This window comes from Bombina bombina, chromosome 4 (genome assembly GCF_027579735.1).
Source record: "Bombina bombina isolate aBomBom1 chromosome 4, aBomBom1.pri, whole genome shotgun sequence".
NCBI lineage: Eukaryota > Metazoa > Chordata > Amphibia > Anura > Bombinatoridae > Bombina > Bombina bombina.
The window spans coordinates 1066347591-1066491769 of NC_069502.1; positions in this window are offsets into that span (position 1 = coordinate 1066347591).

Here is a 144179-nt window from a genome sequence, read left to right on the forward strand (position 1 = left end):
ATAAAGTAAGTCCAAGAGTGAATATGTGATTTATATATCAATAATGTTTCATCCAAAGAATGTAAGGATGAATGAATCTATTGCTTATTAAAGGGACACTGGCATCAATTTTAGAAATCATTGATTTCACTTTAAAAAAAATTATTAGAATTTTACATTGACTCCTATTATAATATATATATTTTTTTATTTATTTTTAAAGGCAGCTAAGCAATTATTTTTAACAATAAATATTGGTCATTGAAGGTATCCACGAATCAGCAAGAACAACCCAGGTTGGTCCCCAAAAATTGACCTGCAGCTAAATTTACATTCTTGCTTTTAAAATAAAGATACCAAGAGAATAAAGAAAATATGATTATAGGAGTCAATTATAAAGTTGATTAATATTGCATGCTCTATCTGAATGACAACAGAAATGATTTGTGGTCAGTGTCCCTTTAATATTAAAATATCTGGATTTGACAATGTCGCTGTTAATGAATATTCGAGTCCATATGTTGATGTAATGAATGGGATGGAGCATGCAATTACAATCTAATATGTTATTTAAGGATATCATCAAGATTCTTTAATTATCCTCTCTTAAAGGGACATGAAGCTCAAAATGTGTAATTGGATTATTTTTGTTTTAAAATCAAGCCTGTGATTAGACTTATTTTGGACTTTTTGCTTCATTGTGTTATATTTTATTTTTAAAGGAGCAATTATGTACTACTGTTATCTGAACACATGAATTGAACCTATGAAAATAGGCAAATTTCTGCATCAAAAAAACAGCCGGTAAATCCCAGTAATGCATTGCTTAACCTAAACCGATCTAGATATGATTTTAGAATAACAATAACAATAGACTGAAGCAATTTAGCTAATCAAATGTTTAAAAAATTCCTGCAAATCACGTGTCTAAATCAGTAAATTTAAAAGTTAGTTTTCATGTCCCTTAAATCACTTGAAACAAAAAACGTATGTAATGTATATTTTTAAAATCGAAACATATGCAAAAATGTGTGATTGTTGTTAAAATGTATCCCAAAAATATCAAGCACTACACGGGGGCCGAATATAAATTGGCCATGAAAATAATATTACAGTAAAATGAAGATATCAAGAATAGAAGGGATATATTTAAATAGTCCAAATTTTAGATTTGTATTACAATGTGATCCAAAATTTGATTTGTGATTCTTAATTTAAACGAACAAGAAAAGAGAATTAGAGTATCCATATAAATATCGATTAATGTGGATGTATTATGTAATGTTATGTCCATGTTTCTAAGACAAATGTAAATTAAAATGAGACATACCATACTGTGGCAAGCCCTGTCTTGAGGTTCCAGCACCAACATCCAGATCTGTAAAATATTCAATAAGGATTGGATATCATTAATACAAATCAGGCCATGGAGAAAAACATTTTTTGTAAAAATTTACATTGACAAACTAATAATCGATTTTTATTCACATGAGTTCATTGTTTCCTCAATTAATGTCTTCAAAAATATATCCTGTACTCTTATTTTCAATCTGTTATGTTGTTGACTGTAGCTTTAATTCATTTGTTGTGTTCTTGCATTCTCATCAATTGATGGATATAGTTCATTGTTTATTTTGATCTTGCTAGTATAGTTTTTAGAATGTAGAAGATTGTAAATAAGGATACTGTATTCTTCACATATATACTAATTAACATAAACTTTTGACCAACATGTGTAAAGTGATGCCAGTTACAGGAAACACATGTTCACGTGGGTGCGCAATTCTATTTTTCGTGATCATTGTGCAATGATTCCAAGTGGAATTACGCATCCGTGATTTGACCAACATGTGTAAAGCGATGCCAGTTACAGGAAACACATGTTCACGTGTGTGCGCAATTCTATTTCTCGTGATCATTGCACAATGATTCCAAGCGGAATTATGCATCCGTGAATCAGAATTAATTTGGATATAGTAGTGTGATGAGTATCATTTCATAAAGACTTAAAATATATTTGCAATTGGGTGTATTACGAGATTGAAATCATATATTTGGTAATATTGAACAATAACAAAGACTATTTATAACTGGGTTATAATTCTATAGTCAATGTATGAAATGGCGGATGATAGTGATTTCACGGATGCGCAATTCCCTTTTCGCTCTGTGACGCATATTCTGGAGAGTGCAAGAAACATCACTCCTATTTCATGTGTGACTAATCTAAATTCAGATATCTAAACATCATATGTAGCGTATGTTGTGAGATCTATATAGGTTGAATATATGACTATATACACATTTCTTAAAAGTCTAATCAAATATTAATATATTATATGAAGTTGGATAGTTACCTGATTCAGATTCTCCTTCGGCTCCTCCCAGGCCACCGGACGGAGAAGCAGCTGCACTGGCCCCCGGGTCTGGACTTTGTGATCCAGCAGCTGGGAGGGAAGTGTAGGAGGCCGAGGATGGAGAGGATCGAAATCTTTTGGGGACCCGGAGATTGAGGAGCTCGCATAAAGTCACCTCATAAGGGAGTAGGTAGAGTTTCCGTTTGGGCTTAGTTTTCTTGCCATCTCTCTTACGGGCTTGTACCCACTCCCGTGTGAGGTCGACTTTTTTGTGCAGTCGCAACCTCATATCTTCGAACCTCTGCATGATCTGACCCTGGCTCCTCTGGACGCCCAACACCAATTGAACCTCATTGGTGATAGCCGCCCAGAGGGCCTTCTTAACCTTTACATCTGTAGACCCCCTCTTGTTCCCAAACAGCTGCGGATAAAAGTCCTGGACCACGTTGACCAGTGCAGCACTCTCCAGCTTGGTGAACCTGGGAGGTGTCATGCCTGCTGGGTTTTATATTATATAATAATAATAATATATATATATATATATATATTGCCTGCAGGCATTAGAGAACTGACAACAATGGCAACATGTAATGGACTTTTATATGTTGAAGTAAACATGAGATGCACCATGGGACATGGTATCTGTACATCTGATTGGATAAAATTTAGAAATATTGTTATAATGTCTGTGAGACCATCCTGACTCAAGTTGTGTTTGTGTGATGAACTCTGATTGGCCGTTCCTTAATGTTTCATATCTTAGTAACTTCCATACACATACCTCCTGGGGGTGCAGTTACTACATTTTTCATGTAGACTTATTTGTAACTCATGGGGCTGTTATGCGGATATGTGTGATGCAGATTTAATATACGTGATCCATTAAATATTAATGTTTCAATTTTCAAAAAATCTAATTCAGTCACATTATTAAATGTTGTAGACATTTCTATGTTTCTTTAATACAAATATGTTTTACTAATACCAATTTTACATTGTATGTATTTATTGTTCATTAAATCAATTTTGTGACTTATTGTGAAGTATTGACATTGCTCTATTAAATGTATTTATAATGCACATTGAATGTGTGCTATTGCGTGACATTAGACTAGAATGTTTAAAGATGCGATTCTCGTGTTGCAAGATACATTTCCCACGCAACATTTCTGAAATGCGTAATTTCTGGTTCTAATGTCCGTAACTTGAATAATCTGTTTATAAATGTTAAAATACACATTTGTTTCTTATTAGTAAACAAACCTTGAGCTTGCATTTGTCTGAACTGCTCACATATGTTATTGTGCAATGGCGTCTTTATTTGTAAAGAGACATTACACCAAAATAATTTAAAAAATTGATCCGGAGAAAGAATACATTTTTAGACTTTGAAATGTAACTCAATTTATCTTTTTATTTAGATATCCTTAACAGAAGAAATTGTAATGCACATGGTTGAGCAAATCACACAAGGCATCTCTGTGCATCCACCAATCTTCATCTACTGAGCATATCTAGATATGGTTGGAAAGCAAATAACCACAAAATAATGATTTAATATAGATGATAGAATTAAATGTTAATGTTTAAAATTATATTTTATTTCATATTCCAGAACTAAAAGCTTTTTAATTTTCCGTCCCTTTCATGAGCTGATATGCAATCTTGCTCTAAATAAATATGTGTAAACATTGTAAATATGTATTGTTGGCCAGCCACAATTAAAGGGACACTAAACACAAATATTTTCTTTCATGATTCAAGTGAGAAGACAATTTTAAACAACATTCAAATTGACTTCTATTATCGTTTTTGCATCTTTCTTTAGATATCCTTTATTGAATAAATAGCAATGCACATGGGTGAGCCAAGCACACAAGGCATCAATGAGCAGCAACCAATCAGCAACTACTGAGCTATGCTTTTCAAGAAAAGTATGTCAAGAGAATTAAGATAATGACATAATCAAAGTAACTGAAGATTTTTAAAAATGACATACTCTTTTTAAATCACAAAAGAAAAGATTAGGGTTTCATGTCCCTTTAAGTAGATATTTCAAAATAATGCTTTGATGATCATAAACCTATGCACCTCCCTTTCTCAAACTTCTGGATTGTTTGCCCCACTGTGAATGAAATATCTTCTAATGGCTGTATTTAGCCATCTTCACCTTAAAGGGACATTAAGCTATATGTTTTTAATGATTTCGAGGGATAATAGAATATTAAAACAACGTTATATTTGGTTTTATTCTCTCATTATCTTTTGAAAATTTATATTCTTGGCTGAAAAGAATATCTAGATAGGCTCTTTTGATGCTGATTGTTGTTTGCACATAGATGCCTTATATCATTATCTAAGCCATGTGCATTGATATTTCTTTAACCAAGGATATTTAAAGAATGAATATAATTAGATACTAATAATACATTTAAATGTTGTTTCAATTAAATTTGTATTGTCTATAATTCACTAAATGATTTTTTTTGGAATGTCCCTTTAAGGACCAAACCATTAGGAATATGTGGAGTTAAAGGGACTCTGAACCCAAATTGTTTATTTTGTAATTCAGATAGAGCATGACATTTTAATCAACTTTCTAATTTACTCCTTTTATAACATTTTATCCATTCTCTTGGTATCTTTATTTGAAATGCAAGAATGTAAGTTTATATGCCGGCCCATTTTTGGTGAACATCCTAGGTTGTCCTTGCTTATTGTTGGATAAATTCATCCACCAATCAAAAAATGCTGTCCAGAGTTCTGAACCCAAAAAATGTTTAGATGCCTTATTTTTCAAATAAAGATAGCAAGAGAATGAAGGAAAATTGATAATAGGAGTAAATTAGAAAGTTGCTTAAAATTGCCTGCTCTATCTAAATCACAAAAGAAAAAAAATTGGGTTCAGTGTCCCTTTAACATTGTAGAAAGAAACTAAAGGGGAATGAAAATACATATAGATATGTGATATCTATCCAAGAGGTAAGATGAATAATTTTTTTAAATTATATTACGAGCTAGCTATAGTTAAATGAGCCTTCAAATGACTCCACTAGAACAGAAAAGTCATCAATATGGCATACAATAACTAGCTTGGTCTAAATATGAAATTAAATGAATTTACATTTCCTAACAATTTTAAACATATAATTTTTTTTATATATTTATTATAATAATGTTTTTGGATACCTAAGGAAGATACATGATATTATCAATAAAAAATGTTTACATTTAACTACACTGTCACTTTAATGTAAGTTAACGACTTTCCTTTCTTAAAAGTGAAAAGAACAACGTTGTTCTGTCTAATTTAGACTACATATCCTCGTCATAAACATTTTCTAATTTTAACATCTATAAATTACACAACAAAAAACATCAATAGATTTAACTCCAAATTAATTTTTAAAAGATACTTGACTTTAACATTATCTGAATAAGATGTTTTTATATGTATTAATTCAATACATGATGAATAATTTTAGATCAGGCATGTGCTTGTCATATAGACAACTAACAGTCATGGGAGTAATTTTTTTTTACTTGTCAGATTATATGGATATATTTATTATAATCTTTTTTTTAAAAAGATTTAAAAAAAAGATAGTATTAAAAAATATTTATTGACAATAAAATAAATTAAAGATAAAATAAAAAAGGGTAATTCATCACAGATGAAACTCTGAAAAAGAAAGAAAAAAATTATAAACATTAGTTATTTCATGAACACGTCTTAAAATATTCAGTAAAACAAATTAAATTTCATCTTGTGTCTATGCTCTAACATGTTATTTTTTAACAAGATATTTAAAATAAAAAAAAGGTTCATACATTACATCTATACCTATCTGTAATTTTAAATACCATTATATTGTCTCATCAATATTACATTTAAATATTTAAAATTTTAAATTAGAAAAAAAATGCATATAACATTTTCAAAAACAATGTATATAGTATGCTTAACATAAATGTAATATTTCATGTCCCTTCTAATAATATACCTCTATATCAATTATAAAATGTATTCCTTTGTCTGATTGGTCAGAATGTGATTCCTCTGTAGCACAAAGTAGGGGTAATGTATGTAAAATAAAAATATTCTAATCTAGGACATGTAACTATTCCTAATTCTTAACATTCTTCCTCCTGTGATTCGTAACTAGCATGCATTGTGCAAACCATTCTGTATGCATGGTCTTTGAAAGTCGATTATCTTGAAAATAACAGTTTATCTTCATTAGGTGTCTTATTCATCATTTTCAAATAAGAGGATTGTGAAATACCATCTACAATTAAAATAAAAACATCTAAGTGTCTCCAATAGGATGCATCCACAGCCTTAGTCCATTAAATTGTTGCCACTTACCATGTGAACGTGTCTTTGTATGGTTTTCAAGGTCAGCACATTTGAAAGACAATGCCAAACATGATCACATTGGTATTCTTCACTTTCAATCTTGGATTCTTCACTTTCAATCTTGGATTCTTCACTTTCAATCTTGGATTCTTCACTTTCAGTCTGGGATTCTTCACTTTCAGTCTTGAATTCTTCACTTTCAGTCTTGAATTCTTCACTTTCAGTCTTTAGATGAAGTCATCTCCCTAATGGCAGAGAAAGTGAGAAACAAACAATTAATACAAGTGTGTTAATTATTTCTGCACCCCTCTCCCAGCTTACTAAGCGTGTGTAGCATCTTGTGTTATGTTCTATCAATCAAGTGTGAAGATGAGTCATATATTGAGCAGACCTAACCTCTAATGTGTGACTTTGAATCTGACTTTGAACCACAGTCTTGCTAGAGGATCCCTTTCTGAGTATCCAAAATTCAATAAATGTGTAAAATAAATACTAGTTTGTAAAATGTATAACATATGTCTGTTTGTTCCAAATTCCCTCCAGCCACAGTCCATACATTATTTATACTTACCAGCTGATGTTGTTTTTAAAAACCAGGTGGCAAAGTCGTTACAGGACCCAATGACCAGAGCATCACCTATAGTAATAAATTTAAAAATTTTAATCATTTTATGAAAAATCCTAACATATTTGCACAATTCTCTACTTGTCATTTCCCTAGAATTCACATATTTTAGCAATACTCCTATCTAACTTCTATTATTTACCTTCTGAAGTGGCGGTTGATGATGTCTGCTCTGACATTGAGCCCCTCGTCCAGGAATGACCCCTCTAGAATAGGCTCGTCCTCCTCATCTCTGAGGAGGTGTTGGGGCACCTGGATGGCCTGCAGCATCCCAGCCCGCTCTGCAATATTATGCAGGACGCTGCAGGCTATAAAGATCTTTGCCACCTTACTGGCTGTATTGGAGGGCTCCTCCCGACTAGTGATGTCGCAAACATAAAAATTTGGGTTCACGAATGGCGAAGTTCTGCAAAAGTTTGCGAACGGGCGAACCGGGCGAACCGCCATAGACTTCAATAGGCAGGCGAATTTTAAAACCCACAGGGACTCTTTTTGGCCACAATAGTGATGGAAAAGTTGTTTCAAGGGGACTAACACCTGGACTGTGGCATGCCGGAGGGGGATCCATGGCAAAACTCCCATGGAAAATTACATAGTTGATGCAGAGTCTGGTTTTAATCCGTAAAGGGCATAAATCACCTAACATTATAAAATATGAGGAAAAAATGGAAAAAAAACACACTTTTTCTAACTTTGACCCCCAAAATCTGTAACACATCTACAACCACCAAAAAACAACCATGCTAAATAGTTTCTAAATTTTGTCTCAAAATGATTTACCCTGGCTCGTCGGACAAGTGTTGGAGGGGATGCGGGGGACTAGGCTCAATCACTCACATATTGTGGGACTGCCCTATGCTGGATGGGTACTGGAGAGAAGTATGGGAGCAAATGCAGTCGGTTCTGGAGTTGGAAGTCCCAAAAACAATGGAGACACTATTGTTCCACTTTCCAAAAAAGATCTTAGATCCAACTAAAAAAGCTCTACTGATGCTAATGTTGACAAGTGCTAAAAACTTAATTCCAACCAGATGGAAAACGCCCATGTTCCTCAGGCCTCAGAGTGGAGGCAGGGGGTGCATGACCTGCTAAGTTTAGAGAGATTTCACTATGCCCAAATAGGGAAACTAGATGCTCATGAAATGCTGATCCAGCTATGGAATCGGGTGGCCCCCAATGGGCATTGATTTTAGATTAATTACACTTTCTACTGAAGGTGCCTGGTGTTCTTCTTTCTCTTTCTCCCTTTTTTTTTCCTTCTCTCTCTCTCTGAGTGTTCACTCCTTCTTCCCCATCTTCTCCCTCCTGCTTTTTTCCCTCATCTCGTATTATGAGCCCCTCCCCTTTTTCAACCCCTCCCTCCCCCTAGTTTCAACCTCCTTAATTAATCATCTATCAGAGTACATAGGCGCTTGGGTGTCTTCAAATTTGTTGCCATCCTACTGGGAGACAACCCAGGTGTCTATATTCTATGGTGCGGTCTTGCACAGCCACCTGTGCGAAGTGAAGTTATTTGGGTTTTGTATAATTTTGTTAAGGTTTAATGTTGACCTTATGTCATAATTGCCCTTCGGAGCCACATATTGTGTTCTGCATTCCCTGTTAAATGAATGGTCTCACACACAGAAAGGAAAATTGAGAAAAAGTGGAAAGTAGGAGCCCTGTACCTTCAACTCTCCTCTCTCACTGCTCTTTAGAAATGGACTACATTTGACTTTTATTACGCAGTCTAGAGAGTTGCAGAATGTATTTTTGAAAATTAATATTGTAACCTTATCAGGCGTTGCATACAACGCATGTTTGTTGTTATCTTTTTTCTTCTTTTCAAATAAAGCTCCTTTTAAAAAAAAAAAAAATTGGGCATAAATACGTCAGGACCTGGGGCTTTACCAGGTGTCAGCTGCTTAACTGCTTCTTGTAATTCAGTTTTGGATATGGGTGACTCCAGGGCCGTTCTATTGCTATCTGTTAGTGTTGGTAATGTGACGTGAGGACTTTATGCCCATTTTAAGCAATATCACAGAGGTAGCCCAAATGACATGAAATATTGGGGTATATAAAAGGTTAGAGCCAATGGAAGAGGAGGAAATCTAGAAAAGAGACTACTATACCAAGAGGCAGAATTAATATTCAAAATGGGCACCTTATACCCTAAGGGCCTAAACAGTGAATTGGATCTCAATGCCATCATATAATAAAAATTAGTCAGATAATCTGAACCTTATGTCTCAGGTTCATATCAAGTTTTCATAATAATTGAGTATAAACAAACAGTGAATTTCATCATAAAAAAACAATTAGTCTGACAATCTGAACCCTATGTTTCAGGTTTTGTATTAATATGAATTTTTTTTTAAAAATAGTATAGTATAATTATCATATTACACTAGAATTAACACTTATTTCTAAAGATTCGCTATTACCTCACATTAGAGAACCACATAGGTTCCTAAATCACTAACGGCTAGATTTAGAGTTTTGTCGGTAACGACCCGCTTAGTTAACGCATGCTTTTTTTTCCCCGCACCTTTTAAATACCGCTGGTATTTAGAGTTCACAGAATGGCTGCGTTTTCAGTGCGTTAGGCTCCAAAAAAGGAGCGTAGAGCATAATTTACCACCACTGCAACTCTCGATACCAGCGGTGCTTACGGACGCGGCCAGCTTCAAAAACGTGCTTGTGCACGATTCCCCCATGGGAAACAATGGGACAGTTTGAGCTGAAAAAAAAACCTAACACCTGCAAAAAAGCAGCGTTCAGCTCTTAAAGCAGCCCCATTGTTTCCTATGGGGAAACAGTTTCTAAGTCTGCACCTAACACCCTAACATGTACTTCGAGTCTAAACACCCCTAACCTTACACTTATTAACCCCTAATCTGCCGCCCCCGCTATCGCTGTCCCCTGCATGTTATTATTAACCCCTAATCTGCCGCTCCGTACACCGCCGCAACCTACATTATAGTTATGTACCCCTAATCTGCTGCCCCTAACACCGCCGACCCCTATATTATATTTATTAACCCCTAATCTGCCCCCCACAATGTCGCCGCCAGCTACCTACAATTATTAACCCCTAATCTGCAGACCGGAACTCGCCGCTACTCTAATAAATGTATTAACCCCTAAAGCTAAGTCTAACCATAACCCTAACACCCCCTAAGTTAAATATAATTTAAATCTAACAAAATAAATTAACTCTTATTAAATAAATTATTCCTATTTAAAGCTAAATATTACCTGTAAAATAAACCCTAATATAGCTACAATATAAATAATAATTATATTGTAGCTATTAATGGATTAATATTTATTTTACAGGCAACTTTGTAATTATTTTAACCAGGTACAATAGCTATTAAATAGTTAATAACTATTTAATAGCTACCTAGTTAAAATAATTACAAAATTACCTGTAAAATAAATCCTAACCTAAGTTACAATTAAACCTAACACTACACTATCAATAAATTAATTAAATAAAATACCTACAATTATCTACAATTAAACCTAACACTAAACTATCAATAAATTAATTAAATAAAATACCTACAATTAAATACAATTAAACCTAACACTACACTATCAATAAATTAATTAAATATAATACCTACAAATAAATACAATTAAATAAACTAACTAAAGTACAAAAAATAAAAAAGAACTAAGTTACAAAAAATAAAAAAATATTTACAAATATTAGAAAAATATTACAACAATTTTAAACTAATTACACCTACTCTAAGCCCCCTAATAAAATAACAAAGCCCCCCAAAATAAAAAAAAATGCCCTACCCTATTCTAAAATTAAAATAGAAAAGCTCTTTTACCTTACCAGCCCTTAAAAGGGCCATTTGCGGGGCATGCCCCAAAGAATTCAGCTCTTTTGCCTGGAAAAAAAAACATACAATACCCCCCCACCAACATTACAACCCACCACCCACATACCCCTAATCTAACCCAAACCCCCCTTAAATAAACCTAACACTAAGCCCCTGAAGATCTTCCTACCTTATCTTCACCACACCGGGTATCACACCGATCCGTCCTGGCTCCGAAGTCTTAATCCAAGCCCAAGCAGGGGGCTGAAGACATTCATGCTCCGGCTGAAGTCTTGATCCAAGCGGGCAGAAGAGGACATCCGGACCGGCAAACATCTTCATCCAAGCGGCATCCGATGACGAACTGCTGATCTTCAAGACCTCCAGCGCGGATCCATCTTCTTCTTTTGATGACTAGATGACGAATGAAGGTTCCCTTAAGGGACGTCATCCAAGATGGCGTCCCTCGAATTCCGTTTGGCTGATAGGATTCTATCAGCCAATCAGAATTAAGGTAGGAAAATTCTGATTGGCTGTTGGAATCAGCCAATCAGATTCAAGTTCAATCCAATTGGCTGATTGGATCAGCCAATCAGATTGAGCTCACATTCTATTGGCTGATCGGAACAGCCAATAGAATGCAAGCTCAATCTGATTGGCTGATTGGATCAGCCAATCGGATTGAACTTGAATCTGATTGGCTGATTCCATCAGTCAATCAGAATTTTCCTACCTTAATTCCGATTGGCTGATAGAATCCTATCAGCCAATCGGAATTCGAGGGACACCATCTTGGATGACGTCCCTTAAAGGAACCTTCATTCGTCGTCTAGTTGGCGGAAGAAGAGGATGGATCCACGCTGGAGGTCTTGAAGATCAGCAGTTCGTCATCGGATGGAAGAACATAGAAGATGCGGCTTGGATGAAGATGTTTGCCGGTCCGGATGTCCTCTTCTGCCCGCTTGGATCAAGACTTCAGCAGGAGGATGGATGTCTTCAGCCCCCCGCTTGGGCTTGGATCAAGACATCGGAGCCAGGACGTATCGGTGTGATACCCGGTGTGGTGAAGATAAGGTAGGAAGATCTTCAGGGGCTTAGTGTTAGGTTTATTAAGGGGGGTTTGGGTTAGATTAGGGGTATGTGGGTGGTGGGTTGTAATGTTGGTGGGGGGTATTGTATGTTTTTTTTCCCGGCAAAAGAGCTGAATTCTTTGGGGCATGCCCCGCAAATGGCCCTTTTAAGGGCTGGTAAAGTAAAAGAGCTTTTCTATTTTAATTTTAGAATAGGGTAGGGCATTTTTTTATTTTGGGGGGCTTTGTTATTTTATTAGGGGGCTTAGAGTAGGTGTAATTAGTTTAAAATTGTTGTAATATTTTTCTAATGTTTCTAAATATTTTTTTATTTTTTGTAACTTAGTTCTTTTTTATTTTTTGTACTTTAGTTAGTTTATTTAATTGTATTTATTTGTAGGTATTGTATTTAATTAAGTTATTAATAGTGTAGTGTTAGGTTTAATTGTAGATAATTGTAGGTATTTTATTTAATTAATTTATTGATAGTGTAGTGTTAGGTTTAATTGTAGATAATTGTAGGTATTTTATTTAATTAATTTATTGATAGTGTAGTGTTAGGTTTAATTGTAACTTAGGTTAGGATTTATTTTACAGGTAATTTTGTAATTATTTTAACTAGGTAGCTATTAAATAGTTATTAACTATTTAATAGCTATTGTACCTGGTTAAAATAATTACAAAGTTGCCTGTAAAATATATATTAATCCTAAAATATCTACAATATAATTACAATTTATATTGTAGCTATATTAGGGTTTATTTTACAGGTAAGTATTTAGCTTTAAATAGGAATAATTTATTTAATAAGAGTTAATTTGTTTCGTTAGATCTAAATTATATTTAACTTAGGGGGGTGTTAGTGTTAGGGTTAGACAAAGCTTTAGCGGTTAATACATTTATTATAGTAGCGGTGAGGTCCGGTGGCAGATTAGGGGTTAATAAGTGTAGGTAGGTGTCGGCAACATTGAGGGGGGCAGATTAGGGGTTAATAAATATAATACAGGGGTCGGCGGTGTTAGGGGCAGCAGATTAGGGGTATATAAGTATAATGTAGGTGGCGGCAGTGTGCGGTCGGCAGATTATTGGTTAAAAAAATAAATGTATTATAGTGGCGGCGATGTGGGGGGACCTCGGTTTAGGGGTACATAGGTAGTTTATGGGTGTTAGTGTACTTTAGAGTACAGTAGTTAAGAGCTTTATTAACCGGTGTTAGCCCAAAAAGCTCTTAACTCCTGGTTTTTTTTTGTGTGGCTGGAGTTTTGTCGTTAGATTTCTAACGCTTACTTCAGCCACGACTCTAAATACCGGCGTTAGAAAGATCCCATTGAAAAGATAGGATACGCAATTGGCGTAGGGGGATCTGCAGTATGGAAAAGTCGCGGCTGCAAAGTGAGCGTTAGACCCTTTAATGACTGACTCCAAATACCCCTAATCTAACCCAAACCCCCCTAACGCGGGTTTTGACGGCTACCGCCAAACTCTAGCTGTATGCATTTTAGCTAGAGTTACTATTTGAGATTACATACAACTCAAGAAATTTCACCATTAGACCCGAGTAACGCAATCAATGCATTCCATCCACCTCATATAAATAATTTAGACCCACCTATATATATATATTATATTCTAAAACACTAGAATGAATTAACATAGCACTACATATATAAGGCTGATTAGTCAAACTGACTAGGCGTATTAGGATAATTAGAACAATGTAAATTAAGAACATTTGTGTTTCCCAAATAGTATTACTCCAATTGCCAAAATTACCATACGTATCTGTATACTCCTGCGGGTACTAACAATCAATACTCATATTCAGAGTTAAAAACCGCTTATTTTATCAGTCTGAACTAATAAGATTGATCAGGCGCACCAACATATTAAATTATGAACTGTCAATAATTTCGATACAATAGCAATTTTAGAGTAATTTTAAATCTAAAGTAGGTTTTAAGTTATCAAGCACTAAAGCATATCCTCATTTGATCTATACAAGTATGTTGTTAAAACAATTGTTAAAAATAACCATCGTACACATATATATATATATATATCCCTTAAAAACCAACAGCAACCTAAGAGTTAACAACCGGCTTTAAATAGCCAGAAATCCAACTAACTGGTATCTTGAGAAAGACTGCCCAGCCGAGACGCGTTGATACCAGATACACCTGCCACACCGATGGAGGTGTGTGTACAGGTGAACAGAGACCACACAGAGCTATTTTTCAAATGCTGGATAAATCCACAATCTTTTAAGGGTCGGGTAAAAATCTGACCGCATTGAGGAGAAAGGAGTCATCCCAATACTTTAGGGTTTCATCTAACAGAAGCAGATAACATCAGCAAGAAGCGGTTACTAACAGAAGAAGATAAACCGCTAAGGAAACATCACACAAGCATTTAAAGTGACTGAGCAAAAAACCCCAACCTGCAGGAGTGGTGATTAAGAGACCGCAATAAGAAAGGAGGTAATATCAAGCGAGCAGGTACTCAACAACAAATTATCATCACAAGAACTAAAGACCCATAAAGATTTACCCAGCACAGAACGAAATTTACTACTCATCGGAACTAGAAGCACATTTCTCAACGGAGAGCTTTTGGGATTATCTTTTCATCACAGATTCACCGTAAATAGTGTGTTCAATCAGAAACACTATAAGGTACTATTGGGCTAACTTGCCTTAAAACAAATAACCTATACATCTACTTACTGTGCCCCTAGCCATTGGGCTGACCGCCATACCAAACCCCAAGAACTTTCTTGAATATCGGATTAAGAATATATAGTTGTTACGCATAACAATAATTCAGATATCCTAAAGCAGGCAGTGTATTTAGAATTGTTGCCAAGTTTTGATAGCAACATTGTTGGACTCAAAGTAATAACAATTATATCATTTGGATATATTTGCAAACGATAGAGTTTTTATTATTTTCATTTATTGATTTTATAAGACACCGGTGTCCAGTTTTTTTTTTTTAATAACTTTATTTATATACAGAATCCGTTACATACATGGTAGAAAGCATAGATAATATCAGCTTGAAACATAGTAATGGCATGGGGAAAGTACAAAAACCAACGGTTTGCAAAGTGACTGTCATGTGTTGGTTCACCATGTAGAGGTATGGATTCACATTTTCTTATATATTATAACAAAACAGTGTAACACTCATAGAAAGAAAAGAAAATAATAAAAAAAAAAGAAAAAACAACATACAAATAACAAAGGTAAGGTAAAATAAAAACATCTTACCTGGAGCGCTCCGATTCAGTCCGCCCCCCCTGGACAAGAAACAGGAACAAGGAGGGGAGAGAGAAGCGATCCATAAAAGGAACCTTATCAAAGAGTGCCTTAAAGTAGTAAAGTTTTGTGGCTAACCAGGTTATAGTTAAAAAAAAGAAAAAATTACATTTAGGGAGCTGGGAAAAGCCAATTACCTTTAAGGTTTTCATTTAATATAAAAAGGCTGTTCCTGAATGGGTAGATGACCCTTTCCCGAACTGCCCTCGGCAAATGTAGAAGATAAGTGTCCCATTTAAATATGAAGTGCTTTATACGCCTTTCTGGATCTCCCTTCACGTCTGCCTGTTCGATTAACATTTGCAAGTGTATTCTTCTAAGAAGCTTTTGAAGGGAGGGGGATTTATTTCCAGCCCATTCCGCCAGGATTACTTGTTTTGCCAAGATTATCGCTGTGGATGTTAGGTTATCAAAAGGGGGTGGGCTGTCATTTGATATTAGGAAGATAATACGTTGGGCTGAGAGTACTATCTGGGATCCTGTAACTTTCTTAAGCCAGTACGAAATTTTGAGCCAAAAGCTCTTTAACTTGGGGCAGTTCCATAGCAAATGCACCCAATCTGGTGAGGTAAAGCTACATTTAGGGCAGGTATCGCTAACTCCAGGAATCCATCTAGAACGTAAATGTGGGGTTATGTAAGCCTGATGTATAAATTTTAGGTGCGACTCCATCAAATTCGCGGAGATCGTAACTGTCTGTATTTTTCTAAGACTTGCCTGAATGAGCTCTTCGTTTACCAGCAAGTCATTAAAACCCTCCCATTTTGAAGTGAGTTTACACAGAACAGAGTTCTCAAAGTGTCTGAGGATAAGATTATAGGTATGTGTGATCTTATGGGACCCCTGCTTCGCCAGCGCACACAGGTTGTCAATGTTGGTAGGGTCTTTGGGAAGGCGCCCTTCTGATTTTAACTTAGTGATGTAATGCCTGCACTGAAAATAAGCAAAGCTATGGGAGTGTGGTAAATCAAACCTATCCTTCAAATCCTGAAAGGGGATAATTTCTAAGGTTAGGGGGTTAAGGATCTGCTTAATACTAGAAAGTTTGTGGGCATGCCAAATTTGGAATGCCTTTGTAGTGTAACCAGGAAGAAAGTCCAGGTTACCCTGAATTGGCAAATATTTACTGACTGACTTATCTATCCCCCACATCCTAGTCAATTTGGCCCAGGCCCTAAGCGGATCCCTGTATAGTATGTGACGCTGAATCTGTGGAGGCAATGAGGTAAGGTTTGCGTGGGGCAGGAAGGCCAGGATCAGTGGTTTGACAAAGTTGTCTTCTAGAGTGGGGACAGTGAAGTGATTACCAACAACTAACCAATCCAAGACCAGCTTGGTGAGGGTGGCCCAGTTATACCATGCTATATTCGGAAGACGTAGTCCTCCTCCATCCAGAGACATAGTCAGGTAGTCTATCCCTATCCTATGTTTCCTTCCCCTCCAGATAAAATGTCCTAAAGCAGACTGTAAAGACTTAATGTCCTGTTGGGTGAGAAGAAGAGGTAGCATCTGTAGAGGATATAAGAGTTTGGGTAGAGCCACCATTTTAAAAAGGTGAATTCGGCCCGTAAGAGATAGGGGCAGATTATGCCAACCCGAGAGTAAGGCTTTTATGTTGCTAATGGCGCTTGTCAGATTCAAATGGTATAGTTTGTTGGGGTTAACATGTAACTGGATGCCCAGGTATTTAAAGGAACCCTCTGTTATTTTAAGTGCGGTATTTGCCAGGGAGATTTTTTGTTTGTTTTGTAACCAGGTTAGTTCCGATTTATTAACATTAATTTTGTAACCCGTAAATGAGCCAAAATTGCCAATAATTTCTAATAAGGGATTCAGGTTAGTAGCAGGATTACCTATATATAACAGCAGGTCATCTGCATACAACGAAAGATGTTGCTTGTGGTCTAAGATGTTAAGCCCGACACATTTTTGTCGGATGTGGCATGCAAGGGGTTCTATGGCTAAATCAAACAACAATGGGGAAAGAGGGCACCCCTGTCTCGTGCCTCTCTGCAGTTCAAATGAGGGGGAAAGCTCGCCATTAACTATTAAAAACGCCTTAGGGCTTGTGTATAACCGCTGGAGAAGAGTTGTGAAATTGCCCGAAAGGCCAAATTTCTCTAATGACGTGTGTAAGTGGTCCCATTCTATCCTGTCGAATGCCTTCTCTGCGTCGAGGGCAAGGAGACAGGCATCCTGTAAATCAGTGGGGCTAGAGGAATGTAAGTTATACCAATAATGGGAGGTGATCGCCAGTGTCTTTCTGATGTTGGTCACTGACGATCTCCCCTTCACGAATCCGGTCTGATCTGTGTGTATAAGTGAAGGAAGAATCTGCGCCAATCTGTCAGCTAAAATTTTGGTTAGCAGTTTGTAATCCTCATTTAATAGCGAGATTGGGCGGTATGAGGAGGTGTCTGTAGGGTCTTTGTCAGATTTGTGGATAAGATAGACATTTGCTTCCGCAAATCTAGCATCTATTTGGGAGGAGCCATCTAGATATGTAGTGTATAGAGAAGATAAGGCAGGGGCTATGTCGTTCACTAGTAATTTGTAATACTCTGCGGGCAGGCCATCAGGGCCCGCCGCTTTCCCAGGATTAGCTCTGTTTATGGCCTTGATTACTTCTTGGGGGAGGATATTGGCACTAAGTAACGAGTTTTGCTCATCCGAGAGGGTGGGGACATGTGTGGTGTTCCAAAAGCTCTGTTTAGCTTCCATATCAATCTCCTGGCTAGTGTATAAGGAGGTGTAATATTTAACGAATTCTAACAGAATCTCTTTATTGTTTGAAGTTAAGTGCGTCTGGGACTTTATGGCCATAATATGAGATTTGGGAGTGTAGAGTTTAACTAGGTTTGCTAACAACTTTCCTGACTTATTACCATGCCTAAAGTAACGTCCCTGTCTATGTACATCAAAGTTAGCGTTTTGCTGGGCTAGGTGTGTATCCCTAGCCATCTTAAGATCATAATAGCGTTTTTTAGATGTGGGAGTAGGATCTGCGAGGTACCCGTTATATGCCTCAGTAAGATCTGTTAAAAACGCCTCATCGATTCTTCTGATGCTTTTATTATGGTGTGCTGTAAAGGAGGTTATGATTCCTCTCATGACTGGCTTAGAGGCATGCCAGAACAAGTTTGGGTTATTTTTGTGTTGATCATTGTCTGATGCATAGTTTGCCCACGCAGACTTGAGGTGTTGGCGAAAGTTTATGTCATTGTATAAGTAAGAGGGAAATCTCCAGGATTTTTTGGGGGGTTTAACAGGAGTAGGCTGGAGTATGAAATGGATTGGGGCATGATCTGAAATTGTGATATGTTCTATTGTTGGATGCTGAATTTGCGATGTTATCATGGAAGAGGTGAGGAAGTAATCAATTCTTGAGAGAGTGCTGTGCGTCTTAGATAAACAAGTATAGTCTCTCTCTAATGGGTTTGTAACTCTCCACACATCTACAAGACCCAATGTGGCCTTAAAGTTATTTATCAGTGAGACTTCTCTCTTGTATCTGGTGTGCGAGTGTTTTAAGGGGCCAACTAATGCTGGATCTCTGAACCTGTCTAAGGGAAGGGCCTGGACCAAATTGAAATCTCCTCCCAAAATAATAGGAGCAGTGTAGGTGGCCAGCTTAGCCAGAAGTGCTGTCCAAAAGGAAGGGCAAAATTCATTGGGACCATAGACATTGCATAAAGTATATTCAAGGGTTCCCACTTTTAGGTTTGCTAGTATGTATCTGCCCTCCTTATCAATTTCCACCTGTGAAAAAGAGGCAGAAAGGCCCTTTCTTACCAACATTGCCACCCCTCTCTTTCTACCCTCAGTAGGGGAATATAAAATATGTCCCACCCAGCGGACTCTTAGCTTTTCATGTTCGTCAGGGGTCAATTTGGTTTCCTGGAGTAGCGCTATGTCAGTGTGTAGCCTCTTAAGCTGTTGCAGAATCATACTCCTTTTTGCCGGGGACGTAATGCCCCCAACATTCCAGGAGACTATTTTAAGGTTTAAAGCCATACAATTTTAGAATGAATGGAAAGCCCAACACAAATGGGGAACAGACTATGCGAACATACATATTCATCTGGGCAGCTAAGCTAAGACGCATTAGGGCTTGAGCATTACTGGCACAGCGGGAAGCAAGCATGTGGGTTGTGAGTGAGAAAATGATGTGGTTAATCTTTAAAGGTTGACTCACCGATAGCAAAGAACCTAGGATCTCTCTCCCCAATCCCATGTCCATGAGGGGCAGGACCCCGGGCGCACCAGAAGTTGTAAACGGGATAAGCAAAAAAAGAAGACAAAGTTAAGGGTGAAAAACTCATGGATTCCAGGAAACTATTAATCAAAACACTCTTGTAAATTCAACCACTCTACATTTTCAACACATAGTAGTAACAATATTTTTAAAGAAACTCCATCGGGCTTATATATAGTATTATTTAGAGTATACCACCAGGTGGCCCATGGGAGGGAAGTAGGTATCTCAAACAGGTGCCAAACTGTGGAGAGGCCAAATAGGGCCGTATCCAAGAGCTGGAGCAAGGTGTGTCCCCATAGGGCTCGGTATAATATTTGTGCAGCTGTGTAGTCTGCTGCAGGAAAGTGGTCTGCTACAGCAGAGTACACATATAAGTTAGCATTAGGCATCAGCATCAGGGAGAGACCTGAGACAAAAGGGGGATTATTTTCATATGGTTCAGGATTGTATGGAAAAGTTACATAGCTCCTTACAGTAACAAACCCGACTACAAGTGAAGTAGGACCCACAGCTTGAGAAAAGAGGTGACCTTTCCCCGTGAAACCCTCCCGATAACTAAGGTCCAGATGTTGTCTCTCCCATAGAGTTATTAACCTGAGGGACCAAACCTGCAAACAGTATTGAAGATAATAATTATAGAAAAACAAAAGCTTCCAACATGAATTCAGAACATTATAACAGTATGATACCACAAAAACAGAGCAGAAATAAAATAAAAAAGGTAACTTCAGGACCATTCGTCCTGCATGAGATAGACCAAACATCCAGGCTGGAGATGGGGCACCACTGCGCCTATTGTTGCAAAGACTGCAACCAAGCTGATTTGGGAAAGACCAAAAGCTGTTACTGAAAAACGTCTCAGCACCGCAGCACGCCATACACCAGCCTAGACTTTGTAAAACTGTGAGGAGAAAAAACTGGCAGCAACACAGGCTTATGAGAAAGGCATTGTTACTTAGTAGTGGCCTATCAGCCATTGTCCAGTCCCCGCTCAGTGGCCAAATAGGCCTGAGCCGCTGCCGGTGTGTGGAAGAATTTTGGGCCTGAAGTTGTCTGAACCTTCAGTTTAGCAGGAAACAGGAGGGCGAACTGGCGGCCCTGTTCATGTAGGTTAGAACAGATGGATGCGAAGTCCTTCCGCCGTCTGGTTACCTCCATTGAAAAGTCCTGGAACAGCAGTAGCCGGCGATCTTCATATTTGACTTCTTTGGTAGCTCTGTAGGCTCGCAAGATGGCCAGCTTGTCCTGGAAATTCAGGCATTTAAAAATCACTTGGCGTGGCTTCTCTCTGGAATTTTCCAGGTGTCTATCTGGACCAATGCGGTGTGACCTCTCAATGTCCAGAGGTAGACAGTCCGGGGGCATACCCAGAAGTTTAGGGAAGGTTAAGGCAGCGAATTCAAGTAGATCCTTATCCCTTATGGACTCCGGGACTCCTACAATACGCAGATTGTTCCGCCTGCTGCGGTTTTCCAAGTCCTCCACCTTGTCTTGTAGAAGCTGGTTCTGCTTTAAGAGGCGTTTTAAAGACACATCTGATTCCAGCTGTCTATCTTCAACATCAGAAATTATTTGCTCTGCAGAGGACAAGCGTGTCGAAAATAGACGTACCTCACTAGTAAGTGTGTCTACTCCAGCCTGTAACGTGTCCATTTTCGGCAGGAGAAACGCTTTAAGTTCCTGTAATAAGGATATATGGCTTCCCGCAGGACCTCCTTCATTTTCTATAGGTGAGGCATTAGCAAGAGTCTCTGTGGTGCTTTTTTGTTTTTTTTCTTGATTTTTAGTTGCTCTGTGACTCATGATATCCTTTGTAGGCGGGGATAGCCTGTGAAAGTACTCGTCAACTTTCATAGATTAGGCAAAAAAAAAGAATGTTGGCTTGGCTGTAGTATTAAGTATAGGCCACCAGGTGGCACTATTGCTCTATATGTAAGACTAGAACTCTGCTGGGAGCAGGGATGAGATGCAGGAACACATGCAGATGGAAGAGCAAAAAGGAAAAAGAACCATGCAGTTCTGTAGCGGTGTCAGTACAATCCAAAGTGTAGTTTAAAAGTAACACAGTCCCTTCTCATTACATACCCCCTGCTTGCTTCAAGGCCAGTACAAAAGAGTAAGCATGTAGGAGTTTGTTCCAAAGTGTTGAAAGAGTTAAATCTGAGCAGTCTCTGAGTGATCAGGGGTGGTAAGGGCAAAGGTGAATACAAGTAGTAACCTCTGAGCAAGCTTTCAAGAAAAGATTCTCAAGATTTTACAATATGATGCTTAATAATGTGATCTTGTTTCATATATGCAGTCTCACACACTTTATGTCTTGGTCAGGCTTCTCTCCCCTCCTTTCTGTCTGAGGGTCTCCCCTCTTCACTATTGTGTTCAGGTCTATTTTTCTCTCCCAGAGGGGGGTAATCACTCACCACCAAAGGCCACCGTTGTTCGAGTTATGCACCACCCAGGCAAAAAATTTATTTAATGTCTCAGGAGAAGAGGACTGAAAACCAGGGGCAACTCCGGAGCTGCTCACCAAGATGGCGTCCGTTCGCGCCTTTCCAAATCTCCCACCGGGGACCAGGACCGATATTAATGTCCTGCGTGTTCAGCAATCAGCCAGATGACTCCTGCGGCACATCATACCGCAGTCCTGGCAAGAGGTACACACGGGGGCAATCCGGCAGACAGCAATATCAGGTAGTTTGCAATCTGTGTCTGGAGCTCCGTTAGGTTGCTGCCGCCGCATCACCCCGCCCACCGTAAGTCCTCGGTGTCCAGTTTTTACATAAACATATATATGATATATTTGACAAACTCGCATATTGTAGATTATATGTTTTTAATTATATAAATAATAAACGGGGGCGTGTCCAAGCATCAAACATGGATGGCAGCACATTTGAGAGCTCCGTGCCTCTAGCAATCCAATCTACAATATATCGGAGGATAAACTTCACATCTACCTCCTCAGCATACATGGCCTGAATTAGAAGCCAAAGCCTGACTTGATCAAGTCACTCTTTATCAAAAAGGAGCCTTTAAACTAATATTATTGAGACATAAGCTGCACGCCATTTCAAATTATTCTTAACCTCCTCCCTGGCCTGCCCGACTACAGATATACCTCACTAAACCTGTAAATACGAAGCCGAAGTCCAGCCTCACCTACAGCCTTCAATGGATCCCTGAGACTTTTCTTTTTTTTTAATGAGGACACAAACATTTGCATAGCGGAACAGAAAAAATGGAGGCAGAGATCGTATTTTTATTATGGGAACTCGGAGCTAAGCTAGACGCCCACTTCTGCGACTTGCGTGGCATTCTCAGAGAAGATCGGGGATCCCCACGAGAAGCTAGCAATGACCTCTATAATCTCTACACACCTGCCGGTGATCGCTATCCCACCTCCTCATTCTGTGACAAACGGAACCTTAAAGCTGCACTCACCTCTGCCCTGACACTGAAACCGGACCACATGGGGATCACCGTAGAGGAGCTGTCTAATCCGGTGCAGCTCGGAAGAGAGGAGGTAAACAATCCTGCTGACATGTCTAAAGCAATAGAGCAGCCAAGCCTAGTGACAACCCCAGCAGAGATGAGGCCGGTCGCATCGGAAGAGAGTCTGCACAAGCTGCAGAGCGATCACAAAATGGAGTCGCCGACAGAAGCACTGCCTTGGTTCCAGTCCGCTAAATCTGCTACAAAGTCCTACACATCATGTGGACTCACATTACAGCCTGATTGTGGTCTCTTCTTCAGTCGCTGGAGTAGATTTGAGCAGAGGCAGCGGTGCAATCTGATAAACTTTGGTAAACTGACAGTCAAGATGGGAGTAGGGTAAGAACATAGTAGAAACTTTATTCACTCATAAGCCCATTACTTACATGTGATATCTGCCCGCAGAGATTCTTCAGTTGGTTGTTGGACATTTCACGGAACTCTGCCCGCATGACTGAGTCTAGAAAGATTCATGATCTGCACCGACTGAATCAGCAGCCACATGTTTGTTTGTTTTTCAGTTAGCGATATAAGCATTACACCATGTATATTTTTATGAGCCTCAAGTTTGTTATTTGGAGGCACTGTATCCTCTTAAAATGTATTTCCTTCAATGTGTTTCTGCTTACACACCTTCTAAGATACCGTTTAGTATATGAGCACTTGAACCTTTACTATTAAGCCTGTAAAGTTCTGTTTGGGACTTATTGTTTAATCTCTGTTGATGTTCACTATATCTACCCACATGGTTTAATTGCTTCCTTCCCAGTCCTTAGGGAGAATGCATCTTGTAGTTCACTACTAATTGAGTTACACCTGTTTATCATTACTCTGTAATCTTAATGCTTACACTCATATCATACAAATTGCACTTAGTCTCTGATTGTGATTTCTGCTCTTACTCCCATGCCATTTTCCCTTTTGAGATATGACATGATACTCATGTCCATGGCCTGCAAGTCTATATACTAGCATGGTAGTGGAACATACTACAGAGTTTGATCCAGCTCACGGCTATTCCTTTGATAGTATATGTGGGATTCTTTAGGTAACAAGCTTGGTAGTACTCTTATAGAGGGTAAGTTCACTTTATTAGATTGCCAGCCTCTATACTACCACATGCACATAACTCTCCCACCATATTAGCTGCTCACATATTTAAAGCATATCCTATAATAATCTATTTTACCTCTGATGGCTCCTGTTTGAGTACTTAGCTTTTGCACTATTGAGGGGGTTGAGGTACTCCAGGCTCCTATATAAGCTGGTTCTGGTTTGCGCTTATTTAATCTTCTCTTCTTCATCATACTGAAAATGTCAGCCATACATGTTAAACTGCTCCGACACTATCATTTACACTCACTGTTATAAGGTTGCTATAGCCATAGTAGATGTACATATGTTGATCTATACAAATAACCTAGGAGCATCTGCGGGACATCCTGTGATAATAGTTTTACCATAACTCCTATATATCATTCAAAGACCCATACGGGTTTCTATAGAGCGGTATTGAGATTATTAATATATCTAACAGGAGCTATTGAGTACAGCATTTCCCCTAGACACTAACTTAGGTTCATATTCTATTATAAAGACTGCTCCCATCTTGTGGCTAAGTGCCTATCTCTGAGGTAATCTATTACATTGAATAACTAGTTACAGCCTATACCCTACAGAATACATATAGCTGAGCTAGCATGAGAGTGTCTGGTAGCAACTAGCGCAGATGGTTCCTATGACCTCATAATGATGCACCATTTCCTTTAGAAGTCTATTGTACCAGCAATAGGGTACATATGAGCATCTCTGTAATTTTAAGTCACTCAATTTTAATATATGAATATAGGAAATATTTAGCTTATCTGTTTAGTGTTGTTAACCTTCAGTTAACTATATTACCACTCATGTATTCAGTTCCTATCTGTTTAGCTCCATCTGCTTATTTTAAGGCTTAAGTATCAACCTACTCACTAACCTTTTATAGGTCCAAGAGCGGCCACTCTAAACCCTAATCCCCCTCAAATTATAAAATTATAAGATTAATAAGGCCCAAGGGAGCTGCAGTTGGTTTTAGGAAGACTTAATTAAAGATTATCTTTGAAAAAGAGGTGTAGGGAACCAATTGGCTGTTCCTCATTAGTTATACGCTTATACTTAAATGGATGCTTATTTCTAACTGGCCACGCCCCCCCCACTCTTATTTCGAGCGGCTTTTGCCCGCTGCTTCCCCCCCCCCCCATAATCACTACTAAGGTCCAAAAGTGGCCTCACAAATGCCAATTTCCCTTCTCACCCTCCATTAGAATTTTTAGGTCCGAAAGTGGCCTCCTCTCTGAGTAACATAGGGAACCCTAACTAATGTATAAAAATGAGGTTTCATTCCTAGACACTTGCACTTCTCAACCAGCATTGCATACCACCACTTATTGTACGAATGAATATTGTGACATTGACTTGCGAAATGTAATATTTATCCTTGAAGTTCCAACATGACCATATATGTTCTTTTAGTTCCATTTTCAAGAAGGTTTCCCTCATTAGCTTGGAAAGTACATCACCGAATAACTAAAGGGACTCACGAATAGTTTAAAGAGAGACTCAAACTTCACTCTCTGGTTATTGTTTGGATTACTACTCTCCTGCCCAATGGCTACTTATGTGTAAAGAACATGCATCGCTTATATGTGTAATTGGTCCATATACATTGTCTTGTATGGTGATGTAATATCATATCTGTACATCATTGTTTGTTAAGTGTTTTTTTTTTCTTCTTGTCATCGTCACTAATAACCTCAATAAAAATAAATTTATAAAAAAAAAAAAAAAATGCTAAGAACAGTACTACTTAACACAAACTTAAAAAAAAATAAAAAAAAATAAAAAAAAAAATAATAAACTGCATTTTAATTTACCATTGTGTGCATATATATTTTCCAAAACGAGTATACAGATCCTGGTGTGTATAATGACCCGCAATATTTAAGCAACTAATATTTTATACTTATAGGTTGGGAATAGCAAGATAAGTTGCACCACCTTATATCACATTTACTTTTAAACTTCTGAGATACCGTTTTAAAGGTGAGCTACATTCACTACCAATCGCACAGTCGGGTTTATTTTTTAGGTTAGGGCTTTGGGCCTGCAATAGAGCTAAATGCCCTTTTAAGGGCAATGCCCATCCAAATGCCCTTTTTCAGGGTAATGGGAAGCTTAGGTTTTTCTAGTTAGGCTTTTATTTGGGGAGTTGGTTGTGTGGGTGGTGGGTTTTACTGTTGGGGGGTTGTTTGTATTTATTTTTAAAGGTAAAAGAGCTGATTTCTTTGGGGCAATGCCCCGCAAAAGGCCCTTTTAAGGGCAATTGATAGTTTAGTTTAGACTAGGTTTTTTTATTTTGGGGGGGCATTTTTTATTTTGATAGGGCTATTAGATTAGGTGTAATTAGTTTAAATATCTTGTAATTTGTTTTTTATTTTCTGTAATTTAGTGTTAGAGAATTTATTTAATTGTAGTGTAGTGTTAGGTTTTATTGTAACATAGGTTAGGTTTTATTTTACAGGTAAATTTGTATTTATTTTAGCTAGGTAGTTATTAAATAGTTAATAACTATTTAATAACTATTCTACCTAGTTAAAATAAATACAAACTTGCCTGTAAAATAAAAATAAACCCTAAGCTAGCTACAATGCAACTATTAATTATTTAGTTTTAAATAGGAATAATTTAGTTAATGATAGTAATTTTATTTAGATTTATTTAAATTATATTTAAGTTAGGGGGTGTTAGGGTTAAACTTAGGCTTAGGGGTTAATAAATATAATATAGTGGAGGCGATGTTGGGGGCGGTAGATTAGGGGTTAATAAATTTAGGTAGGTGGCGGCGATGTTGGGGGCATCAGATTAGGGGTTAATAAATATAATGTAGGTTGCGGCGATGTTAGGGGCAGCAGATTAGTGGTTAATAAGTATAATGTATGTTGTGGAGATGTCCGGAGTGGAAGATTAGGGGTTAATAAGTATAACGTAGGTGGCGGCAATGTTAGGGGCGGAAGATTAGGGGTTAATAATATTTAACTAGTGTTTGCGAGGCGGGAGTGCGGCGGTTTAGGGGTTAATATGTTTATTATAGTGGCGGCGATTAGGGGTTAATAATTTTATTTTAGTGTTTGCTATGAGGGAGGGCCTCGGTTTAGGGGCTAATAGGTAGTTTATGGGTGTTAGTGTACTTTTTAGCACTTTAGTTATGAATTTTATGCTTTGCCTTTGTAGTGTAAAACTCATAACTACTGACTTTAGAATGCATTAGGAATCTTGGAGATAGAGGGTGTACCGATCACTTTTTGGCCTCCCAGGACAGACTCGTAATACCGGCGCTATGGAAGTTCCATAGAAAAAAAGGGTTTACGAACTTTAAGTAAGTCGATTTGCGGTAAGGCCAAAAAAGTGTGCAGTGTCCCTAAACCTGCAAGACTCGTAATACCAGCGGTAGTGAAAAAGCAGCGTTAGGACCTGTTAACGCTGCTTTTTTACCTTAATGCACAACTCGTTATCTAGCCGTTTGTTAGTTAATCATTTTATTGTTTGACTTTTTTTTTCCATTGTGAATATGACTTAAAACCGGTGGTTACTGCAAACCAGATATACTTTAATAGAATAGCTCCTTTAATACAAAACTATTTGCATTATCAAATCTTTTAATTGCTTCATTTTTATTTTACATTCATAAGGCAAATTGTTCTACATATACACATATATATATATATATATACAGGTAGGGCATTTCATGCAACCAAATGAGAACAAAAATATTTTAAATATCCTTTCCTGAAAATATATATATATTTAGAAATGTGGTGTTTATGATTATTTCCATTATTTTATTGTTAATGACCTTTTTAAAGATTGATGTCAGTTATCTGAGTTATCAATTTTCAGAAGTCCTTCACATTTTGACAGGTGTCAGAATGAAAATAATGAATTGGGCTAATTTAAACTGTCTTAGTAAGATAAATTGTGCTTTATTCCAATATCCTTCCTTAAATGCTCCCATCTTCTCTAAATCTTAAGCCAGATTGATATATTTTGCTAGGCTAAAGAATATTTGAGCTGATAATTTTTATTTATTTGTTTATATTACTGTTTATATTACTTTGAAATTATATTAGTTTAAAGCAAGTATTTTCAGATTTAAAACATTTTCAGGTATAACAAACATATAAATACATTTTTCCAACAAATTTGGTCACAAAAGTAAAACCATCTCTTTTTGAAATTGGAAACTTTATTCTAAACGTCATTGTAATGATTAAAGGAACATCACAATTTGAGTTTTTATAAAATTATTTCTTTAACAATTCTCCCTAGGGAGGCTAAAATTTATCTAACCTAATTTTTTTTTTTAATCAAATAGCTAATTTAAGCAATTCACAGCAGCCTGAAGACCTGTGTTACAGAATTTGCTTATTGGAAACTCTACATAATCTCTCATATAACCCTGCCCCCTGTTCTAGCACAACCAATAGCACAAGAGCTAGGCTTGTCAGTCATAACCAACGAATGAGTTTGGGTTGTCTGATTTCCGTAACACATAAAGAATCAGTGGTTGTACAATTGAGGCTTATTAACGTTCGGTTGCATGGTTGCTTGCTTGCATATGTAAGCCTACTCTAAAAAAATACCCCGAAAGCTGCTTCATAAATGGGCCCATATTGGGCTAGATTACAATGGGTGCCAAGTCGAGCGTAAACTCCATAGAGTTTAATGTAAGAGGATAAAAGAAAAAAAAATAATACTTATCGCTTGCATGCTAACCTGTAAATGTGTATTTACAATAAAAACAAAATGTTCCTGTTTGTGAAGTACATTGAATTGTTAAATATTTACAGTAAATACACAGTAGAACACATTAAATATTATTATGGAATTATTATTTAGACACACATATATATTATAGCCGTTTGCAGTCAAATGCATGGCCATATACCATATACATTGTATCCCTTATAAGTATATTTTATAAATATTTATATGTCTCTTTTTTATCAGATAGTGTATATATATGAGTGTAATTGTTTATTTTAACGTATTTATGTTGTGTTTGGTGCAACTTTTTTTATTCCTAACCCTTTACGCAAAGTATTCTGTTGCGCCACTCCTGAGTGCATTAAATTAAATTACGCTCAAGCGAACGTGTTTACTTTCAACATGTAATATACACACAAATTAACATGCCCACAATATTATTATTATTGTTAGTGCGCAACTTGTAATCTAGCCCATTGTATTTTAATATATTTTACTTGTTTATATATTCTTTTATTTTAGCCCTAAAAGTAGACGTGTGCAGGCAAAAAAAATTCATTTCGTTCAAAATATTTAGTTCATCAGAATATTTTTCATGGTCACATATAGATAAGAATTTTGTTCAAAATAAAATGTGTTCAATTTCATTAACACCAAAGCAAAGCCCATAAAACAGTTTAACAACAAAATAGCACTGTTATGACAAGCCAACAGTTGAAACATACAGTGCTAACTCGGGCACAAGAACCTACAGGAACTACAAAAAAATTATAAAAGAATTGAAATTAAAAACATTTGATAATTAAAGCAATATCAGTTATTCACTAGTACTACCTTTTATCAGCACAATATTGTCTCCCCCACTTCTAACTTGTTCCCACCACCACAACCTTTCTGTATAATCTTTCTTTTTTTATCTTTCTCATTCTTTTTCAACTCCCTCATACTAAAGTACCCACATTCCCCACTTTCTTATACACCTACTCTTTAACAAGTTTGTAGTTATTTATCCTTGGAGACTCAATTCAAAGAAGGGCAGAAGTAGGAGAGTCAGACCCATCAGGCAGAGGAGTTATTGAACTAGGTAGGCCTCTGATTACAGTACATAAACCCTAAAAACTACACATGTGTCTAGAGTCAACAGTGCAATAAAAAATATTTCCAATTAGATGAGGTGTACACCGTACTGCAAAATATGTGATACTAGTAGTACTAGTAGTGTACTAGTAGCAGTATAGGCAACAGGCATGCACTGTGTGCAATTTAGCCAGACACTGAGAAATTATTAATTATTGTTGTTATACAAATCAGGCTGATGTTTCTTAGTGAAGGAGGCATGGATCTAAGCATGTATAAAGTTATCCTGAAAAAAAAAAAACATGCTTCCTTCTGCTCTGACAATGTTCCCCAACTCTAAGGATTTTCTTACAAGACCAGAGACTCATATTTTGCATTACTGTCAATGTACTGCTCTGACAGCTTTTAAAAGTACAAAAATGTAGATATAGTATACATATTACAAGTGAAACATCACAGAAAACAAAAAAAAAACAATGAGAAAAGTTCCATGGAGGCAGCAGAAGATATCAACCAATCAGCATGCTCATAAAAACCATAAACAGTCCAGAGAGCACCAATACCCCCTCTTTCTTTTTGCTGCTCTGGAAAGATAAGTACCTAGCTTTTTCTAATGATAATTTGATTGTTTTATCAATATTTTCAAATAAAATTATTTTATTGTTTCCCTTTGGTCCTTTTATTATATCTCGCTCATTTTATGTTCTATTTCCTGATTTATATATTTTTAAAATATCTTTTAATTTCCCCTTTTTTGTTTTTTCCCAATTTTCTGTCGGACGCTTTTTACCCTCTTTGTGGGAATTATTTTTTCCCAGTACTCAGCCCTGTCTTACCTTTCTGTCTCTCTTTGCTTCATTTGGTCATTTATCTCCAGGACCTCTATCTTCCTTTTCTACGCAGGACACACCACCTTTTGTCCCGCCCCCTTTTTGTTTCCTGCCCTCTCTCTTTAGAGTTCCGGTAATGTCTTTTCTTTCAGAGAAGTGAAATTTCCTTAGCGGTTTTCTTTCCGCCACTAGGTGGTGGCATCCCTTCACATTTAAGCCTGTCGGCATTTATTTCCTCATTGTATGCCCTTCTTCCACATCATAACATGATACTACTGTGAATGTTGTAAGTAGATACTTTTTTCACAGCTGTTTACTTCATAGTAATTTTGGCCTATGGGTGTCACTATTTACCTTTCTTTACAGAACCATCATTGTTATATAGAAGCTCTTTATTGTTGCTGCTTGAATACTATTTTAATATTGTTATTAAATAATTTGTTTTGAAAAAATTTCAAAAAATTTCCCTTTTTTCCCTGTGGCTCTCATGATGTCTCATGGCGAAATTAACCCTGCAAATCCTGACCATTCTTTACAAAACATTATGGTCTCTATAAAGACTTATGAAAAAGATGGATAATAAGATGAATAATTGTATTGCTAATTTTCAATCTGATAATCCTCAGGTACATAAAAAGCATAAACATAAAACTAAGCATCTCTCCCTAGATTCTCATTTACATAAAGATGCTTAAAGTCTGCTTTCGTCAGACAAACCTCATAGCTTATTACCACTAAGCACCCAAACTGTTAGCCGGCAGTCATCCTGCCCCAAAACTTCTGAGTGTGTTAAGAGTCGCACTTCAGAGGGAATTTTACCTGATCTCAATCCTAAAAGATGCTGTCTTAAAAGATAAGCTTCTGATTTTTTTCAAACTCTCTCTGAGAATAATTTTTCCTCATCTGGTGAAAAATTTTCTGATGAACCAGGAGGTGAAAAAATGTTGTCCTCTGATAATGATTCGGATTATTCCGACTAAGATTTTTTTTAAATTTAAAAAAAGCAAAAATATCTGTTTCCAATTGTGATTTAGACATTGTTTTTCTTGACTCCATGGGAAAACCTAGGTTTAAACATGAGGAAGTAAAACACCCCAGATCCTCTGAATGGTATCCCTCTTCAGGGATAGCCGAGTATATTGATTTTTATTTAAGACATCCTCTAGATCAAGAAGTTCATAGTAAATTTTGAGTTGAATATCCTCACCCTTCCATTCCAGGCAAATCTTCCATCACTCCTGGGATTGACCTTCAAATTTTAAAAATTTTAGGTTCCCCTGGTTCTAAACTTAAGAGAGGGTCTGATAAACTCATTAAATCATGTAAGGACAAGCTTAAATGATTCTGGCCCCATGTCAAACATTTTTGAATTAGCAGAAGAATCTGTTGCCAAAAATTCCTCAATTGACCCCCAGATTATCATTAGATATATTTAAAGAACCTTTGTTTTACTTGGTAATGCTAATAAGTCTTTAGCCTGTGAATGTAGAAGGTCCATTCTAAAAATGAGACATCTACAGACCCACATGGTCTTCTCATCGCAGAAGAATATCTTAAAAAAAACTTAACGATTACATTAAAACTTTTTCATCTTTATCCAAAACTAAAGCCACTATTAAAAAGACTTTGTATCAAAATCCTCATCCCTTTTTGATAGGACCGGAAAAAGAAGCGGTTGTTTTCCCGGCCATCAACCATTCAACTCTAGACCCTAATATTTCCACCAGCAACAACATCTTCAACAACAACAATTCACAGCTCCTTTATTCCCCACAAGACCATGCTTCTGGCCAAGAGGTCAAAGATCAAGAGGCTACTTTAGAACCCGGTAAAGGTAATTCCTCTTCTTCCCCTCTTTTCACCTTTTTCCTTAAAAAATATGGGTGGTTGTCTAGCTAATTTTCTTCTGAATTGGCTTATAATAACCTTAGACCCTTGGATTCTTCATACTGTTTCTGGAGTCCTCATAGATTTTGTTTCTATCCCTACCTAAATTGTCTGTCCTCATCCTATTCTCTTCTCAGACACTGTTCTCTCAGCCATAGAATCAGAAATTACCTCTCTAATCCCAAAACAAGCCATAGAGCTCACCCCTACAGACATGGACAGCTACATAAGCAATTTTTTCCAAGTAAAAAAGAAGAATGGACAGTTCCATCCAGTCATCAACCTCAAGACCTTAAATCATTATGTAACATACCAAAATTTCAATATGGGAGGTATCCATCTTCTGAGGGACCTGTTACTAGACAAGGATTGGCTTGTCAGATTAGACCTAAAGGATGCATACCTTAACATCCCAATTAATTTTTCCCACAGGAAATTCCTTTATTTCTTCTGGAACCAAACTCTTTGGCAATTTACATTTGGCCTATCATCCGCCCCTTGGATTTTTACAAAAATCCTGAAACCGGTCATTGCTTGGTTAAAATTCAGAGGATATTGTATGATTGTATATATCTAGACAACATCTTTATCATGAATCAGGACCCTTCTACTCTTCTGCTTCACCTAAACACTACTTCTTCTCTTTTGGAGAATCTAGTATTTATCATCAAAGAAAAATCTTCTCTTCTTCCTTCTCAATCCATTGTGTTCCTAGGTTTCTAGATCAACAACTTAGATTCCACCTTATGTCTACCTCTGGAAAAATTGAAGAACATCAAGAAAGAAATTTCCTCTCTTCTGAAGGAAACTTACATAACTTTAAGAGCTCTAGCATCTATCATCGGTCTTCTCTCATCCTCAATTCAGGCCATCTTCCCAGCCCCTCTTCATTATCGGGCTCTTCAATGCTTTAAAATCTTCCATCTTCAAAAAGTTTTTCTTACAACCACCACATCTCTCTGTCTCCAGAAGCCAAATAAGAACTTATCTGGTGGATTCAAAACATAGAAGCTTGGAACGGCAAGGCCATTTTCGGTTCTGTTCAAGATTTCGTCATAGAATCGGATGAAAGCAATTCTGGTTGGGGAGCTTGTTGCGGTTCTTCAATCACCGGAGGAAAATGGACCTTGGCAGAATCCAATCTTTATATAAATTGCAAAAAACTCCTGGCAGGATATTTTGCAATTCAGAGCTTCCTCAAATCCAATCTTCCCATCTCAGTTCACCTTCACATGGACAATCTTTCCGATGTCCATTATCTAAATCGCTTAGGAGGCACAAAATCAAAACCTCTGTCGGATCTCACAAAAAGCTTCATTGATTTCTGCCTAGACAAGAACATCTCTATATCCACAGAATATATTCCTGGCCTATCCAACCAAGCCACAGATTTGGGGTTCTCATTATTTGAAGGACTCCAGTGACTGGAAATTGAACAGGAATATTTTCTTAAATCTTTTCAATCTGGATTTTTTCGCTTCTTGCTCCAACTTTCAAATCAAACCCTTATCCTTTGGAGACCAAATCCAGAAGCTTCCACTGTTATGCTTTCCCTCCTTTCTCTATGATTGCCCAAACTCTAGCTTTCCTTTTCCGGAACCCATTGTCTCTTTTCCTCATCACTCCCTTTTGGTCGTCTCAACCCTGTTATCCTTCTCTCATAGAGCTCTCTATCCTTCCTCCCCTCCTTCTTCTATCCCTCCCTCATTTCCTCCTGGATCCCTTAGGCAATCAGGCTCCCTAATCCTTGTGGCTTGGATGCTTTCAGGGGATCCTGGTCTCTCAATGGACTTTCGGCATGAGCTCAATCTTTATTACAAGAATCATGGACTCCTGGATTCAAATGATGCTATCTCTCAGCTTGGTCTAAATGGTCTAGCTGATGTGGGACTTGGATCCCTTTTCAGCTCCTCTAAATAATATCTTGGATTAATTCTCTTTGATTCGGGCCTTGCCTACAGATCCATCAATATAGCCCGTTCTGCTATTTTAGCGGGTCATGTCCTGATTAATAATACTCCTGTTGGTAAACTCCACCAAGTTTATAGACTCCTTAAGGTAATAGATATTCAGAAACCTCCTCTTTTCTGTAATTTAGTGTTTTGTTTTGTTTTTGTAATTTAGCTAATTGTATTTGATTTAGGTAATTTATTTAATTGTAGTGTAGTGTTAGGTGTTAGTGTAACTTAGGTTAGGTTTTATTTTACAGGTCAATTTTTATTTATTTTAGCTAGGTAGTTATTAAATAGTTAATAACTATTTAGTAAATATTCTACCTAGTCAAAATAAATACAAACTTGCCTGTGAAATAAAAATAAAACCTAAGCTAGCTACAATGTAACTATTAGTTATATTGTAGCTAGTTTAGGGTTTATTTTACAGGTAAGTATTTAGTTTTAAATAGGAATAATTTAGTTAATGATAGTAATTTTATTTAGATTTATTTAAATTATATTTAAGTTAGGGGGTTAGGGTTAGACTTAGGTTTAGGGGTTAATAAATTTAGAATAGTGGCGGCGACGTTGGGGGCAGCAGATTATGGGTTAATAAATGTAGGTAGGTTGCGGCGACATTGGGGGAGGGAGATTAGGGGTTAATAAATATAATGTAGGTGTCGGCGATGTTGGGGGCAGCAGATTAGGGGTTGATAAGTATAATGTAGGTGGCGGCGATGTCTGGAGCGGCCGATTAGTGGTTAATAAATATAATGTTTGTGTTGGCGATGTTGGGGGCGGCAGATTAGGGGTTAATAAGTGCAAGATTAGGAGTGTTTAGACTTGGGGTTCATGTTAGGGTGTTAGGTGTAAACATAAATTTTGTTTCCCCATAGGAATCAATAGGGCTGTGTTACTGAGTTTTACGCTGCTTTTTTGCAGGTGTTAGACTTTTTCTCAGCCAGCTCTCCTCATTGATGTCTATGAGGAAATCATGCACGAACACGTATAACCAGCTCACCGCTCATTTAAGCAGCGCTGGTATTGGAGTGCGGTATGGAGCTCAATTTTGATAAAGGTCTTCAAGGTTGCAAGGTCAGATTTAGAGGGAAGGTCTGCAAGCTGTGAGTGTAACATCTGTAATGTGTTATGGTGTAAGGATGAAGATTCCACCTGAGGGTCAGATGAGAGTGTATCCCTAAGCTGGGGTAATTCAGAGGATGTTGACTCAGAGGTGTGGAAAAAAGCAGTCACTGAGGGTGTAGTCAATGTCGTATTGGCTGGTTTATCCATTCTTGAGCCCTTGCGCTGCGACATATCAGTATGTTCCAGGAAACACAAAGAAGCGCTTTCAGGTCTCAGCAAACCTCAGTAGGGTATGGCTTTAAGTCATTCACAGATAACAAAGTAATATGCTGGGGATCACCCTGATCGGTGACTGGGGTGCTTTAACAAGGTGGACATGTAAGCATTAGTGCTCTAGTATATAAGTATATTGGATGAGCTTGTATTAAGAGCACAAAAAAGGCAGTAAAATTATGATGTGTAGCAGATTAATTAATACACCAACTGTACCTCTCTCTTAAGAAACGTAGGAAGTATCTGAGCACTCTTCTCCTTTTAATTACATTATGTTTCTCTTTGCCTGCCTGTAGCCTAAAGTGCATAGGCACGGGAAATCTGGCAGCACAGGAAGGCCCAACAAAGTATCTGCGAAATCCTCTCTCAAGGGTCTACAGCCAGCAAACTAGTCCTCACCTCCAAATGACCCAATTCCCTCTTATAAGATATGAGTATGTCTTGTTTAATATTAACTACTTTCGGTGAACATAGAAACTCACCACCATAGAATGTTAGGTTTTTTTATGTGTAATTTAGTTTATTTAATTGGTAGTTATTTTAATTTTAGTATAATAGTTATGTTAGGTTAATTGTTAGTTTAAACTTAGGTTTTTTTTATTTCCCAGGTAAGTTTTTATTTATTTTAAGATAGGGATATTGTAATTTTAATTTAAAGTTAGGGGGTTGTTAGGTTTAAGGGTTAATAGTTTAATTTATTTTTTTGCGATGTGGGGGGTTGGCGGTTTAGGAGTTAATAGGTTTATTTAGTGGCCGTGATGTGGGAGGCCAGAGGTTTAGGGGTTAATAACTTTATTTAGTGGCGGCAATGTCGGGGAGCGGCAGAATAGGGGTTTATATCTTTATTATAGTGTCAGCGATGTCGGGGTGCGGGGGAATAGTAGTTAATAACTTTATTATAGTAGTGGCAATGTCGGGGAGCAGTGGAATAGGGGTTAATAACTTTTATTAGTGGAGGCGATGTCGAGAGCGGCAGATTAGGGCTTTGCTGATCCCCCGCATCAGCAAAGCCACAGCAGGCTGAAGATCCTTCTCCCACATAGCAGCAAAGACATGGAACACGCTCCCGCTGCACCTCAGACAATCCACCTCCCTCATAAAGTTCAGAAAGGACCTCAAAACCTGGCTCTTCGACTGAACGCCCATCCCCTCCCCCCTTTCCTCCTATCTACCTTCCCTTAGTGCCTTGAGACCCTCACGGGTGATTAGTTCACGCTCTATAAGTACCCAATAGATAGATAGAATGCGTTTTAAATAGTGTTTGCGATGCGCAAAGTGAAAGTAATTGAAGATGGCTGATGTTCACTACCACCTCCCTAAATTAGGTAGAAAAGTATATTGGGAAAGCCAGTTTGTGCGAGAAGTAAGTTTTTTGCGCTCATCAAATTGCACTTGTATTATGAAAGTAAACTATTTTTGCTAGCACATTAACTCAACAAGCACAAAATCTTTCATAATTATTTTTTTTTTAACTTGTGTAGTAGGTATGTGTGTGTGTAGTAGGCATGTGTGAGTGAATGATTTGTGGCTACTTTGTATATTTGTTTCCATTTTTGTCAGATTAAATATATAGTATAAATACTTTGTTTTGAGTTCTAGGATAATGTTTTACTATTAATTTGGGATTGTGACCATTCTAAAAACAAAATTGTCCATATTAGCTGATACCGTGATATAAGTAGCCAATATTGAAAAGATTGTGATAAAGGTCACAGTTATATGAAAACAATAGTGCACTTTCCTTTTGCATTTTTATGTCCCTTTCAACTTCATAACTTATTTCCTAAATGCAGCAGGATATCAGGTCACTACCAAATGGTAAAGGAAGACCCTATGCCTAACATTCTTTGAACCTCTGATAAATAATATCTTGAAGAAGGAGACTGGTTGCCGATTCAGGGAGATCCATGTGTTGTGGAGTTACTGTAACACTTGGGAAGATTCAGAATAGGTAGTAGTGAGTTTAAATGGAAAATATTGCAGCAGGAAGGAGAGTAGCACAATGCTCTCAAACTGTGACCATTGTGAAAAACTCAGGGTAGTTGGGAGCTTTGAAATGGTAAGTAAAATTGCAACAAACACATACAATATGGACAAGTAAATGGTAGGTTTGTTTAAACATAAGCCAACAAAAATTAGGAACTTTCAACCTGATTTACACTAAGTGTCTGGACCAGAACCAGCCTATAGAGAAAGTACATGATACCGCAAAACAGAGGTCAAAATCCAAAGCTAAAGAGCAAGCTGACAAACACACAATGAAAACCTGACAAGCTTGCATTGTACCATGAAAGAAGATCTTGTAAATATCTAGCCTGTGAATATTTAAATAAAAACAAAACACCTTTATTGATTTACATGGGTCAGCTCAGCTCATGGGCAAATATTTAGGCCTATACACTGCCCTTAATAACATCCATGAATAAGGGCTATGCATAGGCCTGAAACAAAGTGGTTTGTAAGCTATGTAAATTAAAAGTCATTTTTAGTTTGTGTGAAATGGCTGACCCTGGAACATTTTAAAACAGGACTGGAATAATCTAGTAGATATTATGAGGGGTTGAAATGCTAGAATTTTTTTTAATGCTTGAATAAAAGTATTTTTGGATTTTAATACTACATCATGCTGAATTCATTGCTTTGTATTGTATTAATTGTTTGGTGGCAATGGGAAAGTATACATTACATAGAATTATTAAAAATAATAATAATAATGAGTATAAAAATGATGGGCTATACAATAACACTTGGGTTAGACTTATTTATGGTTGAACAGACATGATTCGCTTTAGCGAATCATGTTCGCTCAACCTTGATAAATGCCAACTAGCATACACTGTCGGCATTTTGCATTGCACAAGCATGTTTGTCTAATGCCACCCCCTGCTCACTGTTGGCCAATCGGCTGCTAGCAGGGGCCATCAATTATGCCGATCGTATTGGATCGGGATGATTTCAGTCCCCCACCTAAAGGTGACAGAAAGGTTAAGGAGCAGCGGTCTTCCATCCGCTGCTTCTTAACTTCCGTTTCAGGTGGACTTGAAACGATGGAGCTTCGATGCAGCATCCGCGGCTTAATAAATTGACCCCCTTGATATAAAAATGATGGGCTATACAATAAGATAACAACCTCTATTTTATATAAAAACAGAAAGTCTCAGAATCTTGTGAAGTTCTGTTAATACAGTAATTTGTTCCTTAAATCCTTTATTATCCTTTATCCACCTGTAAATTCTAACAACTTCAAATCAACCATGTCTGCATCCAAATTGGCATTTTATTTATTAGTCACTGGAAGTATAGCAGCGTTTTAATTACAAGCAGTGTCATACTGAAGACAAGTTTCTTCATTTCCTAAATTTATACACAGAAAAGTGAATTTTTACTAATACTTAATATATAAATCATATTCTATATACGATTAATAAGAAAACAGGAATATGGATTTGTCTTATGCGTTTCCAAATAATTAGATAAAGTCTTATTCTGGCATTTTTCTCTGAAAACTGTGTTACACCAAAGAAGCAATGTCATAAGAACAATTTATAAAACACAACACAATCTGTAGGGATAGCATTTACAAGGATACAATGCTTTACAGTACTACTACTAATGCATTTTAAAGGACATTTATTGTGCACATAAAATGCTCTATTTGGTTAGAGAATTTCATTTTAAAACAAATTACCTTGTTTTAAAATGTGTTTAATTCCATCAAATGTGTCAAATATGTTTTATAAATCTCTCCAGACTTTCATCTTATGGGGCCGATTTATCAATGTCTGGCAGACATGTCCGTCAGACATCGCTGAATGCCGATAGTATACACGATCAGGCGGTTTGCAGACCGCAGCCTCAGAGGAGGCGTAAGAGTTAAGGAGCAGCGGTCTTAAAGGGAAACAACCCATATTTTTTCTTTTATGATTCAGATAGAGCATGTAATTTTAAGCATTTTTCAAATTTACCCCTATTATCAATTTATCTTCATGTTCTTGCTATTAATTTAAAAGCAGGAATGTAAATCTTAGCAGTCAGCCCATTTTAGGTAGAGAACAAAGAAAAATTGATAATAGAAGCAAATTAGAAAGTTGTTTACATTTTCATGTTCTATCTGAACCATGAAAGAAAAAGTTTGGGTTAACTCCTGTTTCTAGCGGGCCTAAGGGCTCGTGCGAAACAGCTGTATTGTGGCCGATTCAGGCAATGGTAAATTGGCCCCTATGGTGCATATTTATCAAGCTCCGTATGGAGCTTGATGCCCCATGTTTCTGGCGAGGCTGCAGGCTCGCCAGAAACAGCACTTAAGAAGCAGCAGTCACAAAGACCGCTGCTCCATAACCTGTCCGCCTGCTCTGAGCAGGCGGACAGACATCGCAGGAAATCAAACCGATCGAGTACGATCGGGTTGATTGACACCCCCTGCTGGCGGCCGATTGCCACAAGTCTGCAGGGGGTGGCGTTGCACCAGCAGCTCTTGTGAGCTGCTGGCACAATGCTGAATATGGCGAGTATATTGCTCGCCGTATTTAGCGAGGTCTGGCGGACCTGATCCGCACTGTCGGATCAGGTCCGCCAGACCTTGATAAATAGGGACCTATGTCTGTAACATGATGTTTCTGGGTTTCTCTCCCTAGTAACGTTTTGTGTTTGCTTGTTACTTGTCTGATATCTACACATACATACACATATGAGGAACATAGCATTCTTGTGCACAATGTTGCAGGCATATCATTTTTCAGTACTAGTTAACTATTCAAAACAATGGTTCTCCAATAAATGGATGCAGAGTGTTAATTGGTGAAAATTACTGTTATTTTCCTTTAGGTGTTTTTTGGAATAGCCCTAGCTCTAGAATATTTAAAGGGACAGTACAGTCAAAATTAAACTTTTATGATTCTGATAGGGCATGCAATTGTAAACAACTTTCCAATTTACTTTTATCATCAAATTTGCTTTGTTCCCTTGGTGGTATTTTTGAAAAGCTAAACCTAGGTAAGCTCAAACTGATTTCTAAACTGCTGAAAACCGCCTCCTAGCTCAGTGCATTTTGAAAGTTTTTCACAGTTAGACAGTACTAGTTAATGTGTGTCATATTAGATAACATTGTGCTCACTCCATGGAGTTATTTAGGAGTCTGCACTGATTGGCTAAACTACATGTTTGTCAAAAGCACTGAGATAAGGGGACAGTCTTCAGAGGCTTAGATACAATGTAATCACAGAGGTAAAAAGTATATAAATATAAACGTGTTGGTTATGCAAAACTAGCAAATGGATAATAAAGGGATTATCTATCTTTTTAAACAATAACAATTCTGGTGTAGACTGTCCCTTTAAATATGGTTCTTCTACTGAATATATCAATACTGAGATCTAGGCAGACAACAAAGAAGAGAAAATTGTCAGTAAACTGGAATATGACTGAAATAAATACACAGCATATTTTATTTCTTCTTTTCTTCATTAATAACCTTGAATCTTAAAGCAAACAGCTAAGCACCCTTCATTGTTCACAATGCTAAAACATTTCAAGATAAGAGAAACATATATGAAAATATGAAATATTGAGAAATGCAAAAGGAACTAATATTTATGTTGGAAACCATTAATGTTGAAGTTTTTTCATAACAAAAATATATCTATAACTAGTTAGTAAGCCTGCCCAGAGGGCAGTCTATATGTTGTAAATACAACCCCCCAAGCTACAAAAAAAAATAAAAAATAGAAATACAGAAAAAAATAAACAATTAAACCTAATCCCTGTGAAAATAAAAAATCCCCCCAAAATAAAAACACCCCCTAATCTAATACTAAACTACCAAAAAAAGGGATTTTTGTAGGGCATTGCCCTAAGTTAAACAGCTCTTTTAAGATTAACAACTACTAAATCCCCCTTACAGTAAAAAACCCCACCCATCAAACCCCCAATATAAGAAACCTAACACTAAAAGAAACTAAACTACCTATTGCCCTGAAAAGGGCATTTGTATGGGCATTGCCCTTAAAAGAACATTTAGCTCTTTATCACTGCCCTTAAAAGGGCGTCCAGCTCTTTTTCAAAGTGCCCAAAAAAAACCTAAGAAGCAAAAAAAAACTCTCCTTAGTGTGGCTCTAGGTGCGTGGTGTATGGGGAGGGATATATAAAAAGTCCTGTCAAGGAGGATATAAATCTTAGGCCTAGATTTGGAGTTTTGTCGGTAACGACCCGAAAAACTAACGCCGGCTTTTTTCTGGCCGCACCATAAAAATAACTCTGGTATCGAGAGTCCACATAAAGGCTGCGTTAGGCTCCAAAAAAGGAGCGTAGAGCATTTTTAACGCAGCTTCAACTCTCGATACCAGAGTTGCTTACGGACGCGGCCAGCCTCAAAAACGTGCTCGTGCACGATTCTCCCATAGGAAACAATGGGGCTGTTTGAGCTGAAAAAAAAACTAACACCTGCAAAAAAGCCGCGTTCAGCTCCTAACGCAGCCCCATTGTTTACTATGCGGTAACCCTTCCTACGTCTGCACTTAACACTCTAACATGTACCCCGAGTCTAAACACCCCTAACCTTACACTTATTAACCCCTAATATGCCGCCCCCGCTATCGCTGACCCCTGCATATTATTATTAACCCCTAATCTGCCGCTCCGTAAACCGCCGCAACTTACATTATCCTTATGTACCCCTAATCTGCTTCCCTAACATCGCCGACCCCTATGTTATATTTATTAACCCCTAATCTGCCCCCCACAATGTCGCCTCCACCTGCCTACACTTATTAACCCCTAATCTGCCGACCGCAAAGCGCCGCCACCTACGTTATCCTTATGTACCCCTAATCTGCTGCCCCTAACACCGCCGACCCCTATATTATATTTATTAACCCCTAATCTGCCCCCCACAACGTCACCTCCACCTGCCTACACTTATTAACCCCTAATCTGCCGACCAGACCTGAGCGCTACTATAATAAAGTTATTAACCCATAATCCGCCTCACTAACCCTATAATAAATAGTATTAACCCCTAATCTGCCCTCCCTAACATCGCCGACACCTAACTTCAATTATTAACCCCTAATCTGCCGACCGGAGCTAACCAATATTCTAATAAATGGATTAACCCCTAAAGCTAAGTCTAACCCTAACACTAACACCCCCCTAAGTTAAATATAATTTAAATCTAACGAAATAAATTAACTCTTATTAAATAAATTATCCCTATTTAAAGCTAAATACTTACCTGTAAAATAAATCATAATATAGCTACAATATAAATTATAATTATATTGTAGCTATTTTAGGATTAATATTTATTTTACAGGTAACTTTGTATTTATTTTAACCAGGTACAATAGCTATTAAATAGTTAAGAACTATTTAATAGCTAAAATAGTTAAAATAATTACAAATTTACCTGTAAAATAAATCCTAACCTAAGTTACAATTAAAACTAACACTATACTATCAATAAATTAATTAAATAAAATACCTACAATTAACTACAATTAACCTAACACTACACTATCAATAAATTAATTAAATACAATTCCTACAAATAAATACAAATAAATAAACTTGCTAAAGTACAAAAAATAAAAAAGAACTAAGTTACAAAAAATAAAAAAAATCTACAAACATAAGAAAAATATTACAACAATTTTAAACTAATTACACCTACTCTAAGCCCCCTAATAAAACATCAAAGCCCACCAAAATAAAAAATGCCCTACCCTATTCTAAATTACTAAAGTTAAAAGCTCTTTTACCTTACCAGCCCTGAACAGGGCCCTTTGCGGGGCATGCCCCAAGAAGTTCAGCTCTTTTGCCTGTAAAAAAAACCCATACAATACCCCCCCCAACATTACAACCCACCACCCACATACCCTTAATCTAACCCAAACCCCCCTTAAATAAACCTAACACTAAGCCCCTGAAGATCATCCTACCTTGTCTTCACCTCACCAGGTATCACCGATCCGTCCTGGCTCCAAAATCTTCATCCAACCCAAGCGGGGGTTGGCGATCCATCATCCGGTGCCTGAAGAGGTCCAGAAGAGGCTCCAAAGTCTTCATCCTATCCGGGAAGAAGAGGCGATCTGGACCGGCAACCATCTTGATCCAAGCGGCATCTTCTATCTTCATCCGATGACGACCGGCTCCATCCTGAAGACCTCCACCGCGGACCCATCTTCTTCCGGCGACGTCCAACTGCAGAATGACGGTTCCTTTAAGGGACGTCATCCAAGATGGCGTCCCTTGAATTCTGATTGGCTGATAGGATTCTATCAGCCAATCGGAATTAAGGTAGGAATATTCTGATTGGCTGATGGAATCAGCCAATCAGAATCAAGTTCAATCCGATTGGCTGATCCAATCAGCCAATCAGATTGAGCTCGCATTCTATTGGCTGATCGGATGAAGATAGAAGATGCCGCTTGGATCAAGATGGTTGCCGGTCCGGATTGCCTCTTCTTCCCGGATAGGATGAAGACTTTGTAGCCTCTTCTGGACCTCTTCAGGCACCGGATGATGGATCGCCAACCCCCGCTTGGGTTGGATGAAGATTTTGGAGCCAGGACGGATCGGTGATACCTGGTGAGGTGAAGACAAGGTAGGATGATCTTCAGGGGCTTAGTGTTAGGTTTATTTAAGGGGGGTTTGGGTTAGATTAGGGGTATGTGGGTGGTGGGTTATAATGTTGGGGGGGGTATTGTATGTTTTTTTTTTACAGGCAAAAGAGCTGAACTTCTTGGGGCATGCCCCGCAAAGGGCCCTGTTCAGGGCTGGTAAGGTAAAAGAGCTTTAAACTTTAGTAATTTAGAATAGGGTAGGGCATTTTTTATTTTGGGGGGCTTTGTTGTTTTATTAGGGGGCTTAGAGTAGGTGTAATTAGTTTAAAATTGTTGTAATATTTTTCTTATGTTTGTAGATATTTTTTATTTTTTGTAACTTAGTTCTTTTTTATTTTTTGTACTTTAGCAAGTTTATTTATTTGTATTTATTTGTAGGAATTGTATTTAATTAATTTATTGATAGTGTAGTGTTAGGTTAATTGTAGGTAGTTTATTTAATTAATTTATTGATAGTGTAGTGTTAGGTTAATTGTAGGTAATTGTAGGTATTTTATTTAATTAATTTATTGATAGTATAGTGTTAGTTTTAATTGTAACTTAGGTTAGGATTTATTTTACAGGTAAATTTGTAATTATTTTAACTATTTTAGCTATTAAATAGTTCTTAACTATTTAATAGCTATTGTACCTGGTTAAAATAAATACAAAGTTACCTGTAAAATAAATATTAATCCTAAAATAGCTACAATATAATTATAATTTATATTGTAGCTATATTAGAATTTATTTTACAGGTAAGTATTTAGCTTTAAATAGGAATAATTTATTTAATAAGAGTTAATTTATTTTGTTAGATTTAAATTATATTTAACTTAGGGGGGTGTTAGTGTTAGGGTTAGACTTAGCTTTAGGGGTTAATCCATTTATTAGAATAGCGGTGAGCTCCGGTCGGCAGATTAGGGGTTAATAATTGAAGTTAGGTGTCGGCGATGTTAGGGAGGGCAGATTAGGGGTTAATACTATTTATTATAGGGTTAGTGAGGCGGATTATGGGTTAATAACTTTATTATAGTAGCGCTCAGGTCCGCTCGGCAGATTAGGGGTTAATAAGTGTAGGCAGGTGGAGGCGACGTTGTGTGGGGCAGATTAGGGGTTAATAAATATAATATAGGGGTCGGCGGTGTTAGGGGCAGCAGATTAGGGGTACATAAGGATAACGTAGGTGGCGGTCGGCAGATTAGGGGTTAAAAAAATGTATTCAAGTGTCGGCGATGTGGGGGGACCTCGGTTTAGGGGTACATAGGTAGTTTATGGGTGTTAGTGTACTTTAGAGTACAGTAGTTAAGAGCTTTATAAACTGGCGTTAGCCCAGAAAGCTCTTAACTACTGACTATTTTCCTGCGGCTGGAGTTTTGTCATTAGATGTCTAACGCTCACTTCAGACACGACTCTAAATACCGGAGTTAGAAAGATCCCATTGAAAAGATAGGATACGCAATTGACGTAAGGGGATCTGCGGTATGGAAAAGTCGCGGCTGAAAAGTGAGCGTTAGACCCTATTTTGAGTGACTCCAAATACCGGCGGTAGCCTAAAACCAGCGTTAGGAGCCTCTAACGCTGGTTTTTACGGCTAACGCCAATCTCTAAATCTAGGCCTTAGTGTCCAAAACGGAACTCTTATGTATCTGGTTCAGAGGCTGTGTGCGCTGCAGGTTATGAATACAAGGTCTACGGTATATCAAATTGAGGCAAGTATCGGCAAGCAGTTGAGAGATTAACAACTCACCACTCACGCTTCTTGGCGTTTCGTCCGACTCCTCATTGATTTCTTACCGGACCTTGAACCTCTTACTCCCGGCAATCGTAGCCTGCTTCACAGCTGTCTTTAGCGTATGTGCCGCTCCTTTCCACTCGGCAACGATGACTGCTACACGCTTCTCCTCTGCTCTTCCGGTCTGTGACGCGGTTCCTTCTCCACCAATCGGAATCCCTCCTACGTCTCCGTATCCCCAATTCACCACTTTGACACCTGTATGCCGAGTTCTCAAGCCCAGTAAGATATTACAGCAACAAAATTTCAAAAGGACCAGGCGAAACCTCCAGGCAATATGATAAAACATCCGTTAGCTTTATTGGAATCCATGGTGAACAAATTTAAAACAAAAGTGCAATCATAAGATCAATAGCTGAATTGTCTTACGCGTTTCGGCTGCTTGTGAGCCTTACTCATAGACATACTCTGTGGGTATAGACACAGTGCTTAAATAGCCTAGCGCCCATAACAATCACAGAGCTCCAGCTGTACATTATTAAAATGAAAGGCATTCAACCATGCCTCAAATAGTGTTTTTACACAGTCAGATATATGGTACAGTAATGACATTTCCTGGTTACCGGTAAGAATATACAGTTTAGCATATTGGGGAGGCTGCAAGGGAACAAATTTACAAATAATTTAGACATACCAAAACATGCGCTAAATAAGTGTGACCTTATATGTGTATCCATTATTCAAAGTGAAATTACATAATCCTATCAAGGGGTAATAAAAATCTCTACTATTTGGTCAACTATCTTACTTTTAGACAGAAAAAAACACAAGTTAAGTAAAATATAATATGAAATATGCCTTAAAATGCATGTATGATTAAAAGTTAAGTACATAGTTAAAGCTGTTGGACCAATAGTGTCCAAATAAAAATATTTGAATGAATGTTTATTTATATATAAATAGTGAGATTTTAATATGTATTTACTCTGAGTAGGCATATGTTTGTTCTGTCTGGTCATTTCTTTGGTAACATGGGGAAAACTTTAGTACCTATTTACGTTGCCAAAAGTTAATAACATCACCTATAATATTGAACCCTTCTGGGTTTCTAGTTCTTAATTAGAAAATCCAATAGGCTTCCTGATAAAGAGGTTTACTGTTGATATCCCCACCTCTTTTATGAACTCTAATTTGTTCTATCACTTGCCAGCAAAAACTATTAACATTTTTGCCATGTTTATGGATAAAATGCCTGGCTAAGTCTGAACACTCAATTCCATAAAACAAAATTAAAAAAAATTAAAATTAAAAAAACATCTAATACTAAAGCCCCAAATAGGTACTCACGATTCCTGAAGTCCGGCGAAGATGGTCTTCTTCCAGGCGAGTCCATCATCTTCATCCACAGCAAAGGCGGCATAGAGCAGAGGTCCAAAATAGTCTTAGGCGGTGGTCCTATGCGGCGGCGGTCCTCGGCAGTGGCAGTCCTCGGTGGCGGCAGTCCACGGCGACATAGAAGCTCCTCTTCATCCGATGTCCATGGTATACTGAAGTTGAATGCAAGATACCCCAATCAATTTGGGGTACCTTGCATTCCTATCTGAATTTTTCAAAATAGCCAATAGGATTAGAGCTACTAAAATCATATTGGCTGTTCAAATCAGCCAATAAGATTTCAGTAGCTCTCATCCTATTGGCTGAATTTGAAAAATTCAGCCAATAGGAATTAAAGGTACCACAATAAATATGGGGTACCTTGAATTCTTTCTTCAGTGTGCAGCGGACGATCGCATGAAGAGGAACCTCCATGCCTTTGCCGAGGACTGCCGCCACAAAGGAGCACCACCGCCACAGCCATTGACTGCCACCAAGGATCACCACTTCTGGGAAGACCACTCTGGACCTCCGCTCTGTGCCGCCTTCTCTGTGGATAAAGATGATGGACCCGCCTGGAAGAAGACCTTTTCCCTACCGGACTTCTGAAACCATGAGTACCTATTTAGGGCTTTAGTGATAGGTTTTTTAAAAATTTTTTGGGGGGGTTTGTTTTTTTAGATTAGTTTTTTTGGGGCACTTTGAAAAAGAGCTGAATGCCCTTTTAAGGGCAGTGAAAAAGTGATAAATGCCCTTTTAATGGCAATGCCCATACAAATGTCCTTTTCAGGGCAATGGATAGATTAGGTTTATTAGTGTTAGTTTTTTTTATTTTGGGGTGTTTGGTGGGTGGTTGTTTTTACTGTTAGGGGGGGACTTTGTTTATTTTTAATGTTACATTTTATTTATTAGTCACTGAAAGTATAGCAATGTTTTAATTACAGTGTCATACTGAAGACAAGTTTCTTATGGCTAGATTACAAGTTTTTCGTTATGAGTTTTTCCGTCTTCCAGGCGACATCTTTTATCTTCATCCATCTGGCACAGAGCGGCTCCATCTTCAAGACATCCGGCGTGGAGCATCCTCTTCTTTCGACGACTTCTTCCCGAATGAATGTTCCTTTAAATGACGCCATCCAAGATGGCGTCCCTTCATTGGAACAGCCAATAGAATGTGAGCTCAATCCTATTGGCTGATTGGATCAGCCAATAGGATTGAAGCTCAATCCTATTGGCTGATTGCATCAGCCAATAGGAATTTTTTACCTTTAATTCTGATTGGCTGATAGAATTCTATCAGCCAATCAGAATTCAAGGGAAGCCATCTTGGATGACTTCATTTAAAGGAACATTCATTCGGGAAGAAGACGTTGAAAGAAGAGGATGCTCCTCGCTGGATGTCTTGAAGATGGACCCACTCCGCGCCAGATGGATGAAGATAGAAGATGCCGTCTGGATGAAGACTTCTCCCGGCTTCGTTGAGGACTTCTTGCCGCTTCGCTGAGGACTTCTCCTGGCTTCGTTGAGGATGGATGTCGGCTCTTCAAAACTGTAAGTGGATCTTCAGGGGTTAGTGTTAGGTTTTTAAGGGTTCATTGGGTGGGTTTTAGTTTTAGATTAGGGTTTGGGCAGCAATAGAGCTAAATGCCCTTTTAAGGGTAATGCCCATCTAAATGCCCTTTTCAGGGCAATGGGGAGCTTAGGTTTTTTTAGTTAGGATTTTATTTGAGGGGGTTGGTTGTGTGGGTGGTGGGTATTACTGTTTGGAGGGTGTTTGTATTTTATTTACAGGTAAAAGAGCTGATTCCTCTGGGGCAATGCCCTGCAAAAGGCCCTTTTAAGGGCTATTGGTAGTTTAGTTTAGGCTAGGGTTTTTTTTAATTGGGAGGGGGGGGGGTATTTTGATAGGGCAATTAGATTAGGTTTAATTAGTTTAAATATCTGATAATTTGTTTTTTTTATTTTGTGTAATTTAGTGTTTGCTTGTTAGTTGTCTGATATCTACACATACATACATATATATATATATATAGGGAACTTAGGCCTAGATTTGGAGTTTTGTCGGTAACGACCCGAAAAACTAACGCCGGCTTTTTTCTGGCCGCACCATAAAAATAACTCTGGTATCAAGAGTCCACATAAAGGCTGCGTTAGGCTCCAAAAAAGGAGAGTAAAGCATTTTTAACGCAGCTTCAACTCTCGATACCAGAGTTGCTTACGGACGCGGCCAGCCTCAAAAACGTGCTCGTGCACGATTCCCCCATAGGAAACAATGGGGCTGTTTGAGCTGAAAAAAAAACAAACACCTGCAAAAAAGCCGAGTTCAGCTCCTAACGCAGCCCCATTGTTTGCTATGCGGTAACCCTTCCTACGTCTGCACTTAACACTCTAACATGTACCCCGAGTCTAAACACCCCTAACCTTACACTTATTAACCCCTAATATGCCGCCCCCGCTATCGCTGACCCCTGCATATTATTATTAACCCCTAATTTGCCGCTCCGTAAACCGCCGCTACTTACATTATCCCTATGTACCCCTAATCTGCTGCCCCTAACACCGCCGACCCCTATATTATATTTATTAACCCCTAATCTGCCCCCCACAACGTCGCCTCCACCTGCCAACACTTATTAACCCCTAATCTGCCGACCGGACCTGAGCGCTACTATAATAAAGTTATTAACCCCTAACCCTATCATAAATAGTATTAACCCCTAATCTGCCCACCGAATCTCGCCGCTATTCTAATAAATGTATTAACCCCTAAAGCTAAGTCTAACCCTAATACTAACACCCCCCCTAAGTTAAATATAATTTAAATCTAACGAAATTAATTAACTCTTATTAAATAAATTATTCCTATTTAAAGCTAAATACTTACCTGTAAAATAAATCCTAATATAGCTACAATATAAATTATAATTATATTAGAGCTATTTTAGGATTTATATTTATTTTACAGGTAACTTTGTATTTATTTTAACCAGGTACAATAGCTATTAAATAGTTAAGAACTATTTAATAGCTAAAATAGTTAAAATAATTACAAAATTACCTGTAAAAGAAATACCCCCCCCCAACATTACAACCCACCACCCACATACCCCTAATCTAACCCAAACCCCCCTTAAATAAACCTAACACTAAGCCCCTGAAGATCATCCTACCTTGTCTTCACCATACCAGGTTCACCGATCGGTCCAGAAGAGCTCCTTCGATGTCCTGATCCAAGCCCAAGCGGGGGGCTGAAGAGGTCCATGATCCGGCTGAAGTCTTCATCCAAGCGGGCCAGAAGAGGTCTTCCATCCGATTGAAGTCTTCATCCAAGCGGCATCCATCCGGAGCGAAGCGGCAGCATCCTGAAGACCTCCACCGCGGAACATCCATCCTGGCCGACGACTGAACGACGAATGACGGTTCCTTTAAATGACGTCATCCAAGATGGCGTCCCTCGAATTCCGATTGGCTGATAGGATTCTATCAGCCAATCGGAATTAAGGTAGGAATATTCTGATTGGCTGATGGAATCAGCCAATCAGAATCAAGTTCAATCCGATTGGCTGATCCAATCAGCCAATCAGATTGAGCTCGCATTCTATTGGCTGATCGGAACAGCCAATAGAATGCGAGCTCAATCTGATTGGCTGATTGGATCAGCCAATCGGATTGAACTTGATTCTGATTGGCTGATTCCATCAGCCAATCAGAATATTCCTACCTTAATTCCGATTGGCTGATAGAATCCTATCAGCCAATCGGAATTTGAGGGACGCCATCTTGGATGACGTCATTTAAAGGAACCGTCATTCGTCGTTTAGTCGTCGGCCAGGATGGTTGTTCCGCGGTGGAGGTCTTCAGGATGCTGCCGCTTCGCTCCGGATGGATGCCGCTTGGATGAAGACTTCAATCGGATGGAAGACCTCTTCTGGCCCGCTTGGATGAAGACTTCATCCGGATCATGGACCTCTTCAGCCCCCCGCTTGGGCTTGGATCAGGACATCGGAGGAGCTCTTCTGGACCGATCGGTGAACCTGGTATGGTGAAGACAAGGTAGGATGATCTTCAGGGGCTTAGTGTTAGGTTTATTTAAGGGGGGTTTGGGTTAGATTAGGGGTATGTGGGTGGTGGGTTGTAATGTTGGGGGGGGGGGGGTATTGTATGTTTTTTTTAAAGGCAAAAGAGCTGAATTTCTTGGGGCATGCCCCGCAAAGGGCCCTGTTCAGGGCTGGTAAGGTAAAAGAGCTTTGAACTTTAGTAATTTAGAATAGGGTAGGGCATTTTTTTATTTTGGGGGGCTTTGTTATTTTATTAGGGGGCTTAGAGTAGGTGTAATTAGTTTAAAATTGTTGTAATATTTTTCTTATGTTTGTAAATATTTTTTTATTTTTTGTAACTTAGTTCTTTTTTATTTTTTGTACTTTAGCTAGTTTATTTAATTGTATTTATTTGTAGCAATTGTATTTAATTAATTTATTGATAGTGTAGTGTTAGGTTAATTTTAGGTAATTGTAGGTAGTTTATTTAATTAATTTATTGATAGTCTAGTGTTAGGTTTATTTATAACTTAGGTTAGGATTTCTTTTACAGGTAATTTTGTAATTATTTTAACTATTTTAGCTATTAAATAGTTCTTAACTATTTAATAGCTATTGTACCTGGTTAAAATAAATACAAAGTTACCTGTAAAATATATATAAATCCTAAAATAGCTCTAATATAATTATAATTTATATTGTAGCTATATTAGGATTTATTTTACAGGTAAGTATTTAGCTTTAAATAGGAATAATTTATATAATAAGAGTTAATTAATTTCGTTAGATTTAAATTATATTTAACTTAGGGGGGTGTTAGTGTTAGGGTTAGACTTAGCTTTAGGGGTTAATACATTTATTAGAATAGCGGCGAGATTCGGTCGGCAGATTAGGGGTTAATAATTGAAGTTAGGTGTCGGCGATGTTAGGGAGGGCAGATTAGGGGTTAATACTATTTATTATAGGGTTAGTGAGGCGGATTAGGGGTTAATAACTTTATTATAGTAGCGCTCAGGTCCGGTCGGCAGATTAGGGGTTAATAAGTGTAGGCAGGTGGAGGCGACGTTGTGGGGGGGCAGATTAGGGGTTAATAAATATAATATAGGGGTCGGCGGTGTTAGGGGCAGCAGATTAGGGGTACATAAGGATAACGTAGGTGGCGGCGCTTTGCGGTCGGCAGATTAGGGGTTAATAAGTGTAGGCAGGTGGAGGCGACGTTGAGGGGGGCAGATTAGGGGTTAATAAATATAATACAGGGGTCGGCGGTGTTAGGGGCAGCAGATTAGGGGTACAGAAGGATAACGTAGGTGGCGGTCGGCAGATTAGGGGTTAAAAAAAATGTTCCGAGTGTCGGCGATGTGGGGGGACCTCGGTTTAGGGGTACATAGGTAATTTATGGGTGTTAGTGTACTTTAGAGCACAGTAGTTAAGAGCTTTATAAACCGGCGTTAGCCCAGAAAGCTCTTAACTACTGACTTTTTTCCTGCGGCTGGAGTTTTGTCGTTAGATGTCTAACGCTCACTTCAGAAACGACTCTAAATACCGGAGTTAGAGAAATCCCATTGAAAAGATAGGATACGCAATTGACGTAAGGGGATCTGCGGTATGGAAAAGTCGCGGCTGAAAAGTGAGCATTAGACCCTATTTTGAGTGACTCCAAATACCGGCGGTAGCCTAAAACCAGCGTTAGGAGCCTCTAACGCTGGTTTTCACGGCTAACGCCAAACTCTAAATCTAGGCCATAGCATTCTTGTGCACAATGTTGAAGTCATATATTTTTTCAGTACTAGTTAACTATTCAAAATAATGGTTCTCCAATAAATGCAATAAATAAAAAAAAACTAACACTAAAAAAAACTAAACGACCCATAGCCCTGAAAAGGGCATTTGTATGGACATTGCCCTTAAATGAGCATTTAGCTCTTTTTCACTGCCCTTAAAAGGGAATTCAGCTCTTTTTCAAAGTGCCCAAAAAAAACCTAAGTTAAAAAATAAAAAAAAATTAAAAAAAACACCTAACACTAGAGCCCCAAATAGGTACTCACGGTTCCTGAAGTCTGGCGAAGAAGGTCTTCTTCCAGATGGGTCCATCATCTTCATCCACAGCGAAGGTGGCACGGAGCAGAGGTTCAGAGCGGTCTTCCCAGATGTGGCGATCCTCGACGGTGGTCCTAGGCTGCGGTCCTTGGCAGCAGAAATAAATATGGGGTACCTTGAATTCTTTCTTCAGTGTGCGGCGGACGATTGCATGAAGAGGAACCTCCCTGCCTTGACCGAGGACTACCGCCGCCGAGGAGCGCCACTTCTGAGAAGACCCCTCCGGACCTCCACTCCGTGCCGCTGTGGATAAAGATGATGGACCCGCCTGGAAGAAGACCTTTTCCCTGCTGGACTTCTGAAACCGTAAGTACCTATTTGGGGCTTTAGTGTTAGGTTTTTTTAAATTTTTGTGTGTTTTGTTTTTTTACATTAGGTTTTTTTGGGGCACTTTGAAAAATCAGCTGAATGCCCTTTTAAGGGCAGTGAAAAAAAGCTAAATGCCCTTTTAAGGGCAATGCTCATACAAATGCCCTTTTCAGGGCAATGGGTAGATTAGGTTTATTAGTGTTAGGTTTTTTATTTTGTGGGGTTTAATGTGTTGGGGGGGTTATTATTAGGGGGGACTTTGTTTTTAATGTAAAATAGCTGTTTAACTTAGGGCAATGCCCTACAAAAAGCCCTTTTATTGGTAGTTAAGCATTAGATTAGGGGGTGTTTTTATTTGGGGGGCTTTTTTATTTTCATAGGGATTAGGTTTATTTTTTTATTTTGGATAATGTGTTTATTATTTTTCGTATGTTAGCCTTTTTATTTTTTGTAATTAGATTAATGTAATGCAATCTTTTAGAAAGGATATAAGGAGGGTGGTGCATATAGAACATAGCATAAACAAGCAAAAAGTCCCAATAAAGCGCTCAAACTTAACTGTTAGATCCAGAATCCAATAGTTTTACGGGGGTATCACTGCAGTATCCAAATTCCAAATGACACAAATCAAAATGGACACAGTACCTTAGTCCTCCGGTGTTTGCAATCGCTGCACAATCTCCCGGTCTCGGTCTCGGTCTGTCCTCCTTGTCTGAACCCTCCTTCGATCCTTCGTTACAACCAGGTGTGACCAATGTGCTCCGCTCCTCTCCAAACACAGCATCCACTTACGGAGCTCCCCGCTAACCGCCAGCAGACCTCTGTAAGTCTGCATAAAATCCACAGCAAAAATAGAAAGAAGGGCGAGTCGGGGCCACAGGCTTAAGAGTTTAAAAGATAAATTTTATTGCCATACGTGGTTAAAATTGAAAAATCACAGCACTAAACATAACAGGTCAGATCTGAGACAGCTGCGGTCTGACATGTTTCAGCTTACTGCCTTAATCATAGACCGTGCCGTCTCAGATGCACAGCCTCCTTAAATTTACAAATCACAGTGACGTGTAATGTCTTTGTTTAACTCCTTAATTACCAGCTTACACATATATGAATATTTTAAACCAATAGAGAAAGAAGATTCAGATACTTTGATACTACAAAACGTTACTTAACAATAAATATATAAAGTTACTTTATACACATGGATAATAATGTTAGATGATACAATTTATCTATTATGGTAAAGTTTGATCTATTGTATAATAGATTTATCAAAACATTGCTAAAAGTTATACAGCCAAATTCTAAGTGTTATATAGCTAAGGGGTGTCATTCTTTGTATTTAACATCATGACAATTTTAAGAGAACTTATCTCAATGTATCCTATTATATTATTTTTATGTATTCCTGAGCTATTGCCCCACTAAATGAATTGAGGCTTCATCATTATAGCATTAGCAATCTTCAGGGAACTTTAACCCCATTTTATTTCGGTAAACTTATAGCTAGATAATGTTGGTAACATATTATCTATATGCACTTAATATCTATTGTCGGTATGTGAAGAAGACAATAAGGAAAGGGATACAATACAGTGAGCTGTAAATCTTGCCAATCTTTAGTAAGGCCACTGACAGTGTATAATTTATAACAAGAACAGAATAAGCATATATGTCAAAAGCTTAGTGCTCATTCTAATTATCATCCTAGGTATAAGATTTATAAAGAAATTTTCAAAAAGAACGACTAGGAAATAACTATATTATGTCCATGTGACAGATGCCAATAGAATTATCTCCAGCAATTTATAAGATCTGTATGTATATTTAGGCCCCTAGGGGCCCTTGTTTCCAATTTAAAGATCCAAAATGCCTCGCGCATGTGAAGCAGTTTGTCTCTATCACCCCCTCTGTTGGGGACTCTAACCCATTCAATAACTTGCCACACTAAATTGTTAGTACTACTATTGTGACAAAATTTAAAGTGTCTCGCCACTTGTGAGTCCGGATCTTCAGATTTAATGTCATAGATATGTTCTTTTATCCGCTCTCTAGCTTCCCTTGTAGTAAGACCAACGTACTGCTTTAAACATTCTTGGCAGGTCACAAGGTACACTACATATGTGCTGCGACAATTTGTGCATGCATCAATAGTAAACACCCTTTGAGTGTGTGTTGATTGAAAAGTTTTACCCGTTAAAGTGTAAGAGCAAGCTTTGCATCTAGTAGCACCACATCTATAGTGGCCCTTGCATTCCAGCCAGCTTGTAACTCTTTGCGGATTTGTTTTGATTTCACTTGGGGCCAGAATATTACCCAAGGTCTTATTTTTCCTTGGGATGCATTTACATCCTTTTTGTACTATCTCATAGAGATCTCCATCTCCTTTAAGGATCGGTAGACATTCATGAATAATGTTTGCAATCTGATCAAATTGCTTGCTATAATTTGTTACGAAGGTTGGTGTAATGCTCATCTCTTTATCTTTGTGAGCTCTATTTGTATAGAGCATCAGGTCTCTATCCATTCTAGATACTATATTATATGCCTTAGTGATTTGCTTCCTAGAAAATCCTCTCTGTACAAACCTCTCCTTAAAATCTTTAGCCATATTATGGTATTCTGACACCGAAGAGCAATTCCTTCGTAGACGGATGAATTCTCCTTTAAGTATGCCAAAACTTGTATGCTTAGGGTGCAAACTTTTAGCATGCAGGATGCTATTACCTGCAATCTGTTTCCTGTGTAGTTTAGTAACTACTTTACTACCTTCACTAGAGAGTGTAAGGTCCAAATATTCAATACTTGTTTTACTCACATTACTCGTAAAGCTCAGACCAACATCCTTATTATTAAGGTCTTCCACAAATTCAGTGCCTTCCTCAGATGATCCCCGCCATATTAGGAGGAGATCATCTATAAATCTCTGATACATCACAATATTTCCCCTCTGGCGGCAGTCCCCTCCATATATATGGGATAGCTCCCACCACCCCATATATAAATTTGCAAAAGAGGGGGCAAAAGTAGCCCCCATAGCTGTACCTCTCTTCTGCAGGTAAAAACTGCCGCCAAAGGAGAAATAATTGTGCGTCAACAGAAAGAAAAGAACTCTAAGTATAAAACTTTTGTCTGTATTGCTGTAACCTGTGTATTTGTCCAAGAAAAATGCCACTGCAACCATACCATTATCTAACGGTATGGTTGAATACAGGCTAACTACATCAATAGTTAACCACGAAAATTCTGGTTTCCAATTAATGTCTTTTACCAGGACCAGCAGATGCTTTGTATCCTTAAGGAATGAGGGAAGAATTTTAACTAAAGGCTGTAAAATACCTGCCATCCATTTCCCCAAGGGTTCCAACAAGGATCCAATGCCAGAGACGATAGGACGTCCCTGGACATTGTCAAGACCCTTGTGTGTCTTGGGGAGATGGTGGAAGATAGGGATTTTAGGATTTTTAACCCATAAAAAGGCTTTGGTGTCGTCATCAATGATACCTAATTCATTCCCATCATCTAGGATCTGTCCCAGGCTTAGTTGGAATGCATTAGTAGGGTCAAAACTTAATTTCTCATATACCTCTGTTTGGCTTAACTGCCTCTCTGCTTCTAGGATATAATCCTGTTTGTCTAGGACAACAATGTTGCCACCTTTGTCACTTCTACGAATCACAATATCTTGCTTTGATTTGAGCCTCTGTATGGCTTCTTGTTCTGATTTGGTCAGGTTGTTAGATCTCACGGGCTCAGTTACAACATACTCCTGCAATTTGTGTAGTTCAGCCTCTACACGTTTGTGAAAGGATTCTAAATAGATTCCTCTTTTTCCTGTGGGATAAAATACTGAAGTCGGTTTAAATTTTACTTTAACCTTTTCTTCTTGAGATGACTCCATTTCTAAATTAAGTAGAGTTAAATAGTCAGTAGCCTCACTAAATTCAACATTATCATACACATTAGGCCCTTCCTCACATATGTCAAAAGTATTTTGCGCGAGGCATTTTGGATCTTTAAATTGGAAACAAGGGCCCCTAGGGGCCTAAATATACATATGGATCTTATAAATTGCTGGAGATAATTCTATTGGCATCTGTCACATGGACATAATATAGTTATTTCCTAGTTGTTCTTTTTGAAAATTTCTTTATAAATCTTATACCTAGGATGATAATTAGAATGAGCACTAAGCTTTTGACATATATGCTTATTCTGTTCTTGTTATAAATTATACACTGTCAGTGGCCTTACTAAAGATTGGCAAGATTTACAGCTCACTGTATTGTATCCCTTTCCTTATTGTCTTCTTCACATACCGACAATAGATATTAAGTGCATATAGATAATATGTTACCAACATTATCTAGCTATAAGTTTACCGAAATAAAATGGGGTTAAAGTTCCCTGAAGATTGCTAATGCTATAATGATGAAGCCTCAATTCATTTAGTGGGGAAATAGCTCAGGAATACATAAAAATAATATAATAGGATACATTGAGATAAGTTCTCTTAAAATTGTCATGATGTTAAATACAAAGAATGACACCCCTTAGCTATATAACACTTAGGGCTCCATGTACGAAGCAGCGTAAGCTGCTCCGGAGCCTTTGCGGGGCAGGTTCGCATATGCGAGCCTGCTTCCCGCAATGTAAGAAGCAGCGGTCATTAGACCGCTGCTTCCTACACCCTACGCCACCTCTTAGGTGGCGAAGCAAAATCACCGAGAGCTCGCTCGCTCTCGGTGATTGACAGCCCCTTCAGTCGCGTGATTGGTCGCGCGACTGAAGGGGCGGGCATTACACACTCCGCTGAGTGTGTAATGATACATACGGGCAAGCGGATCAATAGATCCGCTGCCCGTGTGTAGCGGAGGCGGGCGGACAGCTTCGCGAGTTAAGAAGCTGTCCGCCCGCCTCTTAGTACATGGAGCCCTTAGAATTTGGCTGTATAACTTTTAGCAATGTTTTGATAAATCTATTATACAATAGATCAAACTTTACCATAATAGATAAATTGTATCATCTAACATTATTATCCATGTGTATAAAGTAACTTTATATATTTATTGTTAAGTAACGTTTTGTAGTATCAAAGTATCTGAATCTTCTTTCTCTATTGGATTAAAATATTCATATATGTGTAAGCTGGTAATTAAGGAGTTAAACAAAGACATTACACGTCACTGTGATTTGTAAATTTAAGGAGGCTGTGCATCTGAGACGGCACGGTCTATGATTAAGGCAGTAAGCTGAAACATGTCAGACCGCAGCTGTCTCAGATCTGACCTGTTATGTTTAGTGCTGTGATTTTTCAATTTTAACCACGTATGGCAATAAAATTTATCTTTTAAACTCTTAAGCCTGTGGCCCCGACTCGCCCTTCTTTCTATTTTTGCTGTGCATATAGAACATACACCACACTCCTAGGGGGCGCTAACAATAAGCAGCAAACAGGTAAGCAAATATATACAGATAATTAAGAGAATATACAATAAACCTAGCACACATATCAGATTATTAGAGATGATATGCTCACAGATGATATTGGTGTAATCAAATAACAAAATGTCCGCACAAAGAATAATCCAAAAGAAAGAAGGCAGCTCTCTGTCATAGGACGGTCATCCTGGTGTGGTGTGATCTATAAGAAAAAGAAGCACAGAGGCGCCAACATGGCCTAGTAACGTCACGGCAGTCGGATACAAAACATCAGCAGGAAATATACTCACAAGCGTAGCGCACCCAAATGGTGCTATTGTGGCAGCCTGGAACATCAAACAGTGGTCCAGCTCACTGGTGTCTCCAGCCAGATAGAGATGATCCTTGGCGAGGGCCTATAAGGGCAAAAAAGGCACACACATAGCCCAGTAACGTTTGTACACAAGATAAAAAAGGATTCAAGGTTGTACTTACAGGAAACAAAGCACCACCAGGTGCAATATCAGCAGTACTGGGACCTCTCAGCCACCCAGTGGACTGGGGAATCCAATTTGCAGGATGCAGAAAATCACCACTTTGGAAGATAGGACTAGCACACACACTCTGCCCCCAAACAGGAGCAGAATAATTGTGATAAAGCAAGTGTATATTTAAAAACTTTTATTTTAAAAACAGCGACATGTTTCTCAGCCACCACAGGCTGTTTCCTCAGGCTATGTTAAAATGTTAACAACACTTGCTTTATAAAGACAATAGAACACATAAAACTAAATCTGATAGGCTAATTAATTTCTAGAGTGTGAACACCTGTTACACAGGTCAGCAGTTTGTAGGCATGGAAACCCCTATATACAAAGCTCTCATATGTAACACAAACCATTTTGAGCAAATCCCAAATAAAAATAGACATCTCTGTATTGACCTCCATACCATTGCCAAAACCAAAATAGACAATAGCAATAACCTTGTAACCCTTCAAATTAAGATTAAAAAATAAAAAATGGAGAACAGTAATATGACAATCACAATAAAAACATTTGTTATACACCTCAAAATAAAATAATCACAATATGTACAAAAATATAATATACCCACATAAAAAACATAAGCAAGATACATGTATTTTAATAGTCTCTATTCTACATATAATCACTTAATATGCCTGACCACATGTATGTTTTATATCACAATAGATCTATATTTTTCCTTTAGTATTATAGACCTTAATTGGTATTATATCTACATTGAACCCTCCTTTAAAGTGTGACATTTATTTCTCTGCCCTAACAAAAAAGCTCTCATATGTAACACAAACCATTTTGAGCAAATCTCAAATAACAATAGATATCTCTATATTAAGTATAAATTTTTTTAAAAAATAAATAAATAATAAATAAGTAATCGCCTTATGTGCAAACCTATAACAAGTAATTAATACTAGATGTGTCAACATGAATATATAAATAAATTTACTAAGAGGGAATCTCACCCCAATGTATAATCAAGCTTTTACATGCTACCACATATTAAATAAAATGTAAAATGCAACTCTAGAGCACCTAAGCCATAGAAAGATTATTCCATTGTGAGACAGTTTAAACCTTGTGGGAAAGACAAAATGACACAATGACTAACTAATGTTAAACCCTATCTGTGATATCATATATGCAAAATGTATGTACCTATATTTAATATAAATGTACTAACAAGATATTTATAATATATAATAAAAATGATGAGCCAAGAATAAAGTGTGGAATGTAATCATAACCTAAACTATATCTAAATGACGTGCAGAAAGTATATATATATAAATATATATGTGTGATCATTGGTCCAACATAAAGATACCCTTGTGTCCTAAAAATAAGTCATCTGATCATGGTAATCTTATAAGTAATAATAATATTAAAGTGCAATGCAATCTTTTGTTTATTTTTTTATTGTAATGTAGTTTTATTGTAATTAAGGGATTCATTTAGGGGGTGTTAGGTTAGGTTAGGGGGCTTAGTCATTAAAGGGACAGTCTAGGACAAAATAAACTTTTATGATTCAGATAGGGCATGTAATTTTAAACAATTTTCCAATTTACTTTTATCACCAAGTTTGCTTTGTTTTCTTGGTATTCTTAATTGTGAGCTTAACCTAGGAGGTTCATATGCTAATTTCTTAGTCCTTGAAGGCCACTTCTTTTCAGAATGCATTTTAACAGTTTTTCACCACTAGAGGGTGTTAGTTCATGTGTTTCATATAGATAACACTGTGCTCGTGCACAATAAGTTATCTGGGAGCAGGCACTGATTGGCTAAACTGCAAGTCTGTCAAAAGAACTGAAATAAAGGGGCAGTTTGTAAAGGCTTAGATACAAGATAATCACAGAGGTTAAAAGTATATTAATATAGCTGTGTTGGTTATGCAAAACTGGGGAATGGGTAATAAAGGGATTATCTATCTTTTAAAACAATACAAATTCTGGTGTAGACTGTCCCTTTAATTTTTTTTTTTGTGTTGTGGGGGTTGGCGGTGTACGAGTTAATAGGTAAATAAGGTTTAATGCGATGTGGGGGGTTGGCAGTTTATGGATTTAGGGGTTAATAATTTTTATTTCGTTTTTTTTTTCCTTAATACTTTGTGCGAGCGGTTAGTTTATTTTTTTCTTAATACTTTGTGCGGGCGGTTAGTTAATGTTTTTTCATAATACTTCATACGGGTGGTTAGGTTTTTTATTCAAAAAATACTTATTGAGGGTGGTTAGGTATTTTTTTCATACTTATTGCGGGCATTTTTTTTTTTTTTAATGCTCCATTTGCTTTGGTGCATCCCGGTGGATTCTGAAATCATGGTGGATTCCAAAAATGGCAGGGTGGTGAAAGAATTCACCTGTGGTGGATTCTTTCACCACCCTGACATTTTTGGAATCCACCTGGATGCAGCTATGCTGCATACAGGTAAATTATTTTGGCTGCAAGTGCAGCCAACATTCTGTTGGCTGCAAGCGCTGCCAAAATTCCTTTGAGGATGCGTGCGCAACTGCCGATGGCGACAGGCATTACAAACGCAACAAAAGTTGCGTTATTTCACCATCCATAACGCAGCCATTGCGAGTTTCTTGTGTGTGAAATATGGTGGCATTAAGCTCCATACTGCACAAAATCCAAGGGCTGATTGGACATGCTCGTGCATACTTTCCCCATAGACATCAATGGGGAGAGAGTGTTAGAAAAACACCTGAAACACGGAATGAAAAGCTCCATAACGCAACCCCATTGATGTCTATGGGGAAAAAAAAAATTAAGTTTAAACCTAACACCCTGACATAAACCACAAGTCTAAACACCCCTAATCTGATGCCCCCAACATCACAGACACCAAAATAAAGTTATTAACCCCTTATCTGCCGCTCCTGATATCGCCACCACTAATAAAAGTTATTAACCCCTATTCTGCCTCTCCGATATCGCCCCCACTAATAAAAGTTATTAACCCCTATTTTACCACTCCCGACATCGCCGCCACTAATAAAAAAAGTTATTTACCCCTGTTCCGCCATTCCCCGACATTGCCGTCACTAATAAAAGTTAATAACCCCTAATCTGTCGCTCCCGACATTGCCATCATTAATACAAGTTATTAACCCTTATTCCGCTGCTGTGAAATAAAAAAAAAAACTAAATTTAAACTATAAATTAACCTAACATAACTATTATACTAAACTATTATACTAAAATTTAAATAACTACCAATTAAAAAAAAACTAAATTACACATTAAAAAAAACCTAACACTACTAAAAAAGTCTTAAATTACAAAAAATAAAAAATACTAAATTACGAAAAATAACAAACGAAATTATCAAAAATAAAAACAATTACACCAGATCTAACAGCCCTATAAAAATAAAAAAGCCCCCCCTAAAATAAAAAAAAACCCTAGCCTACAATAAACTACCAATAGCCCTTAAAAGGGCCTTGCCCTAAAGAAATCAGCTATTTTACCTGGAAAACAATACAAAGACACCCCAACACTATAATAAAGTTATTATAAAAAAAAAACTAGAATACAATAAACTACCAATAGCCCTTAAAAGGGCCTTGTGTAGGGCATTACCCTAAAGAAATCAGCTATTTTACCTGGAAAACAATACAAAGACACCCCAACAGTAAAACCCACCACCAAACCAACCCCCAAAATAAAAAACCTAACTCTAACAAAAACCTAAGCTACCCATTGCCCTGAAAAGGGCATTTGCATGGGCAGTGTCCTTAAAAGGGCATTCAGCTCTTTTACATTGCCCTGAAAAGGGCATTCAGCTCTTTTACCTAAAGCCCATAACCCTAATCTAAAAAAAATCCACCCAAAAAAAAAAAAAAAAAAAACTAACACTAACCCCGATGATCCACTCACAGTTTCTGAAGTCGGGACATCCATCCTCATCCAGGCGGCGAGAAGTCTTTATCCAGGCAGTGAGAAGTCTTCATCCAGGTGGCGAGAAGTCTTCATCCAGGCAGCGTCTTCTATCTTCATCCCGGCGGAGCGGAGAGGATCCATCCTTGAAGACATCTGGCACAGAGCATCCTCTTCATACGGTCACCGCTGTACACTGGATCTTTAATGCAAGGGAGCCTTTTCAAAATGGCGTACCTTACATTCCTATTGGCTGATTTGATTCTTGAAATTCAAATCAGCCAATAGGATGAGAGCTTCTAAAATCCTGTGTCAGGGAGCAGCGGAATAGGGGTTAATAACTTTATTATAGTGGCGGGTGGCAGATTAGGGGTTTATAAGTTTTAAATAGTGTTTGCAATGTGGGAGGGACTTGGTTTAGGGGTTAATAGGTAGTTTATGGGTGTTAGTGTACTTTGCAACAGTTTAGTAATCTAGTTGTATGTCTCTGGTTATCCTAAGTCAGAGCAAATAGTTTAAAGTATGAAAGATAATTCTAGTGACTCACAGTGTGTCACCGGACAATGGCTTCTATATTAAAGAAAACAGTCTCAACTCTGCAGCTGATATAGTCTTAGTAGATAGGTCACAAATAAAGTTAGCAAGATCTGAGTATGTATGGTAGAAGAATCTTACCACCAAGACTGTTCATGGTACTCAGCAATTTCTGCGCAGCTGGAATTGAAAAGAATTGTGAGGTCTGCAAAACTTGTGGTAGCAAACCCCAGCCAGGGTTCCACACCATCCACTTAGTCTCCTGTGTTTGTGGCCTCATCAATTATCCCGAAAGATCAAGGACTGAGCAGTGTTCAGTTCAGGCCAAACTGTTAAACCGGAAGGCCGACGAGATCCGAGGGCCGCAAATGGCACCAATCACGAGCAATGTGCAACTGGAATACACCGTGTGTAAATCAGTCGAGTATGTGAAATAATGCTGGAGGTGCTAGCAAATACAAGAATTAGCTTCAAAAGATACAGAGCAACAGAGAAGTGCGTCCATACCCTTCAGCAGCTAAGTCCACCCCCAGCCTTCTAGGCTTTGACAATCATATCTACACCTATCAATGGAATGCTTAAGGTCAACATAATTTTACTTGGTGCAAATGTACGGGGTCATGCCCACAAGGGAACATACATTCACACGCATAAACTTAATATGTAATTAATTTATATGTTCCATGTGAAATTATATATATAAAAAACTGTATGCACCTACAAAGTATAAGCAGCATAATCCTAGCCCTCTAATGCAGTGCCCCTAACAGGCCAGATTTTAAGGATAACCTTGGTTGGGATCAGGATAATAATCATGGTTACAGATCAGCTAATTATTTCACCTCTCCTCTGAGATAGCCTGTTAGGGAGGCCTGACTGAGATAGAAATGCCTACTCTAAAGGGAAGAATCACATCTTTTAAAAGATCAGTAAACTAAAAACTAAACTTTCATGATTCAGATAGAGAACACAATTTTAAACAATATAAGACCACAGCTACTAAACTAGCATTTCAGGCCTGCTCACATGAGACTGAAACACTCAGGCCCTTAAACCGCATCCACAGCTTTATAAATGGGGCCCATTGTGTCAAACATATAGCACCCAGCTGGTGCTAATGGAGCAGGCTGAAACTTCGCAGTGGTCCAGCACACTGTTATCCTTAGCTCAGAAACAGTCAGAATTCTTCTGAAATACCAATGGTCATGTGCCTTCATACAATCTCCAAGTAAGTAAGTTCTTCTCAAACAGACGCTGTATAGCTAATGCCAGTGTGTACCACAATACCCCTATACCTCGGGTATTGTGGTACACACTGGCATTAGCTATACAGCGTCTGTTTGAGAAGAGCTTACTTACTTGGAGATTGTATGAAGGCACATGACCATTGGTATTTCAGAAGAATTCTGACTGTTTCTGCGCTAAGGATAACACTGTGCTGGACCACTGCAAAGTTTCAACCTGCTCCATTAGCACCAGCTGGGTGCTATATGTTTGTGAGTATTCACATTCACTTGTGTTGTTGTTTTTACCTGTGTTGGCGATATTAGGCCATGATGGCGCCTCTGTTTTTTACTTTTTTCAGATTTTGACCTTCAGGATAGCCATCCTTTGACAGAGAGCTGCCTCGACGTCCGGATTTTCTTGTCATCTTTGTTTCCTGGACTCTTATATTAATTTAATTTTTTTAATTTTAATTTTTATATTTTATATTTTTTTCATTTAGATTTTATATATCATAACTCATTATTTCCAATTATTATTTTATATGTTCACAGTCGTGAGTATTATGTATGGTGCTTAGCATTGAACATTAGGTTATCATTCACAATTGTGATTTTTCAAAGTTCCAATTTTGATTTTTGATTTTTGCTGAAATTATTTGTTATTGAGGAAGTGCCCCCTAAGGGCGTGGTGTGTTTTTGTGTACACATCACTCTCTATATACCTTTTAAATTTGATAATAGAAGTAATTTGCAAATTTGGTTAAAATCGTATGTTCTATCTGAATCATAAGAGAAAATATTGTGGTTAACTATCCCTTTTAATCATCAGAGTAACAGTTTGTAGCCTTGTTAGCAGTTATCCCAAAAACAGCAAAAAATGTAATAAATTTAACACCATAACTTCCCAAATTCCAGGTAAGAAATAGAGTATGAAATAGAGAGAAAATCACAAAAATTATTAGATGCTTCCTCTAATGTATTGCCAGAGAAAAGCTCACTACTTAAGCCAGACAGATAGCTCATTGTGCTAATGCACTGTTACAGAAATCTTTGGCAACCCAAGGGTTGCACGTTCAATCCTGGCAAGATCAAGTCAGCCTTTCATCCTTCCCAGGTTGGTAAAATGAGTACCATTTGGTTGGGTAATAATAATACCTGTTATCAGTGCCACAAGTCGTTTGAGGTTGTGCACTATACAAGGATCCAATTATTAAAGCTTGTAGATTAACCAATAGTTTTTAGTAAACATGTTTTAAAGGAAGGTGAGAGAAGGCATCATGGTCCTAAAGATATAAAATTCTGAAGGAATAGTTATACGTATATATAACAGTTTAGTTGAGGGCTTTGCAATAGGTTGTTTAGAGATAAGGGGACTATTGCTGTGATATTGGGTCCTATGGAGTGGTCTGTGTTCTGCATTAGGTGTTGACTAGTGATGTCGCGAACATAAAAATTTGGGTTCACGAACGGCGAACGTGAACTTCCGCAAAAGTTCGCAAACGGGCGAACCAGGGGAACCGCCATAGACTTCAATAGGCAGGCGAATTTTAAAAGCCACAGGTACTCTTTCTGGCCACAATAGTGATGGAAAAGTTTTTTCAAGGGGACTAACACCTGGGCTGTGGCATGCCGGAGAGGGATCCATGGCAAAACTCCCATGGAAAATTACATAGTTGATGCAGAGTCTGGTTTTAATCCATAAAGGGCATAAATCACCTAACATTATAAAATATGAGGAAAAAATTTGAAAAAAAAAAAAAAACCACACACTTTTTCTAACTTTGATCCCCAAAATCTGTTACACATCTCCATCACCAAAAAACAACCATGCTAAATAGTTACTAAATTTTGTCCTGAGTTTAGAAATACCCAATGTTAACATGTTCTTTGCTTTTTTTGCAAGTTATAGGGAAATAAATACAAGAAGCACTTTGCTATTTCAAAACCACTTTTTTTCCAAATGAGCGCTAGTTACATTGGAACCCTGATATCTGTGAGGAATACCTGAATATCCCTTGACATGTATATAATTTTTTTTAGAAGACATCCCAAAGTATTGATCTAGGCCCATTTTGGTATATTTCATGCCACCATTTCACCGCCAAATGCGATCAAATAAAAAAAAAAATTGTTCAATTTTTCACAAACTTTAGGTTTCTCACAGAAATTATTTACAAACAACTTATGCAATTATGGCACAAATGGTTGTAAATGCTTCTCTGGGATCCCCTTTGTTCAGAAATAGCAGACATATATGACTTTGGCATTGCTTTCTGGTAATTAGAAGGCCGGGAAAATGCTGCTGCGCATCACACATGTATTATGGCTAGCAGTGAAGGGGTTAATTAGGTAGTGTGTAGGGAGCTTGCAGGGTTAATTTTAGCTTTATTGTAGAGATCAGCCACCCACCTGACACATCAGACCCCCTCATCCCTCCCAAACAGCTCCCTTCCCTCCCCCACAATTGTCCCCGCCATCTTAAGTACTGGCAGAAAGTCTGCCAGTACTAAAATACAAGGTTTTTTAAAAAAAAAAATATATTTTTTAGCATATTTACATATGCTGTGGTGTAGCATACCCCCTTAGCCCCCAACCTCCCTGATCCCCCCCAAAACAGCTCTCTAACCCTCCCCATCTGCCTTATTGGCGGCCATCTTGGGTACTGGCAGCTGTCTGCTATTATTTCACAGTCAAAAAAGTGTTGTTTTTTTTAAATGTACACTACTGTTACACCAGATATGAGTGGTGGCACTGGGCAAGTGGGCACAGTATACGCTGTGAGACTGACACACATGGAGGCAGGCAGGCAGGCAACTGCAATTAGATTACACAGGAAAAAAAAAAAAAAAAAAAGCAGACTGATGTTCTAGCCCTAAAAAGGGCTTTTTGGGGTGCTGTCCTTACAGCAGAGATCAGATGAGTCCTTCAGGACTGTAGTGGACACTGAATACACTAGCCTAGCTATCGATTTCCCTATTAAATCAGCAGCATCTACACTGTCCTCTCACTAAGAATGCAGCTTCCGAAATGAATATAAAATGGATGCTGTCCAGGAGGTGGGAGGGTCTGGGAGGGAGGGTCTGCTGCTGATTGGCTTTAATGTGCCTGCTGACTGTGAGGTACAGGGTCAAAGTTAACTCAATGATGACGAATAGGGGGCGGATCGAACATCGCATATGTTTGCCCGCCGCGGCGAACGTGCTATGCTCGCCGGGAGCTATTCACTGGCGTACTATTCGCGAAATCACTAGTGTTGACGGGGATGACAGATATACGTGTAGTGATACGTGGTGACAGGAAACTTTACTACATGAGTAACTCAACAGATTGTTATAGCTATCACTATATTATTTTGCTGCACTCAAGTCTATACATTTTAAAACACTTGCAAGTCACATGTTAAAAGAATAGAGTTGTAAATATCAATGCATTTAGGAATGCCTAGAGTTATGCAGTGGTGGCTGATGACTTTTAAAGATGGGGCACTAGCCCCGCCCCTCAGATGGTTCCACCCATTATATATATATATATATATATATATATATATATATATATACTGGGTACAAGAGTCCTGTCACTAGGGCAGTATAAGGACATTATATATATATCATATATATACATAGAGTTACACAAGTAAAGTCAGGCCCATGGTTAAGTTGTACATGACAATAGATAAATGGCACATACTAGATGAATATAAAAAACAAATGGCACATACTAAATTAATATAAAAAAACAATACAAGGTCAGAAAGAGGAGTTAAAAAAAAATCAAAAAAGTTAAACACATAGTAAACACATAGGTAAATTACATCATCATGGGTGGGTGTTAAACACATAAGCATCAGAAATAGTCAAAAGAACAGACAAACATAATGAATGTACATGTGTCAAAAATGTATACAATTGTGTATATGCAGTCCTGGAATTGCGATTAAAGAATCCCAAAATAATGCAATAAGCTGGGATCTAACAATATAACCCAATACATATAACAGTGTAATGCAATCAAAACTATTAAATGGGCAAACAAGGGCTGAATAATCACATAAACGTATTGGCATATAAGTTCAAAGTAATGACCAAACAATAGGAACATCATAAGGGATCAAACAGCTTACAGAAAAAAAACGGGAACAATAGTATATTCAAAAAATAGAGCTCAAACTGTCTGGTTGCCATGGCAACCCGGTATACACAAGAGACTATGTAAAAATACAAATGGCTGAGGCAAAAATACAAGCGGCATATGTACACACCACAAAGTGAGAACCGGAAGGCAACCACTAGAGCACATCATAAAGCCAGTATAAAACACAAATAAAGGCGAGTGCAGTAACAGTGTCTATAAATAACCGGGAGCCCTGTTTTTAGGTGACCCAATACAACATTTAGCCCACAGCTCGCCAAAGTGGGTAAACTAATGAACATTCATTCAAGCTCACCAGACACAATTACACCGGCACACCTCTCCAGCAGCACCAGCTTAATCTCGCTGCTTCCCTCCACAACACAGCTGAACAGGACAAAACTCTCCTCTCAGCTCAACGGCTATCTCCACAATGAGATTTTCGTGCCGTTGAGCCGGGAGGAGCCTCGTGGGGGCCATCACGTGCACCGTGCAGCCTATCAGACTCAGAGCCGATCACAGAGGCTGGGGGAAGAGACAGAAAGCACAGGCTGAAACGAACTAGTTGCACAGTTCAGCCTGTGCGATTAAGCCTCTATAGGCAGGAGGCTGGGCAGGAGCTACGCCTGCACAGTGAGTGCATAGAGATCACTGTGCAGGCATAGGGCTCTCTTTATCGCACGTGCCATCAGATGGGGGTGGCAGTCTGGCAGAGACAGTGCACAGCAGCCTGAGGAGGAGTGGCTAACTAACCCAGCACAACACAGCGTGAGCATGGTGGTGCGGTGGACAGGACTTTGACATCAGCGAGCTGTCAGTCAGTGTCTCAGCTCAGGCTGAGAGTGTCAACCTGGTTCTAGCTCCTGCCTCCTGCTGCACAGTGCATCAGTTAACCTTGCCTACTTGCCTGGGCTTGTTATTTATTAATAAATTATGTGTGTATCTTTGTCAATAAAATAATAAAAAAAATGTAATAAAAATATATTTTATTCAAAAAAAAATCGAAACTTTTTTTCTCTCATTATTTTCCCCTCATTCCCCCCCCCCCCTCCTTGCCCCTGACTGGGGGTTCACGTGCGACAGTGCTCATATGGAGGAGCCTCCACTGGAGTTATGTATATATATATTACTACATTACCTCTAAATTGTGATTACTTTTAAGTTGCAAATTAAGGCAAGAGAGCTGTAACTACAGTATATAAGCAACCCTTTTGCTGCAATGTGCATCTCAGTTTTTACCAAGCCTGTCTCATTGTGAATCCCATAGGAAACAATAGTGTATGATTATAAGGCACTCAAGAGAAATGACTAATATATCTTATTAGTTTGAGCTTGGAGCATGGACGTATTCATATTTACTGTGGCAGCAACTCTTCTACTTAGAAGACACCAGAGACAACGGGGTCGATTTATCAAAGTCTGTAGCGTATCATGTCCGCCAGACATCGCTGAATGCGGACAGCATACTCTTTCGGCATTTAACATTGCACAAGCAGTTCTGGTGAATGCCTCCGCTGGAGATTCACGGCCAATCGGCAACTAGCAGGGGGTGTCAATCAAGCCGATTGTATAGGATCGGGCAGACCAGAGGCAGCGGACCAGTTAAGGAGCAGCAGTCTTAAGACCGCTGCTTCATAACTGCTGTTTCCAGTGAGCCTGAAGGTTCGCTTGGAAACAGGGGAATCAGGGGCCATTCGGCTCTTGATAAATCAAAGTCTTCTCCAAAAGAAAAAGGAAGAACTTTTTGTCAAATACAACATTTATGCAGTCTGGAAGCTTTTACAGACCAGGAAATAGTGCAGAGATTAAGGCAAACATGACAAACAATTATGATGATTTTTAATATGTGAAGTACTAGAAGTCAGCCAACCTTCCCCAGACACCTAGAGTCTATTTTAGATGCCATGTACATTATTTTCAAGCATTATGTTTGTCTCCCAGTGACATTAGAAGAATAGCAAACAGTAAAATTATTATTTTTTTGTATTGCTGGGATCCCAAATGTTTTTGCAATGAGAACCCCCCCAGGGAGAGGGAGGAAACAGATACAATTTCCATTCTTATTTTGAATAGTTGTTAGTACTTTTAAATCAAAATAGTATTATTGATTGTATCTGTGGTGATAAACTTGTTACCAACATAACAATAATAATTTCATTTATAATTGTTCTTCTAGATTGGCATCTACTTCTTTTCGTATTTTTTTATTATAAATTCCTTAGTCAGATTGTTATTCAGAGAACTCAAATGGAATATTTCAACTAAGGTTCACTTCTATTTGATGAGGGTTTATATAAATGGGGGCCTATGTCTGAAATTGATAAATATATAAGGTTCCATTTATCAAGGCTTTAACCCTCAATTTGCTTGTGCCCATGCATCAAAATATGTACGTAATTCAGCTTTCAGATTTATCAAGGTATGCACCCTATTCAGATGAAAGTTTTTTCCTTGCACTACACAAAAGGAATTATAATGCTTTTTGATCAGCGAACCATTTGGAGCCAGTTACCATCAGAATAAATGCTGGCCCTGGTCTCTTAAAATTGTTGGCCATTCTGCATTTCATAGCCACTAGGTCATTCTAATCTGTGTCTAGTGTTGTGGTCGATTTAAGTCAACCTAAATTCTCTATATGGACTGTTTTAGATCATGTACACTATTGTTGTGTTCCCTCTGCATTCCTTAATACTAAAAATATTTTTCATGTATATTTAAAGGGACATGAAACCCACATTTTTTTCTTTCATGATTTAGGAAGAGAATGCAATTTTAAATTTCTAATTTACTTCTATTATCTAATTTGTTTTATTCTCTTGATATGCTGTGCTGAAAAGCATATCTAGATATGCTAAGTAGCTGTTGATTGGTTGCTGCACATAGTCTCGTGTGATTGGCTCACCCATGTGCATTGCTTTTTCTTCAACTAAGGATATCTAAAAAATGAAGCAAAATAAATAATAGAAGTACATTGTAATGTTGTTTAAATTTGTATTCTCTATATGAATCATGAAAGAAAGATTTTGGGTTTAGTGGCCCTTTAATCCCTTAACATTAATTGATATAACCCGTAGTTTCAGTTACCCTTAATGTGGTGTTTCAGTTTCTTAAAGGGACACTGAACCCAAATGTTTACTTTTGTGATTCAGATAGAGCATGCAATTTTAAGCAACTTTCTAATTTACTCCTATTATCAATTTTTCTTTGTTCTCTTGCTATCTTTATTTGAAAAGAAGGCATCTAAGCTTTTTTTTTGGTTCAGAAATCTGGAAAGCACTTTTTTATTGATGGATGAATTTATCTACCAATCAGCAAGGACAACCCAGGTTGTTCACCAAAAATGGGCCGGCATCTAAACTTACATTCTTGCATTTCAAATAAAGATACCAAGAGAATGAAGAACATTTGATAATTGGAGTAAATTAGAAAGTTGCTTTAAATATCATGCTCTATCTGAATCACAAAAGAAAAAATTTGGGTTCAGTGTCCCTTTAAGTAGGGTCTTATGTAAAGCACTTTGTTGTTGAATTCTTCTTTAAAAAAAAACATTAAAAAGAAATATAACATCATCTAAAAAAAACATTTAAATATTGACATTTACAAAAAAAAAAAAGAAAAAAAAAGGTTAATTTCCTCCTTGTTGGGGGGAAAACATATTATAAAGAGAGGAAATAAAAGAAACAATATGAATATATATTAACCCCTTGAGTGCTAACGACGGCTCTGAGCCGTCACAGAGTTTCCCACTCTGGTACTAACGACGGCTCAGAGCCATCGCTAGCACTCACCCACATTGAGGGAGATCTGGGGGCTCCCACCCGCTCCTACCCCGGCGATCGTACCTATGAAGTGACAGGCATGCCCGGGGCTTCACGTTTTGCGCGGTGACGTCACACGCAATGACGTGATGATGTCACCGCGCAACTTTATTAACAAGTAACAATACAAAGTATAGGGAAAGGGGGCATGCTGCTTAGACACCTGTATCTCAGGCATCTAAGCAGCTACAGACCCCCAAGACCCACCATTGGAAAGGTAATCGCCTAGCCTTTCTTTCCAATGGTGTAAGTCTTGGGGATCTGAAAAAAAATATATAAAAAGTTAAAAAAAAAAATCAAAAATTAAAATAATAAAAAAAAAACCTTCAATCACCGTAGCACGCAGGTGGGAAAGTGCTTAGCACTCAAAGGGTTAATTATTGTAATAAGGGTTCTGTATTGAACCTAAAGGGGAAAAAATGTGAAAATATATAACAATTTGTAATAAGGGTTCCTATAGGAACTGAGAAAATAAAAAGTGAATATATTTCAAAATGATTTATTTTTTTAATTTTTTGGATTTTATATCAAATACTGCTGTGGAAAGGGTTCTTAATTGAACAAAACTATTTTTTTTATTTTTTTGTATTGCTGGGATCCCAAATGTTTTTGCAATGAGACCCCCCCCCCCCAGGTAGAGGGAGGGAACAGAACAATTTCCATTCTTATTTTGAATAGTTGTAATGGTTACCATTTCCTATTAATTGTTTTCCTTGCATCTTCATGGTTTGACAATCTTGCATACAATTCAGGATCTATTGGGATTGGTATATCCAACTCCAATTTAGTCTTGAGTAGAAGTTAGTCTTCTTTATTTTCATAAATTAAAGTTTTACCATTAAGAGTAATTATTATACTGAAAGGAAATCCCCATATATAACAAATCTACTTTGGTTGCAGATAGCTAGTTATAAACTTAACTTCTCTTCATTTTTTCATGATAGTGGGCTAAAAAAATATGTATTTTATTGTTAGTAGTTAATTACTTAAATTGTTCTTGCAGCTTTCAAAATTTGTTCTTTTACTTTGTAATTCTGCAATTTGATTATCCCATTTCTTGGTTTTCATACACAGGTGCTTAAAGATGAGATGGAATCTGCCAATTGTAATCTCTTTAACATATAAATCACCCAGGATAGATTTGAACATTTCTTATAGATATTTAACTAGAAAAATATTATTTTATTGTTTCCGGGATAGCCTGTATTCTTAAGTTTTCCCTTCTAGACCTAATATCTAGATTGTTTATCTTGTCCAGGATATCCCTTATTTGTTGAAACGGATTTCCTTATTGGCATTATCTCTATGATCTTCTAGAGATTCAACATTTAAACTAATTTCTTTTAGATAAAGCACCCACTACTGTGATTAAATATAGAGAACTACAGGAAACAAAGTGTATGAGACTAAAATTAGTAGGAATCTGTTGTGTGTTTCACCTGTAACTTTGTGCTTGGATCTTGTATTGAGGGGCAAGAGGGGGATTTTTTTAATGAAATACTATGCTGGGATACAAAAAGAGGTTGCTGTGAAATTTATTTGCCTTTTGAATTTATCAAATTAACAGCTAGATCACAATTAGCTAAACGACCTTTGCTGTGATTACTACTGAGAGCTACAGGAAGCAAAAGTGTATGAGACTCATATAAATAGGAATCTCCTGTGTATTTCATCTGCAGTTCTGTGCTTGGACCTTAAATTGAAGGGCAAGAGTAAGATTTTTCAGTGAAATAATATGTGGGGATTCAAAAAGAGGTAGCTGTGAAAGTCATTTGGCTTTTGAATTTATCAGGATAGCAGCTAGATCCCATTTAGCTAAATTATCTTATGCTGTGATTATATACATAAAGCTACAGAAAAAAAAAAGTATATGATACTCAGATTAATAATAATCTGTTTTCTGTTTCACCTGCAGATCTGTGCCTGTGTGTTTCACCTGCAGATCTGTGCCTGTGTGTTTCACCTGCAGCGCTGTGCCTGTGTGTTTCACCTGCAGCGCTGTGCCTGTGTGTTTCACCTGCAGCGCTGTGCCTGTGTGTTTCACCTGCAGCGCTGTGCCTGTGTGTTTCACCTGCAGCGCTGTGCCTGTGTGTTTCACCTGCAGCACTGTGCCTGTGTGTTTCACCTGCAGCTCTGTGCCTGTGTGTTTCACCTGCAGCTCTGTGCCTGTGTGTTTCACCTGCAACTCTGTGCCTGTGTGTTTCACCTGCAGCTCTGTGCCTGTGTGTTTAATCTGCAGCTCTGTGCCTGTGTGTTTAATCTGCAGCCATGTACCTGTGTGTTTCATCTGCAGCCATGTACCTGTGTGTTTAATCTGCAGCTCTGTGCCTGTGTGTTTCATCTGCAGCTCTGTGCCTGTGGGTTTCACCTGCAGTTCTGTGCCTGTGTGTTTCATCTGCAGCTCTGTGCCTGTGTGTTTCATCTGCAGCTCTGTGCCTGTGTGTTTCATCTGCAGCTCTGTGCCTGTGTGTTTCATCTGCAGCTCTGTGCCTGTGTGTTTCATCTGCAGCTCTGTGCCTGTGTGTTTCATCTGCAGCTCTGTGCCTGTGTGTTTCATCTGCAGCCATGTGCCTGTGTGTTTCATCTGCAGCTCTGTGCCTGTGTGTTTCACCTGAAGCTCTATGCCTGTGTTTTTCTCCAACAGCTCTGTGCCTGTGTGTTTCTCCAACAGCATTGTGCCTGTGTGTTTCATCTGCAGCTGTGCCTGTGTGTTTCTCCAGCAGTTCTGTGATTGTTGGTTTCACCTGCACCTTGTTGCCTGTGTGTTTAACCTTTAGCTCCGTACATGTGTGTTTAACCTGCAGCTCTGTGTGTTTCTCCAACAGCTCTGTGCCTGTTTATTCCACCTGCTGCTCGTTGCCTGTGTGTTTCATCTGCAGCTCTGTGCCTGTGTGTTTCTCCAGCAGTTCTGTGATTGTTGGTTTCACCTGCAACTTGTTGCCTGTGTGTTTAACCTTTAGCTCTGTACTAGTGATGTTGCAAACAGTTCGCCGGAGAACAGTTCCCGGCGATCTTAGCTTGTTCACGTTTGCCGCGGCGGGCGAACATATGCGATGTTCGATCCGCCCCCTATTCGTCATCATTGAGGAAACTTTGACCCTGTATCTCACAGTCTGCAGACACATTTCAGCCAATCAGCAGCAGACACTCCCTCACAGACCCTCACAGCTCCTGGGCAGCAGCCATTTTAGATTCATTACGATCCTGCATTCTTAGTGAGAGGAGGGTTAGTGCTGCTGCTGGTGATTTTATAGGGAAATTGATAACTAAGCTAGTGTATTCAGTGTCCACTACAGTCCTGAAGGACTCATCTAATCTCTGCTGTAAGGACAGCACCCCAAAAAGCCCTTTTTAGGGCTAGAACTTCAGTCCAAAAAGCCCTTTTTAGGGCTAGAACTTCAGTCTTTTTTCTTTTTTTTTAATCTAATTGCATTTGCCTGCCTGTCAGCCTGTGTGTGGCTGTCAGCCTGAGTGTCAGGCCCACAGCATAGACTGTGATTAATTGCTCTGTGCCACCACTCATATCTGGTGTAACATTAGTGTAAATTTAAAAAAAAAACCTTTTACATCAGTTTGCTAGTGTAATCTAATTTCATTTTCCATCAGGCCTGAGTGACAGGCCCACAGCATATAATGTGATTAATTGCTCTGTGCCACCACTCATATCTGGTGTAACATTAGTGTAAATTTAAAAAAAAAAAAAAAACTTTTACATCAGTTTGCTATTGTAATCTAATTTCATTTTCCATTAGGCCTGTGTGTCAGGCCCACATCATATACTGTAATTAATTGCTCTGTGCCACCACTGATATCTGGTGTAACATTAGTGTAAATTAAAAAAAACAAAAAACTTTTACATCAGTTTGCTAGTGTAATCTAATTTCATTTTCCATCAGTCCTGTGTGCCAGGCCCACAGCATATACTGTGATTAATTGCTCTGTGCCACCACTCATATCTGGTGTAACATTACTGTAAATTTAAAAAAAAAACTTTTACATCAGTTTGCTAGTGTAATCTAATTTCATTTTCCATCAGGCCTGTGTGTCAGGCCCACAGCATATACTGTGATTAATTGTTCTGTGCCACCACTCATATCTGGTGTAACATTAGTGTAAATTAAAAAAAACAAAAAACTTTTACATCAGTTTGCTAGTGTAATCTAATTTCATTTTCCATCAGTCCTGTGTGCCAGGCCCACAGCATATACTGTGATTAATTGCTCTGTGCCACCACTCATATCTGGTGTAACATTACTGTAAATTTAAAAAAAAAACTTTTACATCAGTTTGCTAGTGTAATCTAATTTCATTTTCCATCAGGCCTGTGTGTCAGGCCCACAGCATATACTGTGATTAATTGTTCTGTGCCACCACTCATATCTGGTGTAACATTAGTGTAAATTAAAAAAAAAAACTTTTACATCAGTTTGCTAGTGTAATCTAATTTCATTTTCCATCAGGCCTGTGTGTCAGGCACACAGCATATACTGTGATTAATTGATCTGTGCCACCACTCATATCTGGTGTAACATTAGTGTAAATTAAAAAAAAAAAACTTTTACATCAGTTTGCTAGTGTAATCTAATTTCATTTTCCATTAGGCCTGTGTGTCAGGCCCACATCATATACTGTGATTAATTGCTCTGTGCCACCACTCATATCTGGTGTAACATTAGTGTAAATTTAAAAAAAAAACTTTTACATCAGTTTGCTATTGTAATCTAATTTCATTTTCCATTAGGCCTGTGTGTCAGGCCCACAGCATATACTGTGATTAATTGCTCTGTGCCACCACTGATATCTGGTGTAACATTAGTGTAAATTTTTATTATAAAAAACTTTTACATCAGTCTGCTACTGTAATCTAATTGAAGTTGCCAGGCAAGCATGCCACTGCCAGCCTCAGTGCCACCACTCATATCTGGTGTAACATTAGTGTAATTTTTTTTAATTTATTTTTTTACATCAGTCTGCTAGTGTTATTTAATTGTAGTTGCCAGGCCAGCCTGCCACTAGTGCCAGCCTGTGTGTCCCAGCATATACTGTGCCTACTTCCATCCTCAGTGCCACCACTCATATCCGTTGTAACATTAGTGTAACTTTTGTAAAAAAAACTTTTACATCAGTCTGCTAGTGTTATTTAATTTTAGTTGCCAGGCCAGCCTGCCACTAGTGCCAGCCTGTGTGTCAGACCCCCAGCATATACTGTGCCTACTTCCATCCTCAATGCCACCACTCCTATCTGTTGTAACATTATTGTAAACATTTTTTAAAAAAACTTTTACATTAGTCTGCTAGTCTTATTTAATTTTAGTTGCCAGGCCAGCGTGCCACTAGTGCCAGCCCGTGTGTCAGGCTCCCAGCATATACTGTGCCTACTTCCATCCTTAGTGCCACCACTCCTATCTGGTGTAACATTAGTGTAAATTTTGTAAAAAAAAACTTTTACATCAGTCTGCTATTGTTATTTAATTGTATTTGCCAGGCCAGCCTGCCACTAGTGCCAGCCTGTGTGTCAGGCTCCCAGCATATACTGTGCCTACTTCCATCCTCAGTGCCACCACTCTTATCTGTTGTAACATTAGTGTCAATTTTTTTTAAAAAAATTTTTTACATCAGTCTGCTAGTGCAATTGAATTGCAGTTGCCTGCCTGCCAGCGTGTGTGCCAGGCCCACTTTCCAACTAGTGCCACCAATCATATTTGTTATAACAGTAGTGTAAATATTTAAAAAAAAAACTGTTTTGACTGTGAAAAATCAGTCTGTTAGTGTAATCTAATTGAAGTTGCCTGCCTGCCAGCGTGTGTGCCAGGCCCACTTGCCAAGTTAGTGGCACCACTCATATTTGTTGTAACAGTAGTGTAAATATTTAAAATAAAAACTTTTTTACTAAATTGGAAAACACACTGATAAAACCGTGGACACTAGAAATGATACCCCATATGACCCACTCACAGGCGACTAAATATCTAAATGACATTGACCTACTGAACGAACCGGCGAGAGCTTGGAAACTAGCCTGTAAACATCTAGGGGGGGACCACAGGATAATAGCTTATTTACCATGGGGGGGAAATCCCGAATTCCCTGCGGGAATCACATCTGAAGCCTTTCTTCACTGGAAAGAGCTAGGATTACGAACAGTGGGCCAGACGTTGATGCCAGGGGGAACCCACATGCAAACTTTTGATGAGCTGAGACAGATGTTTGGACTACCTAGGACACACCACTATGCTTACTTACAGGCTAGGCATTACTTTTCCACACTGTTGAGAGGGAGCAGAGGTGGTGAACAGTCACAGATAGTGCAAAGTGTAAGGTTAGTGGAACTGGGCATCACATCAATATCGCCATTATATAAGAAGCTGAATAGAAGCGCAGGCACCTCATGCCTAAGTAGACTTACTGAGCTCTGGAGTTCCCTGTTAGGGGAGGAGGTAACTAGCAAGGACATCGAGGAAAGTATACATAAAGTTAAGCGAGCCACTCTCTCGTCAGAAGTTCGAGAGTCACATTTCAAACTCATACACGACAGCTATATCACACCCAAGAAATTCCAGAAATGGAAAACAGAAAGAGATAATAAGTGCCCAAAGTGTGGGAGGGAAGACGCAGACATTAGACACATGCTATGGAACTGTCCCAAGCTTGTTAGATTTTGGAGGATGACATCTTATTGGGCAAACCTAAGAATGCATACTCACACTAATGAACTGACATTTAGAAACATTACATTGTTAGACTTCGAGGGAATCCCGAGAAACTCTAAACTATTCATGTGTAACATAGTCTTGATAGCCAGGCAACTGATATTTCAGAACTGGCTCAAACATAACCCACCTACTGTGACACAGTTGAAGCAGACACTGTTGAATCAAATGCTCGTTGAGCAATCAGACGGATTGGGAGACGTCACTAAGAGAGTGAGGTCTTTTGTTACAAAATGGGAACCATTTATTCTTTCGCTCCCAATACCTCTACGTAAAATCGTTATGACGCCCTTTCGAAACACAGAGTACATATTAGAGGCTAACCTGAGAGGCGAGTGGCAGTTTGACTGACTAGGAAATTGAGGACTGGGGGAGTTGAGGTGAAGCAGCCCGAACTGGCAAAAGTTAGTTTAAGTTAATTAAAATTATTTTGTTTATTTGATTATAAGTATAATGTGCCTTATAGGAGAAATGACCGACTGTTCATAGGTCATGAACAGACCATCAACAAGATTGTATTTTTCATGTTAACCACTGACCTATTCAATATTGAAGGTAAGAATCAGAACAGACAAACTTTACAATGTTCCGGTCAGGTTGCTTTCTGTAACATTTTATTTATGTTAAACTATTATTGTCTTGGTCTTTCTGTATTTGGTACACAATAATAAAGATATTTAAAAAAAAAAAAAAAAAAAACTTTTTTGACTGTGAAACATCAGTCTGCTAGTGCAATCGAATTGCAGTTGCTTGCCTGCCAGCGTGTGTGCCAGGCCCACTTGCCAACTAGTGCCACCAATCATATTTGTTATAACAGTATTGTAAATATTTAAATAAAAACTTTTTTGACTGTGAAACATCAGTCTGCTATTGTAATCTTATTGCATTTGCCTGCCTGCCAGCCAGCGTGTGTGCCAGGCCCACTTGCCAAGTTAGTGGCACCACTCATATTTGTTGTAACAGTAGTTTAAATATTTAAAAAATAAACATTTTTGACTGTGAAACATCAGTCTGCTTTTTTGTGTCAGGCTCACAGCGTATACTGTGCCCACTTGCCCAGTGCCACCACTCATATCTTGTTTAATAGTAGTGTAAGTGTACATTTTAAAAAAAAAAAAAACTTTTTGGATTGTGAAACATCAGTCTGCTTTTTTGTGTCAGGCTCACAGCGTATACTGTGCCCACTTGCCCAGTGGCACCACTCATATTTTGTGTAATAGTAGTGTAAGTCTACATTTAAAAAAAAAAATGACAGGCAGAGGCAGGCCTCCCCGCAGGTGCCGTCGTGGTCCTGTGATTCCCTTTGACCCTACAATAATGCACAGTGTTCAGAGGCCACGTGTGATGAACGCGAAAAGTTCTGAGGAGGACCTAGTTGACTGGCTAACACAAGACACCCAATTTCCTACAGCTTCCGCTCCTAGGGGGGTAGTTATCAAGCCGTCAACCTCAAATATGCTGGAATTCCGCAGCGTATTTGTGGCGAGGCTGATTCGCCTTAGTTATCAAAGGCTAGAGACCGGCAAAAGTAGAATTTTGTGACGTAAACGTCGATCCGCTGGACTCAGTCCGACACAGATCGATTATTACGTCACTCCAGATGTTCCGCACACAAGTGCGGCACAATCTGACTACTTTTGCTAGTTATCAAAAAACTAGCAGGTACGCTCGGCACTTTTACAGCCCAGCGTACCTGGTTTTCAATCCGCCGCCCTGGAGGCGGCGGATCCCATAGGAATCAATGGGAGTCTGACCATAGCGAAAGTACAAGTTCGCTGCTGACAGACATCCCATTGATTTCTATGGGAGATGTCTGCACCTAACACCCTAACATGTAGCCCGAGTCTAAACACCACTAATCTGTCCCCCCTACACCGCCGCAACTAAATAAAGTTATTACCCCCTAAACCGCCGCTCCCGGAGCCCACCGCAAGCTACTCTATACATATTAACCCCTAAACCGCCGCTCCCGGAGCCCACCGCAACTATAATAAATGTATTAACCCCTAAATCGCCGCTCCCGGAGCCCACCGCAACTATAATATATGTATTAACCCCTAAACCTCCGCTCCCTGACCCTGCCGCAACATATATTAAATTTATTAACCCCTAATCTGCCCCCCACTACACCGCCGCCACCTATAATAAATTTATTAACCCCTATCCTGCCCCCACTACACCGCCGCCGCCACTGTAATAAAATTATATAACCCCTAAACCTAAGTCTAACACTAACCCTAACACCCCCCTAACTTAAAAATTAATTAAATAAATCTAAATAATATTTCTATTATTAACTAAGTTAATCCTATTTAAAACTAAATACTTACCTTTAAAATAAACCCTAATATAGCTACAATATAAATAATAATTATATTGTAGCTATCTTAGGATTTATTTTTATTTTACAGGTAACTTTCAATTTATTTTAACTAGGTACAATAGCTATTAAATAGTTATTAACTATTTAATAGGTTACCTAGCTAAAATAAAGAGAAATGTATCTGTAAACTAAAAACTAACCTAAGTTACAATTACACCTAACACTTCACTATACTTTAATAAATTATTCCTATTTAAAACTAAATACTTACCTGTAAAATAAACCCTAAGATAGCTACAATGTAATTAATAATTACATTATAGCTATTTTAGGATTTATATTTATTTTACAGGTAACTTTGTATTTATTTTAGCTAGTTAGAATAGTTATTAAATAGTTATTAACTATTTAATAACTACCTACTAAAAGAAATACAAAATTACCTGTAAAATAAATCCTAACCTAAGTTACAATTAAACCTAACACTACACTATCATTAAATTAATTAAATAAATTACCAACAAATAACTACAATTAAATACAATTACATAAACTAACTAAAGTACAAAAAATAAAAAAGCTAAGTTACAAAAATAAAAAATAAATAGGTTACAAACATTTTAAAAATATTACAACAATTTTAAGCTACTTACACCTAATCTAAGCCCCCTAATAAAATAACAAACCCCCCAAAATAAAAAAATGCCCTACCCTATTCTAAATTAAAAAAGTTCAAAGCTCTTTTACCTTACCAGCCCTTAAAAGGGCCTTTTGTGGGGGCATGCCCCAAAGAGTTCAGCTCTTTTGCCTGTAAAAGAAAAATACAACCTCCCCCCCAACATTAAAACCCACCACCCACATACCCCTAAGATTCAAGACCCGGCTTGGAAGATGACATCCCCCGGATAGAAGGCTTCTTCAGCGCCGCTTGGAAGATGACATCGCCCGGATGGAAGAATTCTTCAGCACCGCTTGGAGGATCACTTCATCGGATGGAAGATTTCTTCAGCGCCGCTTGGAGGATCACTTCTGCCGGTCCGGGTCTCCTCTTCAGTTCCATCGGTGGCTCGGCTGAGTGAAGACGACTAAAGGTAGGATGATCTTCAGGGGATTAGTGTTAGGTTTTTTTAAGGGGGGTTTGGGTTAGATTAGGGGTATGTGGGTGGTGGGTTTTAATGTTGGGGGGGGTTGTATTTTTCTTTTACAGGCAAAAGAGCTGAACTCTTTGGGGCATGCCCCCACAAAAGGTAAGGTAAAAGAGCTTTGAACTTTTTAAATTTAGAATAGGGTAGGGCATTTTTTTATTTTGGGGGGGTTTGTTATTTTATTAGGGGGCTTAGATTAGGTGTAAGTAGCTTAAAATTGTTGTAATATTTTTAAAATGTTTGTAACCTATTTTTTTTATTTTTTGTAACTTAGCTTTTTTATTTTTTGTACTTTAGTTAGTTTATGTAATTATATTTAATTGTAGTTATTTGTAGGTAATTTATTTAATTAATTTAATGATAGTGTAATGTTAGGTTTAATTGTAACTTAGGTTAGGATTTATTTTACAGGTAATTTTGTATTTCTTTTAGCTAGGTAGTTATTAAATAGTTAATAACTATTTAATAACTATTCTAACTAGCTAAAATAAATACAAAGTTACCTGTAAAATAAACATAAATCCTAAAATAGCTATAATGTAATTATTAATTACATTGTAGCTATCTTAGGGTTTATTTTACAGGTAAGTATTTAGTTTTAAATAGGAATAATTTATTAAAGTATAGTGTAGTGTTAGGTGTAATTGTAACTTAGGTTAGTTTTTAGTTTACAGGTACATTTCTCTTTATTTTAGCTAGGTAAGCTATTAAATAGTTAATAACTATTTAATAGCTATTGTACCTAGTTAAAATAAATTGAAAGTTACCTGTAAAATAAAAATAAATCCTAAGATAGCTACAATATAATTATTATTTATATTGTAGCTATCTTAGGGTTTATTTTAAAGGTAAGTATTTAGTTTTAAATAGGATTAATTTAGTTCATAATAGAAATATTATTTAGATTTATTTAATTAATATTTAAGTTAGGGGGGTGTTAGGGTTAGTATTAGACTTAGGTTTAGGGGTTAATAAATTTATTACAGTGGCGGCGGTGTAGTGGGGGGCAGGATAGGGGTTAATACATTTATTATAGGTGGCAACGGTGTAGGGGGGGCAGGATAGGGGTTAATAAATTTATTATAGGTGGCGACGGTGTAGGGGGGGCAGGATAGGGCTTAATAGGTATAATGTAGGTGGCAGCGGTGTCCGGGAGTGGCGGTTTAGGGGTTAATACATTTATCAGAGTTGCGGCAGGATCTAGGAGCGGCGCTTTATGGGTTAATACATTTATCAGAGTTGCGGCAGGGTCTAGGAGCGGCGCTTTAGGGGTTAGTAACTTTATTTAGTTGCGGGGGGTGCCGGTATAGGGGGTAGAACAGTGCAGTTTAGTGTGAGTGCTTAGTGACAGGCTAGCAATAAAGCTGGGAAAAAGCCGAAGAGCAGCGAGATCGGATGAGTGATAACTCTCACAGTCCGCTGCTCATCGCCCCGTGGCTTTTTGACAGCTTTATTTGATAACTTAGGCAAATTTTTTCAGGTCCGCGGCAGCGATGTGAGGCGAGCTTAGGCGGGCGTATTGGGCCGGCGAAGGCAGGAAAGTTGACACGTTGATAACTACCCCCCCTAACCTTGACGCACTATCCACCTCCAGCTTAGCTGTGGGCACCTCTCAAGTGACCAGTGGCACTCGCCCGCCTGCTGCCACCACCAACACTAGCACCACAGCTGCTTCACTTGATCTGTCAGAGGAGTTATTGACACATCAGTTGGAAGAAATGAGTGATGCACAACCATCATTGACAGAGGATGTAGATAACAGTGATATGTCTCAGTCAGGCAGCATTACAGACATGGACGTACGGTGTGATGATGATGGTGATGTTGTACCCGCTGCTGCTTCCTTTGTTGATTTGTCATATACAAGTGAAGCAGCTGATGATGATGCGTCCGTGGATGTCATGTGGGTGCCGGCTAGAAGAGAAGAAGAAGAGGGGGAAAGTTCAGATGGGGAGACAGAGAGGAGGAGGAGACGAGTTCGAAGCAGGGGGAGGTCGTCGCAAGGAGCTAGTGGCAGACAGCATGCATCGGCACCCGGGGTCAGCCAGACAGCACGCCAATTAACGCATGCTGTTGCCACCACCAGAGCTCAGCAGTGTGGCATTTTTTTGTGTGTCTGCCTCTGACAACAGCGATGCCATTTGCAACCTGTGCCAAAAGAAACTGAGTCGTGGGAAGTCCAACACCCACCTAGGTACAACTGCTTTGTGAAGGCACATGGTCTCACATCACAAACGCTGATGGGATGAACACATGAGTAGAAGCAGCACACAAACTCAAAGCCGCCATCCTCCTCCTGGTCCAGCATCTTCAGCCACGTCAACCACTGCTGTCCTCCTTGCCCCCTCTCAACCATCCGCCACTCAGTCTCTCTTACGTAGCAGTTCCTGGTCATGTGCCCACAGTCAGGTGTCTGTCAAGGACATGTTTGAGTGAAAGAAGCCAATTTCCCAAATTCACCCCCTTGCCCGGCGTCTGACACCTGGCTTGTCTGAACTCTTAGCCCGCCAGCTTTTACCATACAAGCTGGTGGAGTCTGAGGCGTTCAAAAAATTTGTATCCATTGGGACACCGCAGTGGAAGGTACCCAGCCGAAATTTCTTTTCACAAAAGGCAATCCCCAACCTGTACTCGATTGTGCGAAAGGAAGTAATGGCATGTCTGGCACACAGCGTTGGGGCAAGGGTCCATCTGACCACTGATAGCTGGTCTGCAAAGCATGGTCAGGGCAGGTATATAACCCACACTGCACATTGGGTAAACCTGCTGATGGCTGACAGGCATGGAATGCGTGGCTCTGCAGAGGAGTTGGTGACACCGCCACGACTTGCAGGCAGGCCTGCTGCTACCTCCTCTACTCCTCCTACTCCATCCTCTTCCATAACCTCTTCCTCGGCTGAGTCCTCTTCTGCTGCTGCGTCTTGCTCCACATCAACGGCACCCCCCCAGTTCCCCAGGTACTATTCAACATCCCGGATACGGCAGTGTCACGCCATCTTGGGGTTGACTTGCTGAAAGCTGAGAATCACAGCGCACCAGCACTCCTGTCCGCCCTGAACGCACAGGTGGATCAGTGGCTGACTCCGCACCAACTGGAGATTGGCAAAGTTGTTTCTGACAATGGAAGTAATTTGGTGGCGGCATTGAAATTGGGCAAGTTGACACATGTGCCGTGCATGGCACATGTGTGTAATCTGATTGTACAACGCTTTGTGCATAAGTACCCAGGCTTACAGGATGTCCTGAAGCAGGCCAGGAAGGTGTGTGGCCATTTCAGGCATTCCTACACGGCCAAGGCACACTTGTCAGATATCCAGTGGCAAAACAACCTGCCAGGGAGGCTCTTGATTTGCGACAGCCTGAAACGGTGGAATTCAACACTCCTAATCTTCGACCGCCTGCTCCAAGAAAAAGCTGTTCATGAGTATTTGTATGACTGGGGTGCTAGGACAGCCTCTGGGGAGCTGGGGATTTTTTTGCCACATTACTGGACGCTCATGCGCAATGCCTGTAGACTCATGCGTCCTTTTGAGGAGGTGACAAACCTAGTCAGTCGCACTGAAGGCACCATCAGCGACATCATACCATTTGTTTTCTTCCTGGAGCGTGCTCTGCGAATAGTGCTGGATCAGGCCGTAGATGAGCATGAAGAGGAAGAGTTGTGGTGTCCATCACCACCAGAAACAGCCTTATCAGCATCGCTTGCTGGATCAGCGGCAACGCGGGAAGAGGATTGTGAGGAAGAGGAGTCACAGGAGGAATGTGGCTTTGAGGAGGAGGAGGAAGACCAAGCACAACAGGCATCCCAGGGTGCTCATTGTTGTCACCTATCTGGTACCCGTGGTGTTGTACGTGGCTGGGGGGAAGAAGATACCTTCAGTGAGATCAGTGGGGATGAGGAACGGGACATGATTAGCTCGGCATCCAACCTTGTGCAAATGGGGTCTTTCATGCTGTCGTGCCTGTTGAGGGACCGTCGTATAAAAAAGCTGAAGGAGAACGACCTGTACTGGGTGTCCACGCTACTAGACCCCCGGTATAAGCATAAAGTTACTGAAATGTTACAGAATTCCCGCAAGTCGGAATGGATGGAGCAGTTCAAAAATACATTAAGTATGCTTTACACAGCGTATAAGGGTGATGTCACAGCACAACGGGAATCTAACAGGGGAAGAGATGAAAGTAATCCTCCTCCTCCCACGACCACGCCGGCAAGGACAGGACGCTTTCCAGATGTGTTGTTGATGGAGGACATGCAGACCTTTTTAACTCCTATGCATCGCCACATCCCTTCGGGATCCAGCCTCAGAGAAAGACTCAACCGACAGGTAGCAGACTACCTAGCTTTAACTGCGGACCTCGACACTCTGAGGAGCGATGGACCCCTTGACTACTGGGTGTGCAGGCTTGACCTGTGGCCTGAGCTATCCCAATTTGCAATCGAACTTCTGGCCTGCCCCGCTTCAAGTGTCCTGTCAGAAAGGACCTTCAGTGCTGCAGGAGGTATTGTCACTGAGAAGAGAAGTCGCCTAGGTCAAAAAAGTCTTGATTATCTCACCTTTATTAAAATGAATGAGGGATGGATCCCAAAGGGACTGACATTGTGTGATATATTAGAGTAAAAAAGGACTGATGAGATGAGCTGCCTTGGGCTACAAATGGTACACACGCTGCTGTATTTTATCTTTTAATGCCGGATGACTTGCGTGACTTATCTGCCAACAACTAGGGTTCAAGCCGCAATGTTTTAGGGCACTTTCTAACTGTCAAACAAACATACATTTTTCTGGCCACTGCTACATCAGTGGCTTCAACAATACCTAATTTTTCAGGCATTTGTACATGCCTAATTTTTCTGGCCTCTAGTGCTGCACTGTGGCTACAAAACCCAAACCAAAAAAAAGGCACATAACTGTTAAGAATAGTACTACTTAACACACCACTCATATCTGGTAGCACAGTAGATTGCACACACAGTGCCCCAAATTTGAAGGAGGACCGACCAAGCATCTTTTTCCATCTCCCGGTTCCTAAAAATTATCTCTGGGTTCCTAAAAACAATGCCATACCTGTACTCGGTTGTGCAAAAGGAAGTGATGGCATATGGGGTCTTTCATGCTGTCGTGCCTGTTGAGGGTCGGGGACCCTCATATAAAAAAGCTGAAGGAGAACGACCTGTACTGGGTGTCCAAGCATCTTTTTAAAACTCCTGGTTCCTAAAAATTATCTCTGGGTTCCTAAAATCAATGCCATACCTGTACTCGATTGTGCAAAAGTAAGTCATGGCAGATGGGGTATTTCATGCTTTCATGCCTGTTGAGGGTTAGGGACCCTCATATAAAAAGGCTGAAGGACAACGACCTGTACCGGGTGTCCAAGCATCTTTTTCCATCACCCGGTTCCTAAAAATTATCTCCGGGTTCCTAAAATCGATGCCATACCTGTACTCGATTGTGCAAAAGTAAGTCATGGCAGATGGGGTCTTTCATGCTGTCGTGCCTGTTTGGGGTCGGGGACCCTCGTATAAAAAGGCTGAAGGAGAACGACCTGTACTGGGTGTCCAAGCATCTTTTTCCATCTCCCGGGTTCCTAAAAATTATCTCTGGGTTCCTAAAATTGATGCCATACCTGTACTCAATCGTGCAAAAGTAAGTCATGACAGATGGGGTGTTTCATCTGCAGCTCTATGCCTGTGTGTTTCACCTGAAGCTCTGTGCCTGTGTGTTTTTCCAACAGCTCTGTGCCTGTGTGTTTCACCTGTACCTCTGTGCCTGTGTGTTTCATCTGCAGCTCTGTGCCTGTGTGTTTCATCTGCAGCTCTGTGTCTGTGTGTTTCATCTGCAGCTCTGTGTCTGTGTGTTTCATCTGCAGCTTTGTGCCTGTGTGTTTCTCCAACAGCTCTGTGCCTGTGTGTTTCTCCAGCAGTTCTGTGATTGTTGGTTTCACCGGCAGCTCTGTGCCTGTGTGTTTTATCTGCAGCTCTGTGCCTGTGTGTTTCATCTGCAGCTCTGTGCCTGTGTGTTTCTCCAACAGCTCTGTGCCTGTATGTTCCACCTGCTGCTCATTGCCTGTGTATTTAACCTTTAGCTCTGAACATGTGTGTTTAACCTGCAGCTCTGTGCCTGTGTGTTTAACCTATAGGCCTGTGCCTGTGTGTTTAACCTTTAGCTCTGTACATGTGTGTTTCACCTGCATCGCTGTGCCTGTGTGTTTCACCTGCATCGCTGTGCCTGCGTGTTTCACCTGCATCGCTGTGCCTGCGTGTTTCACCTGCATCGCTGTGCCTGTGTGTTTCATCTGCAGCGCTGTGCCTGTGTGTTTTACCTGCAGTTCTGTGCCTGTGTTTTTCATCTGTAGCTCTGTGCCTGTGGGTTTCATCTGCAGTTCTGTGCCAGTGTGTTTCACCTGCAGCTCTGTGCCTGTGTGTTTCACCTGCAGCTCTCTGCCTGTGTGTTTCTCCAACAGCTCAGTGCCTGTATGTTCCACCTGCTGCTCGTTGCCTGTGTGTTTAACTTTTAGCTGTGTACATTAGTGATGTTGCAAACTGTTCGCCGGAGAACAGTTCCCGGCGATCTTAGCTTGTTCGCGTTCGCCGCGGCGGGCGAACATATGCAATGTTCGATCCGCCCCCTATTCGTCATCATTGAGGAAACTTTGACCCTGTATCTCACAGTCTGCAGACAAATTTCAGCCAATCAGCAGCAGACACTCCCTCACAGACCCTCCCAGCTCCTGGGCAGCAGCCATTTTAGATTCATTACGATCCTGCATTCTTAGTGAGAGGAGGTTTAGTGCTGCTGCTGCTGATTTTATAGGGAAATAGATAGCTAGGCTAGTGTATTTAGTGTCCACTACAGTCCTGAAGGACTCATCTAATCTCTGCTGTAAGGACATCACCCCAAAAAGCCCTTTTTAGGGCTAGAACTTCAGCCCAAAAAGCCCTTTTTGGGATAGAACTTCAGTTGTTTTTTGTTTTTTTTTGTAATTTTATTTGCATTTGCCTGCCTGTCAGCCTGTGTGTGAGGCTCACAGCAAATACTGTGATTAGTGCCACCACTGATATCTGCTTAACATTAGTGTAAATTTTAAAAAAAAACTTTTACATCATTTTGCTAGTGTAATCTAATTTCATTTTCTATCAGGTCTGTGTGTCAGGCCCACATCATATACTGTGATTAATTCTTCTGTGCCACCACTGATATCTGGTTAACATTAGTGTAAATTTAAAAAAAAATACTTTTACATCATTTTGCTAGTGTAATCTAATTTCATTTTCCATCAGGCCTGTGTGTCAGGCCCACATCATATACTGTGATTAATAGCTCTGTTTTCCAACAATTATATCTGGTGTAACATTAGTGTACATTTTAAAAAAAAAAACTTTTACATCAGTCTTCTAGTGTTATTTAATTTTAGTTGCCAGGCCAGCCTGCCACTAGAGCCAGCCTGTGTGTCAGGCTGCCAGCATATACTGTGCCTACTTTCATCCTCAGTGCCACCACTCCTATCTGTTGTAACATTAGTGTAACTTTTTTAAAAAAAACTTTTACATCAGTCTGCTAGTGTTATTTAATTGCAGTTGCCTGTCTGCCAGCGTGTGTGCCAGGCCCACTTTCCAACTAGTGCCACGAATCATATTTGTTATAACAGTAGTGTAAATATTTAAAATAAAAACTTTTTTGACTGTGAAACATCAGTCAGCTAGTGTAATCTAATTGCAGTTGCCTGCCTCCCAGCGTGTGTGCCAGGCCCACTTGCCAACTAGTGCCACCAATCATATTTGTTATAACAGTAGTGTAAATATTTTAAAAAAAACTTTTTTGACTGTGAAACATCAGTCTGCTAGTGTAATCTAATTGAAGTTGCCTGCCTGCCAGCGTGTGTGCCAAGCCCACTTGCCAACTGGTGCCACCAATCATATTTGTTATAACAGTATTGTAAATATTAAAAATAAAAACTGTTTTGACTGTGAATCATCAGTCTTCTAGTGCAATTGAATTGCAGTTGCCTGCCTGCCAGCGTGTGTGCCAGGCTCACTTGCCAACTAGTGCCACCAATCATATTTGTTATAACAGTATTGTAAATATTTTAAAAAAAACTTTTTTGACTGTGAAACATCAGTCAGCTAGTGTAATCTAATTGCAGTTGCCTGCCTCCCAGCGTGTGCCAGGCCCACTTGCCAACTAGTGCCACCAATCCTATTTGTTATAACAGTAGTGTAAATATTTTTAAAAAAAACTTTTTTGACTGTGAAACATCAGTCTGCTAGTGTAATCTAATTGAAGTTGCCTGCCTGCCAGCGTGTGTGCCAGGCCCACTTGCCAACTAGTGCCACCAATCATATTTGTTATAACAGTATTGTAAATATTTAAAATAAAAACTTTTTTTGACTGTGAATCATCAGTCTGCTAGTGCAATTGAATTGCAGTTGCCTGCCTGCCAGCGTGTGTGCCAGGCCCACTTGCCAACTAGTGCCACCAATTATATTTGTTATAACAGTATTGTAAATATTTAAAAAAAAAAACTTTTTGACTGTGAAACATCAGTCAGCTAGTGTAATCTAATTGCAGTTGCCTGCCTCCCAGGGTGTGTGCCAGGCCCACTTGCCAAGTTAGTGGCACCACTCATATTTGTTGTAACAGTACTTTTAATATTTAAAAAATAAACATTTTTGACTGTGAAACATCAGTCTGCTTTTTTGTGTCAGGCTCACAGCGTATACTGTGCCCACTTGCCCAGTGCCACCACTCATATCTTGTTTAATAGTAGTGCAAGTGTACATTTAAAAAAAATAAACTTTTTGGATTGTGAAACATCAGTCTGCTTTTTTGTGTCTGGCTCACAGCGTATACTGTGCCCACTTGCCCAGTGCCACCACTTATATCTTGTTTAATATTAGTGTAAGTGTACATTAAAAAAAAAAAACTTTTTGGATTGTGAAACATCAGTCTGCTTTTTTGTGTCAGGCTCACAGCGTATACTGTGCCCACTTGCCCAGTGCCACCACTCATAATTTATTTAATAGTAGTGTAAGTGTACATTTTAAAAAAATGACAGGCAGAGGCAGGCCACCCCGCAGGTGCCATCGTGGTCATGGTGCTGTGATTCCCTTAGACCCTACAACTATGCACAGTGTTCAGAGGCCACGTGCCATGGACGCAAAAAGTTCTGAGGAGGACCTAGTTGAATGGCTAACACAGGACACCCAATCTTCTACAGCTTCCGCTCCTAACCTTGACGCACCATCCACCTCCAGCTTAGCTTCGGCACCTCTCAAGTGACCAGTGCCACTCACCCGCCTGCCACCACCACCAACACTAGCACCACAGCCGCTTCACTTGATCTGTCAGAGGAGTTATTTACACATCAGTTGGAAGAAATGAGTGATGCACAACCATCATTGACAGAGGATGTACATAACAGTGATATGTCTCAGTCAGGCAGCATTACAGACATGGACGTACAGTGTGATGATGATGATGATGTTGTACCCGCTGCTGCTTCCTTTGTTGATTTGTCAGATACAAGTGAAGCGGTTGATGATGATGTGTCCGTGGATGTCACGTGGGTGCCCGCTAGAAGAGAAGAAGAAGAGGGGGAAAGTTCAGATGGGGAGACAGAGAGGAGGAGGAGGAGACGAGTTGGAAGCAGGGGGAGGTCGTCGCAAGGAGCTAGTGGCACAGTCAGACAGCATGCATCGGCACCCGGGGTCAGCCAGACAGCACGCCAATCAATGCATGCTGTTGCCACCACCAGAATGCCGTCATCGCAGAGCTCAGCAGTGTGGCATTTTTTGTGTGTCTGCCTCTGACAACAGCGATGCCATTTGCAACCTGTGCCAAAAGAAACTGAGTCGTGGGAAGTCCAACACCCACCTAGGTACAACTGCTTTGCGAAGGCACATGGTCTCACATCACAAACGCCGATGGGAAGAACATATGAGTAGAAGCAGCACACAAACTCAAAGCCGCCATCCTCCTCCTGGTCCAGCATCTTCAGCCACGTCCCCCACTGCTGTCCTCCTTGCCCCCTCTCAACCATCCGCCACTCAGTCTCTCTTACGTAGCAGTTCCTGGTCATCTGCCCACAGTCAGGTGTCTGTCAAGGACATGTTTGAGTGTAAGAAGCCAATTTCCCAAAGTCACCCCCTTGCCCGGCGTCTGACAGTTGGCTTGTCTGAACTCTTAGCCAGCCAGCTTTTACCATACAAGCTGGTGGAGTCTGAGGCGTTCAAAAAATTTGTTGCTTTTGGGACACCGCAGTGGAAGGTACCCGGCCGAAATTTCTTTTCACAAAAGGCAATCCCCAACATGTACTCGATTGTGCGAAAGGAAGTAATGGCATGTCTGGCACACAGCGTTGGGCCAAGGGTCCATCTGACCACTGATAGCTGGTCTGCAAAGCATGGTCAGGGCAGGTATATCACATACACTGTGCATTGGGTAAACCTGCTGATGGCTGCCAAGCATGGAATGCGTGGCTCTGCAGAGGAGTTGGTGACACCGCCACGACTTGCAGGCAGGCCTGCTGCTACCTCCTCTACTCCTCCTACTCCATCCTCTTCCATAACCTCTTCCACGGCTGAGTCCTCTTCTGCTGCTGCGTCTTGCTCCACATCAACGGCACCCCCCCCAGCTCCCCAGGTACTATTCAACATCCCGGATACGGCAGTGTCACGCCGTCTTGGGGTTGACTTGCCTGAAAGCCAAGAGTCACACTGCACCAGCACTCCTGTCCGCCCTGAACGCACAGGTGGATCAGTGGCTGACTCCACACCAACTGGAGATTGGCAAAGTTGTTTCTGACAACGGAAGTAATTTCGTTTCGGCATTGAAATTGGGCAAGTTGACACATGTGCCGTGCATGGCACATGTGTGTAATTTGATTGTACAACGATTTTTGCATAAGTACCCAGGCTTACAGGACGTCCTGAAGCAGGTCAGGAAGGTGTGTGGCCATTTCAGGCGTTCCTACATGGCCATGGCGCACTTGTCAGATATCCAGCACGAAACAACCTGCCAGTGAGGCGCTTGATTTGCGACAGCCCGACATGGTGGAATTCAACACTCCTAATGTTCGACCACCTGCTCCAACAAGAAAAAGCTGTTAACGAGTATTTGTATGACCGGAATGCTAGGACAGCCTCTGGGGAGCTGGGGATTTTTTTGCCGCGTTACTGGACGCTCATTCGCAATGGCTGTAGGCTCATGTGTCCTTTTGAGGAGGTGAGAAACCTAGTCAGTCGCACCGAAGGCACCATCAGCGAAATCATACCATTTGTTTTCTTCCTGGAGCGTGCCCTGCGAAGAGTGCTGGATCAGGCCGTAGATGAGCATGAAGAAGAAGAGTTGTGGTGTCCATAACCACCAGAAACAGCCTTATCAGCATCGCTTGCTGGACCAGCGGCAACACAGGAAGAGGATTGTGAGGAAGAGGAGTCACAGGAGGAATGTGGCTTTGAGGAGGAGGTGGAAGACCAAGCACAACAGGCATCCCAGGGTGCTCGTTGTTGTCACCTATCTGGTTCCCGTGGTGTTGTACGTGGCTGGGGGGAAGAAGATAACTTCAGTGAGATCAGTGAGGACGAGGAACAGGACATGATTAGCTCGGCATCCAACCTTGTGCAAATGGGGTCTTTCATGCTGTTGTGCCTGTTGAGGGACCGTCGTATAAAAAAGCTGAAGGAGAATGACCTGTACTGGGTGTCCACGGTACTAGACCCGCAGTATAAGCATAAAGTGACTGAAATGTTACCGAATTCCCGCAAGTCGGAAAGGATGGAGCAGTTCAAAAATAAATTAAAAAGTATGCTTTACACAGCGTATAAGGGTGATGTCACAGCACAACGGGAATCTAACAGGGGAAGAGATGAAAGTAATCCTCCTCCTCCCATGACCACGCCGGCAAGGACAGGACGCTTTCCAGATGTGTTGTTGATAGAGGATTGACTACTGGGTGTGCAGGCTTGACCTGTGGCCTGAGCTATCCCAATTTGATATCAAACTTCTGGCCTGCCCCGCTTCAAGTGTCCTGTCAGAAAGGACCTTCAGTGCAGCAGGAGGTATTGTCACTGAGAAGAGTTGCCTATTTCAAAAAAGTCTTCATTATCTCACCTTTATTAAAATGAATGAGGGATGGATCCCAAAGGGACTGACATTGTGCGATACATTAGAGTAAAAAAGGCATGATGAGATGACGATCTGCCTTGGGCTACAAATGGTACACACACTGCTGTATTTTATCTTCGAAATGTGCACCTGTCTGATGTAAATTTAAAAAAAAAAATCTTTTACATCAGTTTGCTAGTGTAATCTAATTTCAGTTGCCAGCAGGCCTGTGATAGGAGTCACAGGAGGAATGATAGGGGGAGTAACAGGGATTAAACTGCAAAGAATAGTACTACTTAACTCAACCTAGTAACCATGGGTCCCAGACCGCATGTTTTATTGTTATACTTTGTCAGGGTAATCAGGCAGGCCATATAGACCTCCCCCGATAGGGGGAGTAACAGGGATTAAACTGCTAAGAATAGTACTACTTAACAGAACCTAGTTACCATGGGTCCCAGACCGCAAGTTTTATTGTTATACTTTGTCAGGGTAATCAGGCAGGCCATATAGACCTCCCCCGATAGGGGGAGTAACAGGGATTAAACTGCTAAGAATAGTACTACTTAACAGAACCTAGTTACCATGGGTCCCAGACCGCATATTTTATTGTTATACTTTGTCAGGGTAATCAGGTAGGCCATATAGCCCTCCCCCGATAGGGGGAGTAACAGGGATTAAACTGCTAAGAATAGTACTACTTAACACAACCTAGTTACCATGGGTCCCCGACCGCATGTTTTATTGTTATACTTTGTCAGGGTAATCAGGCAGGCCATATAGAACTCCCCCGATAGGGGGAGTAACAGGGATTAAACTGCTAAGAATAGTACTACTTAACACAACCTAGTAACCATGGGTCCCAGACCGCATGTTTTATTGTTATACTTTGTCAGGGTAATCAGGCAGGCCATATAGACCTCCCCCGATAGGGGGAGTAACAGGGATTAAACTGCTAAGAATAGTACTACTTAACAGAACCTAGTTACCATGGGTCCCAGACCGCAAGTTTTATTGTTATACTTTGTCAGGGTAATCAGGCAGGCCATATAGACCTCCCCCGATAGGGGGAGTAACAGGGATTAAACTGCTAAGAATAGTACTACTTAACACAACGTAGTTACCATGGGTCCCAGACCGCATGTTTTATTATTATACTTTGTCAGGGTAATCAGGCAGGCCATATAGACCTCCCCCGATAGGGGGAGTAACAGGGATTAAACTGCTAAGAATAGTACTACTTAACACAACCTAGTTACCATGGGTCCCAGACCGCATGTTTTATTGTTATACTTTGTCAGGGTAATCAGGCAGGCCATATAGACCTCCCCCGATAGGGGGAGTAACAGGGATTAAACTGCTAAGAATAGTACTACTTAACAGAACCTAGTTACCATGGGTCCCAGACCGCATATTTTATTGTTATACTTTGTCAGGGTAATCAGGTAGGCCATATAGCCCTCCCCCGATAGGGGGAGTAACAGGGATTAAACTGCTAAGAATAGTACTACTTTACACAACCTAGTTACCATGGGTCCCAGACCGCATGTTTTATTATTATACTTTGTCAGGGTAATTATATATCTATCAAATCTATCTATCTTCTTTTGATTTTATCTAACTATCAATCTATGTATATCTATTTATCAAATCTATCTATCTCGTGGCCGGACTGTTTTGTGACAGCCACTTGTGTTTCGGCCAAATTTGAAGTAGGAGGACACACCAAGCATCTTCTTCCATCTCCCTGTTCCAAAAATGCAGGCCATATAGACCTCCCCTGATAGGGGGAGTAACAGGTAGTAAACTGCTAAGAATAGTACTACTTAACACACCACAGGTCCCAGACCGCATGTCTTATTGTTATACTCTGTCATGGAAATTATATATCTATCAAATCTATCTATTTACCTATCAAATCTATCTAACTATCAATTGTATCTATCAAATATATATTGCATCTATTGATCTATGTAATTCGTATCTATCAAAAAAGACCTCCCCCGATAGGGGGAGTAACAGGGATTAAACTGCTAAGAATAGTACTACTTAACAGAACCTAGTTACCATGGGTCCCAGACCGCATATTTTATTGTTATACTTTGTCAGGGTAATCAGGTAGGCCATATAGCCCTCCCCCGATAGGGGGAGTAACAGGGATTAAACTTCTAATAATAGTACTACTTAACACAACCTAGTTACCATGGGTCCCAGACCGCATGTTTTATTGTTATACTTTGTCAGGGTAATCAGGCAGGCCATATAGAACTCCCCTGATAGGGGGAGTAACAGGGATTAAACTGCTAAGAATAGTACTACTTAACACAACCTAGTTACCATGGGTCCCAGATCGCATGTTTTATTATTATACTTTGTCAGGGTAATTAGGCAGGCCATATAGACCTCCCCTGATAGGGGGAGTAACAGGGATTAAACTGCTAAGAATAGTACTACTTAACACAACCTAGTTACCATGGGTCCCAGACCGCATGTTTTATTGTTATACTTTGTCAGGGTAATCAGGCAGGCCATATAGAACTCCCCCTATCGGGGGAGTAACAGGGATTAAACTGCTAAGAATAGTACTACTTAACACAACCTAGTTACCATGGGTCCCAGACCGCATGTTTTATTGTTATACTTTGTCAGGGTAATCAGGCAGGCCATATAGACCTCCCCCGATAGGGGGAGTAACAGGGATTAAACTGCTAAGAATAGTACTACTTAACAGAACCTAGTTACCATGGGTCCCAGACCGCATGTTTTATTGTTATACTTTGTCAGGGTAATCAGGCAGGCCATATAGACCTCCCCCGATAGGGGGAGTAACAGGGATTAAACTGCTAAGAATAGTACTACTTAACACAACCTAGTTACCATGGGTCCCAGACCGCATGTTTTATTGTTATACTTTGTCAGGGTAATCAGGCAGGCCATATAGAACTCCCCCTATCGGGGGAGTAACAGGGATTAAACTGCTAAGAATAGTACTACTTAACACAACCTAGTTACCATGGGTCCCAGACCGCATGTTTTATTGTTATACTTTGTCAGGGTAATCAGGCAGGCCATATAGACCTCCCCCGATAGGGGGAGTAACAGGGATTAAACTGCTAAGAATAGTACTACTTAACAGAACCTAGTTACCATGGGTCCCAGACCGCATGTTTTATTGTTATACTTTGTCAGGGTAATCAGGCAGGCCATATAGACCTCCCCCGATAGGGGGAGTAACAGGGATTAAACTGCTAAGAATAGTACTACTTAACACAACCTAGTTACCATGGGTCCCAGACCGCATGTTTTATTATTATACTTTGTCAGGGTAATCAGGCAGGCCATATAGACCTCCCCCGATAGGGGGAGTAACAGGGATTAAACTGCTAAGAATAGTACTACTTAACACAACCTAGTTACCATGGGGCCCAGACCGCATGTTTTATTGTTATACTTTGTCAGGGTAATCAGGCAGGCCATATAGACCTCCCCCGATAGGGGGAGTAACAGGGATTAAACTGCTAAGAATAGTACTACTTAACAGAACCTAGTTACCATGGGTCCCAGACCGCATATTTTATTGTTATATTTTGTCAGGGTAATCAGGTAGGCCATATAGCCCTCCCCCGATAGGGGGAGTAACAGGGATTAAACTGCTAAGAATAGTACTACTTAACACAACCTAGTTACCATGGGTCCCCGACCGCATGTTTTATTGTTATACTTTGTCAGGGTAATCAGGCAGGCCATATAGAACTCCCCCGATAGGGGGAGTAACAGGGATTAAACTGCTAAGAATAGTACTACTTAACACAACCTAGTAACCATGGGTCCCAGACCGCATGTTTTATTGTTATACTTTGTCAGGGTAATCAGGCAGGCCATATAGACCTCCCCCGATAGGGGGAGTAACAGGGATTAAACTGCTAAGAATAGTACTACTTAACACAACCTAGTTACCATGGGTCCCAGACCGCATGTTTTATTATTATACTTTGTCAGGGTAATCAGGCAGGCCATATAGACCTCCCCCGATAGGGGGAGTAACAGGGATTAAACTGCTAAGAATAGTACTACTTAACAGAACCTAGTTACCATGGGTCCCAGACCGCATATTTTATTGTTATACTTTGTCAGGGTAATCAGGCAGGCCATATAGACCTCCCCCGATAGGGGGAGTAACAGGGATTAAACTGCTAAGAATAGTACTACTTAACAGAACCTAGTTACCATGGGTCCCAGACCGCATATTTTATTGTTATACTTTGTCAGGGTAATCAGGTAGGCCATATAGCCCTCCCCCGATAGGGGGAGTAACAGGGATTAAACTTCTAATAATAGTACTACTTAACACAACCTAGTTACCATGGGTCCCAGACCGCATGTTTTATTGTTATACTTTGTCAGGGTAATCAGGCAGGCCATATAGAACTCCCCTGATAGGGGGAGTAACAGGGATTAAACTGCTAAGAATAGTACTACTTAACACAACCTAGTTACCATGGGTCCCAGATCGCATGTTTTATTATTATACTTTGTCAGGGTAATTAGGCAGGCCATATAGACCTCCCCTGATAGGGGGAGTAACAGGGATTAAACTGCTAAGAATAGTACTACTTAACACAACCTAGTTACCATGGGTCCCAGACCGCATGTTTTATTGTTATACTTTGTCAGGGTAATCAGGCAGGCCATATAGAACTCCCCCGATAGGGGGAGTAACAGGGATTAAACTGCTAAGAATAGTACTACTTAACACAACCTAGTTACCATGGGTCCCAGACCGCATGTTTTATTGTTATACTTTGTCAGGGTAATCAGGCAGGCCATATAGACCTCCCCCGATAGGGGGAGTAACAGGGATTAAACTGCTAAGAATAGTACTACTTAACAGAACCTAGTTACCATGGGTCCCAGACCGCATGTTTTATTGTTAGACTTTGTCAGGGTAATCAGGCAGGCCATATAGACCTCCCCCGATAGGGGGAGTAACAGGGATTAAACTGCTAAGAATAGTACTACTTAACACAACCTAGTTACCATGGGTCCCAGACCGCATGTTTTATTGTTATACTTTGTCAGGGTAATCAGGCAGGCCATATAGAACTCCCCCGATAGGGGGAGTAACAGGGATTAAACTGCTAAGAATAGTACTACTTAACACAACCTAGTTACCATGGGTCCCAGACCGCATGTTTTATTGTTATACTTTGTCAGGGTAATCAGGCAGGCCATATAGACCTCCCCCGATAGGGGGAGTAACAGGGATTAAACTGCTAAGAATAGTACTACTTAACAGAACCTAGTTACCATGGGTCCCAGACCGCATGTTTTATTGTTATACTTTGTCAGGGTAATCAGGCAGGCCATATAGACCTCCCCCGATAGGGGGAGTAACAGGGATTAAACTGCTAAGAATAGTACTACTTAACACAACCTAGTTACCATGGGTCTCAGACCGCATGTTTTATTATTATACTTTGTCAGGGTAATCAGGCAGGCCATATAGACCTCCCCCGATAGGGGGAGTAACAGGGATTAAACTGCTAAGAATAGTACTACTTAACACAACCTAGTTACCATGGGGCCCAGACCGCATGTTTTATTGTTATACTTTGTCAGGGTAATCAGGCAGGCCATATAGACCTCCCCCGATAGGGGGAGTAACAGGGATTAAACTGCTAAGAATAGTACTACTTAACAGAACCTAGTTACCATGGGTCCCAGACCGCATATTTTATTGTTATATTTTGTCAGGGTAATCAGGTAGGCCATATAGCCCTCCCCCGATAGGGGGAGTAACAGGGATTAAACTGCTAAGAATAGTACTACTTAACACAACCTAGTTACCATGGGTCCCCGACCGCATGTTTTATTGTTATACTTTGTCAGGGTAATCAGGCAGGCCATATAGACCTCCCCCGATAGGGGGAGTAACAGGGATTAAACTGCTAAGAATAGTACTACTTAACACAACCTAGTAACCATGGGTCCCAGACCGCATGTTTTATTGTTATACTTTGTCAGGGTAATCAGGCAGGCCATATAGACCTCCCCCGATAGGGGGAGTAACAGGGATTAAACTGCTAAGAATAGTACTACTTAACACAACCTAGTTACCATGGGTCCCAGACCGCATGTTTTATTATTATACTTTGTCAGGGTAATCAGGCAGGCCATATAGACCTCCCCCGATAGGGGGAGTAACAGGGATTAAACTGCTAAGAATAGTACTACTTAACACAACCTAGTTACCATGGGGCCCAGACCGCATGTTTTATTGTTATACTTTGTCAGGGTAATCAGGCAGGCCATATAGACCTCCCCCGATAGGGGGAGTAACAGGGATTAAACTGCTAAGAATAGTACTACTTAACAGAACCTAGTTACCATGGGTCCCAGACCGCATATTTTATTGTTATATTTTGTCAGGGTAATCAGGTAGGCCATATAGCCCTCCCCCGATAGGGGGAGTAACAGGGATTAAACTGCTAAGAATAGTACTACTTAACAGAACCTAGTTACCATGGGTCCCAGACCGCATATTTTATTGTTATACTTTGTCAGGGTAATCAGGTAGGCCATATAGCCCTCCCCCGATAGGGGGAGTAACAGGGATTAAACTGCTAAGAATAGTACTACTTAACACAACCTAGTTACCATGGGTCCCCGACCGCATGTTTTATTGTTATACTTTGTCAGGGTAATCAGGCAGGCCATATAGACCTCCCCCGATAGGGGGAGTAACAGGGATTAAACTGCTAAGAATAGTACTACTTAACACAACCTAGTAACCATGGGTCCCAGACCGCATGTTTTATTGTTATACTTTGTCAGGGTAATCAGGCAGGCCATATAGACCTCCCCCGATAGGGGGAGTAACAGGGATTAAACTGCTAAGAATAGTACTACTTAACACAACCTAGTTACCATGGGTCCCAGACCGCATGTTTTATTATTATACTTTGTCAGGGTAATCAGGCAGGCCATATAGACCTCCCCCGATAGGGGGAGTAACAGGGATTAAACTGCTAAGAATAGTACTACTTAACACAACCTAGTTACCATGGGGCCCAGACCGCATGTTTTATTGTTATACTTTGTCAGGGTAATCAGGCAGGCCATATAGACCTCCCCCGATAGGGGGAGTAACAGGGATTAAACTGCTAAGAATAGTACTACTTAACAGAACCTAGTTACCATGGGTCCCAGACCGCATATTTTATTGTTATATTTTGTCAGGGTAATCAGGTAGGCCATATAGCCCTCCCCCGATAGGGGGAGTAACAGGGATTAAACTGCTAAGAATAGTACTACTTAACACAACCTAGTTACCATGGGTCCCCGACCGCATGTTTTATTGTTATACTTTGTCAGGGTAATCAGGCAGGCCATATAGAACTCCCCCTATCGGGGGAGTAACAGGGATTAAACTGCTAAGAATAGTACTACTTAACACAACCTAGTAACCATGGGTCCCAGACCGCATGTTTTATTGTTATACTTTGTCAGGGTAATCAGGCAGGCCATATAGACCTCCCCCGATAGGGGGAGTAACAGGGATTAAACTGCTAAGAATAGTACTACTTAACAGAACCTAGTTACCATGGGTCCCAGACCGCAAGTTTTATTGTTATACTTTGTCAGGGTAATCAGGCAGGCCATATAGACCTCCCCCGATAGGGGGAGTAACAGGGATTAAACTGCTAAGAATAGTACTACTTAACAGAACCTAGTTACCATGGGTCCCAGACCGCATGTTTTATTGTTATACTTTGTCAGGGTAATCAGGTAGGCCATATAGCCCTCCCCCGATAGGGGGAGTAACAGGGATTAAACTGCTAAGAATAGTACTACTTAACACAACCTAGTTACCATGGGTCCCAGACCGCATGTTTTATTGTTATACTTTGTCAGGGTAATCAGGCAGGCCATATAGAACTCCCCCGATAGGGGGAGTAACAGGGATTAAACTGCTAAGAATAGTACTACTTAACACAACCTAGTAACCATGGGTCCCAGACCGCATGTTTTATTGTTATACTTTGTCAGGGTAATCAGGCAGGCCATATAGACCTCCCCCGATAGGGGGAGTAACAGGGATTAAACTGCTAAGAATAGTACTACTTAACACAACCTAGTTACCATGGGTCCCAGACCGCAAGTTTTATTGTTATACTTTGTCAGGGTAATCAGGCAGGCCATATAGACCTCCCCCGATAGGGGGAGTAACAGGGATTAAACTGCTAAGAATAGTACTACTTAACACAACGTAGTTACCATGGGTCCCAGACCGCATGTTTTATTATTATACTTTGTCAGGGTAATCAGGCAGGCCATATAGACCTCCCCCGATAGGGGGAGTAACAGGGATTAAACTGCTAAGAATAGTACTACTTAACACAACCTAGTTACCATGGGTCCCAGACCGCATGTTTTATTGTTATACTTTGTCAGGGTAATCAGGCAGGCCATATAGACCTCCCCCGATAGGGGGAGTAACAGGGATTAAACTGCTAAGAATAGTACTACTTAACAGAACCTAGTTACCATGGGTCCCAGACCGCATATTTTATTGTTATACTTTGTCAGGGTAATCAGGTAGGCCATATAGCCCTCCCCCGATAGGGGGAGTAACAGGGATTAAACTGCTAAGAATAGTACTACTTTACACAACCTAGTTACCATGGGTCCCAGACCGCATGTTTTATTATTATACTTTGTCAGGGTAATTATATATCTATCAAATCTATCTATCTTCTTTCGATTTTATCTAACTATCAATCTATGTATATCTATTTATCAAATCTATCTATCTCGTGGCCGGACTGTTTTGTGACAGCCACTTGTGTTTCGGCCAAATTTGAAGTAGGAGGACACACCAAGCATCTTCTTCCATCTCCCTGTTCCAAAAATGCAGGCCATATAGACCTCCCCTGATAGGGGGAGTAACAGGTAGTAAACTGCTAAGAATAGTACTACTTAACACACCACAGGTCCCAGACCGCATGTCTTATTGTTATACTCTGTCATGGAAATTATATATCTATCAAATCTATCTATTTACCTATCAAATCTATCTAACTATCAATTGTATCTATCAAATATATATTGCATCTATTGATCTATGTAATTCGTATCTATCAAAAAAGACCTCCCCCGATAGGGGGAGTAACAGGGATTAAACTGCTAAGAATAGTACTACTTAACAGAACCTAGTTACCATGGGTCCCAGACCGCATATTTTATTGTTATACTTTGTCAGGGTAATCAGGTAGGCCATATAGCCCTCCCCCGATAGGGGGAGTAACAGGGATTAAACTTCTAATAATAGTACTACTTAACACAACCTAGTTACCATGGGTCCCAGACCGCATGTTTTATTGTTATACTTTGTCAGGGTAATCAGGCAGGCCATATAGAACTCCCCTGATAGGGGGAGTAACAGGGATTAAACTGCTAAGAATAGTACTACTTAACACAACCTAGTTACCATGGGTCCCAGATCGCATGTTTTATTATTATACTTTGTCAGGGTAATTAGGCAGGCCATATAGACCTCCCCTGATAGGGGGAGTAACAGGGATTAAACTGCTAAGAATAGTACTACTTAACACAACCTAGTTACCATGGGTCCCAGACCGCATGTTTTATTGTTATACTTTGTCAGGGTAATCAGGCAGGCCATATAGAACTCCCCCGATAGGGGGAGTAACAGGGATTAAACTGCTAAGAATAGTACTACTTAACACAACCTAGTTACCATGGGTCCCAGACCGCATGTTTTATTGTTATACTTTGTCAGGGTAATCAGGCAGGCCATATAGACCTCCCCCGATAGGGGGAGTAACAGGGATTAAACTGCTAAGAATAGTACTACGTAACAGAACCTAGTTACCATGGGTCCCAGACCGCAAGTTTTATTGTTATACTTTGTCAGGGTAATCAGGCAGGCCATATAGACCTCCCCCGATAGGGGGAGTAACAGGGATTAAACTGCTAAGAATAGTACTACTTAACACAACCTAGTTACCATGGGTCCCAGACCGCATGTTTTATTATTATACTTTGTCAGGGTAATCAGTCAGGCCATATAGACCTCCCCCGATAGGGGGAGTAACAGGGATTAAACTGCTAAGAATAGTACTACTTAACACAACCTAGTTACCATGGGGCCCAGACCGCATGTTTTATTGTTATACTTTGTCAGGGTAATCAGGCAGGCCATATAGACCTCCCCCGATAGGGGGAGTAACAGGGATTAAACTGCTAAGAATAGTACTACTTAACACAACCTAGTTACCATGGGTCCTAGACCGCATGTTTTATTGTTATACTTTGTCAGGGTAATCAGGCAGGCCATACAGACCTCCCCCGATAGGGGGAGTAACAGGGATTAAACTGCTAAGAATAGTACTACTTAACACAACCTAGTTACTTTGTCAGGGTAATCAGGCAGGCCATACAGACCTCCCCCGATAGGGGGAGTAACAGGGATTAAACTGCTAAGAATAGTACTACTTAACACAACCTAGTTACCATGGGTCACAGACCGCATGTTTTATTATTATACTTTGTCAGGGTAATTATATATCTATCAAATCTATCTATCTTCTTTCGATTTTATCTAACTATCAATCTATGTATATCTATTTATCAAATCTATCTATCTCGTGGCCGGACTGTTTTGTGACAGCCACTTGTGTTTCGGCCAAATTTGAAGTAGGAGGACACACCAAGCATCTTCTTCCATCTCCCTGTTCCAAAAATGCAGGCCATATAGACCTCCCCTGATAGGGGGAGTAACAGGTAGTAAACTGCTAAGAATAGTACTACTTAACACACCACAGGTCCCAGACCGCATGTCTTATTGTTATACTCTGTCATGGAAATTATATATCTATCAAATCTATCTATTTACCTATCAAATCTATCTAACTATCAATCGTATCTATCAAATATATATTGCATCTATTGATCTATGTAATTCGTATCTATCAAATGTATATTGCATCGATTGATCTATGTAATTCGTATCTATCAAATGTATATTGCATCTATTGATCTATGTAATTTGTATCTATCATATGTATATTGCATCTATTGATCTATTTAATTTATGTATCTATCTATCAAATCTATCTCGTGGTTGTGCAAATGGACTGATTGCGGTTGTTTGCGGTGCGTTACACGGGGAGTTTGGTCTGTCACTGTGAAGCAGGCGTAACCCTTACACTACCTGATCGATACAACATTATACCTGATGTTTTAAAGGACGTTATTCCAAACAATTTAGGAATGTTAGGTGATTTAGGCCCTTTATGGCTTAAAACCAGACTCTGCATCAACTATGTAATTTCCCGTGGGAGTTTTGCCATGGATCCCCCTCCGGCATGCCACAGTCCAGGTGAAAAAACTCTTCCATCACTATTGTGGCCAGAAAGAGTCCTTGTGAGTTTTAAAGTTAGTCTGAAGTCAATGGCGGTTCGCCCGGTTCGCCGGTTCGCGAACATTTGCGGAAGTTCGAGTCAGCCATTCGCGAACCGAAATTTTTAGGTTCATGACATGACTAGTTACAACAGATATGAGTGATGGCACTGAGGATGGAAGTAGGCACAGTATATGCTGTGAGCCTGACACACAGACTGGCACTAGTGGCAGGCTGGCCTGGCAACTAAAATTAAATAACAGTAGCAGACTGATGTAAAAGTTTTTTTAAAAAAAATTTACACTACTGTTACACCAGATATGAGTGGTGGCACTGAGGCTGGCAGTGGCAGGCTGGCCTGGCAACTGAAATTAGATTACACTAGCAGACTGATGTGAAAGTTTTTTTTTTTTTAAATTACACTAATGTTACACCAGATATGAGTGGTGGCACAGAGCAATTAGGCACAGTATATGCTGTGAGCCTGATACACAGGCCTGCTGGCAACTGAAATTAGATTACACTAGCAAACTGATGTAAAAGATTTTTTTTTTTAAATTTACACTAATGTTACACCAGATATGAGTGGTGGCAGTGAGCAAGTAGGCACAATATATGCTGTGAGCCTCACACACAGGCCGAGAAGCAGGCAAATGCAATTAGATTACAAAAAAAAACAAAAAAAAAACAACTGAAGTTCTAGCCCTAAAAAGGGCTTTTTGGGGTGCTGTCCTTACAGCAGAGATCAGATGAGTCCTTCAGGACTGTAGTGGACACTGAATACACTAGCCTAGCTATCAATTTCCCTAAAAAATCATCATCAGCAGCAGCAGCACTATCACTCCTCTCACTAAGAATGCAGGATCAGAATGAATCTAAAATGGCTGCTGCCCAGGAGCTGGGAGGGTCTGGGAGGGAGTATCTGCTGCTGATTGGCTTTAATGTGTCTGCAGACTGTGAGATACAGGGTCAAAGTTTACTCAATGATGACAAATCGGGGGCGGATCGAACATCGCATATGTTCGCCTGCCGCGGCGAACGCGAACAAGCTAAGATCGCCAGGAACTGTTCTCTCTCTCTCTTCTTTTTTTCTTTCTCTTCTTTTTTTCTTTCTTTCTCTCTCTCGTTACATCTGCAGGGGTGCGCGTGCGATCAGCTGTGCTCTTTGCCCAGTCCTCGCGCTGCTGGTTTCATCTGCAGGGGGTGGCGCGTGCGAAGTCGGGTGGGTGCGGGTGCGATCAGCTGCTGTCTAAGGCCAAGTGTTTGTCTGAACTGCGCATGACGGCTTCAGACAAACACTTGTCTTTTATAATATAGGATATATAAAAAAATATTATATTAAACTATATTTTTAAAGATACAATGCATTTGTGTACACGAAAATCGCATAAACTAGACATTTGCTAAAAGCGAAATAAGTGGTTAAATTACATCCTAGAGCTGCACATTTAAGCTTGGACATGCTACATATCTGTTTGGAGCTAAAACTAGACATTTGCTGAAAGATACAATTAAATGGTTAAAGTGCATCCTATAGCTGCACATTTAAGGTAGGACATGCTACATATGCGTTTTTCGCATAAACTAGACATTTGCTAAAAGAGAAATAAAGGGTTAAATTGCATCCTAGAGCTGCACATTTAAGCTAGGACATGCTACATATCTGTTTGGAGCTAAAACTAGATATTTGCTGAAAGATACAATTAAATGGTTAAAGTGCATCCTATAGCTGCACATTTATGGTATGACATGCTATATAAGCGTTTTTCGCATAAACAAGACATTTGCTAAAAGAGAAAGAAATGGTTAAATTGCATCCTAGAGTTGTACATTTAAGCTAGGACATGCTTCATATGCATTTTTTCACATAAACTAGATATTTGCTAATAGAGAAAGAAATGGTTAAATTGCATGCTAGACTGCACATTTAAGCTAGGACATGCTACGTATCTGTTTGGAGCTAAAACTAGACATTTGCTGAAAGAGACAATTAAATGGTTAAAGCGCATCCTATAGCTGCAGATTTAAGGTAGGACATGCTACATATGAGTTTTTCGCATAAACAAGACATTTGCTAAAAGAGAAAGAAATGGTTAAATTGCATCCTAGAGTTGTACATTTAAGCTAGGACATGCTTCATATGCATTTTTTCACATAAACTAGATATTTGCTAATAGAGAAAGAAATGGTTAAATTGCATGCTAGACTGCACATTTAAGCTAGGACATGCTACATATCTGTTTGGAGCTAAAACTAGACATTTGCTGAAAGAGACAATTAAATGGTTAAAGCGCATCCTATAGCTGCAGATTTAAGGTAGGACATGCTACATATGAGTTTTTCGCATAAACTAGACATTTGCTAAAAGAGAATGAAATGGGTAAATTGCATCCTAGAGCTGCACATTTAAGCTAGGACATGCTACATATCTGTTTGGAGCTAAAACTAGACATTTGCTAAAAGAGAAATAAATGGTTAAATCGCATCCAATAGCTGCACATTTAAGCTAGAACATGCTACATTTCTGTTTGGAGTTAAAACTAGACATTTGCTAAATGAGAAATAAATGGTTAAAGCGCATGCTATAGCTGCACATTTTGTACAATACACAAACACAACTGTTTTTGAAGACTACAGTGGCAGTTGTCTAACTAATTAATCATGTTGTGCACAAGTACTCACCAATGAGCCACCCATGGGGAAACTGTCTGCCCTCAAACTGCCGCCACAGGGTTGACTGCCTGAGGATACGGGCATCATGACAAGCCCCGCTGAAATTCGCACACACATTCATAATCCGCATCCGTGCGTCACAAACGAACTGCACGTTAAGACTATGAAAGTGTTTGCGATTTTGGAAGGGCTGGTCATCTGCTGGAGCATGCAGCGCAATGTGGGTGCAATCTATTGCTCCCAAGACATTGGGCATTCAAGCTATTGCATAGAATTCCCTCTTCAGGCGCCTCCAATCACCATCATTGTGAGGGAATCCTATATAAAGCTTACAAACTTGTACCATGGCGTCCAGAATATTGTCAAAAACCACAGAGATGGTACCCATGCATGTTCCCTGCTCTGGATTGAAAACTTCCGGAGGCCAGGACATGTATTCAACTTAGCATCTTGGTCATGCCTAGGATTGCAGTCCGCATATGTTTATGTGGCTCCATATGAGGTTTAAGTACTTCGTAAAGGCTAATGAGCTGTTCGCGATTGAGCCTATACTTGTCATAAACCTCAAAGTCGCTCATGTTATCCAAGGTGGGTCTCACCCTTTCAACACGAGGACCTCTAATCAGATGAGCCCTATGTCTCTATTGGAGGTGCCAAGCACACCTGATTCTGTTGTACACAGCTCATGCAACAGCACCAGCACCAACTAACTGCGGATTATCCATATTTGCCAAGCCAAACAGCACAAAGCCAAACAGCAGAGCAAATACACAAGGAGTAACAAGGTATGCAAACACGCAGAAGTGATTTGATACAATGTCGATCACAAGGGACGCTTTGGCCATGTTGTTTGTGGGATTTATAGTGCAATATGTCCAATGGTAGCGTGTTCATAATGATTGCTAATTGTATACACTTGATTGTATCTGAGCGGCGCGAATACTTTCAAAGTGGGCGGATTTTCTTGTGTTTGATGAAATGTATCCCCCCCAATGAATCGTAATGTGAAAGTGTAAAATGTAACATATATAGGGCACCTTCTTGATGTTTGTTCATATGCGTAATAAATACTTATTAAATGCGATCTTATAGTAAAAAGCACACGTCCACGCTAACATGAATGAAAGCGCATACTTGTGTATAATGTGCATAGACATGGCATAGAATCTGATCGATCAATGTTGCTGCAATATTGTTTCCAAACAATAACGTAATAGCTGGCATCTATAATATTGTATATGTAAGTGATTGGTGAGATGTCAATATTTTACGTGTCCCATTTAAATCGCAATAATAATGAAGATCTTCCAACCCTCTTGTTTACGCATTTGTAGTATTGAGTGAGAGACTGCTGAAAGGGGCGGTACAGTCCTAATGCTGTAATCTGTATGGTTGAAGCTTAGAATTACGTCATCATATTAGCAACCTGCCTGTCTGGTTTGCAAATCTTCATTGTGTTGTAGTATTTTTCAACATTCTTATTGTGTGCTGATTAAAAAGCTAAATGTGCGCTTTGTTGTTGTGTGATGTGTGTTATGTACATTTATGTATGTATGGTGATTCTCTCCCACATATGCTGATTTATATAAAGCAGTATAGGATTGTTGTTCCTCCCAAAAAAGCGACAGCTCTAATATGTTCTAATGATATGTTATTATTGTACGTAATTCCTAATGGCATATTATGAGTGAATCGTGATGTTAAAGGGATAGTAAAGCCATAATTGATCTTTCGTAATTCCGAGAGAGAATCCAATGTTAACCAACCTTCCAATGTAGTTATATGATGTAAATGTGTTCATTTTTTATATGTGTTTTTTTGCCTGAATATCAATGCACATGTATGAGTCAATGGCAAAAGGCATGTATGTGCATCCATCAATCAGCATCTGGTGAGCCTATGTAGATATTCATCCAAGCATATGAGTTGAATAAATGAAATGTTATAATAGACGTAAATGAGACGTGTTTACAATTGGCTACTGTTTGTGAATAATGAAATGTTAAAAAAAAAATTCTGTCCGTTTAAATATGATTTAATTTTTTAAACCGATTTCGTATTGGTGATGATAGAATTGATGGTGATTTCTAGTTGATGTAATGTCATTTCCTTTAAGAATGTGATGTTGTAGTGATGTTCACACAAGTAAAAGCCATAACTCCATAATAATGAATGAATTAGCACCACAATTCTAACGCTGGTATTACGAGTTTTAAAGTCTAAAAATGTTGCGTGCTTTAGGTAAATCTGCCGGTCGCGTGCAGGAGCACGTATTCCCCATAGAAGTCAATGGAGGAGAGACATTTCAAGAGAAATAAATCCCAACACTTGTGTTGAGCTTAAAGTGAGTGACGTCATGTCCTTCTGTGAAAAAGTAGCTAAATCGTGTTAATTTCATAATAAAAATATGTTTTGTGTAGGAAATGTGCTGTATATTGTTTGTATCTATCAATTTGTGTATGTATGTGATAATATTTGTAGTTAGATGTAGCTAGATGAGTGTATGTTCCCGTATGTCTATGTAAGTCAATGTAAAATAGGTTTTTGTGCATTTTTTTTCAAACACCCAATATCTCGTAACTTTGATCCGTTATATTTTGATATGAAAAATTTTAATATAAAAAAAATATATTGTCGAGTGTTTGTATGAGTGTAAGTGTACTTTGTGTAATGTTTTTGAAGTGATGTGTGGATGTTTTTGCTATCGATATATCATTAACTACTGGGTCTGTGTGAGCAGTATGTATTTGAGCGTAGATGGTGACATTTGTGGCACTACGGAAACTTGTAATAGCAGCAGTAGGGAAAATGAAGCGTTATGAAGCTTTTTCACTCATAACGCAAAACTTGTAATCTGGCCGTTAAATAATTTGAGTAGGATTAGGCTTTTTTTAACATGTAATTTAGTTAATTTAATTGGTAATTTAATTTAAGTGTAGTATAATAGTTAGGGTGTCTTAATTAATAGTTTAAAAATAGTTTATTTTAATTCTACAGATAAGTTTAAATTTATTTAAGATAGGGATGTTGTAATTTTAATTTGAAGTTAGCAGCTTGTTAGGTTTAGGGGTTAATAGCTTAATTTAGTTTATGGCGATGTGGGGGGCTGGCGGTTTAGGGGTTAATAGGTTAAATTAGTGGTAGTGATGTGGGAGGCCAGAGGTTTAGGGGTTAATATGTTTATTTAGTGGCGGCGGGGTCCGGGAGCGGTGGGATAGAGTTAGTAAATTTATTTAGGTGGCGTCGGGGTCCAGGAGTGGCGGTATAGGGGTTAATAACTTTATTTAGGTGGTGGCGGGGTCCGGGAGTGGCAGGATAGGGGTTAATAACTTTATTTAGGTGGCGGCAGGGTCCGGGAGTGGCAGGATAGGGGTTAATAACTTTATTTAGGTGGTGGCGGGGTTCGGGAGCGGCGGGATAGGAGTTAAACATTTTAGTATAGTGGCGGCGTTTAGTGACAGGGTATAAATAAAGTTGCTAAAAAGCCGAATAGACGCAAGATCAATGACTGTTAGTTATCAATAGTCCAATGCTCATCGCCCCGTACTTGGTGCGGGGCTTTTTGACGGCTTTTTTTATAAATATGGAGAAAGTATTCAGGTCCGCGGCCGCGATGTTAGGCGAGTGTATTGGTGCCGTTGAATTCAAGAAAGTTGATGGCTTGATAGATATCCCCCACAGGCTTATCAGAAAGGTTTGCAATCTAATAGAAAAAAAGACGTCTTCTATATTTATTTCACAAAGAATTTTAATCTAGTATTCAAGAAACATGAGTGTGTTTGTTTTTTTAAACTACCCTCACAAAAAAGTATTTCTACTTATTTATAATTTGTTAACTTTTGCTCAAAATTACATTTCAGAAAGGGAAAAAATGCAACAACTTCTTAGAACATTTTTGTTAAATATTAATAGTATTTATTTCACCAATTATTGATAACCATGATACAAGTATGTCTAAATGCTCAAAGCATTTAATCAAAATATATGTTTGTTAACAAAATATCGCTATAGTTCTTTTCCAGTGATCATATTCTTTGGCAGCTAGTACAGTACATAATATACTGAATTTCTAAATGTTATATTATGCCCTCAAGAAAAAACATGTTTCACAGTTGGACATTTATGTAGGCAGAAGAAATAATTAAAAAAAAAGCTTTGACATTATTGGTAATGTGTACACTATGCAAATTCACAATAGTTTAAGCCATTATTTTGTGCAATGGTCCCCTACTAGATAAATGACATTTAGGTGTATTTGACACAATGAAAGCTGGAGAGCATTTATTTTCTGTAATCAGGCAATTGCCATCAAAAAATACTGTAAGTAAAATAAAAAAAATGACTATAGTGTAATGTTAAAAGCATGCAATTACTCAGAGTGCTAAGAGATAATTAGAACTAATATTTACATCATACACAATGGGGCCGATTTATCACGGCCCGAATGAGGCCGTATACACCTGTTTCCATGCAAGCCTTCAGGCTAGCCGGAAACAGGACTTAAGAAGCAGCGGTCTTAAGATCGCTGCTCCTTAATTTGTCCGCTACCTCTAAGGCGACAGCAATCTGCACCCTCACATAGATCAGGTTGATTGACACCCCCTGCTAGCGAATCTGCAGGAGGCGGCATTGCACAAGCATTTCACTAGAAATGCTTGTGCCATGATAAATGCCGACAGCGTATGCTGTTGGCATTTATCGATGTGCGGCGGACATAATAAATCAGCCCCAATATATTCCTTAATCTCATCTTCCGTAGTAATATGCATGCACCTTATCTAACAAAGATTCTAATGTACAGGTGATCAGCAACATATTTGGTATTTTGTTTTAACTAAAATTAAAAATACCTGAAATCAAACTTTTTGAAGTTCAAGAAAGTTCACTTCAAGGGTCATAAAAATCAAAATTGAACTTTTAGATAGAGCATTTGATTTTAAGACAGTGATACATTTACTTCTATTAAAAAATTGATTTTGTTGTCTTGGTATCTCTTGTTTAAAAGCATATGTACATATCCTCAGCAGTTGCTATGCACTTCTGTGAGCTAGCTGTTGATTGGTAGCTACACATTTATCTCTTGTCATTGGCTCAACATATGTACTTGGCTATCTCCCAGTAGTGCATTCCTGCTCTAAAGCTGACTTTCACTATAGCTTAGATTACAAGTAGTGCAATCATTTTTTTTTACTCATTAAAGTAAAAAGTTAGAGCATGAGTGACCTTCAATTCACATATGTGCAAAATCCAAAGGTGTATTACGAATACTTAAAATACCTATGTTGTTCACTTGTAAGAAAATAATTATATACAGCACAACTTCCTGTGAGTGAAAGTGAGCACCCAGGGCTCAGCATGTTGCAGGGTCATGGGATGTGTACCCGATACGGTCTGAGAGTGCAGTCCCCTTCCGTGTTTTATATATGTCTATGGGTGATTACATAAGCCTGTGCACCCTTCACTTGTTCCCAGTTTGTTGGATTGAGCGCTTGCATTGTGTGGCTGTTTTAGGGTCCCAGGATTTTGGAAGAGGCCTTGACGTGGTACCTAGTCTTGTCTTATTTGGCCAAATGCGGTAACTAACCCTTCCATTTTCATTTTTAATCTTAGCTGAGAGCTTGTAAGTGAGTGCTGGACTTTCTCTGTTATTAATTTGTTTTGTAATTTTCCCTATGGTTCTTGCACCCAGACCTGTCTGGGGTTAACTGCCTGTGACTCTGGGGACAGCACAGCTTCCTGTGAATGCCAGTGAGCACCCAGGGCTGAGCATGTTGCAGGGTCATTTGATGTGTACCTGGTCCGGTCTAAGAGTGCAGTCCCTTTCCGAGTTTTGTGTGTATATATATATATATATATATATTTGATTCAGAGGGGCCGATTTATTAATTTGCCACAATACTGCAAAACATAAGGGGTTAATAAATACGATTTTTTTTATATAACTGTACATAAATATATTTATCTTCCTGAAATGAAAGGGTTAAGCTACTGAAGCTAAATGCTATTCAGCTGAACTGTACAAAGCTAATTAGCATCTCCTGTCACTCTTTTTGCCCTTCATGTCTTGGCTATAAAGATCAGGTATTTGTTTTCCTCTATATATATATTAGGGAACACAATCACAGCATGGCAATAGCATTGTTTATGTGCTTCCTATTAACTTAAACGGCCCAACATTTATTGTGGGATAACGCCATTAATATTATGACTTTTGTATTATTAGCAATCTGCACTGAAGTATGTTAGTTTGGCTGCCCTAGGCACTGGGAAATCACCTGCCCCTAAACTCCCAGTCCAAAAAGCCCATATTTGCTTTATATATTACACCAGAGACCAGCGATGCATGAAGGGGTCATGCACCCCCAATAACCAACTAGGGTCTTTTAAATACAGTTTAACGCTCCCTTAATAAATGTGCCATCTGTTAGGGGATTATATATATGTTTTTGTTATAGTTTTAAAAATATCTCAATTGCTGATGACCCTTGAGATTCCACATTGGTGTTCATTAAAGTAGTGGTCAGTTGGGGTGATTGTGCCTGGGGCTGGGTCCACAGTAGGACTTTGAGGGTTTATTTTGCAATCCTTTGAGGATTGTGGCCATTAGAGAGTTAATAGCAGAAGGGGGTTATACTAATATAATGTGTGGAGTAAGAGTTTACAGGATTATTATTAACAGATGGTTTATTATTTCTGGTTGTGGTATAAGGAGCTAATAGTTGATGGGTTTTTTAATCGCAGGGTGGTTATTGTGAAGGGGGTTGTGTCTGTTTAGGGGTTAATAGTAGTTTATACAATGGTTCATTGTTGAGGGTTCTTGTGATTAAGGTTTGTGGTAGTTTAGGGATTAAATGTATTGTGGGCAACTGTTGGTTTAGGCATTTATTACTGGGGATTAGGACCTCATAAGTATTAAACACTGCTGTTACTACTTAAGGACATGTGAATGAAAATATATACAGCGCCAACATTTAAAAGATACAAGCTCCCAAAATGAGATCCCTATGAACTCAAAGAAAATAGATATATATAAAAGAAAGGGAGCGCCTAATAAAGGCTTAAGTACCTATATATAATAAAAAATCAAGATCAGAATTAAAAATACATTTAATATAACACACATATATATAATAGGGTACCCTATACACAGTAAAAACAAAAACAGAAACAGAGGCTGAGAGTAAGTCAATTCCTCTCAATCCTCAAAAATGAGGAAATAGCTAATAAACCTGTGTCTAAAAAAATATATTAATAATGATAAATCATAATCCCAAGTGAATGTAACTGTCCTTGTGAACAGTAATATTGTGTGTCCAAATGTGATCCTAATAGGAAAAATCTGTAAATTTTATCCAAAGTTCCAGAATAATTGTCCAAAATCCCAAGAAAAATAAAAAATATAAAAATATAAAAATAAAAATAGTCAAAACTAATAAAAATAGTGAAAATTTGTGAATAATAGTGAAAAAATTATGATGGAATCCAGTGAGATTTGTACCTGTACTATTGATAAACTCAATTTAGGCTTAGTTAGAAATAGGCTTACCCTGTGTTTAGACTAAAGCAGTGATTGGATCGTTTGTATCAACATGTTTCGGCCCCAAACTGGGCCTTTCTCAAGATGTCAACTGCTAGTAATAGTCTAGCTTAAACAGCCTATATTGGCCAATCAGAATCGAGGCATTTTCCCGCCTCAGATATGGCCTTATGTTTACCATTGAGAGTTAGTGGGTGCCCTTAATCAAGATGGAGACTGTTATACTTAGCACTTAAATTACTTCCGATGCTTCCATTGAAAGTTAATGGGTGCCCTTAATCAAGATGGAGACCGTAACACTTAGCATTTAGGTTACTTCCAGTTTCAGACATACCAACTGACCAATTCACATTTAAAGTTACTATCCCAGACATGTAATTACAAGCCTAAATAGTATATATTGGCATAAAATTAATTGCCGAACAAATGCAACAAATACTTTATGTATAGTTTCGTAGATAATATTACGTCACTTCCGGGTGACGCGTCACTTCAGGTTTGGCGGATGCGCGTCAATTCCGGTATCGTATGACTCAGGTCCGGTTATCTGGGAGATGTAGTTATCAGTTATGGGAGCCAGATTGGTATATGAACATATATATCTCAATAGTGGGGCAAATACTTGGTAATAGTTAATAGTATGCTTGAGTCTAATGTAAAGGGATGAGTATATAACCATATTGATTATAGATTATATAAAAATAGATATTGTATATAAATAAATAATTATTACATATAAGAACAAAAAAGGGGCTAAAAGCTACATAGAAAATAACAGAGTTACCAACCCTCATCTATAAAATCGAATAAACTCATACATATACAGAAGGAAATAGCAACGGTTAATTGGCCATGAGCGATAATTACTAGGGAACAGTAGTTGTTAAAAATAAATAAAAATAAAAACTTATTTAAGAGCAGTAAAATGTTGTTACACTCCCAATCAACAATATAAATATAAAATATACAATATATCAAATACAATATACTGAATACAAAATATATATACCAAATATAAAAAATATATATAAAATATATAGATATAAAATATAAAATATAAAAATATAAGATTATAAGAGTATATAATAATATAAACTGTTTGGATAAGGGGGAGTAGCTACATGTTAAAAGTGCTAAATGTTAGAAAACTAAATGATAAAACATACTTAATTGAAAACATGAAACACTTCAAAATCAGCATTCAGACCCTGTGGTTATATACAGTCTATGTAAAACATCCATTTGGCCTCAGCCTGTATCATTTTTTTACCATAATCTCCCCCTCTCCATTGCTTAGGTACTTTACAAATAGCCATACATTTGAGACTTGTGTTTTTGCCCCCATGTTTATCCTGGAAATGTTTATATAATGGGACATCTTCTCTGCTGTGTTTAATGGCTAATAAATGCTCCCTAATTCTGTCTTTAACACTTTGTGTCATCTGTCCAACATATTGGAGATCACAGCTACATTCTATCAGGTAAATTATCCCTTTGTCATGACAACGGATAATATCATTTATCTTAAAAATCTCTTTACTGTTGTTGGATTTAAATATGTTACTTTTGACACCATGCTGGTATGCTTTACACCATCCACAGGGGAAAAAACCTTTAAGTCTCTCCCCTTTAATGTTGGTCTCAAACAATTTCTTTTCTGTTTTTTTGTAGACTCTGTGCCAACATTGTTTTAAGGTTTTCAGATTTCCGATAGATAAATTTAGGGGCATTACTCAATTTTTCACCTAATATATTGTCTTGTTTCAGTAAGTACCATTTCTTCTTAACTATGCCTTCGATAAGAATGTGGTTCTCACTGTATTTTGTAATCAGTGGTACAACAATCTCACTTCCATTATCACATTGTTTATTTCTATTCTTATAGACCAAAAGAGATTCTCTGTCTATCTTATTGACAGTTTAGATGGTATTCTCCAATATATCCTCTGGATACCCTCTTTCCAAAAACCTATTTTTCAAAAGTTTTGACTGTTCCACCCATTTGTCTGCCTTTGAACAGTTTTTCTTAACTCGTAATAACTTTCCTTTTGGTATATTGGACTTCCAAACTTGGTGATGGCAGCTTGATTGGTGGATGTAGTTATTACAGTCAACTTTTTTCAAAAAAGTAGAGGTTTCAATTTTACCATTTTCAATCTCTATGAGACCTCTATCATGAATTTTAAATCCTCCTCTGTGCCTTGCCATATCATAAAAATATCATCAATGTATCGATGATAAAGGACCAGATCTGCGCTAGCTGGGCAGGAGTCCCAAAATATGGTCTCCCATTTACACATATATAGATACTTTAGGACATATTGCAAGTAGTAGCTAGTGAGTCTGTCAGTGTAATGTGTATTAATGGTGGTTAGACATTAGAGAATCTGTTGGCTATTTTATATATATATATATATATATATATATATATATATATATAATAGACATATTGGGTGATCGAATATGTTGGTTTTTACTACTTCATGTGGTGATGTGTTTTTTCACTTTTACCTATGTTGTACCCTATAACTTTCAAATTTTCTGAATTATTGCTGCCTTAGATCCCATCTGTCCTAATGGAACAGATGGGATCTAAGGCAGCAGAAATTCAGAAAATTATAAAATATAGGGCACAACATAGGTAAAAGTTAAAAATGGTTTACTTGATCCCAAAAATGCGTCAGCAAAATCTGATGTGTCCCATACTTACTAAACTTACTGTTTTAGCAGTAGTTACTGTGTTTTTTAACTGGTTAGGTGCAATTTTTTCATGTGGTGACATGTGTTTTGACTTTTACCTATGTTGTGCCTAGGGTTGCACCAATACCATTTATTTAAGATCAAGTACAAGTACTGATACTTTTTTTCAAATACTCACCAATACCAATTACCGATACTTTTTTTTATATCATGACAATTTACCAAGCACAATACAGACGAATGAGTTAAGATTCTTTATAATTATAAACTGTATCTCAAAAGACGTTTTTAAATAATAAAACAGTTTTATATGCTTGTTGTCACAAAGTTCACAGAACATGTTTATAAATAAAAAATATTACAATAACATATATTAATAATAACAACAATAAATAACAGCTGCAGCAGCTGGGGCTGGAAAGCTACAATTTAAGGTGGTGATTACTGGATGCAATTGGGTTGTAGAGTGCCTATATAGCTCATCAATCTGACATTTGTACTTAATACACAGTAATATAATTTAATTCTGAAAATAATATTGGGGAAGTAGTATCCCAGTAATCCCCTTTGAGAAAAATGGGGCATTTGCATTCTACTGACTCAACAGAAAACAGGGCTGGTCTTCATATTTTTCCAGGGCTGCTTTTTATTCCCAGTCCAGCCCTGGCTAAGGATGTTCCTCAGAGTACAGTATGTTTTGAGCATAATTGTGCAAGATGAGAACTCGCAGTATAACAGGCAATCTAGCAATTAGAATAATTTTTCAAAAGTTAGTGGCAAGTCTGTTTCTGCTATCAGTAAGGATGTTTGATGCTAAGCTGAACAGTCTTTCGCTTTTCACACTACTGCATGGGTCAAAAATATATTTTTGGGCCATTAAATCTCAGTTTATTAACTGCCCAGTACTTCAGGGGTTTGTCTGAATGAGGTACAGTGATCTCTCCCAGGTAGGCTTCAAGCTGTAAAATATTAGCAGAACAGAAGTTAACAATTTTTAGTTAAGTCTCCACTCCAGCTTAAAATGAAATGAGAACATGCAATTTGGGTAGGATGTGGAGGTATCGGTTTAAGTATCAGTGCATTTACATGAGTACAAGTACTCATGCAAATACAACCCTAGTTGTGCCCTATAACTTTATAATTTTCTGAATTTCAAACCAGCCAATAGGATGAGAACTTCTGAAATTCTATTGGCTGTCTAAATCAGCCAATAGAATTTCAGTAGCTCTCATCTCATTGACAGATTTGAACATCCAATAGGATTTCAGTAGCTCTCATCCTATTGGCTGATTTGAATTTCCAATATCAAATCAGTCAATAAGAATGCAAGGGATGCCATCATGAATCATGTACCTTGCATTGAAGATTCAGTGTACAGCGGCGACCGCATGAAGAGGATGCTCTGCGCCGGATGTCTTCAGGATTGACCCGCTCCGTGCCGCTGGGATGAAGATAGAAGATGCCGCCTGGATGAAGATAGAAGAGGCCGCCTGGATAAAGACTTCTCGCCGCCTGGATGCGGACTTCACCATCTGGATGAAGATAGTAGAGGCCTGCCTGGGTGAAGACTTCTCACTGCCTGGATGAGGACTTTGCCACCTGGATGAAGATCGTTAAAGCGGCAATTCAAAAACTGTAAGTGGATCTTCGGGGGGGTTTTAAATTTTTTTTTTTTTTTTTTTTTGTTTTTTTTTTTAGTTTAGGGTTTGGGCTTTTGGTAAAAAAAGCTAAATGCACTTTTCAGGGCAAAGCAAAAGAGATAAATGCCCTTTTAAGAGCATTGCCCATACAAATGCACTTAAAAGGACAATGGGCAGCTTAGGTTTTTGTTACAGTTAGGTTTTTTATTTTGGGGGGTTGGTTGGGTGGTGTGTTTTACTGTTGCGGGGGTCTTTGCTAGACAGATAGCTCAGTATGCTAAGGCACTGTGACTGAGCTCTGTAGCAACCCAAGAGTTGCAGGTTCGATCCTCGGTGAGGTCCACTCAGCCTTTCATCCTTCCGAGGTCGATAAAACTCAGCCTTTCATCCTTCCGAGGTTGATAAAATGAGCAGTGCCTTGAGACTCTTAAGGGTTATTAGCTGCACTTTACAAGTACCCAATACATACATACATACAATACATTTGTATTTTTTTTTACAGGTAAAAGAGCTGTTTAACTTTGGGCAATGCCCCACAAAAGGCCCTTTTAAAGGTTATTGGTAGTTTATTGTAGGGTTGTGTTTTTTTATTTTGGGTGGGCATTTTTATTTTGATAGGGCTATTAGATTAGGTGTAATTCTTTTTTATTTTTGATAATTTCATTTTTTATTTTTTCGTAATTTAGTGTTTGTTATTTATTGTAATTTAGTCTTTTTTTATTTTTTGTAATTAGATAGTTTAGGATTTTTTTAATGTGAATTTTAGTTTAATATAATTGGTAGTTAGTTTAATTTTAGTTTAATAGTTAGATTAATTTAATTGTTGGTTTAAACTTAGTTTTTTTAATTTGACACGTAAGTTTTAATTTAAGATAGGGAAATTCTAATTTTAATCTAAAATTAGGGGGGCGTTAGGTTTAGAGGTTACTAGTTTAAATTAGTTTATTGCGATGTGGGGGGCTTTCAGTTTAGGGGTTAATAGTTAAATTTAGTATATTTTGTTGTGGGGGCTTGCGGTTTAGGGTTTAATCGGTTTATTATAGTGGCGGCAGTGTAGCGCTTAATAACTTTAGTATAGTGGGGCGATGTGGGCGGATGGCAGATTAGGGGTAATAATATTTAAATAGTGTTTGCGATGCTGGAGAGCGGTGCTTTAGGGGTTTATAACTTTATTATAGTGGTGACAATGTCAGTGAGCTGCTGAATAGGGGTTAATAAATGTTATTAGTGACGGCGATGTCGGGAGTGAATAGGGGTTAAATAATGTTATTAGTGGCGGCGATGTCGGGAGCGGTAGATTAGGGGTGAATAACAAAAAAAAAGTAGTTTTGATGCAGGAGGGCCTCAGTTTAGGGGTTAATAGGTAGTTTATGAGTGTTTAGTGTACTTTGTAACAGTTTAGTTATGAGTTTATGTAACATATTAGTAGCGTAAAACTCATAACTACTGCTTTTAGATTGCGGAACGGATCTTGTAGGTATAGGATGCAACGCAAGCTTTTTAGCCTCAAGAAAAACTCGTAAAGGCAGCGCTATGGAAGTCCAATAAAAAAACATAATTTTTACGTGTGGGGGACTGACGTTGCGTTACAGGGTAAAAGGTTTGCGGTACAGCTATACCGACAAGACTTGTAATGGCTGCAGTGCTGTTTTAACGCTGAACTTGCCATTTTTTCAGCATTAAAACATGAACACAAAACTTGAAATCTAGGTGTCTGTTTTCCATTTTAGGCAATGTAATAAAGACATTACTCATATTTAGATTAAAGTGAACTTTACTTACCAAACTGCATTGAGTATGTAAACAAAGTAAACTACTGAAGATATTAGGGTCATTAGTAACTTTTAAATATTTTTAAAAAAAGTAAAAGGAAAAAAAAAATTATGTCACCACTAGTGATGTCCCGAATAGTTCGCCGGCGAATAGTTCCCGGCGAATATAGCTTGTTCGCGTTCGCCGCGGCGGGCGAACATATGCGATGTTCGGTCGGCCCCCTATTCGTCATCATTGAGTAAACTTTGACCCTGTACCTCACAGTCAGCAGACACATTCCAGCCAATCAGCAGCAGACCCTCCCTCCCAGACCCTCCCACCTCCTGGACAGCATCCATTTTAGATTCATTTGGAAGCTGCATTCTTAGTGAGAGGAGGGACAGTGTAGCTGCTGCTGATTTAATAGCGAAATCGATAGCTAGGCTAGTGTATTCAGTGTCCACTACAGTCCTGAAGGACTCATCTGATCTCTGCTGTAAGGACAACACCCCAAAAAGCCCTTTTTAGGGCTAGAACATATTTTTTTTTTTCCCTGTGTAATCTAATTGCATTTGCCTGCCTGCCTGCCTGCCTGCCTGCCAGCGTGTGTGTCAGGCTCACAGCGCATACTGTGCCCACTTGCCCAGTGCCACCACTTATATCTGGTGTAACAGTAGTGTACATTTAAAAAAAACAACACTTTTTTGACTGTGCAATAATAGCAGTCAGTTTCCTTCACACGTGTGCATTTCAGGGCCTGCCAGGGCACAGTGTCACACCAGTGCAACTCATATCTGGTGTAACAGTAGTGTACATTTAAAAAAAAATACAATTTTGACTGTAATAGATTGAATAGCAGTTAGTTGTCTGCAAGCGTGTGTGTCATTCCTACAGCGTCTACTCTGCCAACTTCTGCCAGTGCACAGTGCCACTCATATCTGTTGTCAGAGTAGCTTGCACGCATAGTACAACTAATAAAAAAAAAATGGTAGAGGCAGGCCACCCCGCAGGGGCCGTCGTGGTCGTCGTACTGTGATTCCCTTTGGCCCTAGAATAATGCCCAGTGTTCAGAGGCCACGTACCCTGAACTCGAAAAGTTCTGAGGACATAGTTGACTGGCTAACACAGGACACCCAATCTTCTACAGCTTCCGCTCGGAACCTTGACGCACCATCCTCCTCCAGCTTAGCTTCGGGCACCTCTCAAGTTACCACTCGCCCGCCCACCGCCACAACCAACACTAGCACCACAGCCGCTTCACTAGAAGAGAAGAAGAACAGGGGGAAAGTTCAGATGGGGAGACAGAGAGGAGGAGGAGACGAGTTGGAAGCAGGGGGTGGTTGTCGCAAGGAGCTAGTGGCACAGTCAGACAGCATGCATCGGCACCGGGGGTCAGTCAGACAGCACGCCAATCAACGCATGCTGTTGCCACCACCAGAATGCTGTCATTGCAGAGCTCAGCAGTGTGGCATTTTTTGTGTGTGTCTGCCTTTGACAACAGCGATGCCATTTGCAAACTGTGCCAAAAGAAACTGAGTCGTGGGAAGTCCAACACCCACCTAGGTACAACTGCTTTGCGAAGGCACATGATCGCACATCACAAACGCCTATGGGATCAACACATAAGTACAAGCAGCACACAAACTCAAAGCGGCCATCCTTCTCCTGGTCCAGCATCTTCAGCCACGTCAACCACTGCTGTCCTCCTTGCCCCCTCTCAACCATCCTCCACTCCGTCTCTCGCCTTGAGCAGTTCCTGCTAATCTGCCCACAGTCAGGTGTCTGTCAAGGACAGTGTTCCCTCTAAGGCCAGTTTTGTGTGCGGCCCAGCAGTGAAACAGTTAATTAGGTAACCACACCCTGCAATTAGCAAACACTGCACAATGCAGATGGCAATCTATGGTACTCTGGTTAACTGTCTTACTGCAGGGCTGCACACAAAACTGGCCTTAGAGGGAACACTGGTCAAGGACATGTTTGAGTGTAAGAAGCCAATGTCACAAAGTCACCCCCTTGCCCGGCATCTGACAGCTGGCTTGTCTGAACTCTTAGCCCACCAGCTTTTACCACACAAGCTGGTGGAGTCTGAGGCATTCCAAAAATATTTAGCTATTGGGACACCGCAGTGGAAGGTACCCGGCCGAAATTTCTTTGCACAAAAGGCAATCCCCAACCTGTACTCGATTGTGCAAAAGGAAGTAATGGCATGTCTGGCACACAGTGTTGGGGCAAGGGTCCATCTGACCACCGATACCTGGTCTGCAAAACTTGGTCAGGGCAGGTATATCACCTACACTGCGCACTGTGAAGTGGGAGTAACCCTTACTTTACCTGATCGATACAAAATCAAACCTGATGTTTTAAAGCACGTTATTCCAAACAATTTAGGAATGTTAGGTGATTTATGCCCTTTATGGATTACAACCACCAACACTCATACATCAAACTCTAAATAGCAGCAGTAATGGATCCTATGGGATATTTAATGACAGTGATTTCGTTGTGTTCCAAGACAATTATAATCAGCAAGCACTATGTTATAAGATAATCTCCAGTGGTGCAACACAATGGTAGGTTTGTATAATCAATTTAATAACGTATTATCATTGAAAAAAACGGCATCCACTAACATATTATCATAACAGATGTGGTATCCATTTTATCAGCGTGTGTTTATTCAGATATGTATCCTCCTAATATCATTAGAGATCAGTACTCGAACCACAATACACAGTCCCCACACCGGTATCAAAATGAATGATTTGATAATCACAATGAATAATTATTATTCCGGTCCTACTCACCGCAGGAAGGGCAAATTTCGATGTATGTGGTGAATGATCCTGTCCGTGTCGATTTCTCTTGGTTGTCCACACACGCTGAACACACCTGCAAGTTAGCTCAGTGATTGCCTGCTATGCAGGCTGTAGTTGCTTGGAAAGAAACACAGGTCATAGGTTGCATTCGCCTCTCCTCAGCGTTTCCCTTGCGCTGATATAATGCACAAGAATTCCAAAAGAGTTGTAGGAGGTGAATGCAGGCAGCACAACTTGGTTTAGTAAAAAGTAAAAATAAGTTTTATTCAATCATTTAAAATTGATACAAGCACAGATACAAGTGTTACCCAAACACACAGGGGAAAAAGACTGCCTTTTTCCCCTGTGTGTTTGGGTAACACTTGTATCTGTGCTTGTATCAATTTTAAATGATTGAATAAAATTTATTTTTACTTTTTACTAAACCAAGTTGTGCTGCCTGCATTCACCTCCTACAACTCTTTTGGAATTCTTATGGATTACAACCAGACTCTGCATCAAATATGTAATTTTCCATGGGAGTTCCATAGATCCCCCTCTGGCATGCCACAGTCCAGGTGTTAGTCCCCTTGAAACAACTTTTCCATCATTATTGTGACCAGAAAGAGTCCCTGTGGGTTTTAAAATTCGCCTGCCTATTGAAGTCTATGGCGGTTCGCCCGTTCTCAAACATTTGTGGAAGTTCGCGTTCGCCGTCCGCGAACGGAAAATTTTATGTTCGCGACATCACTAGTCACCACATACATTACTGGAATGAACCTTTTACTCAATAGGCACACCACAGATGTGAGAGACATAGGGACAAGGAAGAGACTTACCGGTTAACAAATAGGATGTGTGATAGACTCTGTTTTGCTTACTAGAACTGGTTTCCAGCTCTTGTGTTAAACAACCCCAAAGGGGGCGGAGTTCTATACACATGTTACCGGGCTGAGTAACCAGATAAAGCTGTATGTTCTTTTATTTTAATAATTAGTATGTTTTTAATACTGTTTTATATGTTTTTAATATTATTTTAAATAAATGCTTAAAAAAGAAGCAGACCTTGATACCTGACAGTATTTCATGCAGTGCTGTAATTCTAGAGCTAGACGTAGCTCTGAAGAGTGTGAGTACCTGTATCAATATATAGAAGATTGCCCACCTTACTTACTTACTACATTGTTGCATTAGGACCCTTTGTTGTTGCTTTTGTTTTTGAGGATTGAAGAAATTGTGCAGAATAAAGGGACACTTGAATCAATCTTAAAGGGACATAATACTGATATGCTAAATCACTTGAAACTGATGCAGTATAACTGTAAAAAGCTGTCAGGGAAATTTCACCTGAGCATCTCTATGTAAAAAAGGAAGATATTTTACCTCACAATCTCCTCAGCTCAGCAGAATAAGTTCTGTGTAAAATGTTATACTCAACTGCTCCCAGCTGCAGGTAAAAAAAAAAAATGAGGAAATGAACAGCAGCCAATCAGCATCAACAGTGCTGAGGTTATGAACTCTTTTACTGTGATCTCATGAGATTTGACTTAACTCTCATGAGATTTCATTGTAACCTTCTTAAGCTGAATTGGGAAATAAGATGAGAGTGAACGTAAGCTCGCTCCTTCCGCTGTCCAGGGACAGACATACTGATTTGCTGCTTAGAAGTCCTTTACAATGGGATGTGGCTACTGAGAAACTTTTGAGGTAAAATATCTTTCTTTTTTACATAGAGATGTTCAGTTGATATTTTCTAGTCAGCTTTTTACAGCTATACTGCATCACTTTCAAGTGTTTAAACATTTGGGTATTATGCCCTTTAAGTATTTTTTTAGTTCATATCTATCTATCTATAATACAGAATCAATACAAATACTCAGTAAAGATAAAAAAATATCAATTTTACTTATATTGGTAATTCAACATTAAACACTTTAACAAGCAGCAGATGCTGCAATCTGCCCCTCTAATTTCCAGATCTTTGGAAACATAAGTTAAGAAGACATGGTCGTAAGACCGCTGCTCCTTAACTCATCCGTCACCTCTGAGGTTGCGGATACCAATCATCCCAATTGGAATGATTGACACCCCTGCTAGCGGCCGATTGACCGCAAATCTGCCGGGGTGTATATATATGAAGTGCGGTACTTTGCATTTCGCAAAGCAAAACATTTATATCTGTTGGAGCTGCAGCAGTCTCGGCTGTTAAATTACAGCCAAGATCTGGAGTTCCTTAGCTCATAGCATCTGCCCACATATGGAACCATATGTATTTCCATATGATTGCCAGATTGTTACAGTCGGTGACTCTGTGTGTCATTGTTTGTAACGATCATCTGCTGGTGATGGCGAGAGGTGTGGGAGGGAATCCGGGAGACAGAAAAATAAATAAAGGGAGAGGGAGGGATGGGGAGCTACACTACAGAAAAAAATGTGGGGTGGGGGATCCCTAAATATGAATAACAGGATGTGGAGGTGGGGGTACCACTCCACTACAGAAAACAAATTTAAAAGTTAAAAAAAAAAGAAAAAAAGTGTTTTGTAGGTACTGGCAGCTGTTTAATATAAGATGGCGGACACTAGTTAGAGGGGGAGGGTTAGAGAGCTGTTTGTTAGGGATCAGGGAGGTTGGAGGTAAGGGGGATCTTACACTGCAGCAAATAGAAAAAAAAATAACTAAAACATATTGACTTACATCTTCATATTGGCAGACTGTTTACCATTACCTAAGATGTTGGTGACCAGTGGGGGGTGAGGGAGGGAAGAGAAATGTTTGGGAGGGATCAGGGAGTGGGTGGTGTCAGGTAGGCTAAAATTAACCTTACAAGCTAACTGATTAACCCCTTCACTGCCGGAAAAAAATAGAAGTGTGGTGCACAGCTGCAACTAGTGGTCTTCTAATTACCAAAAAGCAATGGCAAAGCCATGTATGTCTGCTATTTCATAACAAAGGGAATCCCAGAGAAGCCTTTACAATCATCTGTGCCATGATTGCACAAGCAGTATGGAAATAATTTTAGTGAGAAACAAGTTAACATTTTGTTTATATGATCACATTTGGTGGAGAAAGGGTGACATGAAATATAGCAGAATGGGCCTAGATAAATACCTTGGGTTGTCTACTTAATATATATATATATATATATATTTATATATATATATATATATATATATTTATATATATATATATATATGTATGTATATATATATATATATATATATATATATATATATAGTTTTGACAGGTAAATAAAAACAAACAAAAAAAAACAAGGCTTTATTTCTGGAGAGATAGAAACAATGCTAAAAAATATCTGGTATTTTGTGCAAGTTGATCTCTAAAAGTCTCGGTAGTGAAGGAGTTAACATAGATTAACATACATATACATGTTTTAATATGTGTATTTATATGTATGTTTATATATATATATATATATATATGTATATATATATATATATATATATATATATATATATATATATATATATATATATATATATATAATTCCCAAGTATCAGCACTCAATGTTCCGTAAATCAAATGCGGGGTGCAATCCAGATAGTATTTAGAATAAAGTCCAAGAGATACACTCGCCGTGTTACAAAAGTTTATTCAAATTGAGTTAACGTTTTCGGGGAGTGACCCCCGTCTTCAGACTCCTGTGAAAAAATCAAGTGAAAAATCAAGTGAAAAACTGTGTGTGTACATATATAGTTATGATTTATATGTGTGTATATATGTATTTATGAATATATAGAAGATTTTCTTCTACATGAAGAACATTGGAATGTGAAATATATTGTATTTCATGTTGGGTTAGCACACTTGAGTAAATGCAATCGGGTTAGCTCGACTTGTTTGGTGTTAGATTGTGTTGCACTTTTCACTCTCCATTGAAGTATTGTATTGTACAATGCAAGATCAATAATAAGTGAAATCTACTAAAACAATTGCATTTCAAATGTTGCTATTATTTTTTACCAAGGAAAAAAAAAAATATTTCAGATTATATAAGTTTCTGGGCCTCATATTCAAAATCTCTCCGCTCAGTCGAGTTGATATAAGACATCTCGTCAGTACAGAGAGGTCCCTAAAAAATATTAGAGACAAATCCCAAAGGTTTTGCATGATTTCTCTCCATGCCAGAGAGTTTTGAATATCAGGCCCTCTGTGAGAACACTACCTATTCAAAAAGTCAGCTTATTCATGGTTTGATAACTTCCGACATGTCTTCTGAAATAAAAATATAAAAAATCAACCATTCTAAAACTAACTAAATAGGCAAAATGGTTGAATACTTAACAAATATCATCTTTTTGCACTTTTTGCTATTCTGTACTCAAGCATCTAAGCACCTATTGTAAGGTTAGTGCAGGGCTTCAGATTAGCCAGTAACTTCTTAAGGGTTAAGGATGCAGGGAGGAGGAGTGTTTGTGGGCTGTGTGTTAGGTGTGCAACATTGTTGCAGGCCTAAGGGAGGGATGTTTACTTAAAGTTAAAAAGGGGCTTCTGGGAGTTCCAGGCCCTCTTTTCTGTTCCTGGTCATCACCGATCTTCTGGTTGCAGAATAGTCTCTTGGATTCTTGTCATGGATAGGTCCCGCAGGTCTTCTCTACCTCCCATTTGGTTCAGAGACGATGGTCCTCAGTGGGGGCGCAGGGATCCTGTGGAAAAAGAGATAAGTGATATACCCTAGGTCCCAGGGGCCATCCCTTAGACTAGGCCAGTGTACCCTGCAAGCTTTTAGTACAGTGTGGGAGCTGGGGGAAAGGAATTCACCCAGTTAGCAGCGAGCATCCTGCTGCTGGCAGGCCATCTTCAGATATAGGAAGCAGGGAAGAGTGGCAGGTAGTGGCTAGGCCTGATTTGGGGCAGACACAGGGTCAGGAGGCGGTTCCGGCCTACCCGGGTGGCCAGCAGGGAGGGGGGCTAGTGGGGCAGGCTTTGCAGGTAGATGTGTCGGCTATCCCACAGGGAATACTGGCGACGTGTGGTCGCTGGTTCAGTCCCTGTCAGCCGTTTTGGGCCCAGTATTTGGTGCACAGGGGGCCCCCACTGTTTCCGCACACAACATCCCCCATCCAATTAACCTGGCACTGACCGCGACTGGAGGGGCTTTCACTTTGTCTGCGGCTGGTGCATCCAATGGCACCCCAAGCACCCAGGCCTTACTTACAGTGGGGTCGCCACGTGGCCCATCCACCATTTTGGTGCAGGCATCGGCCTTAACTGGAGCCTCCGGCAGTAGTTGTGTCCTGGGCAGCCCTCAAGGTGGTAGCGGTGGCTTCCATCACCCTGCAGAGGAGCACGCTTCTGCAGGGCCTGGCCCAACTAGGCCTCATCCGGCCTTGGACATCTACGGCGTTGGAGTGCGCGCAACCGTGGCTCCGCCCACTGACGTACTTCCAGTGGGTGGGACTTCCAGTTGCAGGCATAGGCATGGGCAGACGGCAGCCAGGAGAGGAGCAAAGAGGATGGCTCTCTTAGCATCCCTCTCACCAGAAGGTAAGAAGGGGGTACCGGCCGCAGGGGGGGCGGGCTTGGAAGCACGCAGCAATGGCCAGATGCGCTTGCAGAGTACCTTTATTGAAAATATATATGGGAGCAGGGTGTATGACAGCATGAGCCCTGGGCCTTTGGCAGAAATTGGCAGTTCAGGCAAGGTCCTCATATGGGGGTATGCACTCGCACAGAAATTTGCCAGTCCAGCAGGCAATGCAGCCACAAATGGGATTTGATTCTGAGACTCATACATGGGGATCTGCGGGTGGTATGTATGATGGGGAAGCACATATGATTCAGGATAGACAGCAAAAGGGGGCGAATAGGGTTGATTATGCCTTGTATGTGGGAAGTGGGAATGGAACCTTGTCTTCCCTTGCGGCCAGTACTCCTGTCCTGTCTATTTTTCCACAGATGGAGGCTCAGCGAGGAGCAGTTCCTGGATCCAGGGATGTGGCAGTGAGCTCTAGGTCGGCAGCAGCAGCAGCATCCACAGTGGCACAGAGGTTGGCATCCGATGGGATTCAGGAAGGAGAGGTGCAGTGCTCATACTCAGGTGAGCAGGCACTTGCACTTCAGACACAGGATGAGGGAGACACTAGTTCTTCAGGGTCTGGGTCTGAGAGCGACAGTGCGTTAGGCCTACACAAAAAGGAGGAAAAGTACATGTACAGGATGCTAAGGATGTTAATTACAGATAGGAATAAGACACGCAGCCAGGGCGTGGCACAGCAGGTAGATAATGCATTAGCTGCAGGTATGGTCCCACCAGCAGAAGCCGTGGTCATGCAGAAGGGTAATAGTAAATACGCCTTAGAGGGGGATTCCTTCTCATTCACAATGCATTGCCTACACGAGCACTTAAAGTCAAAAACAATTAGGAAGATACATGGCAGGAAGTACATGAATATATTTGAGCTCTCGGCTGAGGCTCAAACAAAAGGAGATGGCTGAGGATGGTACAAGCCCTAAAAGATAAAAAGGCTGGACATGTACGAGGAGTGGGTGAGCTGCTTTAAGGTACTAGGCTCTTGTTTCCTAGCGAATTGGCCTAACCAAGGGGCAAAGATACTGAAGTATCAGGACACGATAGAGAGGATATATAAATGTCACAAGGAGGGAGTATGGCGGGATTATTACATTGCATTCCGCAGAAAGATGGCTGCAAATCCTTCATTGTCATTTGGTTCCATCGAATTGGTTTTTTGGAATAAGCTTGGGCCACAGGTGCAGGCAGCTCCTCCTTCGGCTCCAGGGAGCCAGCCCTTTTTGTTCTGCTCTGGGAGAGAGGGGCGGAGCTGGCCAAGGTAGAGAATGGCCATACACTTTTAGAGCTCCAGCTTAACCGTTCTCTTGTGGCAATAAAAAAGCTTTCTATGCCCCAATTCAAGGCATACGTCCAGAGAAGCTTTAACTAAACTACTCTCACAAGTGAATGTGGAATAAAGTAAGGCGGTGTGCTATTCATAGTACATAACTAGCACCTGTGAACAGCTAGGATGTTTACCTGCGCAAGATAACCCAGCACTCCATACCGGGAAAGATTCTGCAGGAGGAGGAAGGAGGTGTGTAGAGGGTGTTCGGCACACCGGGCACAAAGTTAGGTGTATGTGCAACACATAAAGCCGCCTCCCAGATGTAAGAAGAAAAACCTCTCTAAAAATCATAGCATAGCCTCAGGTTCAGCTCCGGTGGATATCAGGTGAGAGAGAGGGCGATTGCAGAGGCAAGACCCAGAGGATCACTCCATAAAAGGTGGTTTAGGCTTCAAACAGCATAAAGCCATCTAAGAAGCGGACCACCCTAAAGTGCACTCAGGAAAAAGTATAAAGACAGCGGGCACTTAATCCGGGTGAAACCGGTAAAGGGCATTGAGTGTATAGTCAACGGGACCAGAGACCAGGAGCCCGGCAGGAAAAGAAGCCGCAGGCGGAGCACGGGTACGGAGTTAAGATTGGGGGTGAAGTATTGGACAGCACGTACCACGGTGCATTTGATCGAACTCCAGCAAAGTGTGCAGGCAGCTATTCAAGGAGTAACTTGCCAGACTCCAAGAAGTGCCAGGGTTTCAGAAGTAGCGGGTGATTTCCCCTCTTACCGCACAGTGGAATACCATAAGTACGCTGAAGCAAGGGGCACTAAGACATACAGGGTCCAAGACTGCTTAATGTAGCCCCACAGGAATAGAGGTACAGCCTTCCAATCGGACTTGGTGGAGATGGAGATGGAAAGGTAACCTTTTATTTCTATTATACGAAACAGTTTAAATATTGCTACAACTGAAGTTCTGAAAATACAGGACACCCTGGGAAATAAAGGGGACTTTGGCCTCTATATGTTTGCATAAATAGCTTTCTCACTTAATTAGAGAGGTAACTTAATAGCCCAGTCATACTTGAGCTAACTCCCTAATAGCAGGCTAAATATCGCTATAGAACAAGACAAATTAAGCCGGCTACTACACACCAAGCCATAAGCAAAAGAGCCTAATATTTCTCCAGTGCTAAAGGAGCGAGAAAATAAAAAGGGTTTATAATGGCCACTAAGAAAACAGCTAAACAGGATAAAGGAGGTAAATCCAATTCACTGCAGGCACCAAAAGTAGATTCTTATTTTAAAGCTGCAGAATCCTCTTTATTGAACCAATCCTCAGAACACGCATCACCTATCAAAATTATTAACACTCCTGAACCTAAAACACCCCCTTTAACTAAAGCAGATTTGCAGGGTTTACACACGAAAGCAGATATCCAAACCCTGCTGGAAGAAATAAGACAGGTGAAATTATGCATTAAAAATGAATTTTCTGTAATTAAAAAAGACATTGGGGAGATTGGGAACAGAGTGGCCCAATTGGAGGAAGACAAAGAATCTTGGGTTAATCATACAGACACGATGGCACAACAGATTTGTCAGCAAGGAGAGGTCATAATAACTTTACAAAATCAGATAGAGGATATGGAGAACAGGCAGAGGAGGTCAAACTTAAGGATATGGGGCTTAACAGAGGATATACCACCAGCAGACCTTGAAAAATATCTACTACAGTTCTTTAATACCCTGACAGGGGATGAAACATATACAGATAAGACATTGGAAAGGTGCCACAGAGCCTTAAAACCTTGGTCAAAAAAGAAGACCCCCCTAGAGACGTAATAATCAAATTTGCACACTTTAAAGATAAAGAAGCCGTAACACAGGCGGCAAGGCAACAACAAAATATTGCGTTCGATGGCCAGCAAATTCAAATTTTTACTGATATATGCCCAAGGACATATCAAAAAAGAAAAGAGCTTAAATTTCTCACTCTACATCTCAGTAAACTGAAAATTCCATATAGATGGGGGTTCCCCTTTGGTTTAAGAGCCACAGTGGATGGAAAGTCTGCGATCTTATACTCCTTGCAAGACCTTAGTACATTTTGTGCCACTTTAGGCATTAGTACCCCAGTACTGGACACATCAAATGTCCAAGAGAGTGGGAGGAATGTTTATTCACCTAAATTAAGTGCTACACAAGGAGTAAGGGGTCAACAATGGATAAACGTTCCGATCAGGAGAAAGCAGCAAGAAAGGCCTAATAATGGTGTAGAGACAATCCCTAATAACTGAGTAGAGTTAATTTTAAATTCTAATATATGATTGTTGCCTGTTTAGGTAGAAGAGTTTAAGGATATAGTATAGGAGTATTGTGATATAATTGGATATATAAGAGGCATGTTAAGTATGAAGGCTATAATCAAATGCTCTGTATAATATGGAATTATGGACTGTGCCCCTTCCTCCTTTAAGGGGTGTTTTTTTTTTTTTTCTCGACTCTATACAGATTAGATAGAGCCATTTTGGTTTAACACAGCATTCATGTAAATGGGAATATATAGGTTAATCTACAACACTTGAGTCACGTTAAGTCTGTAAGGAAACACGTTGTATATTGTATTTAAATTTGTATTTAAGCATGATCCCCTCCCCCCTTGGGGAGATAAGAGTAAGTAGGGGCATTTGGTTACAGGCACAGTATTATTGTTTTTAGTATAGTATAATTTCAACACTTAAGAGTCACGTTAAGTTTGTAAGGAAACACGTATATTGTATCTAAATCTGTATTTAAGCATGATCCCCTCCCCCCTTTTGGAAACAGGGGCTAGAAGAATTTGGTTATAGGCACAGTATTATGGTTTTTAGTATATCACTTTGTGAAGTCAATATTTGAGTGTCACTCTTAGCATATAGGTATAAGGGTCTTGTTCTCCCCCCCCCTTTTTTTTGTGGTTTAGCACAGCTTTTTTGTAAATGGGAATATATAGGTTAATTTTAACACTTAAGAGTTACGTTAAGTTTGTAAGGAAACACGTATATTGTATTTAAATTTGTATTTAAGCAAGAAGGGGCATTTGGTTATAGGCACAGTAAGATTGTTTTTAGTATAGCATTTTGTGAAATCAATATTTTTTTTTTTTTTCACTTGATTAGATAGTGGCTCTAAGGTTTTTGTATAAATGGGAATACAATTGTTAGCCTTAATGCTTGGGAGATATGTTAAATGTGTAAGGAAATGTGTCGAAAAATGTATTTTTGTATTTTTGTATTTAAGAGTGTATTAAGGGGTATGCCTCTTTCCTCTCTCTCCTTCTGGAGGCAGGGGTAAGGAGGAGCATTTGGGAATCTGCACAGTAATATTGTATTTTATAATTTATTTTAAGAAGTTAACATTTAAGTCTTACCTTTAGTATATATGAATAAGGGTGGCATAATAATAATGTACGGAATTTATATTTTTCTTGTTTTTTTTGTTTTGTTTTTTTTTCTCAAAAAAATCTATCCAAGTTGGTACCTAAAGGCATTATTCTCTCCCCCCCCTTTTTTTTTCTGCGGGGGTGGGGTAGGGGGTGGGTACTACGGAATCTGTTTAACAATTCTTGTTTAAGAGAATTTAGTTCTATAAGTTAGCACTTACGAGTCATGCCCAGTTGATATGCATATCGAAGGCACAATAATGGGCGGAATTCTTACTTTATCACCCCTTTTCTTCATCCGTTTTTTTTTTCCCCTTTTCCACCCTTTTTTCTTAATTTATTTATTTATTTTTCTCTTTTCTTTTTTTCTCGCTTCTTTGGGGGTTGAGTATCAGGTAGAGGTATAGGTTACACGGTATTCTTATAATAAATATTATTAGTCAGAACTTAAGAGTGTAGTATGTTTAGGGGTTAGGTACTTATTAAGGAAGTCGGAGTGGAATGGTTAAACTCTTTTTCCCTCCCCCCTATATGGAGGTGAAGGGATTCGCAGGTTCTATTTAATAAAGGGCAATTTTGGGACATATTTTTTTCAAATATTGTAAATTGTATAATTGCCACAAGGGGAAAACCACCTGTCGGTTTAATTTTCCCTAATTTTGTGTTTTGTGTGGGTTATGACTGGGGGTTGTTGAGTGGTGTTCTCTCTTTTTTTTTTCTCCTCTCTCTCTTGCCCCGGTCTCCCTCCTCCATTTTTTGTGATATGCACTATTCAGAAATTTACAATTTCCCCTTAAAAAATGAAGATAGATAAAAGAGAAATATGTTTATTATCTCAAAATGTTAAGGGCCTAAATAATCCACAGAAACGTAACAAGGCCTTACATAGCTTTTACAAAGAAAAAGGGGATATTATCTTTGTTCAAGAATCTCATTTTAATAGAAATAAAGTACCCAACTTTACCAATAATTATTTAACATATTATTTAATATTATTAAAGCAGTTAAATCGAATCTTCTCTCTCTGTCTTCGTTAGATGTTTGGAGGACACTCCATCCAGCTACCAGAGATTTTACTTTTTATTCTTCACCCCAAAAATCCTACTCACGCATTGACTATTTCTGGATAGATCAAAATAGTTATACATTAGTCCAAGAGGCCAAAATATATAATATCACTTGGTCGGACCACTCTCTTATTTCTATGAAGCTGAGCTGGCCTCAAAAACCAATAATACCATATCAATGGCGTTTAGATGATAATCTTTTAAAGGATTCTCAAATAAGACAGTCCATATTAAAAACTATTGTAACTTATGTCGATATCAATGCTATAGAGGATACCTCGCCAAGTACTTGGTGAGTTGCTCATAAAGCAGTAGTAAGGGGTGAATTTATAAAACATAAATCCAGAATAAATATACAATCCAGAGAACAATTTGCACATCTTATGGATTCTCTTTCTAGGGCAGAATATAAACATAAGAGGGACCCATATAATAAACAACTATCAGATTCCCTTAAAAAGGAGCGAGAAAACCTTAATATTTTCCTGAATAAGGGAGCACAACGTAGAGCCCTACAACTTAAAAAGGTTTTTTTTAATGGTGGAAATAAAGCCGGGAGACTGTTAGCACGAACTTTAAAAAAAAGAGCGCTACAAACATATGTATCTAAAATAACAGATGGGCTAGGTAACTACAAGACAGGGAGTCAGGATATCGCTAAGATTTTTCAGAGATATTATCAACAACTATATAACTTGGACACACAAAGTAACTCCCTAATAGATAAAGCTAATTATATTAATGAAACAAAGGTCCCTGTTATAACAGAGTCTCAAAAAAAATGTTAGAAGAACCTTTCTCCCTACAAGAGATTACACAGACTATCAAAAAATTTGCCTTAGGGAAAAGTCCAGGAATAGATGGATTTAGCTCAAATTATTATAAAATATTTAATGAGACCTTGGCGCCAAAACTTTTACTCTATTTTAATTCCTTAAGCTCAGAGCCCCTTCTAGCAAAAGAGATGCTCGAAGCAAAGGTAATTGTATTACATAAACCAGGCAAAGACCCTGAGATACCAGCAAGTTATAGGCCTATTTCACTATTGAATAACGATGTAAAAATTTATGCTAAACTTATAGCAAATAGAATAAATAAAATATTACCGGAAATCATAAATATAGACCAAGTGGGTTTTGTACTGAGTAGAGAAGCGAGAGACAACACTATCAAAGCATTATATTTAATAAAATACGCAAAAATACATAATATACCCATGGTCACGTTATCGTTAGATGCAGAAAAGGCCTTTGACCGGCTGGACTGGTCTTTTTTACAATTAACACTCAGGAAATTTGGCTTCGGGGAAAAAATAATACAACGTATTTTCCGTTCTATATACATTACCGACGGCTAAAGTAAAAATAAATGGAATACTCTCTGAACCGTTTATGATTACAAATGGCACAAGGCAGGGCTGCCCCCTGTCCCCCTTGTTACTTGTCATCTCCATGGAAATATTAGCAGCCAAAATCCGCTCAGATGCAAATGTTAAAGGTATTAAAATAGGGTGAAAAGAATATAAGATCTCACTGTACGTGGACGACGTGCTATTAACAATTACGGACCCGGTAGGGTCCATTAAAAACTTGGAATCGATATTACAAGAATTTGGGCATTACTCAAATTTTCTCATTAATAAAAATAAATTAGAGGCTCTTAAGTACGCGATTTCAGCAAGAGTATATCGTGAATGTAAAGCATGTAGTTCTTTAATTTGGAAAGAAACCTCCTTAAAATATCTGGGGATACAATTATCATTTGACGATGCACGGCTTTATTCAGAAAATTATGTTAATTTATTGTCTAAACTCCAAACTGATCTTAGTTCATTGAGGCAGAAAACGATATCATGGTTAGGGTGTATACATACAGTAAAAATGAATGTTCTTCCACGTATTTTATATATATTCCAGACTATTCCCATTAATATCCCTCACACTTACTATATCAATCTTCAGAAAACCATTAACTCTTTTATCTAGAACCAAATTAAGCCAAGAATTAAAGCTTCCATTCTCTATAGGGCGAGGAAAGAGGGTGGGCTCGGAGTCCCGAATATTAGAAATTACCATAGAGCAATTATTTTACAGAGGATCTTAGACTGGCATATCAATTATAAGAATAAAGCATGGGTACAGTTAGAAAATAATCTAATGCCACCACACCCAATGAAAAAATTAATATGGACCCCATCGGAAGGCAGGCCCTTAAATATTATGCAGTTTCCAATGATTAAGCATATTTTTACAAATTGGGGAAAAATTATAGCAGATTGTCCTTCTATTTCAACTATCCCCTCACCTTTACTCCCGATCACAAATAATGCTGAATTTCAGGGGGGGCATATACCTAGCTTTTTCAGCCAACAAAAAATACATCAATCTTTACCGTTATTTGAATTTATAGATAACGGGAAGCTCAAATCCAAACAGGAACTGGTAAATTTGGCTGACGGTACATATGGAAAATGGCTAAAATATTTACAAATACAGAACTTTGTGGCATTACACCCAGACAAAGCAAATTTAAACAGGCAACTAACTTTGTTTGAAAAGGCCTGTTATAATGAAACCCCGATTAGAAGCACTGTGTCATTTCATTATAAACTCCTTAATACTTCAGCAGAATTTATAAAACATAGTTATATGCCAAAATGGGAAATAGAGACAGGGTTACAGGTAGAAGACTCAGTTTGGCGGTCCATTTGTGACAAGGTAGCCAGTTCTTCCTCCTCTTCTAATATCCAGGAGCTAAATTATAAAATACTCACTAGATGGTATCTAATGCCAGTCAGATTGCATAGTATATACCGTAACGCCTCCAACCAATGTTGGAGGGGATGCGGTGGGATAGGTAATATGCTACATATATGGTGGGAGTGCCCTAAGGTGAAAAATGCATGGGGAATAATTTCAGATTGCATCCAACAGATTAGTGGGAAAGGAAATTTTCAGATTGACATTTTTACAGCCCTTCTAAATAAACCCATTAAAAATATCTGTAAAACAAGAGCTAAACTTATAACGTATGTACTAAATGGAATTAAATCTCTATTGCCTAGAAACTGGAAAAAAACGAATGTCCCGGATAAGTAAACATTATTTACTAGAATTACTGAATTACTATTGTTAAAGGAATATACTTATGTAAGATCTAATAGAGAAGAGGCATTCCAGATGATATGTTTCCATTGGGAAGAATTTAAATATACAAATTTATTTTAGGTACATGAGAACGTAAGGAGTAGGAGGGGTCGGGGCAAGTAGGACAGGAGATTTCCCCTTCCCCAGTTTGGTTTCGTCCCATCCTTATATATATATTTTTATTATTATTATTATTTTTTTTGTATGGATGTTGGTGGTAGATGTTGTATGGTAAGGAATAAACATTTTGTAAGGTTTGCTTTTTTTTCTTCTTCTTTATTATAGAGACTGTGCTTAAAAAAAGGTATTGCATTGTTATATTAGAAACATTGAAGCTATGTTAGGAAATTTTTGTTTGTATATGTTTTAAGTGACTATATTTCTATGGTATTTATAATAAAAAAAATAAAATAAAAAAAAAAGACCGGACATGTACGAGTAGTGGGTGAGCTGCTTTAGGTTACTAGGGTCTTGTTTCCTAGCGAATTGGCCTAACCAAGGGGCAGAGATACTGAAGTATCAGGACACGATAGAGAGGATATATAAATGTCACAAGGAGGGAGTATGGCGGGATTATTACATTGCATTCCACAGTAAGATGGCTGCAAATCCTTCATTGTTGTTTGGCTCCATCAAATTGTTTTTTTGGAATAAGCTTGGGCCACAGGTGCAGGCAGCTCCTCCTTCGGCTCCAGGGAGCCAGCCCTTTCGGGCAGACTTGCATGCGTGGCAAAAGGGATGGGAGTGCTGGAAATACCAGGACAAACAGTGTGACAAAGGACAAAGTTGTTCCTTTCGCCACACATGTCGTTACTGCGGTGGACAACACCCAGGAGTCGAATGCTCTAAAAAACACGATCAGACAGGTGAGCGTGGCGGGGTCAAGCTGCTTCCAGTTGGGAAGGGTAGCCACCCCACTGAGGGTGGATGTCCTTGAAACCTGGTTAACATGGTATCCGTATCGGGCGGCAGCAGGCTTGGGAGGGGTTTATTATACCGTACAGGGTTGGGTAAAAGGGTCCATACTGCGGCGGAACTTAAAATCCGCATATCAGTTTCCTGAGGTGGTTCGTGAAAAGCTCGGTAAGGAAGTAAGTTTGTGGCACATGTCTGGCCCATTTATGCAAAGTTACGAAAGTGGTGTGAGTGCTAACTACTTGGTGTAGGCTTAAATCCCTGTGTAGTCTATATAATCTCAAAATAAAGACATAAGAGTGAAAGAGCTAACCAAATAAAATACTTGTGTGAAGGGATATAACAAATATATTTACAATTAAGAATATGAGTAATTAATGTGATTTAAGAACGAGTGACTAAAAAAATAAATGACAAATTGTGTAATATGTAGCAGCAATATGCAAACAATTTAAAAATGATATAGTAACTAAAAAATGTTATTTAATATAGCAATGCCGGCATCATATCTAAAAATACATCATACTAGTGTGAGAGATACAATAATCTTAAAAACTAGTAAATGTGAATTGCTAGCAGATACGAATTAATATTGGATCATTTAGGCAAAAACCGTTATAATGATGAATTGCTTATAACCTAGCGCATAAACAAAGAATTAGAAACAGTGAAAAAAACACGTATACTCTATTTGTGTTACTTGCATCTAGAAGCGAAATAAGATTCGCTATATACAGACTATTATAAGGCAGTCCTGGAACCGGGAAAAAAAGGGCAAAGTTACAGACCCGGTGATGTGTCCGTTAGAGGTAGCTGTAGGAGAGATCCGTGGTATGTGACGTCACGTCACCTGACCTGTTAGAGTGGTCCAATGATTGCCAAGAGGACTAAATTAAGTATCCGTTTGAATAGCTGTCAGCGAAAACACTATGTATCACTCTACTGATTTGACATAGTTACAAAGAGTGTTAGTGTGTCAAGCAGTTTCTGGCAGCGGATCTTTGTGTTAATCTATTTCCTCAGATATTTACGATGATAGATAGAACAGCTGACATAGGCAAGTCCGTAGATGCAGGCAATATTACGTCCGTAGATTCATCAGGAGCCTTCAGATTGTTTAAAATCTTTTGTTCCGGTGGTTTGTGCAGATGGATTTAGCAACAAACAATAAACTTGATAGTTAAAACTGAATACAAAGTACAAGCACACAGGAATTATTCATATGTATAACTCAAAGTTTTGTTAGGAGATAGAGATGAACCTGTTATATGTGCCAATAAGAACCAGTTAGGGATGGTTAATCGCTAATAGTAGCATATAGAAAATGCACACAGGAATTATTCATATGTCTAACTCTAAATATATTGTAGAGATAGAGATGAACCTGTATAAGTGCAAAAGTGCCCACGGATAGTAAGCAAGTTCTACGCGTTTCGGCAGACTAAACTGCCTTTATCAAGATGCTTACTATGTATATGCTTACTATGTATAAACAGTGGCTTTATATAGGGAAACCAGTGATGTATAATCAGCATCAGCTGTAACAGAAGGTGTGTTTCAATGTTAACTGTTTAAAGGGTAATTCAAATATTTATAGAGGCTAATTTACTCTATATATGCCAATAGGTGAACCAGAAAAAAAGTTTTTTAATTAATTTCCAGTTCCTGAATATATATTTATAATAATCATTTATGGGTAAAAGATACTTATTTGCCATGAAAATCTTATGTATACATATATACAATGAACAATATTAGGCAGCGTGTTACATATATATTACAACAAATGGAAATTCTACATATGTTTGCATAAGGCGGACAGGTTGAATAGACTTATCTATCTTAAAGAGGTAGTGTGCAGTAATAAAAAATATATATATATTTCTCACGAATAACGTGTGTAGGTATTAATTGTTAGGAGACTATTTCAGTGTGATTTGACTTGTCCACTAAATCGACATAAAGTGTTATTCAAATATAACCTATATATTAATAATAATTTGTACCGTAGTGTAAATAAAATAATATAGTCTATCTATATAATACTATATGAAAGGCATAAATGTTATCATATATATATATATATATATATATATATATATATATATATATATGTACTCTTTATATATAAACAGGAGGTG